The following is a 120,329-nucleotide window of genomic DNA, read 5'->3' as shown; positions in this document are numbered from 1 at the left end:
CTCGAGGAGTTCCTGATTGTTCTATTCTGCTCCAAAGATTAGCTCCTGAAACAGACCTACTCTTTCTAAACTGTGGTTCTTTCTTTCTTCCTCTCTTTCTCCCTTCATTGCTTCCTTCTTCCCTCCGTCCCTCCCTCCTTTCTTTCATTCTTCTTAAATTGAACTATGGTAGTTTTGCAACCAAAAGAGCTTGGATCAGAACCCAGGTCTGCCTGATATATTATACTTTTGTTTCTCCTTTGGCAATGCCAGTCTTAGTCACTTAGAGGAGCACGGCCACTTGGTTTTGTGGGCATGTCAACCTCTGATGGGCACTGCCATGGAACTTTAGGTGAGTCACTTTGAACCTCAATTTTCTCACCTAGAAAATGGAAAGACTCTTTCCTTACCATTTGTCTAGCAACATATGGCAGATGTAAAAATGCTTTAAAAATAAAGGTGCAACAGGAATGTAGAGACCATTGTCAGAATCTATAGTAGCAGACTGGGGGAAACCCTGGCAACTTGGATCTAGAGGTCAGATGCAGTGCTCACCAAATGTTGGTCCAGTGATGAATGGTAGAGCATCTGTCCTTGAGATATGAGGCTGGAAAAGGCTGTGAGAGTCAGAAAATCTCAGTTGTTCAATGATAGAATGCAACTGGATGCGTCTTTATTATTTTTTTTCTAATATTGCCCATGACACAATGACTTCCCTCAAATCTTTCAGCTTTCTGACCTTGACCAAGTTAACTACCTAACTACTCTGAACTGCAGTTTTCTCTTCCGTAGAAAGGGTATAAAATCTGTCTCATCAGGATACTATGACTATCACTCAAGATAATTTATTTAAGAGTGCCTAGCACTGTATCTGGTTCAATAAATATTAATTTAAGTAATTTATCTTATCCTCTCTTTTTTATTAACCCTTGGTGCAAAAGACGACTAGAGGCTCCGAGGCAATAAATAACATTCTGAAGGTCTCAGAGTGAGCAAAAAATGAGGTGGGATAGAATTCAGAATTTGCTTTTCCAACCATGTCATTGATGTAAGGGCTTCCCTGGTGGCTAAGTGGTGAAGAATCCGCCTGCCAATGCAGGGATGTGGGTTCAATTGCTGGATCAGTAAGATTCCCTGGAGGAGGAAATGGCAGCCTGCTCCATTGTTCTTACCTGAGAAATCCCATGGACAGAGGAGCCTGGTGGGCTACAGTCCATGGGATTGCGAAGAGCTGGACATGATTGAGGGACTGAGCATGCACGCATTGATGCAAAGGAGATGGCTGGTCAGGAAAGGTAGTCTGGGATCAGGGTAGGGGGTGAGTGACTGTGGTGGATCAGCTATAACGCATGTACCGAAGGGGTACCAGGCACGAGGGAACAGCCTGCTCACACACTTATTCATTCAATAAATATTTGTTGAACAACATCTCTGTGGTGGGTACTACACTAGGTAATGAAATACAGAGATGACAAGACACAACTCCTGCTCTCAAGTTGCTGATTTTTGGAGAGTTGCTGAGTTAGCCTTCCTAAGTGGAAAGGGATATTCCAAAAAAAGAGAACAGCACATGAAAAGACTCAAAGATGTGAATTATCCTAACACCTCCTGGAACTGTGAACAATACGTCTTGGCTAGAAAGACGTATTCAAGGATGAACATGGTGAGAGCTCTAGCCATCGGTTAGGCCACCAATGGCTTTGTAAGCTATGCTAAGGAGCCTGGCTTTTTTTTTTTTTTTTAGATTTATTTACTTTTGGCTGTACTGGATCTTTGTTGCTGCTTGCAGACTTTCTCTAGTTGCAGCAAGCAGGGGCTACTCTGCAGTTGTGGCGCGCAGGCTTCTCATTGCCGTGGCTTCTCTTGTGCAGCACAGGTTCTAGAGTGATGGCTCAGTGGTTGTGGTGCACACGCTTAGTTGCTCTGTGGCATGGAATCGTCTCTGACCAGGGATCAAACCCATGTCCTCTGCATTGGCAAGTGGATTCTTAACCACTAGACCACCAAGGAAGCCAGGAGCCTGATTTTTTTGCTGAAGAAAACAGGAAGCCTGTGAGGAGTTTTACTTGTTTAAAGATCTTCCTGGAAACAGTGTGGGGAATGGATTGGTGGCAGGTAAGAGACTGGTTCATTGTGTCCGGGTTGGTCTATGTGGCCAATAGAATAGGACAGAAACGACAGTAGGTCACTCCTGAGGCTCCGTCCTAAAAGGCATTGCACCTGCCCCCTTGCTCTAATGGACTGCTCACTCTGGAGGATATGGGAGCACCTCCATGGGGAGGTCCACGTGGCAGGGACCAAGCAATGGCAGCCCACTCCAGTACTCTTGCCTGGAAAATCCCATGGACAGAGGAGCCTGGTGGGCTGCAGTCCATGGGGTGGCTAAGAGTCAGACACCACTGAGCAACTTCACTTTCACTTTTCACTTTCATGCATTGGAGAAGGAAATGGCAACCCACTTCAGTGTGCTTGCCTGGAGAATCCCAGGGACGGGGAGCCTGGTGGGCTGCCGTCTATGGGGTTGCACAGAGTCGGACACGACTGAAACGACTTAGCAGCAGCAGCAGCAGCCAAGATCCAAGGAGGAACTGAGGCCTCCAACCGACAGCCATGTGAATGGGTGAGCTTGGAGACAGATCCTCTGGACCCAGTCAGTCCTCCAGGTGACTGTGGCCCAGGCTGACACCTTCACTGAAACTTCATGAGACAACCGGCTAAGTCTTACTCAGATTCCTGATTCTCAGTAAATGTTCGTTTTTATAAGCCACTAAATTTGGAGATTAGCTGCTATGCAAGAATTGATAACATTCTTTCCTGGAGAATGCCATGGACAGAGGAGCCTGGTAGGCTACAGTCCATGGGATCACAAAGAGTCAGACATGACTAAGTGACTAACACTTTCACTTTTTTCACCAATATCTTGGGCAAGTCAGATGACAGCGATGTTTTCATGTGAAGTGAAGTGAAGTGAAAGTATGTAAGTCTGGAACACAGGAGAAAAGTCTGGGATGAAGAAAGGGAAGGTGGACAATGGCTAACATCATAAATGTAAGGACTTCCCTGGTGGTCCAATGGTTAAGAATCTGCCTTGCAATGCAAAGGATACTTCCCTGATCCAGGAAGATTCCACATGCCAAGGGGCAACTAAGCTCGTGAGCCACAACTACTGAAGCCTACATGCCCTGGAGCCTGTGCCCTACGACAAGAGAAGCCACCGCAGTGAGAAGCCCTTGCACTGCAACAAAGATTAGCCCTTACTGGCCACAACTAGAGAAAGCCCACAGCAGCGCCACACAATAAAAAATAAACAATTTTTAAAAATCAGAAATGTGGAAGAGTCCTGGAAGACAGTGGTGGAAGGGAAGGATAAGAAAGCCAAGTACAGAATACTTGGGAACCCAGTGTCTAAAGGACAGATGGAGTGAGAGGAGCTGATGAAGGAAGAACGAGCTTTAGGAGAAGAACCAGGAGAAAGTGGATGGATGGTTTTGCAAAGGAAGTGTCAGACGGTATGAAGGTCAGGATTGGAGTCCAGGACTCAAAAATGTCCCTGGGGGACATCCCTGGGGGTCCAGTGGCTAAGACTCTATGCTCCCAAGGCAGGGGGCCTGAGTTCCATCCCTGGTCAGGGAAGTAGATCCTACATACTGCACCTAGAGATCCCGACTGTTACATCTAAAACCCAGCAGACCCAAATAAATAAATATTTTTTTTAAAAATGCCCCTAGGCCTAGCATCTTGAGGGGTGTTGTGTGTCCTTCAGAGCGGGGCAGCAGCCAGATAGCAAGAGTTCAGGGATAATTGGGAGTAGGTGGAGTTAGAACTGTGTAGACCTCTCTGAAGAAACTTGGCTGCAAAGGGAAGGAGACAGATAACCAGAGGGAATTGTGGGTACAACCCGGAGGGAACAATCTCTTCTGTTTTGTTTTTAAAGTTGAAGAGGGAATTCCCTGGTGGCCCAGTGGTTAAGACTTCATGCTTCCAATACAAGGGGCGCAGGTTTGATACCTGGTTGGGGAAATAAGATCTCACATTATTGTGCCGTGCTGTGCCTTGCCATGCAGCCAAAAAAATTTTTTTAATAAAGTAGAATAAAGCATGTTTAAAACATAAACTAAAGATAAAGAGAACGGAAGGCATAATTTATGGGGAGGCTCCCGGAGGAGGGAGAAGATGGCACTCAGAAGTGGAGGTATTAGCCTGTGGCGGTAAGAACGACACTTTCCAGCAGAGAAGAGAATAGGAGCAATGGTGCAGAGAAATCTTATACCTTTGTGGGGGGTGGGGGGACAGGGGTGGAGAGAAATGGGTTGGGGAAGGCTGGGAGATGAAAGAAGAAAGCTAAGGGAGCTCCCTCCTGAATATCTCTGCTTTCCCTGGAAAGTAGAAAGCTCACTGGGGAGGGAGGTTTGGGGCCTGAAGAGCTGTTGGGGGAGAGGAAGACCCAGCTACCAAGAACCCTGAGGAAGACTGTGTTTGGAGGAGACGGACAGCTGAGAGTGGGGACCACTGGTCTTCAGGGCCACGGACTGTGTTAGTCAGGGTTCTCCAGAGAAACAGAACCAACAGGATGTGTATATATAGACAGATTTATTTTAAGGAATTGGCTCATGAAGTTGTGGAGCCTTGGCAAGTTCAAAATCTGATGGGAGAGGCGGGCAGGTTGGAGACTCAGGAAAAGAGTTGCAATTTTGGAGTCCAAAGGGAGTCTTGTTGGCAGAATTCCTTCCTTCTAGTGGGGAGAGGGTGGAGGTCACCTTTGCTACATTAGAACCTTCAACCTTCACCCATATTGTGAGAGAATCTACTTTACTCAAAGTCCACTAATTTAAATGTTGCTGCTGCTGCTGCTGCTGCTAAGTCGCGTCAGTCGTGTCCGACTCTGTGCAACCCCATAGACGGCAGCCCACCAGGCTTCCCCGTCCCTGGGATTCTCCAGGCAAGAACACTGGGGTGGGTTGCCGTTTCCTTCTCCAATTCATGAAAGTGAAAAGTGAAAGTGAAGTCGTTCAGTCGTGTCCAACTTTAGCGACCCCATGGACTGCAGCCTACCAGGCTCCTCCATCCATGGGATTTTCCAGGCCAAAGTACTGGAGTGGGGTGCCATTGCCTTCTCCGAATTTAAATGTTAATCTCATCCAAAAAACACCATCACAGAAATATCCAGAATAATGGCTTGACCAAATATCTGGGCAACATGGCCCAGCCTGGTTGACACATACAATTAACCATCATACAGACCTTGACATGTTGGGAGTTTTTCAAATTACTCAACAGCTGGAATGTAGAAATGATAAAACTGTCTGGTTGTGGTGACTCAGGGTTAGGGTTTTCAAGGCATGGAAAGTTGAGGGTATTGGCAAGAGTGGCGGGATGGAGAAAAGATCTAGGCTGGTTTCAAGAAGGAGCAATAGATAGGACAGGACAGAGGATGGAAGGATCGGGTGTTCAGTGAGGTCAAGGTAGAACAAGGCGTGGGGGAGGCGAAGGAGCAGGGCTTCGTGGACGTGGCAGGAGGTGACGTGGGGCTGAGGCGGGGCTAGGTGGCGGCTGAGGAGACAGAGCCAAGGTCTTCACTGCAGCTGGATGGGATCAAAGTGTTGTGAGGCTGGCAGGGGCTGCAGACCCGGTTTCTCCAGGGTCCAGGCAGATAACAGAAGTAGTAAAACCAGGTGGGTGAGACTGGGGCCAACCGGAGAGAGTGTAGCAATACGAACTCTGTCTACTGAAAGAGTTGCTCTGGGGAAGGGGGACATAGTATGGTAACGCCTCCGCGCTTTTTCAGGAGAAGCCATAAATCTGAATTTTTTTGTAAAATGATCGTAGTTTCAAATTTTAAACTACGCATATATTAGGAAAATGCATTTTGTGAGCCAAACAATATATACCTCCGAGGCCAGCTTTGCCCTGGGGTCCCCAGGTTGTGTCATCTGGGACACAGGATGTTGGAAAGGTATTTGAGGCTGGGGCAGAAAGGCTGGAGGGTGTGGAAGCAACCCTTCCAGGGGTTGCTTCTAGGGGTTCAGTGCAGCCAGTGGGTGGGATCCTAGGCAGGAGGGTTTGCAGTGGAAGGAGTGGGTGCAGAGGTGAAGGAGCAACTGCCCTGCCACTTCCACAGACAGCAGGAGCCTCCAACAGGGTTTGAGCAGGGAAGTCGAATAATTCATTCTAGTTGTAGAAAAATTACTGAAAGAGTAGGTGGAGGCTTGATTGTGGGGTAATTAAGCTTCTCCTTAGGCTGAAGGAGAGCTAATCCATACAAGAAATAATGATGGCCCGAATTAATTTATTCAATAAATGTTTATTAAATGCCTTTGCATCAGTCACTGTGCTAAGTGCTGGACATTCAGAGGTGAACAAGACATTGTGCTCCCTTAAATTATGGCCCAGTGGGAGATACTGAAGAGGCCACTACTCACTGTATCAGGGTTTTAGTGGAAGATGTAACAATAACAGCTATTATTTATTGAGTACTTAACAACATGCCAGGCACTGTACTAATCCATTATGTTTATTTTCTTGTTTATCCTCATGACAACCTCTATTATTATTGTCCTTATTTTATTTTTTATAATAGTTAAAAAATATTTATATATATGGCTGTGCCTTGTCTTAGTTGCATCATGAGGAATCTTTTATTTGTGGCATGCAAACTCTTAGCTGTGGCATATGAAATCTAGTTCCCCAACCAGGGGTTGAACCGGAGCCCCCTGCACTGGGAGCGGGGAGCCTTAACCACTGGACCACCAGGGAAGGCTCCCTCCTTATTTTATTAATGAGGAATCTAAGGTCAGAGAACTTAAGTGACTTGCCAGAGAGACACTTCACAGAAGGGGCCTGGGCAGTTCCAAAGGGCTTCCCAGAGGAAGTGGTGATTAAGTGAAGACCTGAAGGTTGAATAGGAATTAGCAGTGTGAAGGCAGTGGGGGAGGAGTGGAGAGGGGAGATTGTTCTAGGCTGTTAGGGACCAAAGTTAGGGAATGGGCCCATCGGTGGGGGGCAAGGTGGGGTTGTGTTAGAGTGGATTTTGAGAGAGTCACTGGAGAAGTAACTGGGATCAGATAAAAAGTTTTGTAAGCCCCAGTAAGCAATTTTAGTTTTTTAAAATATGATTTATTTTTGGCTGTGCTGGGTCTTCATTGTTGCACGTGGGCTCTCTAGTTGTGGTGAATGGGGGCTACTCTAGTTGCGGTGCATGGGTTTCTCATTGCGGTGGTTTCTCTTGTGGAACTCTGGCCCTAGGGTGCTTGGGGTTCAGTAGTCATGGTGCATGGGCTTAGTTGCTCCAAAGTATGTGGAATCTTCCTGGACCAGAGATTGAACCCGTGTCTCCTGCACTGCAGGTGGACTGTCAACCGCTGGACCACCAGGAAAGTTCTAAGCAATTTTAATTTTTATCCTAAGGCTAAAAGGAAGCCCTTGAAAGGTTTTAACCTGGAGAGCGTCATGATCAGATTTGTATCTTATAAAGATGGCTTTTGCTGCAATGCAGAGATTTTGTTGGCTGAACAGCTGGGAGATATTTTGGACATCTCTGATACGCTGTGGAGATAAGATTCCAGGCAAAAGATGATAGAAGAGGAGATTTGGGGGTGATGGTTGGGCTGGGAAGGCTGTGGAGAGGGGTGAAGAACAGAGTTAATTAATGATGCTTCCCAGGTCCTGGCTGGGGCATCTGGGTGGAGGATGGCAGCGTCACTAGCTGGGCATGCGTCGGGGTGGGAGGGGCAGATTTGTGGAAAGGGGGTGGAGATCACTGAACTTGCTGAGTTGAGGTGCTGGAGGACACCCAGGTGGAGTGTATGGAAGGTGGGCGGGTGCGTTTTCTGGAGCCCCAAGGGTTGTCGGCTCAGGTGTGACAGCTGCAATCTTGGAGAGAAGGATGTGCCAAGTAAGAGGACAAGGTCAAGGAGAGAAACTAGGGAACACCAATACTATGGGCAGAGGAACAGAGGAGCCTGCAAAGGAGATTGAGTGCGTGAGTGCACGCATGCTCCGTAGCTTCAAATGTGTCCGACTCTTGGCGACCCTATGGACTGTAGCCCGCCAGGCTCCTCTGTCCATGGGATTGTCCAGGCAAGAATACTGGAGTGGGTTGCCATTTCCTTCTCAGGGGAATCTTCCTGACCCAGGGACTGAACCTGAGTCTCTTTTGTCTCCTGCATTGGCAGGCGGATTCTTTACCTTCAGTGCCAACTGAGGAGACTGAGAAGCTTCCCAAAAGGAAAAGAGAAGAACCAGGAGAGGTATCCCAGGTACAGAAAGGAGAACATTTCTAGGAGGCATGCTCCCCATCTAGTTGGTGCTCAGCAAATAAAGAGCCATGACGTGTGCTCTTTGCATGTGGCAAGTAGGAGTCATGGGGACTGCTTCAGACTAGGGGTACTCCTGAGTGAGGGGGACTGGGCTGGGCATGAGGGTGTTGAAGGCTGGCAGGTCTGGGAGGAGTTGGGTCTGAGGCTCGGCAAAGGGCTAGTTGACCAGACAGTCTGGGGAGGGCAGGTGTGAAGGAGGACACCGAAGAGGCTTTTTCTCAACCCCCACCCTCCTTCAGTCCAAACCCTTTTGGGTCTCAAACCTGTGGGGTCAGGAGGGCCATCCTGGATGTTGGTGGCTTGTGGAAGAGATGGTGTGAAATGAAGCAACAGAAGTGCGTTGATCTAGATCAGCTTTCCCTCAGGCCTCAGGAGGAAGGAGCTTTACCCCCGCCCCCGCCCCCCTCCTCAACCTCCTCTACAGGGGTGGGGGGCAGGGACCTGGGATCTCCAGCTCAGAGACAAGCTGGAGCCATTACAGGCACACACACATTACACACACACACACACACACACACACACACACACACACACTTCCTGGTTAGGGTGTGGCTCAAGCCAGCCCCCAGAGAAAGTTGTTTCAAGGTAGCCAGGTGGGCCAGAGGGCCAGAATCCCCTTGAATCCCAGGGCACCCTCCTGAGGGGGAGGGGTGGTCTTGGCAGAACTGCCCAGGCCACAGCCCCAGACTTGGCCTTCTCCCACCTCCCCAGGCCCTGTTTAATATGCGCATCAGCTACGGTGCCCTTTGCAAAACTGTTATTTGTACAGAAGCCCGAGGGAGGGGGAGGGAAGCCGCGCCCCGCTTCGCCCCCTCCAGGCACTTCACTTGCAGGGACCTGCAGTCAAATACCAGCCCCCGGTCCCTCTGGCTCACTAGCTCAGAGACTTGCAAACCGAGACCGCCGGTTCCCCGGCTCCCCACGTGGCCGCACTGGAGTTCCCCCGCAGCACTGCCGGAAATGATCTGGCCTCTGCGCTTCCCCCACTCCCACGGTCCTCCCCGCCTCAGCCCGTCCTCCCCACCTCAGCCCTTCCTCCCGACTCCCGCAGCCCGGAGCTCAGAGCACCCCGGCGCCTCCCACTGAGCCCAGAGTCTGGCCGCTGTGGTGTATTTTCCTCCGGTTTCCCCAACTCTATCTCTCAGAACAGGATGAGAGCCCCTAACTCATCTACCCCTCCCCTCCCCACCCCCAACAGCGCCCATCCTGCCCCGTCCAGTCCGAAGTGGGTGCAGGAAAAGCCAGGGACCTCGACACAGGTTCTACAAGGTAGGCAGAGGGCTAGGAAGGGAGGAAATGGCTTTGGAGGAGATGGGCTCCACTGTGCCCCACTCTGGCTGCTGCTTGCCAGCCTGGGGCCTTGTTCGAAGTTTCCTGCCTACCAGTGGAGGCGATCAAATCTACCTCCAAGGGCTGTGCTGCAGACGGAATGTAACAACGCCTGAGGTGCCCAACACAGTGTTTGGCACATAGTAGGTGCTTAAAACAAGTTCCCTACCCTCTCTTCACTGATGAAGAGTTAGAATGACAGAAACTAGGGTCTATGGAGCAAACTCTCCAAGAGCCTAGGAAGCCCGGGGTAGGGGGGTGCCTGGGGCCCTCCTTCACTCCTCGCTCCCCACTGGCCTCCCCACTGGCCACACAAGACCTCTGAGAAAGGCATTCCTATGGATTAAGGAGGTCTGGTGGGGAGGGCCTGAGGTGGGGACACTGCCTCTGGATCTTGAGCAACCCGCCCTCTTCACTCCCCCAACTCATAATCCAATTTATATTCCTACTCCCTCCTCTGGACCCATCACCATGGCAACAGTTTTCTCAGTTGCACTTCATCAGTTTCTCAGCAAATCTTTTTTTCTGCCCCCCTCCTTGAGTCTTGTTTTCTCTTCTATCAGTCTGCCTTTTCCTGTACCCATGGTGCTCACCTTTCCCCACTCCCCCACCTCCCCCACCCCACCCTTCAGCTTTTCTGTTTCTCTCTTGCAGCTCACTTTGTCCCTGCCTACCCCTGTGTCTACACCTTCCCCTTCGTCTTTTCCTTCTCAAGTCCAGGATTATAGCAACAAGCTAGAGTCTATTGGCTGGACAAGAGCTTGAATTCCTTCTGACATCAGGGTAGAAAAGCAGAGGGTTGTGGAGGGACACAGTTTGGGTTCCCGTGGGCTCTGGACAGAGGTCAGTGATGCGAAGGTGGATGGAAGGTCTCCTCTCTATTCAATTCTGACCAGGGGGCAGGAAATGGGAGTTGGGGCACGGGATCAGACAGTTTCTTCAGTCCCAAACAGAATCAGTGTGGCTCTGGGAGGTCCTGCATGGCACAGTCCTTGGTTCACTTCCCAACTCACCCTCAGAGACCTCACGCCATGCCTACAACACCCACTGGCATGGGGTGTGTCCCAAATACATGAATCTGGCTCTGACTTCTCTCCAGGCTTTACTCAAGTCTCTTACATCCTCGGGGTCAGAACCAGGGTATACATCTCATCATGCTTGATTCAACAACTCTAACCATGAACCTGTCTTCTGAACACCATCACCCCTCCTTACAGTACTTCCTCATCACCACCCAGTGTAAAAACATTGGTGCTACCTGTGAGTCCTCTCTCTCTGCCATCCTCCATATGTAACTAGAGTTCAAGAGGTATCAATTCTTTGTAAGAGGAGAATCTGCTTCTATCCCTGTACCCTTTCATCTAGATGACCTGAGACCAAGTGCCCAGTGAGTCATTTGGGGCTCTCCCTATAGCCTCATTCTCTCCTGGGCCTCCTAGAAAGATAGTCTCCTCTTAGAAACCAAACCCATCTGAAACATGACTTTCTTCTCTCCTTTTTTTGTCTACCTGATTTAAGTGTGCGTGCTCAGTTATGTCTGACTCTTTGCGACCTCGTGGACTGTAGCCTGCCAGGCTCCTCTGTCCATAGGATTTCCCAGCAAGAATACTGGAATGGATTGCCATTTTCTAGGGGATCTTCCCTACCCAGGGACCAAACCGACGTCTCCTATGTTGGCAGGTGAATTCTTTACCACTGAGCCATCTGGGAAAGCCTGATTTATTGAACACCCATTATGTATTAGGCTCTTCATATATGTCATTTAATTTAATCTTCACCCTAAACTATAAAGTAGGTATCATTTTACAGAAGAAGGAATTGATGCTCAGAGTGGTTAATTTGTCCAAGTTCTACAGCTAGTAAGCAATAAGGCTAGGACTCAAGTCCAGATCTGTGGAGTTCCACAGTTAGTGTTTTATTCTGTTGCTATACCTATAGTCTGCTTCCATGTCACTCTTCTACTCAAAAACTCTGTTGTGGTTCTGAGCCTTCTGACTTTCTTAATCTTCTATTAGGCTTGTGAGGTTCATTATGATCTGACCCATTCCACCTACAAGACCCTGGATCTTGCTGCTTCTCAGTATGACATGGACTGGTATCAACCAGGAACATTTGTTTGCTTTAGGACTTGCTTTCATCTCTGTCCTGTTAAATATTTTTTAGATAGTGTATATGAAAATATAGTATCACATTTCACAGAGATAAACCTCAAGGTATAGTAAACGCTTTGAAAGACAGGGTAAGGATCCAAATATCATCTCCATGCGTGGGATGGTAGGAAAACCTAACAAGATGAAATGATCAGAGATCTGTGTAAGATCTCAGCAACACACAGAGACTACACGTGTCTTAGAGGCAGTTCAGGTAAAACAGAATCGGGGGGGTTAGTAAATTCAGTCCGAGTCATCATCGTAACATGGTCACCAAAAGTGAATCCAAGTTTAAGCCATATTAATAGAGGTATAGTTTTTGGAATAAAGGAGAGGATTGATAGTCCTGCTTTACTTTAAGCAGGCCAGGTGTCATTGTGGGCATAACATTAGTGAACTGGGAATGTTTAGGCCAGAGAAAAGAAGAGTCTGAAATCATTAAAGCTTAGATATATGAAGGGCCAGGAGGTAATTCATGGACTAATGAATAGAGACCACTAGGAGATAGAATTCAGCTCAAAGGAAGGAAAAACAGATGTTCATAAGTGGAACGGACTGTCCCATTACTAGAGATATTCATCAAGATGCTGATATACTGCTTGCTTGGGATGTTAACAGAGAGTTGAGAATCAGCAAGAATTAGAGTTAGGTAGTTGGTCTTTGACAGAGAAGGCAATGGCAACCCACTCCAGTACCTCTTGCCCGGAAAATCCCATGGATGGAGGAGCCTGGTAGGCTGCAGTCCATGGGGTCTCGAAGAGTTGGCACGACTGAGCGACTTCACTTTCACTTTTCACTTTAATGCATTGGAGAAGGAAATGGCAGCCCACTCCAGTGTTCTTGCCTGGAGAATCCCAGGGATGGCAGAGCCTGGTGGGCTGCCGTCTATGGGGTCGCACAGGGTCAGACACGACTAAAGCGACCTAGCAGCAGCAGCAGCAGCAGTTGGTCTTTGAGACCCCTTCCCACCAGGATCTGTGATTCCTCCTGCTTCGGCTCCATCTGCGCCCCTCACCTCTGTGCTCCCTGGTACCTGAGGTCAGTTTCCTGTTTCTCTTCCATGTCGACCAAAGGATGCAACCAGTGCAGGTTGCATCAACCCCGCATCTTTTAATGCTTTAGCATCTTTTATTGTTCTTTAGTTGTCCCCATTTTATAAGCTTCTTTAGGGCAGGTGCCTTTATTATCTGTTACAGGATAAAAACTTATTAACCAATGACTGTTCTCAGACTCCCTCTGCCCTGCAGCCCCTCACCCCCGAGATAATTTTATCCCTCATTTGTTGTTGGAAATCTTGTCGTGGCCTGCTCAGGGCTTTTGTAACATAGAGCTGGGAGAATAGGAGGTGACAGATAAGACTAGAGAGACAGAAGACAGGTAACTTTCTTGTGTGTTAGGGAGAATCTGGGTAATGGGTGAAGGAAAAAAGGAAATAATGAAACCTGAGAGGCTAAGCTACTCTAGGAAAAAGTAAAAAGAAGGTGACTGGTGAAAGAGACAGAAAACCTTTTTGAATATAAAGAACAGAGAGAGGCAGAGAAGGGGACTGATTTTGGGTTTGCAGTGAGCAATTTAACTGTTGCAAGGTTTAGCAGAATAGAAGAGGAAAGGGAATTTGAACAAGATGTGCTGTAGGTTAAGAACTGGACCACCTTCAAGAGATAAAAGTAAATACTGCTCTGTGGTTACCTGAATGGGAAGGAAGTCCAAAAGGGAGGGGCTATATATATACATATAGCTGATTCACTTTGCTGTACAGTGCTGTGCTAAGTTGCTTCAGTCCTGTCCGACTCTTCAGGACACCATGGACTGCAACTTGCCAGGCTCCTCTGTCCACGGGATTCTCCAAGCAAGAACACTGGAGTGGGTTGCCATGCCCTTCTCCAGGGGATCTTCCTGGCCCAGGGATCAAACTGGAGTCTCTTACATCTAACCTGCATTGGCAGGTGAGTTCTTTACCTGTAGTGGCACAGAAGAAACTGAAAGAACATTGTAAAGCAACTATAGTCCAATAAAAATTTAAAAAAGAAAAAAAAAGAGATACAAGTAAAAACTGTGATTCCTTTTCGAGATTATTCTCGTTATTTGGGACCCCAGAATACACTCAGGCTACACATTTGTCACTTTCATACAACCTGGCATGGTATCAAGGTATCAGAGCCTGCATCAAGCAGCACCTAGTTTCTGCAGATAGAGCGGACCTAGTCCTGGGGTTATGGGGTCCTGCAAAAAGGCAGAAAGTGAACTGAAAGTGTTAGTTGCTCAGTTGTGTCTGACTCTTTGAGACCCCATGGACTGTAGCCTTCCAGGCTCCTCCGTCCATGGGATTTTTCCAGGCAAGAATACTGGAGTGGATTGCCATTTCCTTCTCCAGGGGATCTTCCTGACCCAAGGATTCAACCCAGGTCTCCTGCATTGCAGGCAGACTCTTTACTATCTGTGCCACTGGGGAAGCCCGAAAAGGCAGAAAGGTTTAAGCTTTTACCCTACTTCAGAGTTATAGCTTTAAAAAACACATCCTAATCTGAGATTTCAAGTTACAAATGCTCCTGGAGTTAGAATTTGCTATAGGTCTCGACAGATGGTGAAAACGAGGCCCAGGGAAGTTAATCAACTTGCTCAGAGTCACAGAGCAGATTTTAGGCCTGGGAATATGCCTGGCCCAAGGCTCTGTCTACAATCCTGGGATGCCTTTTTAGATTGAGTCAGAAATCTACGTGCATGTAAATAGGGTCATGATGAGAGAGGAAAGGGTGGCTGGGAGACTGGGAGTTCTGAGTACCCCTCCCTCTGTTCAGAGCCATGTACCAGGCTCTGGGGGATGTCCAGATAAGGAGGCCAAGCCTGCCTTCCCAGATCTTATGGCCTCACAGGGAAATGAGCCAGACGCAGGAAGAAGTCCAATGGAAAGTTGGAAGCAAGTGCTGCAGTGGTGTCGTGGAAAGAGTCTGGACTGGGAGTGAGGAGACCCGGGCGCCCCTTCCAGCTGTCACTCAGCAGCCATGTGATTTCAGGCCTGTCCTTTTACCACCCTCTGCCTCAGTTTCCTTACCTCTGAACATCCTATCTCTTCAAAATAAAAGCTCTGTGGTGCTACATGGGCTTCCCTAGTAGCTCAAATGGTAAAGAATCTGCCTGCAATGCAGGAAACACAGGAGATGCAGGTTCCATCCCTGGGTCAAGAAGATCCCCTGGAGAAGGGAATGGCAACCCACTCCAGTATTCTTGCCTGGAGAATCCCCATGGACAGAGGAACCTGCAGTCCATGGGATCACAAAGAGTTGGACGTGGCTGAGTGAGGGAAGAGCAAATTAATGCAGCTTCATTATATTGATATTTAGGGGGTGCTGTCCCCCAGGGCTCACCCCTTCTAGCACAACCTCAGAAAGGTTCTTGCTTTGAGTTGATGACAAGAATTAAATGTTCCCGGGACTCACAACTGCCAGGCAACCTGGTAAGTGAGTAGGAGGTGACTCAAGTGGCTTTCTCTAGGCCCTGCCTCCGCCAGCCTTTCCTAGGCTTATGAACTCTGCCTTCTATTCCCAAGCTGGCCAGAGCCACGTGATTGTTTTTCTCTGAACAAACTAAGCCTGCTATTTAACTGCTATCTTCTTGATAAAAGAGCCTGGAGATAAGCGCATCCAACTCCCTTGTTTTTTGAAGAAACTAAGGTCCAGAGATGAGACTGACTAGTCCAAGGTCATATGCTCTTGGCTTTCCAGCTAGTCTCCTTTCTTTTGGAACTTGGAGAACTTAATAGAAATGGATTGTTGGGGAATGTAGCCTTGGCGATCTCTCTCTTTTTTAAAAAAATATTTATTTATTTTTAAAATTCATTTTTATTTTTATCTGGCCTGCGTCTTTGCCACTGCGCATGTTGGCTGGTGAGCAGGGGCTACTCTGCTAGTTGCGGTGGGCGGGCTTCCCTTGTTTCAGAGCAAGGGCTCAAGAGCACTGGCTCAGGAGTTGGTGCACGGGCTTAGTTGTTCCGCTGCATGTAGTATCTTCCCAGACCAGGGATCGACAAGCAATAAAACCCATGTGCCCTGCCTTGGCCTTCAGATTCTTAACCCCTGGACCACCAGGGAAGTCCTCAATAGATATTTTTTGAACAAATAAGTAGATGTCAGAGAAGGATTCCTGGAGGAGTCAGGTATCATAGCCTCCAAGTAGAACAGGATTGTCCTTGGTTGGGTGAACTGCTTATGGGAAAGGAAGTCTTAGATAGAAGATAATGGGAAATGGGGGAGGGAAGGAAGTGAGGCAATTAGGGGGAAAAATGGAGAAAGGAACCCTTGAAGGTCACAGCCTTTGCTAACCTGGGAGGGTTTCTGGGTAGAGGGGAGGAAAGGTGTTAGCCCTGCCTGCGATAGGAAGAAATGGTTGTCAGCACCTCAAATCCATCAAGAGGCCTCCTTAATGGAGGAGAAATCTGAAGGCAACTGAGCCTGGGGGAGGGACACTGATGGGGGAATCATGTAGCTGATAGGAGTGTTGAAGCCTGGCTAGAGGTCTGCTTTTGCTGCTGGGATCTGGAGGGAAGCAGACTGCAGGGAGTTCTGGGAAGGCCTGGGACATAGAAAAGAAGATGAGGGACAGCTTCCCTCTACTGCCCCCCTTCATTAGGCTGAGATTCTGGCAGGATAGGGTGTCTTCTATTTTTTCCTATCCTCCTCCAGGTGTCTGGGCACCTGGGACCCACAAGTAGAGTCCCTAGGGCAAACATCTGGAAGTTACTGAGGCAGCCTGATAAGTGAGGATGGCATGGCAGGGATTGTGGAAGCTCCACCAGCCTCCCCAGAGCATCCTCTGTCTCTCCGAAGGTGCTGCTCCTGCAGAAGGAGTACTCGAGCAGTCTCCAAAGTTTTCCTTCCACCAATCCCCACCTGAGTGCTTTTGCCAGGGACTGCTAAGCCAGGTGTAGCCACCAGGGGGCAAAAGAGCAGCCCTGAGGTCAGCGTCCCTCCGCTTCGCCACAGGCACACCTGAAGGCCAAGATGGGCGGTGCCTCACCTGGCTCTCACAGGGCGCCTGGGAGCTCCGTTAACCCCTTCCTGCCTAGACTGAGGCACTGCCTTCAGGCAGAGTCTTCCTTGCCCGAACTGGGCGCGCAAATCTGACGGCGGAGGAAGTGCTGCTTAGGAGGGGCTAGGGTGGAAGTGAAGTCAGGGTTTCGGCTCCTCGGGCTCTTGTCCTAGCTGGGGCTGGGGGAGGCTAGCATTCCCCGCCTCGGTTGGGTAGCTACTCCCCGCAGATGGGTGAAGGCGCCCTCTGGAATCCAAAGAGGCCCCGGGCTGCGGTCACCTGTGCGGGGCCTCGCGGGCGGGATGAGAACGCCGAGGCCACCACGGCACCCAGACTTCCGGGTTCCCTGCAGCCTTCTATCAGTCAGGGCTCTTTGCAGCAATTAGTCGGGGTGGCGGCGGGAGGGCGGCCAAAGGGAGGAGGAAGAGGCACCGAGGGTTAGGGTGGCGGGGGAGGGTAAGACAGTTAAGATTTGGCAGAAGAGCGGACTGGGTTACGCAGCTCTCAGGTGCCGGTTTTTGTGGGTCGCTTTTCGAAGATTAGGCAGCTTTCCAGGGCTCTGACAAGACCGAGTTCCAGAGACTGCGTTCTGGGCCACAAGGTGTTAAGCCGTGGGTGGGAGTGGGGTCTGGAGTCCCTCCCTCTTGCCCTCCCTCACAAGCGTCACCACCTATGAGTCCACCGGGCTGGCGCTCAAGGAGTTAAGTCTGCCTGCAATCTGCAAAGACTGGAGCCAGGGAGGGGGAGGAAGGGGGGAAGGAGGGGGTAGAGGACAAGGGTAAGCAGACTGCAGGGAGACAGCGCCAGGAACCCCCTCCCCAGGGACCTGGCCCCTAGGCCCCCAGCCCCAAAAGAGGCCCTGCCCTCCCCGGGGTCGTGCTCTCTCCCCCGCCGCCCTGCCTCCGCCCTCCAGCTTTGTGTCCCCAGGAGGGTGGGCTGCAGAATTTCCAGCCAAGCCTTGGCTGCCTGCTCAGTTTTTCCAAACCCTCCAGTCGGGGAAGGAGGGAGCCCTGTCAGGATAAGAGTCCCTCCCCCACTGCCCCTGTCGCCCCCTTTCCCAGCCTCCCTCTCCCTGCCCCCGCACGTTTTCCAAACTCCCCCAATCCGACCCTGGTCCCTACGCCCCCAATCCCCACCTCTATTGGCTCCCAAGTTCCAAGTTCAGGTTGGAAGGGGCCAAGTGGGTCCCACAATTCTGGAGAGGCGCTGGTAACACCGTACTCCTCAGGCCAACCCTGAGACCTGCTGGGCGCCCGCCGGACTCCCAGCCTGGCGCCCGCCCCGTCCCAGGACGTGGCCCCAAAGGCCACCGGGGAGGGCGGCCCAGGGGTCTCCCGCCCCGGAGTGGAGGCGGTGCCGGGGGCGCCGGTGGAGCTGGGCGGCGGGCCCTGTGCTGCTGGTGCCAGGCCCTGGGGCAGGCTTCGAGGAGGGGCAAAGTGTTCCGAGCTCTGGCACGGCTCTGTCCAGCAGGTCTATTATATAATAATCACCATCTATCAGGAAGCCAGGCAGCTGGAGTGAGTGGAGAAGCCAGGATGCCCAGATCCGCTCCTTCTCCAGGGCTCAGGAAGGTGTCTTCATCAAGGTGGGGGGTGTGACTGCAGCCCAGAGGTGAAACCAAGTTGGGGGTCTAGGGGCAAGTGAGGGGCGCTGGGCAGTCTGAAGGCGGCCCCCACAAGCCCCGCCCCAGGAAGCTGACTGACAGTGCTCTGAGCCAATGATTGAAGTCACTGTGGGGGTTCAAAGTTAACCCTTTCTTGGATTTTTTGTAGCTTAGGGGATAGAGTCCCTTCCCAGGAACTGTTCCCCAGTTCAGAATTCCTCCCACCTGCCCGAGATCGGCGATGAGTACCAGCTGGAGGGTCCTTTCATCCTCGTCATCCCAGGTAGAAATCTCAAATAATCAATAGCCCTAACACCGCCCACCCACTACCCCCACCCCAAAAGTTAATTGCATTACAAAATGTTGTTGTGTGTACACGTTGTGGTTCCAGAAACAGACCCGCATAACGCTGGCTCACCCACACTGCACCACGAACAGGCACTCTCACACAACGATACCCATGCCCGAACTTCCACCGACACTCGCTGACACACCTGTGACACTCCTCGTGACATAGTGACACAGAGATATGGGAAAACAAACGGTGATTCCCCGAACTTGCCAGTAGAGGGAGCCACTCTATTCCAGCAATGGGCCACCGGCCTCTCTCCTCTCCTCCTCGCTCTCTCCAGGGTTCCACCCAGAACTCGTGGCTGCCCAGAGCTGGGGCTCCGCATCCCAACCTGGAACCTACGCTGGGGCAATGAGTCACAGCCCCACCCAAGGGAGTGCTCTACATGGCACCTCCACGGACATGCAGAATACACTGGAACTTACAGTGTGCCACAATTAACTGACCCCTTGCAACATGGCCATCATTCCCTGCTACAAACATTGTTTTCTGGACCTGCTATGAACCTGCATGGTGCCAAATAGATAATCAACCCGTGTGTCTTGTCATGTATGTAAATGGGAAACTGACCCAAGTAATTGAATGGACCCTTCCTTCTAACAAGCAAATCTTCTTTGAGAAATAACCTTCTTGTCTTGTGGCTCATCTTATACCCTCAGGACCTAGAGAGGGGAGAGGAGATGAAACCCTACTTCTATGGGTCAGGTACCATCCTAGGCTCTGAGATCTTTTATACCAGAGCTGAGCCTCTCTGGGCTTTAGTTTTCTTTTTGTTTAAGTGAGAATAATACCTACCTCATAGAGCTGTGATGATTCAATCCCTGACCCAGCTTGATCTTAGCATAGCAGATAATAGATACTTGTCAAAGTTTTGTTGATTGGCTCAAAGCAGGATCAAGAGATAATGTGTATGAAAATGCTTTGTAAATGTCAATGTTAGGCACCCACAGGGAATGTTATCTTCTCTCAGGGTTTCTCCCCCTTTTCTACCTGTGCCTCCCCAGACCTTGCTCAGCGCTCAACTCCAGGTACCATCAACCCATCAAGTGAGTATTTCAGTCAGTTCAGTACAGTTCACTCGCTCAGTCGTGTCCGACTCTTTGCGACCCCATGAATTGCAGCACACCAGGCCTCCCTGTCCATCACCAACTCCAGGAGTTCAGCCAAACTCATGTCCATCGAGTCGGTGATGCCATCCAGCCATCTCATCCTCTGTCGTCCCCTTCTCCTTCTGCCCCAATCCCTCCCAGCATCAGAGTCTTTTCCAATGAGTCAATTCTTCGCATGAGGTGGCCAAAGTACTGGAGTTTCAGCTTTAGCATCATTCCTTCCAAAGAAATCCCAGGGCTGATCTCCTTCAGAATGGCCTGGTTGGATCTCCTTGCAGTCCAAGGGACTCTCAAGAGTCTTCTCCAACACCACAGTTCAAAAGCATCAATTCTTCGGCGCTCAGCTTTCTTCACAGTCCAACTCTCACATCCATACATGACCACTGGCAAAACCATAGCTTTGACTAGACGGACCTTTGTTGGCAAAGTAATGTCTCTGCTTTTGAATATGCTATCTAGGTTGGTCATAACTTTCCTTCCAAGGAGTAAGCGTCTTTTAATTTCATGGCTGCAATCACCATCTACAGTGATTTTGGAGACCCCAAAAATAAAGTCTGACACTGTTTCCACTGTTTCCCCATCTATTTCCCATGAAGCGATGGGACCAGATGCCATGATCTTCGTTTTCTGAATGTTGAGCTTTAAGCCAACTTTTTCACTCTCCTCTTTCACTTTCACCAAGAGGCTTTTTAGTTCCTCTTCACTTTCTGCCATAAGGGTGGTGTCCCCCTGCATATCTGAGGTTATTGATATTTCTCCCGGCAATCTTGATTCCAGCTTGTGCTTCTTCCAGCCCAGCGCTTCTCATGATGTACTCTGCATAGAAGTTAAATAAGCAGGGTGACATACTCCTTTTCCTATTTGGAACCAGTCTGTTGTTCCATGTCCAGTTCTAACTGTTGCTTCCTGGCCTGCATATAGGTTTTTACTGGATCCCTATTATGAACCCAGTACTTGAGTGCTGTGGGTTTATGTAGAGGCATGGAAGGTATGGTCTGGGCCCTCAAGAATCTTTGGGGCAACGACATGCACACAGGAGAGTGAAGATAAAACATGCAAGTAGGTACTCAGCTGGATGACATAGATGTAATAGGTGGTCAAAAGAGTAGGAGGTCAAGAGCAGGGGAGAGCTCAGAGGAATCAAATCGCATGAGCAAAGGGGCTTGCTAGTGTCCTTCCTTCCTGAAGTGTCCATGCTTATTCCTTCTTGGTATTAATTCTGGGTGCTTGGGTACAGTGGGATCCAGGGAAAGTGCCCTGGGATAAAGAGACCCAAACTCTAGTCCTTGGCTTGCCACTTTCTATCAGTGTAACCCTGAGGAAGTCCTTAACTAATGCAAGCCTTGGTGTCCTCATCAGTGTGCGGGGGCCATAACATTTCTCACAGGTTTGTGGCAAACGTTGATATAACATATGTGAAATGCTTTTTTAAAGCCCTTTACTTCTTTTTCATTGGATCTATTCTCCTGTAAGGTCTTGGGTGTTTTTGCATAGCACTTTGGGATAGAATTCTTTTAGGAAAACAAAGGTTTCATTTTCACAAATACTTTATTAGTATCCACATTGCACTCTGCTGAGGATTGAGATGAAAAAATTCAGTCCTCATCCTCAAGGACCTCATGGTCTACTAGGAAAGAGCGATGAATAAAGTGAATAAAGAGATGTTCAGCGCATGATGAATGTGGGTGGGTACGATGAAGAGGGGACTTAGTGGAGTGTGTGTGTGTGTGTGTGTGTGTGTGTGCGCGCGCTGTGGGGTGGGGAGGTCTAGGCAACTCCCACTGCTTCCAATCAGTGTAGATAGGCAGGTAGGCTTGTCAAACCTCTCCCCAGCCTGAGATGTTGTTAGCACGTCTCCTGCCCAGTCCTTGGGAATGGTGTGGAGGGAGGGAGAGAAACCCCCACCCCGCCCCCCGGCCAACCAGCCTCCCGCTAGCCGGCCGGGCGCCTTACCGAGTCAGACCACTGGGAGGCTGGGGGAGCCGGGTTGGGCGAGGAGGCGAGCGAGATGGGGGAGCTCTTATTTTGACAGGGGCCTCTCCGGGCTCTGGTATGAAGGCAGAAGGAGGCAGCCAGAGAGCCCCGATGCTTATTCAGGCTGGGGAGCGGAGCCGAGTGGAGGGGCGCGCGAGGCTCCGGCAGCGCAGGGGAGCCCGGGGAGGCGGCGGCGAGCGGCGGAGCCAGTGGCCGGACATGCCCCGGACTCGGGGCCGCTGCACCACCGCCGCCGCCCGGAGCCAGCCGGCCGGACACCCGCACGCCTGGGTCCCCCGGCGCCGCGCCGCCCGGGGGCTGCGACCCGGACCCTCCGCGTCCGACCAACAATAAGCGCCCAGACAGACCCCTCCCCGCCCCGCGCCCGCCTTCCCCGCGGGCCTCGGGGAAAGTGAAAGGAGGAGGCGAAGGAAGGAAGGAAGGAAGGAAGGGAGGAGGAGCAGGAGCCGGAGCCGTGAGGTTGGGGCCGAGACCCCAGCCCCGAGCCCCGAGCCGGGCGGGTGCGCGCGCTCTCCCGCCGCTGCCCGGCACCCACGACCATGCTCCGCGGTTGGGAGGCAGGAACCCAGGCTCCCAGCGACCCCCGGATACCCACTCCCGGGCCGGGCTGGTATTGAGATCAAGGCGTCCAGGATCAAAAGATCACCACCTGCCCGCCTTCCTCCGCACCTCCAACTGGCGAGCAGGAGGACCCCAATCCACCCACCGACCCTGACCTGGTCATGGCGTCCAACTCCGGCCTGGCGTGAGGACCCCCGACCCGCGCGAGGTGAGGGGTGGGCTGGGACGGAGGGCGAAAAGTCATGCCAGGCCAGCTGAGGCGCGAGGAGGGAGATCCAGTTCGAACTGGGGAGGGGGGACACAGTTTGATTGTCTTTGGCCCTCTGGCACGCACCCTCAAGCTGTATAAGGGGTGGGAGACGCCCCCAGGGTTAGCGGAGGCTACTCTTGGGTCCCCAATCAGGTTGGCAGCCCCAGAGCACAGGGGGGAGGGCTTAGGGGCAGCCAGGGGACCCTGCCACCCTAGCGCAGAGAACAAGGCCGGCCTTGGGCCAGCTGGAGCAGCAACCCTGCCCTGGGGGCTTCTGGGAGTTGTAGTCCCCCTCTCAGGCTCGCCAACCCCTTGGGTCTCAGCCCCCAGCACTCCTCTCCTGGCTGATAGGAGCCTCCGGAAGGAGGTGCACTGGGATTGGAGATTGCTGGGGGTCCCCCTCTGCCCCCAAGCACTGTCTAGGAGCAGCAGGGGCTGTGACTAGAGAAGTCTCCCCAAGACTCAGTGGTGTGGGCTTGGTTGGGGGGTGGGGCAGTCATACAGTTCCTTGGAGGTGTCTCTGCACAGGCTCAGAGGAGATGGCCCCTGCCTTGGTCCCGAGAGCTCTTGGGAGAGTAACGTGAGGAAGAGAAGGGAGGCTTAGGGCTTCTTGCTTGGCTGGAGTATGCCCTGTCCCAGGGCTGTTGGAATTTGGTTTCAGGGGACACTGAGGTCCTCTTAGGAGCTGAGAGGGAGGGTGTCCCTGACGGTCAGGGAGTTTGGAGGGTGTCTCTCTGGAGCAGGGAAGCCAGGATCAGCTTCTATCTGTCTGTCCAGCTTCCTTCCTTCCGGGTTTTTCTGACACCCCCTCCTCCCTCCTCCTTCTGTCTGTCTGCTGCTTGGGGTGCGGGTCTGTGTCTGTGTCTGGGGGGCCTCTGCTGCATGGAGGAAAAGTGTTATTCTGGGAGAGGTGAGCGGGGCATGTGATTGGGCCCTGGGAAAGGGGCTTGGAGGCCCCCTTGATCTTTGGCCTTGGTTTCCTGTTTTACCTAGGAAAGCTGTCTTCACACAGTGTCTGCTGTAACCCTGCTGATGTCTCTGGAGGAGGGCAGCTCTCTGAATAAGACCTGCAGGGTGGGTGGGCTTCCGCTTCCCTTGCTCTCCCCCGGCCTCAGCCTCTCCAAGGATCAGCCACTTCTTCTGGGCTGGGGCTGCCTGGCTTGTCTGCTGCCCCCCAGCACTGGCTTGGCTGCCTTCTCTAGGTCAGGACCGTGATTTCATGGCCCCAGGGGAAGAGCATGTTCAGGCCCTGTCTTTCTGGTATCAGCTCTGAGGCGCCTGCTGCTAGAAGCCTCAGGACAGGATGAGAATGGGAGAGAAAGGTAAGGAGCAGGGAGGTCTGGTATCAGGACGGAAGGTGCTGCCCTCCCTCAGCTGATCAGGCTCCTTGGCCTTAGAGCACCAGGCCTGGAAGATCAGCCTTCTGGCCACTTCCCTCTGGAGGTTCTCTGCTAACCTGTGTTGCTCCAGATTGGGGTGGGGCAAGGGCTAATGTTGGGGAGCACTCTCTACTGAAGGAGAGAATATATATAGTCTTGGATCCAGAGTAACCCCTGTGTTTGGGCTAGCAGGGCCCTCACGCTGGACACGGCTTCTGGAGGGCCATATGGAGACTCACAGTGAGTCTTCAGGTACTGAGGTTGAGGGTCCAGGTGGGAAGAGATGACAGAGTCCCGGAGAGGGACTAGTGTTTGTGATCACAACAGTGATGATGTGGGACCTAGTGAACTTGGCTTTTTGAGTCTGTGTTGGGCACTCATGCTTTCTTTGGATAGTTTCTGCCTCCCAGTTTCTGGGTACGTGAATTAAACAGGAGCCCTGGGCTGGGGACTCAACTTCCATGAACAGGCAGGGCAATAGCCTTCTGGGCACAGGCCTAGTGGGTGGCAGTGTCGACTCAGCAAGGCTGGAATGCCTGGCACCTGCTTTAGATTAAAGGAGATGCCTGCAAAGGGGGCTGCCTGCCTGCAGGGGGAGGGGCTGGGATGGAGCTCTGTGGAGCCCAGGAGTTGGGTGGAAGGAAAGGACCAGGGTTGCAGGCAGCTCTGGCAGGAGTGGAGGGAGCCACCCAGAACAGCAGCCCCACCTCCAGGGAGTCCAAGGCGGGAACTGGGGGCCCTCCACACGGCCTCTGGCGCCACAGGCTGCCACTCTGTCCCAGCGCCCTGGGGGGGCAGCTGCGGGGAGCCAGGGTGTCTGGGTGTCCAGTCTGCTCAGGACTGGAAGAGGCTTCCAAGGAGGTGGGGTGTGCTTTGGGGTTCTCCTTGGCCTGATGCCACGTTGACTCTTCTAGGGGCTCCTGGGTTGCTGGTAGTGAGGCACCCCAAGAGCCTGGGCACCCAGGGGTGCCGGAAAACAGCACCCTTTCCCAGTGCCGGGAGCCCTGGGCTCTGCTAGGTTGCCGACTTGTGGGGGAGGGGGCAGAGGGGATGACACCGTGGGAAAGTGGGCAGCCGTGGGAGCCAAGCCGGTACAGGCTGGGTGCCGCGGGCAGGGAGCCTCTGCCAGGCCTGCTGTCCCCGGGGTGGGGCTGGTTGTTCCAGGGACTGGCTCAACCTGTTGAGCGCCTGGCTGCTCTAACCTGGCATCTGTGTCCCTGCCTGCCCACCTGCAGCCACACTGTGGGGGCTGCCCCCGAGGATCTGGGGCCAGAAGGCTCTGACAGGCCAAAGGGCCAGTCAAGGCTCCTCCAGAGGCTCTTCCAGGGTGTGCCGAGTTTCCCCAGGTCCTACTCTCTAACTCTTAGAGCCGGGGCTGAAGCCAGTTGGAGGGCCAGGTAGCCAGAGGCTAGGAGCAAAGGGGCTAGGTGAAGAAAGCCACAGTGCTGGATCCGCTGCTGGTCACTCAGGCCGCCCTGAAGGCAGCCTGGAGTTACCGCCTGGAATTTCCTCCGCTGGGTGCCAGGGCTGGGCCTCCAGAGTCCCACCCCCAGCCTGGCCTGACCTCCCCTCCTTGGGAGAGACTTTCCCTGGGGGTTGGGGGAGGGGCTGTAAGGACATTCTGGTGCCCTGGGAGGAGAGGGGTGACTTCCTGGGTGTGGGGGTCTGTAGTACTGTGTCAGCCACCTAAGTAAGGGCTGGCCCTCCCCATGGAGAGGAGGAAGCTCCGGGTTCCCTGGGAGATGTCCCCCATCCTGACCTGAGTGTGTGTGTGGGGGGGGGGCCTGGGTCCCAGGGAGGGTCCCTGACCCGCTGCAGGCCCTTGCTGTCCTCCCACACTCTCTGCCCCGTAGCTTGAGGCCTGCCTCGGGGCTCTGCTAGCCAGCAGCCAAGGGGAACCAGCTGCCACTCTGCGGGGGAGAAGGTGGCCACCACCGCCCCCAGGTAGGGGGAGGGGCCAGGCAGTCTCCCCTGCCCGCCTTCCAACTTCTCTAGTCCGCGGCTGGAGCAGAGGCCTCCCCTCCTCCGCCTCCTTTCCGCCCCGGGCCCTCCCTGCTGGGCCCTGGCCACCTGCCCCTCCTAACCTTGGTGTCCCCAGGGGCCGGGATGCCCTCTGTCCAAGTCCCTCCTCCCACAGGCTGGTGGCCCTGTGCTGGCCTGTCTTCCCCTCCCCCCACCCCCAGCCTCAACTGAGAATGGCCCTGAATCCAGCATTTCCAGCATTTCGAAACCAGGATTGTTTTGAAATCCCTGAGCACTTCTCCACCCTCCTCTGACTCCCCTCCTCCCCACTAGCCCAGAATTTAGTGCTCTAATCTGGCTTCATGCTGTGCATTGCCTGGGTGTGTGTGTGAGAGAGAGAGAGAAAGAGAGTTTGTGCTAGCACATGGCCATGTGCATACTACTCAGTGTCTCTGTGTGTGCATAGTATATTCCAATGTGGGTCTACCTTCTGTCAGCAGTTCTGTGACCGGCCGACGTCATTTGTGTTTCCTGGGCCCCCTTGGGCTTTCTCTATGAGTGTGGGCACTTCTGTGGGTCTGAGGGAGTCAGTTTTGGAGAGTTTGTGTTATTTTAAAGAGGTATCTTGGATGTGTGTGTTTGGGGGTTGTGTCCGTTTCTCTCTCAAGTACACGTGTCAGAGTATCTGAGAAGTGTGTGTGCCCGGGGTTGTGTCTTTGATGCATGTGTGTGTGCACACGCGCACACTCTGTGCGCTCTGTTCCCGCCTCTTTCCTCCTCCCTTGGAACACGTCTGGGGGTGTAGCCACAGGTCTCCCGATGGCTCCCTGGGACATGAAGTCCTCTGTCCTTTGAAAGGGAGGTTTCCTGGAGGAAGGCCAAGGCTTCTGGCAGTTCTGTGGTCCTTGGAGAGAAAGTGCGCAGTGGGGAGACTTTGGGATAAACTGTCCCCGGGGCTGGACTCTCCTCCTCTGCCGTCCCCAGACACCCGGCATCTCAAGGGGTCTGATGCTCCCAGTCCATCCTCTTCTTGTCCTGGTGCTGTCGTAGGGGCTGTGACAGGGAGGCCCAGTGCTCTTCAGAAAGGCATGGGGGAAGGGACTTAACCCCCGCCCCTGGGGTGGCTTGCTTCATTGGAGACAAGAAACAGCCAGCCTCACCAGACCTGGGAGCTTTCAGAAAAGTTGACTTAGCTAGTTAGGGGCAGACAAAACAAGACACTCATGTTTCCAGCCTGAGCAGAAGACAGAGGGGCCTGGTCTCTTGGGGGGTTATACCACCCCAAAAATATGAAACATTGGCTGTGGGGCCAGCTGCCATTGTAGCCTTGACCCTGAGAAGTCCTTGTTCTACAGTCCTTTATCGTGTTCTACAGGATGAGGGGTTGTTAGGGGGAGCTTTCTTTCCTTCCTTCTTTTTTTTTTTTTTGCCAAAGCTAAAATTGTGATGGTCATGTCTGCATGGGACACAGGCACTTGGAATCCTGATGCCTCGCTATGACTCAGTTTCCCATCCTGGGACCTCAGGCTATAATTGACGACTTTCTTCTAGAACCACTTGTAGCAAGTCAGTGAAGAAGAAGGGGGCTGGGGCAGGGGCTGGTTGTCGGAGTCTAGGGCCTAAGGAGACAGCAGCAGAGGTGGGCAGAGAGAGAAGCTGTCTCCTTCTAACCCCCCTTCCCATGGCCTCTGGTCCCAGGACCTGGCGGGAGGAGGGGAGGGGTAAAGGCACAGGTTGGTACAGTGCTCAGTGACCCAGCAGGGGGAGGGCCTTGGCAAGGAATCTTCAGTTTGTTTCTCAATCTCTGTCTCTGAGACCTGCGCATGCACGTCACTGCAGACACTTTCAGGAGATGAGCCCAGAAAAGTCACCCAGGTGATGGTAGGACAGGGTGGTACCAGATGGAGACAGGTGGTACCATGTTCTGGCAGGCATGTTATGCTTGCCCCCTAGAATGGGCAGTTGGGCCCAGCACGAGGTTCCCTCCCCAGTTCCCCTGTCCTGGGCCTGGGCACACCACAGGCTGGAGAGGGTTAAGTCTGGTTGGCAGGGACAGTGCCCCCCCCCCCCCCCCAGTGCAGTGAGAGAGAGAGGGAGGGGTAGTTAGCAGCTTGCTCTAGTTGGCTTCTTTCCCAGAATTCTTCGGAAAAGAACTCCCCTTTGACCCCCAGTACAAACTGAGCCGAGCCACCAGCCTCCCTCCCGCCTGCCTGCCTGTGGGAGCTTCACCCGGCCCCCTCCTACTGAATTGCTATGCCCGATTCTCTCCCTCCAGGCCCTCCCAGCTAGGCCCAGTCCCCAGGACTTGAGTCTTCCGGAGACAAGGGAGACCACACAGGGACAGAGGACCCACACCATTCTTTTCCCTGACACAGGATAACCCCGGGGTGGTGGGTGCTGGAAGCTGGGGTCCTCAGGCCTCTCATCCATCCCTCTACCCGAGTCCTCAGGCCAGGACGTAGGAGTCCTGCCCACCCCACCCCCGACCCTGGGGCTGAGCCCTAAGGCATCTCCAGGGCCTTCTCCTTTCCTGCTTCCAGGGGAGGGAGGGGGAGCCGTGCGGTGGGGCGGCTGGGTCAGGCCTGGCTCCCGGCCAATCCACAGAAGTCGTGGAGGGGGGGTGGTGTCCGAGTAGCTCAGGGACTTCCTGGAGCTACAAGCCTGTCTGTGTACATGCTTAGTGGTGTGCGTGCTGGGGGTGGGGCTGGGGTTCTGGGAGGAGCAGGGGTAGAGATTGCTGGCCCGGGGCTTCGAGCTGTGACCCTCTCTCCACAGGGAGCCCCAGCCCCGACCGCACCCTTGAGCCCGAGCCCGACACGCGTTATCCCGAGGTGAGAGGTCCGTGTGCTTGTGTGTTCTCACACCCTCTGCGCTCAGCTCTGCCTGCCTCTGCCGGAGCCTCCTGCTTGGCTTTTTGTCTTGGGCGCCCTCCTCCTGGCTCTCTGCCCCTACTTCTCCTTTCATTCTCCTCCCCCAGAGGAGGGGGTGCTGACAGCTTACAACCTGGGACCCAGTGGGGACGGGGGCGGGGCCCCGGCAGGAAGGGTTAAAGCGCCGACCGCAGCTCCAGTGAAAGTCCCAGCCGGGGTGGGCGGTGGGGAGCCCCAGCCCAGTCACCCCTGGAGGGCAAGGTATGGTTTCTTTCCTGGTCATCCCAAGCGCCTGCTACCCTCTGCCTGCTGGCTTTGGCCTCAGCTGGCTGAGTCAAAGCCAGGGTGGCCACCAGCCACGGTAATGTGGTTTCTGTCCTGACCCCTAGACACACACGCGCGCACGCGCACGCATGCACGCACGCAGGCACACGCACACTTTCTCCCTACTGCCACCCCACCCCCTCCTTGCCCCCTCCCTCCCTCCCTCCCTCCCCTCCTTCCCTCCCTCCCCTCCTTCCTTACTTAGCAACAACTCCCTGAATTCACAACAAACACGCCTGTAGAATCCCAGACTGGGGAAAGCTGGAGAAAGTACAGGACTGGGAGGAGGCACTTCTAGACTGTCCTCAGGAGGGGAGGGCTTCGAATCCCCCCACCCTCCCTGTTGGAGGCAACCACCCGCCAGGGACTGGGAGGAAAGTGGTCCTGCTTCCAATCAGGCAATGAAAACACTTGGGGGCAGCGGCCAGGTGTGGCCGAGAGGGTGGGGGGCAGGGCTGAGACTCCACCCATCACTAGTGGAGTCCCACTTGACCTTTGACCCCACCTGCAAAGTGGGAGGGGCCACAGACTCCTCCTGCCTCTGAGCCTCTCAGCAGGGGCCTGTGCTATTGTCATGGTAACTTGCTGGGCTCCCTCCCCAGACTCTTAGGGACCAGGATGGGTGACGGGTGACGGGTTGGGGGTGGGCGGGGCTGGGGTGGCCCAAGAACTTTACTCTCAGAGCCCCAGCGGGCCAGGCACCTGTGTTGAGGGGGCGGGGAGTTGTGGCCTCTCTTTGATCTTGTCCCTGGGTAGGAACTGTGGCCTCTGGCTAGGACCTGGTGCGCATCAGGTTTGGAGGGAGTCTGGAATGAGGGAGTGAGGCACCATTCTTTCGTCAGAGCACAGAGGGCTGCTGCCAGGGCGAACTTGTATTGTGAAATGGTTAAGAGCAAATGGCTGGAGTATCTGGGTGCAAATCCTGACTCTTCTAAGTTTGGACTATCTGCCTTAGGCAGTTATTCAGTGTCCCTGTGCCTCGGTTTTCTTATCTGTAAAGTGGGGATAAGAGACTTTTCTTGTAGAGTACTAAATTAGAGAATTAAATTAGATAATGCCTGTGATTAGCAGCTTGATGTTACAGGGTAAATGCTCAATAAATAGTAGAGATTTTCCTAATTATTATTAGTCATAGGAACTCCTGATCCTCCCAGAGGCTTTAGCAAGGGAGATGGGGGTGGGGAAGAAACAGCCTTTCCAGTGCTTGAGACTCCTAGATTATAATACCCTTCCAGACCCACCTTCTTGCTGCCTCAGTTTCCCCACTGCTGGTGCTGGCAGGCATCATGATTGCAAGCTTGGGAAATAGCTGTGGGCCTACAGAAGGGTCTGAGGGCTTAGGGCCTGCCTGCCTCCCCATCGCCCAGCACTTCTCAGGGCTGAACCCCTCCTCCTGCAGGCTATTAGCTCAGATCAGCTTCAACACCCCTCCCACCATCCCATCTCCTGCTGCTCTGTTCCTTTACCAGGCTGAACAGCCATTAAGACACTCTGTCCTTCAGTGGCTTAAATGGCTGCCTCCTCTCTTTCCTGGCCTAAGGGGTCTGGGATCTTCCTTAGGGAGAAGAGTAGCAGGGAGGAGCTGTGACATGGATGGCAGCTGTCAGGCCTGCCTTGGGGCCCAGGGTCTACTGGATTCCCTGTACCCTGCCTGGGCATTTTCCCTGAATGTGGCAGGGCAATGCCAAGGTCTGTGATATGTGTAGAAGCCCAGACAGGCAGGCCCAGCACCTGCCGCACACAGATGGGCAGGAAGTCCATCCTGAAGCCCAGAGGAGGGCTGGGGTCATATCGGCATCCAGAGGACACCCCCGGAACCCTTTCCTCTGCTGCATGGGTACATGTGGGCAGGGCTGAGAAACGTTCTGTTTCGACCCTGTGTGCCCTGGGGCAGGTCAGGGGAGAATGCTGAGTGACTCTGGGTGAGCAATGCTCCCAAAGGCCCTGGGATGACAGCAGGATCATTGACGGGCTAAGGCTTGGGAACTTCTGGGTGAGGATCCCAGGACAGGGTAGCGGGCATGCCGGCCAGGAGGGAAACTCTGCAGACACTTGGTTTGGTCTTCTCAAGAGTAAAAGTGATCAGATGTGGCAGAGTGCCTGGGATTCCAGGACTCCTGGGGACCTGCTCTGGCCTGGTACTAAGGGGGTTGGGCTGGAGCCCCTGGCTCTACTCACCACTTCTTTCTGGGAACAGAGGGATCTCCTCCCTTCCATGGGCCTGGGAGTGAGGCATCAGTGTTGGCCTGAGCCATGCCTGACTGCTGGGCCGGCCATGCTGCCTTTGCCCAGCCCCTGGGGCCTGTTCCTTGGGCAGGCTGGGGCTATTTTTGGGATCGGGCTGGGGCTCTGGGGCTGGTTTCAGATGTTCCAATGTGAACAGGAGAAAATGGGAACAGATGGCTGGAGGGTTCCAATCAGGGGGTCCTGCTGGGAGCAGGTTATTTTTAGGGCCTTGTTAACCCTTTGGGGGCTATGGAGCCACCCCAAGAGGGACAGCCCTCTCTAGCTGAGAAGAGGATAGGTCTTCTCTCTGGACCTCTACTTTCAGAACTGTGTGTCCCAGTTGCTCTTCTTACCTTCTCAGACCCTCCACTCTTTAAAGAGGCCCATGGCAAGAAAGTAGGCTCCTGCTTCCTCCCAGCCTAGACCCTGCAGGGAGACTGCCAAGGGGTGGGGGTGGCTGGTGGAGGGGATGTGGCCACTGTTGAAAGGAAACTCCCCTTTGCTTTTCTCCTGCTGTCTCCTGAGACAGCCCTATGGCTAAGAGAGTGGATAACTGCTCTCTGGATTCATGCTCTGGGTTTGAATGTTGATAAACCCAGTGAGGCCCAGAGGAGTCCTCGCCGGGGGACCTGACCTCTGTGAGGACAGAGGAGGAGCCAAGTTTTTATACTTGATACCACTGAGATGATGCCTGTGGGCCCAATGTCTTGAAAGTCACTCAGTCATATCCGACTTTTTGTGACCCTATCAACTATAGCCTGCCAGGCTCCTCTGTTCACGGAGTTCTCCAGGCAAGAATACCGGAGTGGGTAATCATTCCCTTCTGCAGGGGATCATCCTAACCCAAGGATCGAACCCAGGTCTCCTGCACTGCAGCCAGATCCTTTATCGAATGAGCTATTAAGAGCAAATCTCTCGACCGTGCCCATCTTTACCAAATGCCCATGGATTTGGGTGCCACGTAGGAGATAAATAAGGGGGCATCATGGCCCAAGGTGGTTTGTTGAGGGCTATGTCACAGGCATTCTGTTGGCTAGTTTCGCTATTAGCATCTCACTTGATATACTGAGCCTCATTTTGCAGATGAGGAAACTGAGGCTCTAAGGGCTGAAGGGACGGATAAAGTCCTCTCATTCAGAGGGGGTGGGATGTGATTGGCAACCTTGTCAGCCTGACTACAAGCCCACTGCTCATTCCACTGCATCACTCATACTGCCTGCTGTGTCCTGGCCCCAGAGGGCAGCTAGGCTGCCAGGGCTGGGCCTCCTCCGGGAGCTGAGCATAGGAACTGAGGCCTGGGGGCAGGGGACCCTGCCTGTCACCACTCTCACAATCCCCTAAGCCCTTCTGGCCTGAGGGTGCCAGGACTGACACCAGAAACCCCATTTGGCCTTCCTGTCTTCCCTGCAGGAGGATCACAGGCATACATCCTGTCTCGTCAGCCCCCACCCCCACCCCGTCCTGGTCCACATGCCCCTGCTTCCTGTAGGGTCATGGCAGTCTGGATGGCAACGTGGGCAGAGCTGGAGGGCTCTCCAGGTGCTGCCGGTGCCAGGAGTCTGGGCCCGGCCGGCGAGGTGAGGGCTGGGAGGATGTCTGTCGCTGGCAGCACCTGGGGAGAGAGCCGGCGGGCAGGCGGGCTCTGGGTGAGGTCCCGCCCCTGGTGCGCTGCCTGTGCCAGCAGCCTGCCCGCACTCCGCAACTCCCACAATGGCCCCATTGTTCCCAGCCGCCAGGCAGTTTGGAGGAGGTTCCTGGGCCACCCCTAACCACCCCCCCAAAAAAGGGTCCGATTAACCCCTTGGAGGATAGAGGCCAGGTGAGGGTCCCCAAGGAGCTACCCTGTCCATTCCTCTCTTCTGGGGATCCGGGCTGGGGATGCCACCTCCTACCACGTGTCCGCAGCAACAGGGCACCTGGAGAGCCCGGGGTCCCCCACAGGGGAGGGAGTAGCCCCTAGACCCTCTCCCACCCCCATGGTGGTGCAGGTGCCAGGGGGCAGGAAGTGCCAGAGGGGTGGCAGGCGGAGACCAGATATATTTGGGCTGGTGGGGCTAATTCCAGCCACCACCTCCTGCCCTACTGGCTCCTGAGCGCCTTTCCTTCCTGTGAAACCAGAGCTGGGTTGGGCCTAGCTCAGGATTTCGGTGGATTTAAAGAGGCAGCACCCTCCCTGGCAGCCCGGCTTCCTCTCCCCCTCCCCAGGTGGGGTCTGGGGCCGAGAGAAGGCTGGAGAGCCTCTGCCCCTCCCTTGCCCCGGGCTAACCCCTGGCCCTTGCCCCCGCTGGGGTACCAGGCTTTTGGCACTCCTTTCTCCCAGAGCTTTGAGCGGGTGGGGTGGGCGGGGGTGGGCTGTGGTTTCCTGTGTTGGCTGTTTGTGCCTGGCCCAGAGTGCCCGCCGCCTGCCTGGGCTTCCTGCCCTGTCTTGTTTCCTTGTGCCCCCCACCTCCTCCCCCGCCTCCCCCCTGGGGGAGGGAGCAGCCAGGGATTGGGCAGTAGCCTTTGGGGGCACCCCATGCCAGGCTATGACTGCTTCTTGAGGCCTGGCCACAGGGGCCCTGGCTACCAGAACCAAGTGAGGCGACCTCCAGCTTGTCTAGGCAATGCTACTTAGCCTGATGGTCCCCACAAGGGCAGAATCCACCCCTCACCCCTGAAGCACCCTTCAAAGACCCCAGACTGGAGGGTCTGGGGCCAGGAATTTCCATGTCCCAGAAGGGCTGGGGTTGCCAGACATCACCCTGGGGCTGCAGGTGGGGTGGGGCTGGAAACTCCCAGACAAAAATGGTTGATTTGCATGGTCTCCTTTGGCAGGAGGTGGGGGGAAGTGGGGAGAGCTGCTAGGAACCAGGGTGAGGGGAAGGCCCCCCAACCCTGGAAGTCCCCACACAGAGGGTCCCCAGCAACACCTTGGTTCTTGAGCATATTTCCTGCTGGGTGAGGAATCCTTGACCTCCCCACCCCGCTGAGTCACCACCTCAGGAAGAGGAAGTGACCTGAGTGATACAGGAGAGCTTCTAGGGACCCTGGAGAAAGGGGACTCAGGACCTCGTTGTCTTGGGGGCTGCCTCTCCCTAGGTCAGTGGCGGAGGATCCCACGCCTAATACTCCCGGCAGGTCTCTATTCTTTCCAGCCACACAGGGTTCCTAGCTGCCCATTTCCTCTCTAGGGGTGTCTGTCCACTGTCTATGGAAGCATGGACCCTCCAAGCAGTGTTTTCAGTGCCTCTTTGTGGTGGTTTTGAGCTGGGCTTTCAGACCGGTGTGCTGGTAGGCAAATCAAGCTGAGGCTCCCAAGTTGGGAGCCACTGAACAGAGGCAAGTGTGCTATATGTGGCAGTTCTGTGCTGAGCAGGGAGCTGGCCTGTCCCACCTGGAGGCCCTGGGCATCCATCAAAGCCTTCCTGATCTCCCTCCCCCAGCTGAGGTCAGGTCCACTTTGACCCTTAGGTCACTGCTTCTTACCCTCCCCACCCCCCCACCCCCCCCGCCCCCACCTGCCCCCCAACCTTGCACCAGGAGGGCAAGATCTCAGGCAGGCTTTGTTTCAGCAGCCTCCTGGGCTCCATTCTCATGGGTCTGCTCCGGGCCCTTCACTCAGGTGACTGGTACCTGCTCCCTGTTTGTGAGCATGTCACTGCTCCCCACCCCACCCCATCCCCTAAGAGGAGTCCAGGTCTGTGTTTGCAGAGCTGCATCCCTTTCACCCGTCTCAGGGGGCTCCTGGCCTGGTGCCAAAAAGCCCCCCTCACTTTGTTTGTTCGTTCCTGCCTCCATCCCCAGGGCTTTCCAGGTCTCTTCCGGGGACTCTAAATATATAGAGAAGGAGGGTCTCTGTGATCTGGCGAGGGTTGCTGAGGGGCAAAAGGGGGAGGTGTGAGATGGGAAAGTCCTGACTCATCTGTACTTGACTCAGCTCGTCCTGCTGGGTGGGAGCGAGGGGGTGGAGTTCTAGAGGGGAGGGCGACTGGAAGATTCTTCTGGAGAGGAGCATTGGCCCCACTAGGTACCCTGGACACGATGAATTTTCTAACAGCCCCTTCCCAAGTTACTAAATGCCCCAATATTTGAAGCTGTAAACAGAGGAAAGTGGGTAGCCTTTGCCCTGCTGGAAGCCCATCTGTCTGATGCAGGCACAAAGTGTCATGACTGGAGGGGAGGACACTGCGGTGTAGGGGAAACACCGGGGAATAGGGTCTTGGTAGGCCCCTGTAATGGTCATGCGACCCATGGGCCTCTGACTTCCTTCTCCCAGATCTCAGTTTCCTCATTGTGAAATGGTGATAGAAATACTGCCGTCGCAGGTGGTTGGTAGTTTTGAGGATCAGCGAGGTGGGGAAAGGGGAAGCCTGGGACACTTGTCAGTCATGGGCCTGCCCCTAAGCCCAGGTGCCCTCCGGCTCTTCCCACCTCACCTCTTCCCCGGCGTGATGCAAGCCTGGGGACTGGCCGCTGGCTGAGGAATCTTCTGCTGAGAAGGCCAATGTGCCTGGGGTTAAGTTAGGGTAAGACTCCCACAGGGTCCCTGGTGTGGCCCCCTCCCCGCCCCCCAGGCCCCAGGCCGGCCTGCAGCAGCCCGCCAGGGAATGTGCCCCGGTGTCTGGCTGGGCCTGTCACCAGGACGGAGCTCCCGGCCCAAGGCTCCTCCCCTCCCCCACTCCTTCCTGGGATCTGCGGGAGGGGCGAGGGGACAGGACCGGGGGCAGTCGGGTGAGGCTTCCGTGTTTGTATAAGTCTGTTGGTTGGTGTATCTCTGGCCCCGTGTGTGTTTCTTTGTCACTACCGGGCTCAGCTCTCAATGGCTCCCTTGTTGTCGAGCCTCAGTCTTTTCATCTGTTCAATGAGTCGACGCGCCCCTTCTCTGCCTCTGGCCGCCTCTGGAAACGTGCGCCCCCGGCTATTTCTGCGCTCCTGCTTCGGCCAGCGCCTCCCTAGCGGTCCCGCACACCTCCGCGGGCCAGCGTTTGAGCGCGCCTCTAGTTTCCTGGGCTCCGTGCGTGTCTTTGTCTCCCCGTCCACGTGTGCGCTGCGAGTGTGTGTGTGTGTGTGTGAATCCAGAGTTCGGGTGCTGGTGGGTCCCCGGGGCTCCTGCCTGGCGGCGTCCGGCGCAGAGCTGAACCTGGGCTCCGCCGTGGCGCGCGCCCGGCCCCTCGCCGCACTTGGCCGTGGGTCTGTCGGGGAGGCGCGTGCTGGGCCGGGAGAGGCACGCTGCAGCCCTGCCCGTGGCCCGCTCCCCGGCTCGCTGGCTCTGTCGCTCGCTCGCTCTGCCTCTGCACTCGGGCTCTGCCGGAGGGGGCGGGGTGGGGTGCCGGGGCGGGGGGAGGGGAGGCTCCTGCATTCTTGCGGTCGGGGAGGAATCTGAGCCAGCGTTACTGGTCTCCAGAAGAGCCCAGCTGCAGCCCCGAGGCCCCGCCAGGCCTCTCGCTGCCCGCCCGGGCCTGCTGGGATGGGCACAGGCTAGGCCTCGAGCTGGAGGCGGGGCATCGCCCCCACCCCCGGCCCCCTTCCCGCCCTGGCGCCCGGGGGCAGGGCGCAGCACTGGGGCGGGTCGCCAGGGGTTCCCCCGCCCCCCTCCCCCGGGTGAGGGGCGTGCCTGGGGGGGCGGGAGCCCCCCCCACCCCCGGCCTCCGGGGCCTGACAGACCTCTCAGCCGCCCCACGCGGGCACCTTGGCAACCTATCTTTTTAGTGAATTCTGCCCCTGCGGCCCCGGGGGGCCTTGCTAGAGACTGCAAGCTCCCTGAGGGTAAGGTGCGGGAGGGATGGATTCAGACCCCGACCTGGAATCCTTCCCGGCCGTTCCCACCCTACCCTGTCCAGTACCCTAGTCCCAGGGCTGCTGGGTCCTCCCGTTTCCCCTCCCCTCCTTGCACCCCCTCCCCAAGTCACAAGTTTTCTCTTTGGGGCTTGTTGCTGCAGTCCCTGCTCCAGCACCGAGTACCTGGCTGGGCCCTGGGCACGCACAGGGGCCGTAGCCCCACTGTGTGTGGGAGCCATGAGGATCCTGGCTAACAAGACAAGGTGTGTGGGTGTCGTGGAGGGCGGGATGTGTGTGTGGAGTGAGGGGAAAGGGTGGGCTCAGTGTTGATGGGGCTGAACCGTGCAGGCTTGGAGAGCAAGCCCCCACCTCCGCCCCCGGGTACCTGGCTTCCCGGCCACCGGTGGGCTAATGGGGGTCAGAATCGGAAGGCAGGAGCCCACAGCTTTAGCGCCTGAGCCCAGGGGACAGAAGGGAATGGCAAGCGGCTAAGCCTGCTGTTCTAGTCCCTTCCAGTCCTTTCCTCTTAAAAACGGTTTGAGCAGACCCCCGCCGGCCCCGCTGTCGGGTCCGCTGGCGCCCTCTGGCCTCGGTCTAGCTGGGGGTGGGAACTGGAGGGGCGGTGCCTGCCTCCCTCCCCTTCCCCGGGAGAAGCCGGCAGACAGGGCCAGGCGGCAGCAGCAGGACAGCAGAGCTGAAATAAATCTGAGCTGGTGTGGAATGAGGGGGGATAAATATCCTCTCCCGTGATGTGATCTTTCCAGCGGCTATTAATAGGTCTCCGGGGAGGGGGAGGCGGTGGGGGGAGCGGGCTGGAGCTTAAAGGGCCCGCAGCCTAGGCTGCAGGAATCCTTGGCTTCAGTCTGCTCCACACACCAGTCCCCTCCCCCTTTCCTCTTGCTCCTGCCTGCCGGCCAGACCTGCTGGTGCACCCTCTAAAGGCATTCCCCTCCTGCCCTGGGGAGCTGTCTGGACCAGTGGGCACCGCAATCTGGTGTGCTTTCTCCCACTTCCCCAAGGGGAAATGGGGCTGGGCCAGAAGCAGTGATTCCCAGGTCCTGGGTTCCTTCCCTGCTGGTGTTGGGACACATGGAAGTTGAGGTTGGGGGGCCTAGGAAGGAGTGTGAAGACAGCAAACCCTTGAAGAGAGAATGCTTAAGAGTTGGCCAGGTGCTAGTGGAGGGGGTTGCCATGGAGGCTTGCAGTCTGATGGATGCTGGGGCTTAGGGGCCGGGTTGGATTCAGCCAACATAAGGCCCGGGTTTTCATTTGGGGACTGGAGGGTGAAGGGGATTGGCCCTTCTTCATTCCCCAAGTGGAGAAGGGCATGAGCCCTTGTCTGAGGAGCCATGGAGGGAGATAGGGGATAGCTGGTGGTCCTAAGATGCCACTCAGCTCCCACCTCCCCAACTGTTAGGTGAGCCAGAATGGGGTTATTAAAATCCAGGCCTGCTACACCCCTGGCACTGCAATTAACTTTTCATGTCTCTTCCACCTCCCAGGTTACCCCACCCCAGGAGGAGAGAAGCTCCAGGGAGCCCGCCGCTGTCCCCCCGCGGCCACTGCCCCCCTGCCCCAGCCAAGCCAATGCACCCAGAAAATAAGTTGACCAATCATGGCAAGACAGGGAATGGCGGGGCCCAATCTCAGCACCAGAATGTGAACCAAGGACCCACCTGCAACCTGGGCTCGAAGGGCGTGGGGGCGGGGAACCATGGGGCCAAGGCCAACCAGATCTCACCTAGCAACTCAAGTCTGAAGAACCCCCAGGCAGGGGTACCCCCTTTCAGCTCGCTCAAGGGCAAGGTGAAGAGGGAGCGGAGCGTGTCTGTGGACTCCGGAGAGCAGCGAGAGGCTGGGACCCCATCCCTGGATTCAGAGGCCAAAGGTACCACATCTCCTGATCCCTAAGACCCCAGCATCGTCCATCGTCCTAGACACACAGAAGCTGGGAGAGCATCTTTCTGCACCCCTGGCCTAATCCTCACTTGCCATTCCTCTCCAGCACTTATGCAGGGGCAGCCTCTTTCTCTATCCTCCCCACCCCCATTATGCCCATTCTCACCCATCTGCTCATTCTCAGGACTGGGTGGAGATGTCTCATCCTTAGGGCCACACAGGGTGATGGGGCCTCTCCTCAGGCCTCTCTTGCTTTCTCACCGTAGCCCCCAGAGGGGGAACAGGAGGTGCTCTGGGGTGAGGCGCAGACCCACACACCTCCCAGGAACCTCCTGGTGTTCCAGCTGGTGGGAGCAGGCACTGGGGCCTGGAAGAGTAGCAGCAGCTTCCCCCTCCCCCCCCCCCCCAGCCCTAATTAGAACCAGTTGTGGTTGGGGATTACGTTGGGCTTGGTGCTGGGTGGGGGAGGGGAGACAGGCAGCAGGGCTGTAGAGAGAAATCAGAAACAAATGGTGTTGTGGTGGGGGTCAAGGGCTGGCAAAGTGCCCACTGTGGCCTGGGCAGTGCCCGCTGGGCACTGGGCACTGGGGCATCTGGGGGAATGGGCTTGGGGAGGCCCCAGGTGTGGGAGGACGGGCCCTCCTGGGGACTCGCTCACTCACTCTGACCCCTGCCTGCCTGCCTGGGCAGAGGTGGCACCCAGGAGTAAGCGGCGCTGTGTGCTGGAGCGGAAGCAGCCGTACAGCGGGGACGAATGGTGCTCAGGCCCAGACAGCGAGGAGGACGACAAGCCCCTTGGGGCCGCCCACAGTGAGTGCCCATGCTGCCAGGATGCTGTGTCTCATGGTGTCCCTGGGGAACAGTTGCCCTGAGGGAGCCTCCTCTCTTCACCTAGGGCTTTCGAGGACCCAGGCTGGGCCAAAAGGAGCAAGGGATCAGGAGCCTGGGCTCCTCCTCTCCCATCTCCCATTTCTGACTCAGTCCCTCCCGGCACTGACAGTTCAATCCCTGCCTTCCAGGTGCTCAGTAGCCCCCTGTCCTTAGGGACCTGGGTGGGGTAGGTGGAACCTTAGATGGCCTCTCAAGCCACACTGGGAGGCCTCCTCCCGTGAATTCCTGGCCTCTGCTGCCACCTACTGGTCAGTAGAGGAAGGGCAGTGAGGGTTCAGCATCCCTGGGAGCTGGACAGCTGGCTGGACCCTGCAAAACTGTGCGGAAGAAGCCTGGGTGTGAGCTGACATTGACTGTGTCTCTGGTGCCCTTCCCTAACCTCTAATTGATTTCTGGAGTGCATCACCAAGACGAAGAGTGAGTGTGGGTGGGCGCCCACCTCTCTCATTCTTGCACAGATCAGCATATATTTGGGCCTTGCACAAGTGATGGGGGAGAACCAGACATACTCCTGCCCTTGGGAAGCCTGTACATATTGATCTGATGCTTTTCCTCCAAGCTTGCATCTGTGTGTGGGGAGAAACAACTCAGTGCCTAAGAAACTAGTCAGAGAATATTACACTGAACTTTTCCAAGGCTGCGACTGTAGAAAGGAAGAAGAGAAATTATGCCGGACACTTTGCTACTTTGTTTTATTTAATTCTGATAACAGTACTGTGAGGTAGGTGTTATTAGGAAGCAAAAGAGGAGACAGACTCAGCAGATGTTTTTAGAAGGAGCAGATCATGTCTGTGGAGATGGTGTTTGGAATCAGACACAGCCTGTGCAGCTGGCCGGCACTTTAAACATCACCTGGTCCCAGCATCCCCGACCCCTCAGGGGACTGACTGGTGGTTCACAAACCCTGGCCAAAGCCTTAAGTGGTAGATGGGGGTAGACACTGCTTCCCAGGACAGACCCTCCTCGGTTCATTTTTACAACTAGACTGTACCATCGTAGAAGCATGAAGACACAGGGAAATCAAAGAAGTGGCTAATATCCCATACTGAGTACCAAGGCAATGTTTTAGTTACACCGACATTAGATTCTTGAAGAGTTCTTAATGGCAGCGCAGTATAATGTACAAGTTAAGAGCACAGACTCTGCAATCAGACGCCCCTTGGTTTATATCCTGGATCTTCTACTTATCATTTGTATAAGTTTGGGAAAGGGCCTCAGTTTCCTCATCTGTAAAAATTATATTTCTCTCTTAGGGTTGTTATGAGGAGTCAATGAGTTGATACATGCAACACACTTAAAACAGTGTTAGCTTTTTTGTTGTTATCATTGTATTAGAAGTTTTCATATTGAAATAAAGCCCGGGGACGTCCCAGTGGTTAGGACTCTGCACTTCCAACGCAGGAGGCACAGGTTTGATCCCTGGTCGGGAAACTAAGATCCCACATGCTACGTGGCACAGCCGAAAAAACAAAGAAAGAAAGAATAAAACAAAGCCTGCCTCTCTCCCTATAGCTTTTCCCCAGGAGTCCCAATTCTGTGTGTTGAATATGCACCTTCTTCTCCAGGGCAGTCCTCACACATTGAGGTTGGCTCTCAAGCCCCCTAACACCCCAAACTTTTGGCTCTATGTAAAATTGGAGGGACAGGGTCCAGTTCAGGGCCGTTATGAGTTAGGAGAGTCAGAGCAGATTTCTGCAAGGAGAGGAGCCTGCCTCTAAGCCGTGGGAAAGTGGCTACTTCCCTGGTTCAAGGGAGTCCACTTGGAATAGTAAGTCCTGGTGCTGTCTGAGGGCTACATGTTGACTGGTGGCAAAGGGCCCACCCACTCACTAGACCCAGTAATGACCAATTGAAGTGAAAGTCTCTCAGTCGTGCCTGACTCTTTGTGACCCCATGGACTGGTCCATGGAATTCTCCAGGCCAGAATACTGGAGTGGGTAGCCTTTCCCTTCTCCAGGGGGTCTTCCCAACCCAGGGATTGAACCCAGGTCTCCCACATTGCAGGTGGATTCTTTACCGGCTAAGCCACAAGGGAAGCAGTAATGACCAAGTGTAGATATCTTTTCTAGGCTAGGACTTCCTGTCAAGCTGGTGACCGTGGATGAAAACCTCCGTTAGTGCTGTGGGTGGCCAGTCCACTGCAGGGAATGAACCCAGTGTGTCAGGCATTTGTAACTCTCTCTTCTCCAGTTTTTTTAGTTTGTGACACAGTTGTGAATTTGCTGTAAAAATAGATTTCTTTGACCAGCCCCTCACCACTCCTGCCGGACTAGAGTTTAGTGTTTCCATTTTACAGATGAAGGAATGACGCCTTGAGGAAGTATCTTGTTGATATGGTTGCCGGTCAGTTAGTGGTAAGGCTAGGATGAACACCATTCAGCTTTTGGACCATCAGTTGTACAAGCTCCCTTGCCTGCTTCCCTTATCTGGCCAGCGTGCGTGCACACATACCCACACCCGCTGCACAGACCACGGTGAGCAGCCGGAGCCGAGCCAAGCGCAGGGCTCTGCACTGCCTTTCTGTCACCTTTGGGGAGTAGTGTCACCCTTCTGAGGCTGTTTCCTCCTCTCTCGAGTGGACTGCACCGACTCCTTCCTCCCAGGGTGTGACGATGGTAAGGTAGAGTCACTTCCAGAGGCGTAGTCAGGGCTCCAGGCACATGCGGGCCTGTGGGTTTCCGTCTCCTCTCTGTGTGGTCCACACAGTTGCCGTCCTTGTCAAAGACTGGGCTTGGGCAAGTTTCTGAAAGCTAGACTGGAGAAAATGCCAGATTGTGGCACCAGATGACCCTGTGGGCACGAGCCTGTCTATCCCTGGGCATCTCTGGGATGGGACAGTAGGGCGTGGACTCCCTTCTGGCTCTCCTCTCTAAACCTGGGCCTTTTCCCTTTCCTCTCTTGTGCAGATTGTAATGTAGCAGACCCAGCCATGGCGGCCCCACAGCTGGGTCCCGGCCAAGCCCCGCAACTGCCCCTCAGTGAGAGCAGCGCGCCAGGCCCTCCGCATGGGGCCCCGCCCGGCCTCCGGCCTGACGCCCCCGGGGGCGGAGGCGGGGGTGTCCCCGGAAAGCCCCCCTCCCAGTTTGTGTATGTCTTCACCACCCACCTGGCCAACACGTAAGTGCCCCCAGCCATCGTTTGCCCAGCACCCCTCAGCCTGGGGTCCTGACTGCCTGCAGGGGGCCAGGGCTGGCTAGGGCTGGGATGGGTGAGGTGGAGGGCTCCCTCCTGCTCGTCACTCTGAGCTGGTTGTGCCCGACCCTCCTGTGCAGGGCTGCGGAGGCTGTGCTACAGGGCCGAGCCGACTCCATCCTCGCCTACCACCAGCAGAACGTGCCGCGGGCCAAGCTGGACCAGGTGAGTGTGTTGCCTGGTCCGGGCACGGGGCTCCATGAGCAGTGGACCGGCCACTGCATCTGCTGACCCATCTCATGGGTCTGTCTTTGTCCTCTTGCAGGCCCCCAAAGTGCCACCCACCCCGGAACCGCTACCCCTGAACACGCCATCAGCAGGCACCCCTCAGACCCAGCCTCCTCCTCTGCCGCCACCGCCACCCCCAGCTCCGGGCAGTGCCCCCCCTGCTCTGCCTTCTGAGGGGCCTCCTGAGGACGCCAGTCAGGACCTGACGCCCAACTCGGTGGGAGCTGCCAGCACGGGTGGCGGAACTGGGGGGACCCACCCCAACACCCCTACAGCTTCCACCACCAACAACCCACTGCCTCCTGGAGGAGACCCCAGCAGCGCCCCCGGCCCCGCCCTGCTTGGGGAGGCCCCCACCGGAAATGGGCAGCGGAGCCTGGTGGGCTCAGAGGGCCTATCCAAGGAGCAGCTGGAGCACCGGGAGCGCTCCCTCCAGACGCTTCGAGACATTGAGCGGTTACTGCTCCGCAGCGGGGAGACTGAGCCCTTCCTCAAGGGGCCCCCCGGAGGAGCGGGTGAGGGGGGACCACCAGCACCAGCCCCTCCCGCGCCCCAGCAGCCACCCACGGCCCCGCCTAGTGGGCTGAAGAAATATGAGGAGCCCTTGCAGTCCATGATTTCACAGACTCAGAGCCTCGGGGGCCCCCCGCTGGAGCATGAAGTGCCGGGGCACCCCCCGGGTGGGGACGTAGGGCAGATGAACGTGATGATGCAGAGGCTGGGCCAGGACAGCCTGACCCCCGAGCAGGTGGCCTGGCGCAAGCTTCAGGAAGAGTACTATGAGGAAAAACGGAGGAAGGAGGAGCAGATCGGGCTGCACGGGGGCCGCTCGCTGCAGGACATGATGGGCATGGGGGGCATGATGGTGAGGGGGCCGCCACCCCCCTACCACAGCAAGCCAGGGGATCAGTGGCCCCCTGGGATGGGCGCCCAGCTGCGGGGGCCCATGGACGTCCAAGATCCCATGCAGGTCCGGGCCGGACCCCCCTTCCCTGGCCCCCGTTTCCCAGGCAACCAGATGCAGCGGATGCCAGGGTTTGGGGGCATGCAGGGTATGCCCATGGAGGTACCCATGAATGCCATGCAGAGGCCTGTGAGGCCAGGCATGGGCTGGACCGAAGACTTGCCCCCTATGGGGGGACCCGGCAATTTTGCCCAGAACGCTGTGCCCTACCCAGGTGGGCAGGGTGAAGCGGAGCGATTTATGACCCCTCGGGTTCGTGAGGAGCTGCTGCGGCACCAGCTGCTGGAGAAGCGGTCGATGGGGATGCAGCGGCCCCTGGGCATGGCCGGCAGTGGCATGGGGCAGGGCATGGAGGTGGAGCGGATGATGCAGGCGCACCGGCAGATGGATTCAGCCATGTTCCCTGGGCAAATGGCTGGCGGCGAGGGCCTGGCGGGCACTCCCATGGGCATGGAGTTTGCCGGAGGTCGGGGCCTCCTGAGCCCCCCCATGGGGCAGGCTGGGCTGAGGGAGGTGGACCCGCCCATGGGGCCCGGCAACCTCAACATGAACATGAACGTGAACATGAACATGAACATGAACCTGAACGTGCAGATGACCCCGCAGCAGCAGATGCTGATGTCGCAGAAGATGCGGGGCCCTGGGGACATGATGGGGCCGCAGGGCCTCAGTCCCGAGGAGATGGCCCGGGTGCGGGCCCAGAACAGTGGTGGAATGATGGGAGGCCCGCAGAAGATGCTTATGCCCTCGCAGTTTCCTAGCCAAGGCCAGCAGGGATTCTCTGGGGGCCAGGGACCCTACCAAGCCATGCCCCAGGACATGGGCAACACTCAAGACATGTTCAGCCCTGACCAGAGCTCAATGCCCATGGGAAACGTGGGTACCACCCGGCTTAGTCACATGCCCCTGCCTCCTGCGTCCAATCCTCCGGGCTCTGTGCATTCAGCCCCAAACCGGGGGCTGGGCAGACGGCCTTCAGACCTCACCATCAGTATTAATCAGATGGGCTCGCCGGGCATGGGGCACCTGAAGTCGCCCACCCTCAGCCAGGTACACTCACCCATGGTCACCTCGCCCTCTGCCAACCTCAAGTCCCCCCAGACTCCCTCACAGATGGTGCCCTTGCCTTCGGCCAACCCGCCAGGACCTCTCAAGTCGCCCCAGGTCCTCAGCTCCTCCCTCAGTGTCCGTTCGCCCACTGGCTCGCCCAGCAGGCTCAAGTCTCCCTCCATGGCGGTGCCTTCTCCAGGCTGGGTCGCCTCACCCAAGACAGCCATGCCCAGCCCTGGAGTCCCCCAGAACAAGCAGCCGCCTCTGAACATGAGCTCTTCCACCACCCTGGGCAACATGGAACAGGGTGAGTCAATGGGGCTGGGCAGGTGGGCCCTGGACTTGCCTCCCAGGTGGGTGTGTTCTTGCCTGGCTGGGGTGTGTGTGTATGAGTTAAGGGGTCTGTGCCGGGGCCCGGAGGTGGGACGGCTCTGCTGGAGGAGCAGCCACTGGCCCCCATGTGTGAGCTTCCATGGGGAGCACCGTGTTCATTGAGCAGGGATTTCGAGGGGAGTTTGTCATATTTAGGATCTTTCTGTTCAGAGCCCTGAGGCTACAGGAACTGCCTGGAGATGGGTGGGCTGTAGGGATCATGGGGGAACCTGAATTGACGGGCCATCTGTGCCTGAGAGTCAGGTGGAGGTCTGGGAGCTGACCTCTTCCCAAAGCCCCAGTGCGAGCGGCCAAACTCACCCCGGCCTCCCGTCACCCCCGCCGCTCTCTCTGTCTCCCCACTTCTGCAGGTGCCCTCCCGCCCAGCGGCCCCCGGAGCAGCTCCTCAGCGCCCCCCGCTAACCCCCCCAGCGGCCTCGGGAACCCCAGCCTGCCGTTTACGTCCTCCCCAGACCCCACGCCCTCCCAGAACCCCCTGTCTCTGATGATGTCCCAGATGTCCAAGTACGCCATGCCCAGCTCCACCCCGCTCTACCACAATGCCATCAAGACCATCGCCACCTCAGACGACGAGCTGCTGCCAGACCGGCCCCTGCTGCCCCCGCCGGCACCGCCGCAGGGCTCTGGGCCAGGTGCAAGGACAGGGAGGGGGTCCCCGGGAGAAGGGCCCACACGGGCTCTGGGAGGGTGAAGAGTGGCTGTGGCCAGCGAGAGCTCCTGCAGTCACGCTGGCTTTTTTTGTGCTTCCAAGGGGCCCTGGGCGTTGGGGGTTGTGATGTCCTGGGACACAGTTCCCACTGGTCATTCAATGAAACCAAGCCCAGCTCACTGGAGTGGTCTTTCCAGCATCTACTGATGTGTCCCTGGGTAACAGGGCCAGAGCTTGGGTCTCTTGGCTTCTCACCTAAATGCCTCGGGTCCCTGTCCTCGCAGCTAGGGCAGGCCAGTGATGAAAGCCGTCACCCCTGGCACCAGCCTGGTTGGGGCATGGAGAAAGGACTGAGTTCTGCAGCCTGCTCCAGCTGGGTGCACACGGTTCCTGACCCCCGTTTCTCTTTCCCCTCAGGAATCAGCAATAACCAGCCCAACCAGATGCACCTGAACTCAGCTGCTGCCCAGAGCCCAATGGGCATGAACCTGCCAGGCCAGCAGCCCCTGTCCCATGAGCCCCCACCTGCCATGCTGCCCTCCCCCACCCCTCTGGGCTCCAACATTCCACTGCACCCCAACGCACAGGGGACAGGAGGGCCCCCTCAGAACTCGATGATGATGGCTCCAGGGGGCCCAGACTCCCTGAGTGCCCCCTGCGGCCCGGTGCCCAGCTCCTCCCAGATGATGCCCTTCCCTCCTCGGCTGCAGCAGCCCCACGGTGCCATGACCCCTGGTGGGGGCGGGGGCGGGGGCCCTGGCCTGCAGCAGCACTACCCCTCAGGCATGGCCCTGCCCCCAGAGGACCTGCCCAGCCAGCCGCCAGGCCCCATGCCCCCCCAGCAGCACCTGATGGGCAAAAGCATGGCCAGCCGCATGGGCGACGCGTACCCCCCGGGCGTGCTCCCCGGGGTGGCATCAGTGCTGAATGACCCCGAGCTGAGCGAGGTGATCCGGCCCACCCCGACGGGGATCCCCGAGTTCGACTTGTCCAGGATCATCCCCTCGGAGAAGCCAAGCAGCACCCTCCAGTACTTCCCCAAGAGCGAGAGCCACCCCCCCAAGGCCCAGCCCCCCAATCTGCATCTTATGAACCTGCAGAACATGATGGCGGAGCAGACCCCCTCCCGGCCCCCCAACCTCCCGGGCCAGCAGGGTGTCCAACGGGGGCTCAACATGTCCATGTGCCACCCTGGACAGATGTCCTTGCTGGGCAGGACAGGCATGCCCCCGCAGCAGGGCATGGTGCCCCACGGCCTGCACCAGGGGGTCATGTCCCCCCCGCAGGGCCTCATGACCCAGCAGAATTTCATGCTGATGAAGCAGCGGGGCGTGGGGGGTGAGGTCTACAGCCAGCCCCCCCACATGCTCTCCCCACAGGGCTCTCTCCTGGGCCCCCCGCCCCAGCAGAACCTCATGGTGTCCCACCCCCTGCGGCAGCGCAGTGTGTCTCTGGACAACCAGATGGGCTACCTCCCGGCCCCGGGTGGCATGGCCAACCTGCCTTTCTAGCAGGCCCGGCAAGGGGCTGGAGCTGGGGCCATGTTGCAAATATGATAACCTTAAAAAAAGTTTCTTCCCCTCCAGTGTTGGGATGGCCTGGGTCAAGGGGTGGGGTGGAGGGGGCTTGTGTGGGGAGCGGCATTTGTGGAAACCAGATGTGCTGGCAGCTTAGGGAGAAGTGGCAGAGTGGGGTGGGGGATCGGGGGGGTGAGTTTGGTTCCATTTTGGCCGCTAGGACCGCCGCTCCCCTTCTCCTCCCGAGTCCTATGGAGCCTCTCCTGTTTCTCTGCACCCACCCTCTTCAGCTTTGCTGTCCGAGTCCTGTGTCCCTGTATCCCTGTATCGAATCCTTGGCCGGATTGGAAGGAGAGAAGTCTCCCCGTCCTCTGTTTCCCCATCCCACTGCTCTCTCCTCTTGGCGCTTCACTTTCCTCCTCTTGGTTTCTCTGCCCTCCTCCACCCCGTCTTTTTCCTTCTGTCTTCTGCCTCAGTTCCTCTCCCTGCTGTGGCTGACCCCCTCTCCCACCCCAACCTGCAGGCGGCTGGCCAGGTGGGCAGGCGCCAGCTGTAGCTGTAAATAGAGCGCTGCGCTTTTGTGCCGGTTTGTGCGTGTGCTGTATTTCTGTGTTTGATAGAAGTCACTCAGAAAAAAAAAAGGATAAAAGAAACCCTCCCCGCGCCCCCCACCCCCGCCCCTTCAAATGATTGCCCCTTCCATTTCCCCTGGACCCAGGGGCACGCAGTCTGACACACCTACCCGCTGCAGGGCAGTGTCTCTGGGTCCAGAAAGGATACCATTCCCGTGCCCTCCTCCAGCGGTGAAATGACATAGCTACCACCCCCACACCTAAACTGAGGTCAGACCACCTTAGGCTTCCACCTGGTGGGCCCCAGCAGGGCTGAGGCCTCCCAGGGCGGCAGCCTGTCTGCTGCTGAGCGATTCAGGAGCGCGCGTGCAAGTGCACGCGTGTCTGCCCCACACAGGCGACACGGGGGCCCTGGCTTCCCAGCTGTGGCTGTCTGGTGTCCCCTGCTGCTACATCTTAAGCCAGAACTTGAAGTCCTTGGTCCCCAGTCTGGGCTGAAGGAAAGAAGGACGAGGCGGAGGCTGAGTGGGAGGCCCCCCGGCGTGGAGGGGGCCATGAGGGTCCCCTGCCTGCTGCAGTGGCTCCGGGCCAGGTAGCCCCCAGGGCCCCAGCTCTTTCCCCAGGCTGCCACCTACTTCCTATCACCAGAGGAGGAAGGAAAAGGGTTAGGCCCAGTCAGTCTCCCTCCCTCCACCTGCTGAGGACAGAGTAGAGAAAGTGTTTGGCTCAGAGCAGGGCCTCTGCGTCTCTGCCTCCTCCGCGGTTCACTGGCACGGTCCCTCTGCCCAGAGCTCGGGGCTCCCTGCCCGCCCAGGCACAGCCACTGCCTTCCAGTCAGCCCCCGGCCCTTTCCCAGAAGAGCTCCCTCCTCCTCTGGTCAGAGCTGAAGCCATACACAGTTGGGTGTTTTGCCCCCACCTTGGCCCCAGGAGTAAAACACTTCTCCTTTTCTCACTTCCTTTCTTGCCTTGTGAGGTGGCGGGGCAGTTCCCTGGCTGAGGCCTTCCGTGCCCGCCTCCAGGACCCAGGGCCATTTCTCGGCGAGGGGTCTTCTGCCTGTCCCTGGCCTTCCTGACCTGAGGGGGCCTGGTCTCCCGTCGGCAGCTGTGATACAAAGGGAATTTGTCCTCGCTTCTCCCAGTCTGGTGCTGTCCTCAGTCCCCCGTCGGCCAGGTCAAGCGCTTCCTCCAGGGCTGGCTGTGGGCTCCTGCCTCCCCCAGCCCCTCCCCGGGGACCAGGGCCTGGGGCTCTGGGTTCAGGGACCACCTGCCCTCCGCCCCGCCAGACGTGTTCCCTCCCTGTGTCCAACCTGGGCCCCGTGCCCTTGAGCCTCCCACCCCTGACCCAAGACTCCCCAAGCTGACTCTTAAGTGTTTCCTGCCCAGAGGAGAGACGGGTCAAACTGAAAAGGGCCTGACGCCCTCCCCCTGCCCCTCTCGTCCCACCTCTGCCACCAGACTAGCTTTCCAAGGTGAACTCCACAGGCCAGCTTCCCTCCATCCGTGGCCACACCCCCAGCCATTTTGTACCATTATATAAATATATATATATAAATATAAATATATAAATACAATATGTGAAGACATCTTCGTTTTTATTTTGAGACAATTTTTAGGCTTGTTCCGGGGCTCTCTGTGCTGCCTGTACTGTATTGACCTGTTTTATAGGTGCCTTTTTATTAAAAAGACAAAATTAAACATCTAGTTTCTTGCTTTCTTCTTTCATGTCTGGCTCCTCCATTGCCCAGCTTCCTACTGGAGGCTGGGAGGAACAGGGGACCCCAGGGTTCTCCAGTGTTCCATGGTGAAGACAAGAGTCCCCTGGGTCATAGATCTAATATTCCCTGCAGAGAGGCTTCTTAAGGACCTCCGCTGACGGGCTTGAGTGGGCCTGAGCAACCAACGTGTGCCCTCGGCAAGTGCGGGAGTCCCTGATGTCCCATTCTGGTCAGACCAGAGGCCAGGGTGGCAGGCAAGGGGGCAGGAGCAGGACTGGCACGGAGCAGCTTCCTCCGGTTCCATATGAGTAGTACCCTCTCGGGACAGGGCTCAGCTTCCTGGAGCCTGAGGACTTCCTTGCCCAGGCCTGCTTGTCACACTGCCCAGCCCAAGGGGGTGCTCCTCGGCTCTCACTGAGGCACAGAAAGATGGCCCGGCCTGCAGGCAGGGGGCTGGATGAGATGACCCCCAGGGACTCTAAATGTGTCTCCTCAGGAGGTCTTGCTCCACCGACTCTTGGCTAAGTGCCCCCTCTGCTGCGGCTCCAGGGGTTTCCCTGGCAGTGTAGCTTGTGGGGAGAGGGGTGGGGGGAACGTATCTATCTCCTTCCCCATCAGCTCCCACACCCACCAGGGCCCTGGATCATACTGGGAGCTCTCTGCCCTGGGCAGAGAAGACAGCTGGCTTTGGTGAAGATGTGTGCCTCCTTGGAGTTGGGGAAGAAGAATCTTTCCTTTCCTTGGTTGGGTTCCTCTCAGCTGTCCTCACGTCTTCTCTAGGACGCTGGCTTGTCTCCGAGGGTGCCTGGAGTCTGCCCTGAGTCGGTAAACCTCCCAGGGCCCAGTGATGTGGGGCTGGCCCAGCGCCATTTTCAGCAGAGCCAGGCAGCCACGTGGACCGGGTCGGCCTGAGCGTTCCGCCTGGTCAGAACACCGCAGGGCTGGTGACCTGAAAGAATGTCTGGGCTTGTTAGTCACTGAGACATGTTAAGGCCACACACGCTCTGTTGCCAGCTGACCTTTCTTTGGCTTTAACCTCCATCCGACCCCTGGTGCTCAGCTTCTAGTTTCTTTTGGCAGGTGAGGTGGGAGGAGATGCGGGCGGTTGTGGAGGTATGTGGTCCATAAGATGACAGACCATGTTCTGGAAGGGGAATGACTTTCCCTATTGGCAGGGGCAGAGGTAAAAGTTGTTCCTCGAGCTCTGGGTGGTTTAGATGAGAGAAGGCAAGTGTGGTCCTCAGCCCGAGGGCACAGGTATCCTTGGCTCTGCCTTTGGGATCCTGTCCCCTCCCCGGACCCCAGCCTAGATGTGAGCCTGGGAGAAGAGCCGGCAAGGATGTACTGGAAGGAGGGGTTGGTTCCGCCAGCTGCCCTGTATGAGGATACTGGCCAAGGCAAGCTCTTAGGATCTCAGCTCCTGCGATGCCAGCGTCACTGCCTGCCCCGAGGAAAGCTGAAACAAAGGGGAGGGGGCTGGGACCTAGAAGGTGGTGAGGGAGGTGGCATTCTCTGACTCTGAGAGGCTGCTCTTGCGCCAGCTGGGGAAGAACTGGCAAAGGGAGGCAGGGCCCGGGCAGCCCAGCTTGGTCAGGAGCCGTGACAGGTCACTGCGGAATTTCACGCCAGCAAAGGTATAGAGCATGGGGTTGAGGCAGCAGTGGGCCAGGCCCAGAAACTCGCTCATGGTGATGGCCATGGAGAGATAGCCGTCCAGCTCACAGCTGCTGCCCAGCATCTTCAGCCTCGCTAGGGTGTCCAGGAAGATCACGACTTGGTAGGGTGACCAGCAGAGAAAGAAGACGCTTGTCACCAGGATGGCCACCCTGACTGCCTTCTGCCGCTGAGGGCGCCGCTGGGCCTGGCACAGCCTGTGCACCACCCCAACGTAGCACCAAGCCATCACCAGCATCGGCAGCAGGAATCCTCCAATGTGGTATAGAAAGCGAGAGGTGAACCAGGCGTTGGTTTCGGCTTGGTTCTCCTGGGAGAAGGTGCAGTGCGGCAGGGAGTCATTGTAATGGGGTTCACTGACCTTGGCGAAGAGGATCTCCGGCAAGGCAAAGAAGAAGCCGGCCAGCCAGATGGTCGCACAGGTGATATGGATGGAGAGGAGGCGGCGGTGGCGGTAGGCATGGACGGCGTGGACGATGGCCAGGTAGCGGTCCACGGCGATGCAGGCCAGGAGCAGGCTGCTGCAGTAGAAGTTGATCTTGTGCAGAGAAATCACGGTTTTGCAGAGGAAGGTGCCCAGGACCCAGCCCACGGAGCTCTCGGCCACGGCGAAGGGCAGGATGAAGACCAGGAGAAGGTCTGCCACCGCCAGGTGAAACAGGAAGGTCTCAGTGGAGCTGCGCGTCTGCCGGTGACGCTCCAGGATCACCAGGACCAGAATGTTGCCCATCACACCGAGGAGGAAGATGAGGCCATAGGCCACGGGCATGAACACGGCCTTGAAGGAGGTCAGCAGAGGCCCCTCGACGGTGAGGCAGAGATGGTTTTCCTTTATGGGGGTCTCCGTACTGTCATTGTAGCTCCCTAATTCCTTGTACTTCAAGGACAAGGAGACAGGAGAGCAGAAACTGAGAACCAGTCTTTCCTCTCGGAGAGGGATCCTGACTCCCTGGTAGAGTTATCCTGTTCCCCTCTCCCGCCAACCCTGCAAGCTAACTGCTCTTGTCCCTGTGCCTCCAGGCCGCCCACAGATCAAATCCCAGTTTCCCTTCATGTTCCTCCAACAAATCACTTTGCCTTTTCCAACTTTATTTTGACTAAATATAAAGACTAAAGACTAAAGAGGGAACGTGGCGTGGGAATATGAACTCTGGAGGGCTGTGCACCTGTAAGTCATTTCTCATTTCTGAGTCCTCAGGTGTGGAAGGCTGAAGGCTCGGAGGACTGGGATCAGGACTTCCATTTGGGGAATGAATCTGGTTGGGATAAGGAGTTCCAGTTCTGGACAGGACAGAGGGCACTAAAGCCTGCGTGCGTGTGTGCTCAATCGCTTAGTCGTGTCCGACTCTTTGTGACCCCGTGGACTGTAGCCCGCCAGGCTCCTCTGTCCATGGGATTTCCCAGGCAAGAATGCTGGAGTGGGTTGCCATTTCCTTCTCCAGGGGATCTTCCTGACTCAGGGATGGAACCTGCATCTCCTGTGGCTCCTGCATTGGCAGGTGGGTTCTTTACACTGAGCCACCTGGGAAGCCCTACTAAAGCCCAGGATCCTGCTGAAGGGCTGAATGCTGATATGGGCTGTTGGCTTCCTCTCATTTTGTCCCCTTTTTCCTGAGTGCCTTCCTTATAACTGAAATTGTCGTGGGAGCCCCTTGTTTTGTTTAACATGCACAACAAGCTCAGGTATGTAATATCTGTTTCACCGATGTCTTGCTAGAGAGCGGGTCTGCTTGAACCCATGTTGATATAACTTCCACCAATACACGGCAATGCCTGGGCTGCCCTGCCTGCTACTCTGCGCCCTTCCCACTTCGGAAGCAGAGGGCCCAGAGGCAGAGGAGAGTGATAGGAGGAAGTAAGGGAGGCACAGGGGTGGTGGGGAGTGGGGGTGAATCCTGCGGCAGGGGTGATGGTGGTGGGGGACTGGGGAGGGCTCCAAGTGAAGTGTGCCCACTCTGTTTCCGGACGCTCACTCCTCCCCCCTCCCTGCACCCCCACCTCCCCCGCCCTGCCAGCACTCAGGTTGTTTACTGAGCAAACCGCAAAGGAAGGCAGGGTGCCTGTTTTCATACCTTTCACTCACAGCTGTCCCCCTGCACCTGCTCCTCCTCACTTCCCAGCTCTGTTCTTCCTACCCCTCCCCTAACCAGACCCCCCTCCACGGCATTTCAAAACCACTTATAACCAACTTATGTGGGCTCAAAAAGACATTTCTAGAAATGATGAACCCCTGGGAGAGAGAGGATGGGAGCAGGGACTCGGCACCCAGGCTCTGGGTGCCCTCCTTCCTGGAAAGTGAGGGTCCCCCCACAAGCGGGGGTGGCTGCACTGCTAGCCAGGACCCCAGCTGGGGGTCATCCACTCGCTCTCAATGGTGGGAAGACCCATTCCCCAGCCTGGGTCTTTCCTTCTGGTTCCTGGGGCAGGTGGTTCTGGAAGAAGGGGTTGGGGGGATACATAAGTTTAGTGGCAGAGCCATAGGCTCGCCCGGACCAAAGCTCTAGCCCTTCTTCACGCTCATGCTGAGGTCTACTGTCTCCCCACAGTCCCATTCCCACTAACTTCTCCACTCTTGTCCAGCTCCTACACAGAGGGCAGGATGAATTTTCCAACCCACGAACCTCATTACATCAGTGTCCTGCTTAAAATCTTTTACTGTTCCCTGTTACCTCTAAGCAGTGATTTTCTTATCAGTTTAATACTTAAAAAATTTATTGGAGAATAGTTGATTTAAAATGTGTTAGTCTTATTTAATAGCAAAGCAAATTATAAGAAAAAGTCATGTTTGGAATCAAGTTCCTCAATAGAAGTTTGGAAGACGCCAACATCCATGCATTCACACAGCAGACTACAATGCAGCGCTCAAAACCAGATGAGGTTTATCTGTATGTTCTCTTAGGGAGAGATGTTTACCTTACATCACTCAATTTCAGAACTAATTGGAGGGCATCCCATAGGGGATGAGTCCATAACTTTCTTTGCAGGCTTTACCAGGGATGGGGTGGAGGGCAAGGAGAGAGTCTCCTTGAAACCAGGACACCCTTGTCTCATGTAGCGTTTCACATACTAGATTTTGTTTAAGAATATGCTTTTGCTTTCATTCAAAAGCCATAAGCTCATAGTGCCAGTGTGCCAAGTCACTTTAGTCATGTCTGACTCTTTGTGACCCTCTGGACGGTAGCCCGCCAGGCTTCTCTGTCCCTGGGATTCTCCAGGCAAGAATACTGGAGTGGATTGCCATGCCCTCCTCCAAGGGATCTTCTCGACCCAGGGATCAAAACTGCATCTCGTGTCTTCTGCATTGGCAGGCGGGTACTGCTAGGGGCACGTGGGAAGTGGGGTGAGGTCCAAACGCCCCTACAGGACCTCTGCATTGCTGCAAAATGTATATTTCCCTGACCTTTCAAACCTTATCTCTTCCTCTTCACAGCTTTATTCCTCTCCAGGTTCATCGTCCTCCTGACTGCCTGCCCCCATCACTCCAATATAGTCCTGTGTCTAAAATTCTTCCTTTTGCTGAGGAGTCTTCTTGCAAAAGCTTACCTGTTCCTATGCTTTTCTCAATGCCCCACTCAATCCCACCTTCCTATGTCCTTCCTAACTCTTCTGTTTGGAATTATTGGGTTGGCTTAAAAGTTTGTTCAGGTTTTTCTGTACTATTTTATGGGAAAAGCTGAACAAACTTTTGGGCCATCCCAGTCCATTCTCTCTTCTTTTGTCACAAGTGCCTTTATTACATCACTTAGGCCGGGATGTCCATGGCCTCAGTACAGGGCAAACTCCTGGAGGCAGGCCTTCTGTGTCCCCCTTACAAGGCCATGTATGCTGCACATGCTGGATGGGCTTCAGAGAGCAGTTTCGAAAGAAGACCAGAGACCCTCATATTCCAGGACTTCAAGGCAGTTCCTCTCTGTGCCCCAGCAGAGACTCAGACACTCCTCCTTCCCCTTCTTCAGGTCTTGCCTCCTTCCAAAGTTCTTGACAGCCTCAAGCCTATCGAGTTCTCCATCCATACTGGGAGCTATTTCCAACATCGTCATTGACTACAACCCTTTGATTTATCCTGAAATTCAGCAGGAGTTAAGGAGAAAGCAGTGAGATGAGCTGTCTTCATGCAGAACAAAGCAATGGAGACAGAAGCAGAGGTGCAGGGTTTGGCAGTCAGTGGGACTAGGCTGGACTCCATCTACCTCGTGGTGGGAGCCTGGCAGTCCCACCGCCCAGCGGAGGGCTTCAGTGCAGCCAGCCTACCTGGCCCAGGACCACTCAAGACCTGCTGGCTAAAGCATCTAGGTTGACGGGTTAAAGTCAACACAGAGAGACGTGTCCCTTGGACTCCAGAGCCCCCATCCCCTGAACCAGGTTTAGAGAAGGATGGCTGGGGTGGGGGGGTTGGGGGGAGGTGCTTCCCAGGTGGCACTAGTGGTAAGGAATCCGCCTGCCAATGCAGGAGATGTAAGAGACCTGGATTTGATCCCCTGGAGGAGGGCATGGCAACCCACTCCAGTATTCTTGCCTGGAGATTCCCATGGACAAAGGAGCCTGGTGGGCTTCAGCCCATGGGGTCACGCAGGGTCCGACTGAAGCGACTTATCACGCACACATTGGGATAGGGGAGTCAGGGGGGTGGGGGGCTGTCTCTTCCTTCTTGCCGAGAGGTGGCTGTTCAGCAGAACGCTCAGGCAGAGAGGAGAAGATGGAGGAAGCTGGTTTGAGGAGTGCTGAGAGGCTGCGATACCGCTCAGCAGGAGGTGTCAAACAGACAGGTTTTTGGGGTCCGGGAGTGGCACGTGTTAAACCATTTCCCACAGCCAGGGGATCCGGCACCCTCACCCTTCCCCAAATCATGGAGAGAGGTAATCGCACAAGGCTGACTCTGGCCCAGCGGGAAATCAGAAATCGGGAATCCTGAATATCATGGGAACGGGGACAGAAGGGCCCTTCAAGACTCACACCCAGAGGGAGTTCATTGTGGGTGATATGGCCTCATTCTTTGCTATGACAAGTTTCAGGAACCCACAGCCCTCAGGCACACACACTCTGACAGCAGTGTGTACCCTGAATAGCCTCAGACATGAGCCAGGTGGGGCCATGACCACATGTAGCATGAGCAGGTACCCAGTGGATAGTAGCCCAACAAAGGCTGGGGACCAGGCCTCAGAGGAAGCAAGAAAACACAGTGACGGTGATGAAGCCAAGCAAAGAGCCAGGAATCTAGGTAGAAAATTGCTATGACCACTGGGGAGGGGCAGGAGTGGGGGCTAGAACATTCTGTGTCCTGGTACTGTGGTGCCAGGAGAAGGGAGGATGGGATTGCAGTGCTTGGGGTTCCAGACTTGCCTGGTGGTCCAGTGGTTAAGCATCCACCTGTTAGTGCAGGGGACATGGGTTCAATCTCTGGTCCCGGAAGATCCCACAGGCTGCAGGGCAAGGAAACCCGTGGGCCACAACTACTGAGCCCACGAGCCGCAACTACTGGAGCTCAAGGGCACTAGAGCCCACGCTCTGCAATGAGAGAAGCCACCGCAATGAGAAGTCCTTGCACCTCAACTATAGAGTAGCCCCCACTTACTGCAACTAGAGAAAGCCCACGCAGCAATGAAGACCCAGCACAATAAAAAGTGAATCAATACAAAACATTTTTTAAATGCTTGGGATTGCAACTGTTACTCTTCCTCCCCTGCTCCCCCTTTCTTTCCTTCTTCTGGATCTCCTGTAGGACCCAGGCCTCTCCCTGGATAATTAAGGCCCCCAGGCCCCATCTGACTTCTTTAAATAATGAGGCTACCTTGCTGCCCTTTCCTGGCCTGTGTGAAGCTCACAAACATTTGCTGATGGGTCTCTGTGTCAGCAGGTGGGCAGCGGGGGGTTGTCTCAGACCCTCCCCAGGGGTCTGCCCTGGATCCTTTCCTTGTTTTCACTCAGCCCTGTCCTGGGTGACACAGCTGGGGGACATTTTCAGATGATGCAGAGTTCTCTACAACCCAGAACTACAGGCCCAAACTGACCAGATGGAATTGATCAGGAAAAATGTAGAGACCAAGATGGGGTTTCAAACTTTAACTCTTCAGGGACAGATGAGGGAAGACCCGACTTAACTGTTTATGAGAAAAAAGACTCGAGAGTTTGTTGACAGCAAGCTTCAGATGAGTCAACAGAGTGACGTGGCTGCCAGGAGGGCTCCGTTACCTTATCTAGGTGAACAGAAACCTGTAGGTGGGCAGCTGCCACCAACCCAGTTCCTTTGGGCTGGACCAGGGTGGCCACTGGTTAAGGGGTCCGGAAATCCCCGCCCTGGTAGGAAGCTTCCAGGTCGCTGGCTGTTGGCATCCAGGGAAGAGAAGACTTGAGTCAAAGACAGCTGGGTCCTTCAAGGACTGTAAAGAATGCCCTTGGTGAGAGGGTAGGATGGACTTACTGTGTGAGATTCTAGAGGGTAGACCAGGAGGAATGGGCCGAGGTTGGGGTCAGGGGTGTTTCAGTCAAAGCAGAAAGAGCCTTCTAACAGGTTCTAGCTATCCAACAATGAGTTGGGGCACTTGGGAGGAAGAGGAATATTTGAGGCCAAGTGTGTGGAAGGGATTCCTGCCCTGGAAAGGAGGCTGGGCGCTGCTCTCAGATGCACCTTGCTCACAGCTCCCAGATGCTCCACATCTCGGGCTGTCATGCCCTGCCCTGAGCTGGTTCTCAGCCTTATCTTCATTTGCTTGGGAGCCATTGCTTCTCCAGGTTGTCTGGCCTGCAGGGAGGGAATGGCTCAGCCTAACTTTGCTTCTCAGCCCCCAGGAAGGGGGCAGGGCTGCTGAGGGCTTGGCTCATCCAGGCCCAAGTCCAGGGCTCCAGGGGCCTGAGTCATACAGACTGCAAGAGGCGCGGGGAGCACACACAGGCTCCATCTCCTTTTATGTCCCTGGCTGGACATTCCCAATCCAGAGTCGGGAGCTGTGATCGGGGCCAGCCAGGGTGTCTCTTATTCTGGCTTTCAGTGGCTTGAGGGATGCCAGGGGTGTCTTGAGGATGGAGGCTGGGCTGAGGGGCAAGGGTGGAGGTCTGTACCCCCTCTTCCTTTAGAGGGCACACACTCCCTAAAGACCATCTGAGACTCTGGCTTGCCATTTGTCACATCTCCCCACCTTTCCCCACCCCTAGCCTTCAAGAGTGACCTGCCAGGCTGCTCTTCCATCTCCACCCAAGGGTTTTGGCCATGAGGAACAAGACACTACTCTGGGTGTGGTTCTGGGTGGAGACTTTAAGCTACCCCTACCTCTGCACTGAGTCTCTAGGCTTCAGTGGGTCCCCCTTGGTGCCCCAAATCAATGTACACTTTGGGGACAGAGCCACACTGTGCAAGGGACAGGTGGACATGTCACTTGGGTGTATATGATACCACATCCCGAGTTAGTACTGATTGGAAACATTTTGTCCCATCCTTCCTGAAAGAAGACTCATCCTTATGTCCTGATTGTCAGCGCGAGTTCAGGGCCATTTTTTCAGCCAGTCTGCCAGAGGAGTGGATCAGCCACAGTCTGCTTCGTCACTGAAGGTGAGAATTCCTGATGGAGACTATGGTCTATGTGCCCGAGTCCAGGTTTCTCGCACACCGACCTCTCCCCAGGCTGGCCCTTATCGGACCCTACCAATCACCCCCAGGTGGGGCCCCTTCCACTGGGGTTCCTCTGGGAATTTCTGATTGGTTTGGGAGGGGGGTGAGCCTCCCCTCCCCCAAGGTAAACCCCAGAAACAGCCTGAGCTGGTTTTGGTTCCTCTTCTTGACACCTCCTTGATGAAATGGGACAGCGCGTGTGAACGGCCTTTGCATCCTGTGATGCTCTGATCACGCTGAAGTCATAGTTTGTGGGGGTCATCCCTGGGGAGGGGTCGGGGAATCCAGGCCCTGGGGCTGGGCCAGGTTCCCCCTACTCTATGGCTGGTGTGCTGGGTGGGGCTGGAGATGCAGCTTATGACTGGCCCCTGGAGGTGCCTCAGGTCCTAGTTCTAGAGGAGGCTCCATGCTTTCAGGTCCAGCTTCCTGTAGACAGAGGTTTTTCCTGGTCTGCCTAGATCTGCCTTCCCAGCAGGATGGGTCCCTGGCATGCCCACCCCAGGGACCTGGCTACTTCTTTCTGGCACCTAGCCGTCTAGATGTCTTCCGTTTGGATCCTCCATTCGTGGCAATTAGCAATCCATCTCAAGAAAATGGACATTTAAAACAGTTGATAGATGTTTAAAATAGATGCAAGAAGAGGGAGGGAAGACGGGATGGCCAACACTTGGTTTATGGCCAAGAGCCCCCTCTCCCCGCACCGATCTTAACCCAGCATTGAAGTCTAGAACTCAGTGTTCTGGGAAGCTGAACTGATACTTGATTTGGACAAGGAGAAGGAAGGGAACAGGAAACAGAATAGAAGCCAGACTAACTCCAGAGAGAGATGGGGAGCTGAGACCCCCAGCAGAATAGCACGAATCAGCACACACTTGGTGAGAAGCATGTGCACGCAAGCCTCTTCTGCCGCCCTGCCGTCCCAGGGCTCTTATGCGGGGAGACGCTGTGGGGGAGGCTGTCGAAACTGCTCAAGGTCCTGCTGTGAGGGGTGGGGGTGGAGAGAGGGTCTGTGCTTCTGAGGAGACAACAGCCCTAATATATAGGAGGTGAATATATAGGAGGTGAGCATAGGTGGGATGAAGCACTAGGAGCTGGCTAAAGACGAGTCCAGGGCCTGGGCGGTCCTGGGATTCCTGGCTCCTGGCCTGACTCTGATGGGGATGGGGTGGTTCAGGCCCACTGGGTTCCCAGGCCTGAGACCACCCAATTGAGGTATGACATGAAGTGAGTCACCGGTTTCTCTCCCCGGCCTGTTGGTTTTCTTTGGTATGTGGGACGTGCCCCACTGTCCCCCTGCCCCCTGCCACCACCTGTCTCTAGTAGGTCACGCAGTGGAGTGAAGCGTGCTGTTAGGGGAACTCTTGAGGTTTCTCAGAAGCCAGAACCAGCCAGGTCTTGAGTTGGTTACTGTGATATCCAACTGGGTCAGGGCTCGTGGTCAGCTTGAAGCTGCAGGCAAAGGAAGATGCCCTGTAACCTAATCAGGGAAGGCAGGGGCCAGAGCTGGGGGCCAGGGCGAGAGCACGTTGCCTTGTCAGGGCTGTGGGGTTTTAGCCTGATTGGACTCAGGGCCAGCTTTATGGGCGTGCTACCAGGACAGTCACGCAGCACCCAGCACTTAGAAGCGCCCCATGCTTGGCTTGGTGCTCTCTTGTCACTGTCTTGAAATTCTTAATAGGATCCCTACACATTTAGGTTGCATCAGGTCTCTTAATAGGAGACCTACATGTTTGGGTTGCATCGGGTCCCACAAATTAAGCAGCAGGTCTGATCAGACTGATGGTTCTGACTCTGCTTTTATCTGGGGGTTAGGATCTGAGAAGCCAGACTTTGGGTAATTAGCCCTTCCCCCACCTCCCCATGTTCTACGTATACTTCCAAGTCTTGGGGTCTAGGCAAGTGAGAGGCAGAACTTTCCAAGCAAGTGTGGGAACACGGTTGATGGAGTTACAGTATAGACTCCAGTCAGGGGAGTGAGAGGGAGTCAGGGATCATCTCAGGGTGAGTTTAGGGCCAGGAGAGCTGGAGGGTAGAGGAGAAAGGGTTTGGACCTTTCATGATCCAATCCAGACTGAGTGAGAAATTCTTCCCCTAGAAGTGTCCTCCGCCATGGGGGAAAGGAAGAAAAGGCCGCAAGAAAGTGTCCAAAAGATCCTTACAAACCATCCTCTACTGCCCTCACACAGGCACCTCCTGTCTCTGGTTGAGTGGTCCCCTACATACATCTTTCGGGGACCCAGTGATGACCAAGGCAACTGGGCTCCTCTGCTTCACAGGACAGGCATGGTTGGGCGGCAGAGAGTGATGCTGGGGACTGTATTTTTCAGCCCACCCAAGAATACCTTGTCTCTAGAGAGCCCAGTCTTCAAAGGGAGACCACAACATATTCTAAGACATTTCTAGGATTAACACAAGATTCTTCCATGCACTTGATATTAGCTCAGCACCACCTGCCCCAGCCCACTGGGGTCCTCTCCCTTGCCAACCATCTCCTCGGTTTAAGCACATAATCCTTGTCTACAAGCTTCCAGTGAGTCATTTTTACTTCTTGGCTAGCCCATAAGCTATTTCAGGGTCAACACCAGGCTCTCAACTTCTCTACCCAAGAGAGAGTGTCGTGCCGCAATGACAGTCATATAGCAAGAGCTGACTAAATACACACTGATCGGTCGGCTAATAGTGCCAGCCTCTGGACATGAAGAAAGGCTCCAACGTACTTTCCCACGTACCCCTTATTCCAGCCCTAAGAGATGAGGAGAGGAGATCCTATTGAAGAGTTGAGAGGCAAAGTGACTTGTTCTAGGTCCCAGAACACACCAGGGAGGATGCAGGACCTAAACCCATCCTTCCAGTCCCCTCCAAATAAAGGATGTCTATGTAAGGCATCAGCTCTATTTATCTGCTGCATCCATGGAATGAGAAATCAAACCTTAAAAGGCAGGGACCAGGGAACCTGTCTAGAGTCTGCCGATCCACTGTGGGAGGGGACTATCCCGTCTTCCCTTGGGCCCCGGGCCCAGGGCATTTCGAATTCCTGGGCAACCTGTCTGTACTCACCAGGTCCTCCAGGTTGTAGTTCATGAGGTCCATGTCCAGAGTGAGGGGGTAGTTCATGGTTGTAGCAGTATGTCAGCCGACTGGCCACTGTCTGATTTTGAGAGGTTCTCCGCTCGGTGCCTATAGCGAGGTGGCAGCCGTCAGCTGCAAATTTAAACAAATGAACTGCGCGCTGTCTGCTGGGGCTGCGTAGGGCCCAAGGCCTGTCTCACAACTCATCACTTTTTTTTTTTTCCACTTGGTCTTTTCTGTTTTTTTGAAGAAAAAGGGAAAATCCCCACAGCATCAGTGCTAGTCAAGCATTTCAGCTTCTTTCCTGGCAATAGTTATCTCAGGTGGGGCTTATGACTGGTCTGAAGGCTGCCCCTCGCTTCCCATCCCTGTATCTCCACCAGCCTCCCAACAGGGAGTTAGTTACGCCTTGTAATGAAAACCACCACACCGGTTGGTCGGGGGTGCTTCGTGGGAAACTCCACGTAGAAAGAGAACAGGAGGCGAGCTCTTGCAGGCCCCCTCCTCCAAGCTACCTCCCAGCCCCAGTCTTCCCCACCACTATGGCAACCCAGCCTCCAGCGTGCCTGGGACCGAAAGTCCCTGGTCCTGGGAAACCCCTCAGTCCAAGGCAGACTGGGACACCCTATTTGCCAGCATCCTTTTGTCAAGGCAAGGGCAAAAACCCTTCTCTTTCCAGCTCAGTTCAAAAGAGATAGGTTAGAAATTTTCAAAGGGAACAACACTAAAATATTACTGGCAGACAAAAATGAAATTACCCAAATCACCAAGCACAAAAACAGCCACAGAAGAGTCATTTTCTGACTCAAAAATAATGATGTTCCAGCTATAAATGAACTTGGTTGGCACATAAATGATAAATGTCATAGACTTCCCAGCTAGAGTAGACTTTTACACGGGAGGACCCTGATGCTCAGAGAGGCAGAGTGACTTCCTTAGGACCTACAGGTAACCAGTGGCAGAGCTACGACTTGAAACCCAGGCTTCCTGACTCCATATTCAGTATTTCCTCTAAGGCACCAGGCAGCTGCTCTTACAGGCTTGTCAGAACCCTTTTCCTTTCCTTCAACTCTACCCTGAGTTGAAGGGCAGTTGAAGGGTTCTGTGGATCCCTACCTTTAAGAAGCTCCTTTGTAGACATGGATCAACTTCTCCTCCAAGGCTCACCTCTGTGCTTTTTCTTCCAGGAAAGGTCCACGATGATACAGAATCAGTGAGAACACACACAGAGGCACCTCCACGTGACGTGCTCTTTCTGGCCCCACCTCATCCTCCCCTTCCAGCTGAATTGCCATTTGCTGGGATTCTACTTGTTCTAGTGTCCTCCTCCTCTTTTTCTTCCATATTCACCTTCCCCTTTTCTCTCCCCCACACCATCCCCAACAGATACATCTTTCTTGGAATTCAACAACCTGAGGAGTTTTCAGCCTCTCTATTTAATGTTGAGATCTTTCTTGCCTCAATCTCCATTCAGTGCCTTCAGTAACAGCTTTTGAAAGAGGAAGAATTTCAGGACAAGGGGCCAGAGTTCCTCTTCTGCATTTCCGTTCCTGAAACCATTAGGAGGAGGTTGCTCTGGTGTTCCCTGTGTACTTCTCATTCCTCCAGCCCCTCATCCCAATATCTCTGTCCCTCCAGTCCATTGATATATTCCATTTAGCTTGTGCTACTCTAAGGAAACTGATCTCCCTGGTGACTCAGTTGGTAAAGAATCTGCCTGCAGTGTGGGAGACCCATTTCAATCCCTGGGCCAGGGAAGATCCCCTGCAGAAGAAATTGGCAACCTACTCCAGTATTCTTGCTTGGAGAATCCCATGGTCACAGGAGACTGGTGGGCTACAGTCCACGGGGTTGCAAAGAGTCAGACACAACTGAGAGACTAACACACACACATGTACAGAATCATGTAGGAATAGAAAGGGAATTTGGAAGTGCAACCATTCCATTCTCATTCTCCCCTCCCCCACCCCCAGCAAATTCACGTTCCCTGTCACTACGTCCTCATCAGATGGTTACCCAGTATTAGTCAAACATCAACAAGGGTGAGAAGCTTGGTCCTTTCAAGAGATTGTGTTTTAATACAGGATGACGTAATCAATCTGTTCTTTGACCTCTGTGTGATTTCTGGTTAATGGTCTTGATACAATCTCACTAGGACAAAATACAGGAAGATAAGTTTCCTTGTGCCATACTTACATAACTGCAATTAAAGTGGCCTTTCTAGGGGGCTCCCATTCCCCTGGACAAAATGCCTAACAAATATCATTTCAGTAGTTTTAGTCCATCACCTTGGGCTTCCCTGTTGGCTCAGCACTAAAGAATCCACCTGCAAAGCAGGAGTCGCAGGAGATGCAGTTTCGATTCCTCGGTCAGGAAGATCCCCTGGAGAAGGGCATGGCAACCCACTCCAGCATTATTGCCTGGAGAATCCCATGGATGAGGAGCCTGGTGGGCCCCAATCCATAGGGTCACAAAGAGTTGGACATGACTGAAGCGACTTAGCACGCGCACACTCCATCATCTTAGCTTATAAAGGGAAACTTGAAACCCTGATTCAGTCCTTTGTTGACATGATGCTAACTTAGATAAGCCTGTTATCCTTGGGCCTATCCAAGTCCTGATGGGAAATATTGACAAAACAATGCCACAAACAGAACCCTGTTTCATGCCATTAGAGACCTACCATTCTCAAAAGTCAGGGAAGATTTCAGGGATGAAGAAGGACATGAGCAACACTCTGGAGGGTTGGATAGAGTGACCTGATGTGTCTAGAGGGGAGGGTACAAGGTAGGGGGTGGGGGAGATAATGAGGACCACATGAAGAAGTGTGTGGAAATAATTACTCAAGATGCAATGGGTGTGGTTATGATGGTGGTGATGATGATGATGGTATGGTGGCGGTGGGGGGGGGCAGCAGCAGCAAGAAGATGGAGGAGGTTGGAGTGTACACTGGACAAGGTAGGAATTGCTCTCGTGGCCTTCTCCTCGCTTATTTTTCCCACGGTTTTCCATTTACTTTGATGCATGACAGGTTCAGAAGAGGGGTTTGGTAAGAGGTTCAGGATGACTCCTCAGATGTGGTGGCAGGCTATGGCTGTGGTTGCCCCATGATGCTGTGGGCAGCAACGCATCTAACTTCTCAGTGACTGACCTGGGTTTTATGGAGAAGAGAAAGCTGTGCCTGTTTCCTGAACTCCTCTCCAGTCCCTGAACTTACCGTGCATCTTGGGCCATTCAGATGGCCCTTCCTGTCTCTCCAGATGCTGGGAGATACTGCAGGTGCCCAGGGCCTACTTGTCCCAGTCACTGACCTTTGATAGTCAGCTGGGTTTGCCCTAAATGAATAAATACCTGCTGACTATGAGTTCTAACGTTACCTTAGAAGGTTCAGAGAGTAACTGCCTCTAGGAGAAAAGACGATCTTCAAACAGATAAAGTCAGACTAAGCCCCCTAGAATAGAGAGGGCAGTGCCTAGCCTGTGACCCCTTGATTTTAAAGAGGAGACGGCTGGAGTTCCACTGGTGTGTGAGGGAGACATTTCCAGATAAGGCAGCCCAGACTTTATTTCAGCATGCAACTTGCTTATATTTCTTCCATGTGGGATCCCAGTCCCTACCCATGGGTAATCTACCCAAGGCAATGTTGTTTTCCAGGCTTCTCAACAAAACAACCGCTGATGGTTCTGACAAGAGTAGACTTGTGTCTGCCTTAGGCAAGCTGGTGGCTTAATATCAGCTCAGGTGGATTTTTCTCAGTGCTTTTTGCTTCACAGTTCATGGATTAATTGCTTCTCTTTATTTCAGATATTAGACTCCATCACTTGCTTGGAGTTCATTTCCTATATTCCACAGAAAAGTTAAGTTGTGCAGCAGAGTGTCTGAGGGGCAAGGAATGGGTTGGGGTTTTCCCCTGTTCTTTCACTACCCCGAGATGCTGGCTCTGTTTGACCTGGACTGAGATCTTGTTCTCTTCTTTCTCTGGGTCTCCCCCAGCTGTTCAGAACAAAGCTCCACAGGTCCCCACCTAGCGAATCAGCCCAAGGAAGTGTTAGGTATCTGTCTAGGATAGGACAGTAACTTTGGTCCAGTATTTACCAATCTACAAAGTCGCACAGTTTTAATAATGTTTATCCTTACTTTCACATTTAACTCTATTTAATCCTCAAAACTCACTGTGCAGGTATTGGCATCGCCCGTGGTCATATTTTACGGTGGGGGAGGTATGAGGAGACAGAGCCTCAGCCCCTCCCTCATGAGTACAGGAAGAGTAATGTCTGAAACCAAACCCGGGGGTCTCTCCACCAGACCACACGACCTTCTCTCAGAGATTCAGTTTTGCAAATGACGGGCACTTCCCTGGCCATCTGAGGGGAAAATTCTGTCTAAATGTACGGGCTGTTTATCAGATACTTACTGTATGCCATGAACTTCTAAGCTCTTTGCACACATCATTTCCTATGGTCCTCTGAACAGTCTTTATGTGTTAGGTATTTTTATCACGTTATCACACATGTGGAAACTGAGCTTCAGGTAGTAGTGGGAAGTAGTTGTGAGTGTTAACAGCTCACTCAGTCACCAGTGACCCAAAAGCACAATAAAAATCAACACAGGAAGTGGGGTGGTAAAGGTTCTCAGCGCTGGAGCCAGCACCCACGCATAGCTCCTCTCTCATTAGGTAACAGGTAGGAGTCCTGCGGGGAGGAAATGAGCTGCAGGTGCTGGGGAGGTACATCAAGGTTGCCTCAAGGTTATAGGGGCCTTGAGCGTGTCTGGGAAACTTCGGTCTGGGGCGGGCTCTGTGGCCAGGGTTAGAGAGGGAGTCAGGTGCCTGGACCAGGTGCTTGCATGCTGAGCACAGCTGAGCCCCATCCAGAGGGGTGATGTGAAGGTGGGGGGAGGTAGGAGTCAGGCTCTGCGCTGGGAGCACCTTGTCCAGCATGCACCCAAGTCTGCACACTCATCTGCATGTGTAACTTGAGAACATTTTCAAAGCAACATACATGCCTGCATCTGAACCCAGTGCAGGCCAAGTCCAGCAGAGTGGAAGGTACACAGTGTAGGGAGTATACACCCAGTCTTCCTTTACACGTCCTGCGTGGGAATGTGCTGTGTAGACTGTGGTAGGAAAGCCAGGTTTTGTAGCAAAAGGCCTGGACTGGAGGCCCAGCATTTCTATTTTCCAACAAGGCTGCTTTTAGACCAGACCTGCCTAGATATTCCAAGACACATAAAATACAGAATGCCTAACAGGGCATCCTTAGGAAAGTGGTTCTTAAACATTCTGCCTCAGAGTCACCGGGAAGGCTTGTTAAAAAGATGGCTGGGCCCGCCCTCAGGTTTTCTGATTCCCGAAGTCTGGGATGGGACCTGGGAATTCGAATTCTTAACAAGTGACCAGGTGATGTTGAAGTTGCTGGCCTGGGAACCACACTTTGAGAACCACTGCCCTAGGCTACACGGCATTGGCACCTGGAGATGGCTGGCCCTGACACAGCCCGACCCACCCAGCACGGCTCTCAGCCTCTCCACGCAAACACTGCCGTGGCTGAGGCTTCTCTAGAACAGCTCACCTCGCACAGTAGGAACCACAACCCACAGATGGCTTCCCCCAGAGCGCTGGCTTCCCTGGGCCCCAGGCTGGCACTGCTGAAATTTAGGTCATGGCTCCCATCTCTGGCCTCTCTCTTGACCATCTCGGCCCCCACATGAACTGGCGAAGCTTAAGTCCTTCTGGGTAACCCTTCAGCACACTGTGTAACCCAGGCACTTTGCCCGTGGCCCATCATATGAAATATGTCTTATGTCACAGACTTGTTGGCATGTGTACACACACACACACGTTTTCCCAATACTGCTTATTCTTTACTTAATCTTAGTGTGACATATTTTCTACCCTTCCTTTCTTCCTCCCCACCTCCATCTGGGTCTCTTGCCTCTGTCTCTGCTTCTCTCTCAGTCTGTTAGTCTCTCTCTCCTTGTTCCTTTTTTTCTTCAGTGGAACTCACTCCACCAAATTGCTTTAATGGATCCACAAGTTAAGTACAATCCCTGGGTATAGAAATTACAAATAAAATTTCTCTGAGCCTAACTTCCTAATCTGTAGGCTTATAAAGTGCCTGCACTGCCAATCTTGCTACTTTTTATCTTGAATGATATCATATATGTAAAATGTCTTTTTTTCCAAATAGAAATCCTGCGTAGGTACAAACTGCTATTAAACACACATACTCTGACTTCCCTGGTGGTCCAGTGGCTAAGACTCTGTGCTCCCAAAGCAGACGGGACTGGCTTTGATCCCTGGTCAGGGAACTAGATCTCACATACTGCAACTAAGAGTTTGTGCACTGCAATTAAGACCTGGGGCAGCCAAAACACACACGCATGCACGCACACACACACACACATGCACACGTGCACACACACACACACACACTTGTCAAAGGGGCTTGGAAAGGAAGGAAGTTTAGGCAGGACTTTGAGGGAAGGGAATGGGGAATGCTTGAGCCCCAGCAGTGGTCTGCAGGTAGGCACAAGCATATCTTGGGGAGAGGATGGTGGGCAGCTTGTCTGGACTGGAGTCAAGGAAGATGTATGAGGACAAGAGGCCGGGAAGGTAGGTTCTGAGCGGGCACAGGGAGCCTCCTTTCTAGGCATTGGGATCACAGATGGAGAAACTGGGAAAAGTGATAGCTTCTTCAGCAACAGAACTTCACAACGAAGATGGAATTTAAGGAGGTTTGTTTGTTTCAACTTCCAAAAAACACTTAATCGTCTACTACATGCCACGGGGAAGCAGCGAGCAAGACAGGCCAGCCTCCCAGGTCTCTCGGGAGAATGGGTAATGAGTCCTCAAATCATTATTCTTTAGGCTTGCACTGCATCCGATACTGGGAAGATAAAAAGAAACAACCCTAAACATGATTTCTGCCCATTGCACACGTAACGTACACTCTGGAAAGGAGGTCGGCAGTCAACAAGCCAACAATTTGCTCAGTAGTTATGGTGTCTTATAAGAGTCTGTAAGTGCTCTGAAGGAAAGGAACAAGATTCCCGGAAAGAGAACAATAATGTGAACTCAGTCTCCGCCAACTAATAATGGCAATCAGAATACTCCCAGATTAATTTACAATTTATGAAGTCCTTTCCCATGCTTTGTCTCAGAAGGACCTCATCTCAAACTTATGGAGAAAACCAGCCAGGAGTTCTTCAACTCTTTTTTTTTTTTTCTCAATTACTTTTTAATTATTTATTTTACTTTTATTTTTAAATTAATTTTTATTGGAGTATAGTTGCTTTACAGTGTTGTGTTAGTATTTAATGTATGGCAAAGTGAATCAGCTATGGTGGTGGTGGTTGATTTAGTTACTAAGTCATGTCCCACTCTTGTGATCCCCATGGACTGTAGCCTGCCAGGCTCCTCTATCCATGGGGATTTCCCAGGGAAGAATACTGGTGTGTGTTGCCATTTTCCTCTCCAGGGGATCTTCCTGACTCAAGGATGGAACCGGTGTCTCCTGCATTGCAGGCACATTCTTTTACCCCTGAGCCACCAGGGAAGACCAAGTGAATCAGCTATACATATACATATATCCCCTCTTTTTCGGATCTCCTTTGCATTTAGGTCACCACAGAGCACTGAGTAGAGTTCCCTGAGCCATATAGTAGGTTCTCATTAGTTATCTAATTATATATAGTGTCAACAGTATATTTATGTCCTGAGAAAACCCAGGCTCAGCCAGTCTCATGAGTTGCTTGAGTCTGTCCAGTAGGAAAGGAAGCCCAGTCAGTTCTTCTGACTCCAGACCCAGTGCTCTGCCCTCCAGGGAGCAAGAGATGAACCGGCCCCCAGGGGAGCAGTTAGCCTGCTTGTTCTAGAGATGAAAAGTGGCAAAAAGTTCATTTTCCCCGCCTGCATGTCCTCAGAGCCTCTACAGTGAGGCTAGAGCAAGGAACTGTGGTCAGTAAGGGGGTAGATGAGGGGCCTGGCCTGGGATGGCCCAGCATAGGGCGGGCAGGACAGAGCAGCCTTGAAAGGCTAAGGCAGGAAACGAGAAGCAGGACCCTGAGCGGGCATCGTCAAAGACATCCACATCACACCTTCTCTGTCTCCGTCTCCGGCAGTGAAAGTGAACCGGGCCGAGGCGGAGGTGATGGGCCAACGAAACTCACCGCCGCGTTCACCTCCGAGACTGGGGACACAGTGAGGCAGACCCACCTGCCGTATCAGCACCTTGATCACGGAGCTCATCAGAGAAAGGTTTCCAAATGACTCGGCCCTGCTGCCCCAGGAAGGAAGCCTTCTGGGCTTTTGTGTGGGGGCTGCTGGGTGTAGGCCAGGCACTTAAAAGAGAGTAAACGATGACACAGCAACGGGGGACAGGGTTGCTGACACTGTGGTTCCAGCTGCTGAGGAGGAGGTTGGGAGAGGCCAAGATGGGGCAGACACCTGGCCTTACCCATCAGAGGGGGATGCTGGGAAAATCCCGTAATGGCTCCCTGTTAGCAAGAAAACAAGCACCAGATTCTGTCATTTGGCATTTTTAGTCTCTGTAATCTGGCCCAAATGTACCGTTTTTCAGGTAGTAAATATTTAGAGAATGTCCACCGTCTATTTCTTTTTTTCTACAGGTGGGGCGCATGCCACATGCCATGTGGGATCTGGTTTCCTACTGGAGAGCAAACCCACACCCTCTGCGTTAGAAGCACAGATTCTTAACCAGTGGACCACCAGAGAAGTCCTTCCACGGTCTGTTTCTAAAACTCGAGCCTGCTATTATTCCCCTTCAGGCACATCATCTTCCAACCACACAGACTCCTATAGTTTTTTCCCTTCCTTTCTCCACCCCTTCCTGCCTCCACCTTTTATTGAATGTGTTTCCTTTAATCTCAGCAGTCCTTCCCCCGTATCTCTGCTGGACCCAAAACTGAATATCCTCAAGGCCCATCTCAGTGCCCCTTCTCCACAAAGATTCTCCTAAATCAGAGCAATTTTTTCCTCCTTGAACTTGATCTAGCACTTTATCTACATTTCTTACTTTTCACCTGGCATCATAATTATTTATGTCTACTCTTCTATTAGGCTATGAGAGTTTTTGGTGACTAAGTCTTTTATGAGCCATTTCCCTACTGCCCCAAAGAGCTTTGCACCTAATAGGTGCTCAACAATTGTCTGATTGACTGACTCACTGAATGAAGGAATGGAGAGGGAATGAGAGTGGGGCCAGTGGAGGAGAGGTGGGAAGTCTGGGTAGGGCCCCAGGGGGTTGGCTTTCCCTGAGTTTTTCTGTGGACTGAGCCTGCAGTGTTTATCCTGGTACTGCCAGCAAGGTCAGGAGAAAGAACACAGGCTCAGTAGCTGTGTGACCTTAGGAAAGTCTCTGTCTTCTTCCCCTTGTGCAAGTGATCTTACGTGTATAGTCACTCAATCGTGCACTCTGTGACCCCATCGACTGTAGCCTGCAACGTTCCTCTGTCCATGGGATTCTAGCCTCTGTTCAGGTCAGAATACTGGAGTGTGTTGCCATGTCCTTCTCCAGGGGATCTTCCCGACCCAGGGATCAAACCCATGTCTTCTGTGTCTCTCACATTGCAGGTGAAGTGATCTAATACCTACCTCAAAATTTTATTGTGAGGGTAGCTATATGATCAATACAGGAAAACAGTAGTGTTCAATAAAGTCATTGACCACTTAGCCAAGTGAGAGTGACTTTTTTTTCTAACTGCTTCTTTTAGGTGAGGTGGGGTGGGGCGGGGCATTTGCCTTACTCCTCTTTGTAGCAGAGGCATCCGCACAAGGGTCCTGCTAGATTATGACCTAGCACAGTGCCAGGCACACAGGCAGTGGAGTCTGTAGTCCACAGAGGTTTGATGAACGATGGATGAACACATGCACGATAATTGAGTCAATAGCCTCTGGAATCTAAAATTCTACTTCTAGAAACTAAAGGAATGTAAGCTGTTGCTGTTACAGTTGTTCAGCTTCAGGCAGAGAAATTCTTTTCCTAAGTGGTTGATCCAGCCCTGTGATCTTCCAGGGCTTCTGGCTAGATGCCGAGGGGAGGCTGTGGAGGCAGGGGTGGAAGAGAGGCTCAGCTTGTGCAAAGGGGCAGTCACCCTGTGCTTGACGGCTGAGCCAGAAAAGAAACAATGCTTTTTGTCCTTATCGGGTCTAGGGTGGGGAAGAGAAAGCCACAAGTCACTGAGTCTTATGAATCAGTGCAGTGCCCAGAAAATGGACATTGGCCAAGGCTGCACAGCTGTAGAATTCTCTGTCCTGGAGATTGGCCAGGGAGCCTGAGCCCTGGTCAGCAGCAAAGAGAGGGCTCCTCAGGCTGAGCAGTGGGGAAAGACAATGGCTGGGGAGGTGACTGGGGATAGGGCAGAAGGAGGCCAAACTGGCCTTAACAACTTCCATGTGAAACTGGAGGGAAGGGGGCAGGGTGCGACCTTTAAAAGAATATCCTAGCCATCAGTTCAGTTCAGTTCAGTTGCTCAGTTGTGTCCGATTCTTTGTGACCCCATGAATCGCAGCACACCAGGCCTCCCTGTCCATCACCAACTCCCAGAGTTCACTCAAACTCATGTCCATTGAGTTGGTGATGCCATCCAGCCATCTCATCCTCTGTCGTCCCCTTCTCCTCCTGCCCCCAATCCCTCCCAGCATCAGAGTCTTTTCCAATGAGTCAACTCTTCACATGAGGTGGCCAAAGTACTGGAGTTTCAGCTTTAGCATCATTCCTTCCAAAGAAATCCCAGGGCTGATCTCCTTGCAGTCCAAGGGATTCTCAAGAGTCTTCTCCAACACCACAGTTCAAAAGCATCAATTCTTTGGCACTCAGCTTTCTTCACAGTCCAACTCTCACATCCATACATGACCACAGGAAAAACCATAGCCTTGACTAGACAGACCTTTGTTGGCAAAGTAATAGGACGTGACAAAAACTGGTTAGAATCAACTGGGCCAGGATGGCGGAAGATTTGACTTCCAGTGGACCTTGTTGTTGTTGTTTAGTCACTAAGTTCTGTCTGACTCTTTGCAACCCCAGAAACTGCAGCACACCAGGCTTCCTCTCCTTCACTGTGTCCTAGAATTTGCTCAAATTCTTGTCCATTGAGTCAGTGATGCTATCCAACCATTGCATCCCTTTTCCTCCTGCCCTCAGTCTTTCCCAGCATCAGGGTCTTTTCCTGATCAGAGTCAGCTCTTCGCATCAGGTGGCCAAAGTATTAGAGCTTCAGCTTCAGCATCAGTCCTTCCAATGAATATTCAGGGTTGATTTCCTTTAGGATTGACTGGTTTGATCTCCATGCTGTCCAAAGGATTCTCAAGAGTTTTCTCTAGCAGCACAACTCAAAAGCATCAATTCGTCAAAGAAAGCACTCAGCCTTCTTTATGGTCCATCTCTCACATCCATGATCTTGAGCCTCTTTATATCCTCATTGTAATACATTAGCATCTGAATGACCCACCCACAGGTGACAGTCCTGAGCTAACCATAAAAGGACAAAAAGTGGGTGGTGGCCCAATTCTGCAAATCCCCACCCCTTCCCCCCAGATAGCTGGACTACTCCTCCCACTCATTAGCCTATGAAATTACCCACCTTTATAAAAACTGACAACCCCATACCCTGGTACCTCTCGCCCACACTTTGTGGAGTCTTTCTCTCTAAATAAATCCACTTCTTGCCTATCAGTCTCTCACTGCATTATTTCTGTGATGAGACATCAAGAACCTGAGCTTTGTTAAGGCCTCAGACCAGGTGAGTGATTGTAATTAAAAGATCATGGGTTCAAGCCCTAGTCTGGGTTCCATGGTTTCACATGCGCCCAGTTCCTCCTGTGAGATGGGCCGAGTTTGGAACGCATCACAGAAGGTTCTCGGACCGGCGGCACAGGAGGCTGCTGAAGGTCTCCTTCCTATAATCTGAGACTAGGGCATCGGGATGTGGCACGTGGGGGTGCGCCCTGGAGTGAAACCTGCCTTGCTCTGGCCAGAGGAGCCTTGTGAAACCGTACGCTCACACTGAGACTCAAACCCAATCACACCTCAGATGGGACTTGAACCCAGCCAAAACTCAGATTGGGACTCGAACCCACTGTCTTTTAACTGAAATTGCACTCCTGGTTTCAGGACTTAAAGAACGGGAGTTTTGTTTCATGTTGGAGTCTCCCCTATGGACCAGACTTTTTTTTTCTAAGGAGTCTTCTTCCAGGCTTATTTTTTAAATCTAATTATACAGTATATGAACACTGTATATAGTTATTTTACAGTTATTTTTATAAATGATTTACAGAAAATCCCTATGATCAAGACCAATAATGTGCTTTCCCTTCTCTCCAGACCTGTTCCAGGTACTGCCAAAAAGATAAGGTAAGCTTTGATTCATTTTTCTGTAAAGGATGTCATGTTGTTCCTATTTCAGTAAGTCAAACTTTTGTTTTAGAGACAATTTTAAATGAAATTGGAAAATAGCAAGAAATTCCTTGTAATGTTACAATGAAAACTAATGCAACTTTTTCTTCTACATATCTTGCAAATTTGTAATCATAGTATCTGTGTGATTTTGTAGCCTTTTCATTTAGCACATTGTTTGTAGATTTTTAGCAAGAAATGTCAATGCTTAAGATTGTTCTTTTCCAGACTCTTACTGTTTCCAAAATGATAAAAGAATAATTAGAGTGACTAGATATTAACTAAATGTATTCACAATTATTATCAGGAGTGTATTCAGTACTGTAAGCCAGGTTTTGTTTTAGGATGTAGCAGTGAACAAAACAGACAAGGATCCCAGTCTTCACAGAGCTTACTTTCTAAAGGTGAAAGGCAGAAAATAGGCAAAATAAATAAGAAAATTAGATGGTGCATTAGATAGTTTGTGAGAAGGACACATGTACTATTAAAAAAGGTAAAGCTGGAAAGGAAGACAGGGAGGGCTGAAGCTTCCAGGAAATACATAGCATTTAGAAGGGGACTTTTGGGTGAAGATTTGAAGGTTACAAGAGTGAGCCAAGAGGATGACTTGGGGTAAAAATGTTCCAGGCCTCTGCTAGCAAATACAAAGATTCGGGGGTGTGGAAACATGTAAAAGGCTGGGCTGACTGCAATAAAGTGAGAAAAGTGTAAAGAAGATAACAGCAGAGATGGTGGGACCAGATTGTATACAACTTCATAGGTCCTACAAGGACTTTGAGTCTGACTCTAAACAGGGAGTCTACAACCATACAGCCCTGAACGCGCCTGATCTCGTCTGGCTTCAGAAGCTAAGCGGGTTTGGGACCTGGTTAGTACTTTTGGAGGCTTCCCTGGTGGCTCAGACAGTAAAGAATCTGCCTGCAGTGCAGGAGACCTAGGTTCAATCCCTGGGTCAGGAAGATCCTCTGGAGAAGGGAATAGTTACCCACTCCAGTACTCTTGCCTGGAGAATTCCACGGACAAAAGCCGACTACAGTCCACGGGGTCGCAAAGAGTCTGACATGGCTGAGCAACTAACACTTTCACTTTTCACTGAGCTGGGAAGTACTGGAGAGTTTGGGGCAGAAGAGTATAATAATATGACCTTTATGCTGCTGCTGCTGCTGCTGCTAAGTCACTTCAGTCGTGTCCTACTCTGTCTGACCCCATAGACGGCAGCCCACCAGGCTCCGCCATCCCTGGGATTCTCTAGGCAAGAAAATAGGCTTACCCTGGGTGCTATGTTAAGAATAGACTTGGAGGGACTTCCCTGGTGGCGTAATGGATAAGAATCCACCTGCCAATGCAGGGGATGTGGGTTCGATCCCTGGTCAAGGAAGATCCCACATGCTGCAGAGCAACTAAGCCCCTGGACCACAACCACTGATCCCGAGCTCTAGAACCCGCAAGCCGCAACTACTGAGCCCATGTGCCTAGGGCCTGTGCTCCGCAACGAGAGAAGCTATTGCAGTAAGAAGCCAGCACACCATACCTAGAGGAAGCCCGTGTGCAGCAAATGAGGACCTAGCACAGCAAAAAGAAAATTAAAAAAAAATTTTTTTTAAGTAGACTTGGGGATAAAAAAAAAACAAAAAAGAATAGGCTTGAGAATAAAAATGAAAGCAGGGACACCAAGAAGCTATTTCATTAGTCCAGGTAAGAGCTGACCGTGACATGTACCAGTGTGGCTATAGTGAAGGTGGTAAGTGGTCAGATTCCAGGTGTATTTTGAAGGAAGGGCTGATGTAATTTGCTAATGGGTGACTCCAAGGGCTTTGGCCTGAGCAGGTAGCAGTGTGGAGTTGCCATTACTTGAGACAGAGAAAACCTGGGAAAAAGCAGGTTTAGGGAGGGAGATGAAGAGTTCAGTGTGGGTCATGTGAGGCTTAAGATGTCTATTAGATGTCCAAGAGGAGTAGTCCACCAGGCAGCTGAGTATAGAAATGTAGAGATCAGAGGAGAGGAAGGAGCTCAAGATGTAAATTTGGAAGGAAGTATTTAAAGCAGAGGTAGTAAGTGTAGGCAGAAGAGATGAATGATTCTGGCTTAAGGCACAAGGTTCAGAGGTCAGGGAAATGCATTCATTCATTTAACCTTCACGACAAAACCCTCTGAGGAAATTACTACGATTGTCACTATTTGGGGGTGGTTGTTTAGTCGCTCAGTTGCGTCCCAAACTTTTGTGGCCCCATGAACTGTAGCCCACTAGGCTCCTCTGTCCTGGGATTTCCCAGGCAAGAATACTGGAGTGGGTTACCATTTCCTTCTCCAGGGGATCTTCCTGACCCAGGGATTGAACCCGTAAAGTCTGTGTCTCCTGCATTGCAGGTAGATTCTTTACCGCTGAGCCACCAAGGAAGCCCTGTCATCATTTTACAAGTGATGAAATTCAGGCATAAAGAGATGAAACAACTTGGCAAAAGTCACATAGCCAACAACAAGCAGCAGTACTGGGATTTGAACCAGCCAGTCTGGTTCTAAGTACCATGCACTTAACTTCTAGGTTATGTGGGTGGGCTCTAGTCAGGAGCACAGGTGGAGAAATTGAGGCTTGGGCTAAGTAATTTGCTAATTGGTGACAGCTGGGATAGGAAATCTCTCATTGACTCTTTGCTTTGAGAGATCTCAGCCTTTTTAAAATCATCCTGCCATGGTGGTGGTTTAGTCACTAAGGTGTGTCTGATTCTTGCAACTCCATGGACTGTAACCCACCAGGCTCCTCTGTTCATGGGATTTCCCAGGCAGGAATACTGGAATGGGTTGTCATTTCCTCTCCCAGGGAATCTTCCCAACCCAGGAATCAAACCAGGGTCTCCTGCATTGCAGGCAGATTCTTCACTGACCGAGCTACAAGACAAGCCCCAACATTTCTCAAGTTAAAGCCCTTAAACAACGGGCTTTCCTCCTCTCACACAAACATCTTTTGACTTGTTACTGTGCTTGGAAAAATGGGATGCCAGGTATAGCTGCCAAGGCAGCCTTGGACCCTGAGACCCTTCCCCTCCCCTCTCTCCCAATCAGGAAGCCCATGGTTGGATATGGTTCCAACTTCCTAAAGCTCAGGTCTTCAGGTGATTCCTACAGAATGGTTCTGTGTGGCTATTAGCAAGTTGCTTCCCTTCCCAGCCTCAGTTTCCCCTTCAGTAAACAAGAGGACTGGGTCAGGACAGTGGTTCCCAAGCTGGCTCCATACCTGATTCACCCACCTGGGGACGGTTCAGAGTCTGTATTGCCCACAACAGACCTATTGAATAAGACTCTTCTGGGGTGAGGCCCAGCCAGGAACTTGATGGTTCTGACACATCTCTGGTTAGGATGCCCTGGGTGAGATGATCTTGAAGGCCTCTTCTCAGCTCTGTGTGCTGATCTTGGATTGAGCTTCTCTGATGTCTCTCAGGCCAAGAGCAAGGTGGACCTCTGAGTAGAGGTCAAGAACTTGAGTTCTTATGCTCGTCAGGCCCATAATTCAGCTCAAACAGGACCTCCCTCTGGACCTCAGTTTCCCCATCAGCAAGCATAGTTTATTGAGGGCAGGGCATAGGATTGCCCCAGAGTCATTCACCCAGCAGGTATTCATTGAGCACCTACTGGACTCTCTACAGTTTGCTGGGTCTGAGTCTAAATCACACGGAAGGGTAATATCACAAGAGGTGCGTGTGGGAGGGTGGCCGCTGCCAGGCAACTGGTCCCAGTTACCTAGACTTCCAGGCATGGATGCCATACATCCTTTTTTAGCATAAGTGTGATGGTCCCCTCTCCCTAGACCCTCTTCCTGACCCTGGCAGCTCCAGTTGGTCTCCACAGCAACAAGCAAGCCTGGCAGACTCTGGGAAGGAAGAATATGCAAAACTGGCCAAATAAAAAATCATTAGCTTTTCTAGAGAATCACAGTAACAGGTTCTAAAACATTAGATTAAATAATCCCGTTCCAAATAGCACAACCACAATCTCAGTGATCAGCGTGCAGGCCCCAGCACCATAGCAGCATCACCCCAGAGCTTGCTAGAAATGCAGAATCCTAGGCTCTGCCCTGGGCCTGCTGACTCAGAGTCTGCTTTTCAAGATTCCCAGGTGATGGTATGCACATCAGAGTTTGAGAAGCACTAAACTAAAAATAAAATCACCTCAGAAAACCCCCTGACAAGAAATATGTGCGAGACCAGCATGAAGACAAGCACGTGACTTCCCTGACAGACAGCACGTAGCACATTCCTGGATGGGGCGACTCAGCGGTGTGAAGACGTCTGTTCTTACCACCACAGAATGTGTCAAAGTGATTTGTGAAATTCATGTGAAAGAATAAAGGGCCAAGAATAGCACTTTTTTTTTTTTTAAGAAAATAAAAATAATGAGATGAGATTTGCCCTGTCAGAGAGAAATGGGTGATAAGTAAGAATTCAGGTTCTGGAGGAAGCAGACCAGATATTGAATCTGGCTCTACCACTTCCTTGAGTTTCCTTCCTTGAGCAAACTTCAGGAGATAGTGGAGGACAGAGAAGCCTGGCATGCTGCAGTCCATGAGGTTGCAAAGGTCAGACACAACTTAGCGACTAAACAACTACAACTTCTACCACTTCCTGGACATGTCCCTGTTGTGGCATGGTGTCCCGCCAAAATTCACATGTCGAAGCCTTAACCCCCAGTATGACTGCACTCAGAAAGAGACCTCTCTGTCTGTCTCCCTCCATGCCTGAGAATGAAGGAGAGGTCATAAGAGAACACAGCAAGAAGCAGGTCATCAGCAAGCCAGGGGGAGAGTCCTCACCAGAAACCAAACTCCGTCAGAACCTGGATCTTAGATTCTCCAGCTTCAAGAACTGTGAGAAAATTAATTTCTGTTGCTTAAGCCACACAAATTGCAGTGCTTTGTTGTAGCAGCCTGAATGGACTAATATAGTCACCTTTGGAAAGATTTCTAACATTCTGTAGCCTCAATATCCTTATCTAGGAGAGTGGGGAGAAGAATACCATTTAGAGTATTGTTTTTGTTTTTTTAACTTTTTGTCACAGTGTAAAGAATTCACCTGCCAATGCAGGAGATGCAAGAGACATGCTGTGATCCCTGGATCTGAAAGATCCCCTGGAGGAGGAAATGGAAACCCACTCCAGTATTCTTACCTGGGAAATCCCATGGACAGAGGAGCCTGGAGAGCTACAGTCCATGGGCAGAGTCTGGCATGACTGAGCACACGTCAATTAACAATGTTGTGATAGTTTCAGGTAGACAGAAAAGGGACTCAGCCATACACAGTACAGGTATCCATTCTCTACAAACTTATAATATTGAGTATCAGCTGGATGCAAAGCACTTAGCACAATGCTTAGCCCTTAACAGCTGTTCAATGAACAAGTACAATGATAACAACTGTGCCACTGGAGCAAGAATTCAGAGAAAGACCAGTGGAACAGAATAGACAGCTAAAAACATACCTCAGTATTTATATAAGCTCTGGGAGTGAGAAGAAGGACTATATTTTTATTCACGGTTGTTTCATTTCCCCCACGCAGTATAGGTATCACACATACTAGGTGCTAAAAATATTTTGTTGAATGCCTGAACTAGAATTTAGCACATACTAAAGGAGGACTCATGTTAATATTAATGGTGAAAGAAATTGAATGATCAGATCAGATCAGATCAGTCGCTCAGTCATGTCCAACTCTGCGACCCCATGAATCACAGCACGCTGGGCCTCCCTGTCCATCACCAACTCCCGGAGTTCACTGAGACTCACGTCCATCGAGTCAGTGATGCCATCCAGCCATCTCATCCTCTGTCGTCCCCTTCTCCTCCTGCCCCCGATCCCTCCCAGCATCAGAGTCTTTGCCAATGAGTCAACTCTTTGCATGAGGTGGCCAAAGTACTGGAGTTTCAGCTTTAGCATCATTCCTTCCAAAGAAATCCCAGGGCCGATCTCCTTCAGAATGGACTGGTTGGATCTCCTTGCAGTCCAAGGGACTCTCAAGAGTCTTCTCCAACACCACAGTTCAAAAGCATCAATTCTTCGGCGCTCAGCCTTCTTCACAGTCCAGCTCTCACATCCATACATGACCACAGGAAAAACCATAGCCTTGACTAGACGAACCTTTGTTGGCAAAGTAACGTCTCTGCTTTTGAATATGCTATCTAGGTTGGTCATAACTTTCCTTCCAAGGAGTAAGCGTCTTTTAATTTCATGGCTGCAGTCACCATCTGTAGTGATTTTGGAGCCCAAAAAAATAAAGTCTGACACTGTTTCCACTGTTTCCCCATCTATTCCCATGAAGTGATGGGACTGGATGCCATGATCTTCGTTTTCTGAATGTTGAGCGTTAAGCCAACTTTTTCACTCTCCTCTTTCACTTTCATCAAGAGGCTTTGTAGTTCCTCTTCACTTTCTGCCATAAGGGTGGTGTCATCTGCATATCTGAGGTTACTGAGATTTCTCCTGGCAATCTTGATTCCAGCTTGTGTTTCTTCCAGTCCAGCGTTTCTCATGATGTACTCTGCTTATAAGTTAAATAAACAGGGTGACAATATACAGCCTTGACAAACTCCTTTTCCTATTGAATGATATTTGAATTGAATGATAGATCATATCATTACAGTTTATAAAGAAGCTTTCAAACCATGACCCACAATAAGAAATACGTGAGACATCTCAGCCAAGTAAATACACTCATAAATATAAATTCACAATTAAAGCAACAGATCATAAAGCATATTTATCCTTATTATGTCAGATGGGCTCTGATCTGTTCTATCCTATCCAATTCTAATCCTAGTCTACCCTATTAGAAAGAAAATTCTTGTCCCTACCCAGTAAGCTGACCTCACTATACTTATGAGTAGCCATCAACAGTTTGAAGAATACTACCTTGTAAGATTAATTTCCAGTTTGAAAAAGGAAAAGAAATTATAGCTAAATAATATAAAGTTTTGAAGTGATAAATGACTTGAGAATTAAAAACGATGAGATAGGTAGGGACTTCCCTGGTGGTCCAGAGGGTAAGACTCCAATCTCCCAATACATGGGGCCCAGGTTGGATCCTTGGTCGGGGAACTAGATCCCACATGCCACAACTAAGACCAGTGCAGCCAAATACATAAACATAAATATTAAAAAATAAAATATAACAAGGGCTTCCCTGGTGGCTCATGGGGAGAGAATCCACCTGTCAATGCAGGAGACACGGGTACAACCCCTGGGTCAGAAAGATCCCACATGTCTCGGAGCAACTAAGCCCCTGCACCTCAACTCTTGAGCCTGTGCTCTAGAGCCCAAGCTCTGCAACAAGGAAGTCACCACAAAGAGAAGCTCGTGTACTCTGATGAAGAGTAGCCCCTGTTCGCTGCAACTACAGAAAAGCCCACGCAGCAATGAAGACCCAGCACAGCCAAAAACAAATACATTCTTTTAAAAAAGAAAAACGATATAAGGAATTTACAGTAGGTCCTTGTTGGTTATCCATTTTAAATATAACAGTGTGTGCATGACAATCCCAAACTCCCTAACTATCCCTCCCCTTGCCCTGGACAACCATAAATTTGTTCTCTAAGTCTTTGAATCTCTTTCTGTTTTGTAAGTAAGTTCATTTGTATCATTTCTTTTTAGATTTCACACATAAGGGATGTCATAATATATTTTTCCTTCTCTCACTGTAAACTCTTTTTTTTGGAAAGAAAATGATGGGAAAAATGTCATAGAGGTGAATGTTAACAGGTTTGACTATTTAAGCCTTTTAAAACATCAATCAGAGGGATTTCATGGGGGAAGAGGCAGCTGTGACTGAAACAGGACATGTCTGTGAAGGGAGGGAAAGAGGCTATTTAATCTTGAAGCTTCCTTCTTCCTCAAACTCACCTGTTAGATTCGGCCTCCGTCTGTGGCCTCAGCTCCCTCCCCGCAGCATCATCTTCTCCTGCCATCATTATCTCTCACCTGAGCTGCCGGCTCCACCTCCTAACTGGTCTCCCCACTTCCACTCTGCACCCCACAATCCTTTCTCCTCACAGCAGCGAGAGTGAGACTTTTAAAGTATAAGCGAAGTCTCACACTTCTTAATACTCTTGATGTACAATCCAAACTCCTGGATATGGCCTGGCCGCTGCCCATCTCCCGCCTCATATACAGGCGCTCCCCATTCTCCTCCCTGCACACTCCCCTCTCAACTCTGGCCTGTCCTCGGTTCCATCTGAACTCAGTACTCTTCCCTCTACTCCCTTCTCCCCTGGTTTCTCATCCCCCGTTCCTCAGCCTGGGTCACCTGCACCCAAAGACATGCAGCTCCCTCTCTCATAGTGTGTTTTTCCCCCCGAATGTATAAATATTTGCTATCTGTTTTCTCCTTTCTTTACTGCTCAACTCCCCTGAATAGTCTAAGCTCCTTGAGCAGGGACCACTCAGTCTTCTTGTCTACAGCAGCTTTGATACACAGCACAGTGAACTTCCTGATGTTCAAGCTGATTTTAGAAAGGGCAGAGGAACCAGAGATCAAACTGCCAACATCCACTGGATCATGGAAAAAGCAAGAGAGTTCCAGAAAAACATCTATTTCTGCTTTATTGACTATGCCAAAGCCTTTGACTGTGTGGATCACAAGAAACTGTGGAAAATTCTGAAAGAGATGGGAATACCAGACCACCTGATCTGCCTCTTGAGAAATTTGTATGCAGGTCAGGAAGCAACAGTTAGAACTGGACATGGAACAACAGACTGGTTCCAAATAGGAAAAGGAGTTCGTCAAGGCTGTATATTGTCACCCTGTTTATTTAACTTATATGCAGAGTACATCATGAGAAACGCTGGGCTGGAAGAAACACAAGCTGGAATCAAGATTGCCGGGAGAAATCTCAATAACCTCAGATATGCAGATGATACCACCCTTATGGCAGAAAGTGAAGAGGAACTACAAAGCCTCTTGATGAAAGTGAAAGAGGAGAGTGAAAAAGTTGGCTTAAAGCTCAACATTCAGAAAACGAAGATCATGGCATCCAGTCCCATCACTTCATGGGAATAGATGGGGAAACAGTGGAAACAGTGTCAGACTTTATTTTTTTGGGCTCCAAAATCACTACAGATGGTGACTGCAGCCATGAAATTAAAAGACGCTTACTCCTTGGAAGGAAAGTTATGACCAACCTAGATAGCATATTCAAAAGCAGAGACGTTACTTTGCCAACAAAGGTTCGTCTAGTCAAGGCTATGGTTTTTCCTGTGGTCATGTATGGATGTGAGAGCTGGACTGTGAAGAAGGCTGAGCGCCGAAGAATTGATGCTTTTGAACTGTGGTGTTGGAGAAGACTCTTGAGAGTCCCTTGGACTGCAAGGAGATCCAACCAGTCCATTCTGAAGGAGATCGGCCCTGGGATTTCTTTGGAAGGAATGATGCTAAAGCTGAAACTCCAATACTTTGGCCACCTCATGCAAAGAGTTGACTCATTGGCAAAGACTCTGATGCTGGGAGGGATCGGGGGCAGGAGGAGAAGGGGACGACAGAGGATGAGATGGCTGGATGGCATCACTGACTCGATGGACGTGAGTCTCAGTGAACTCCGGGAGTTGGTGATGGATAGGGAGGCCTGGCGTGCTGTGATTCATGAGGTGGCAAAGAGTCAGACACGACTGAGCGACTGATCTGAATCTCTGACAGTGTCCGGCCTATAGTAAATGGTCAATAAACAGTCACTGAGTGTAATGCACGCAAAGCCAAGAGCAAGGGGGGCTCCAACTTTGGGCCTGCACTTTAGAGGCCCCTGCTGTGGCCCTCCCATACTCTGCCCCTCCCTATAGGAAGCAGAGAATATGTGTCCACCAGGCTTCTCCCCTCAAGTCCATGTACCTGGGATCCTAGAATTTCTTTCGCAATGCCCCTCACCCTCCTCCATGGCCTTCAAGGGCCTCTTTCCTGGGCCCATCATCCCAAGGACAGGTTGGCTCATCTATGTGTGCATCCCTAGGCCTGAAGTTTGGGTGTGTAGTAGAACCTAGATGTGCTGGCTGAGGTGGTCACAAGCATGTCCCTGAGACCCTGTGCAGGATGGGGTGGAGGTGTGGGGTTAGAAGAGCTAGAGGCCAGCCCTGCCTCCACCTCTGCATTCTGGAGAGAAGCTCTAAGTCCAGGAATACTAAATTAGAGCCAGGACCTCCTGGTTGTTCTGAAGGTATATTTCTCAAGGTATGAGGATAGAGTATATGTATGTACATACATATTTAAATGTATTTTATTGAAGTACACTTCATTTACAATGTTGTTTCTGCTATACAGCAAAGTGATCCACACATACACACACACATATAAATATATACATATACTTTCATTTATTTATTTTTAATCAAAGGATAATTGCTTTACAGTATTGTGTTGGTTTCTGCCAAACATCTGCCAAACATCAGGAATCAGCCATAGGTATTCATATTCTTTGGAGAAGGCAATGGCACCCCACTCCAGTACTCTTGCCTGGAAAATCCTATGGACGGAGGAGCCTGGTAGGCTGCAGTCCGTGGGGTCGCTAAGAGTCGGACACGACTGAGCGACTTCACTTTCACTTTTCACTTTCATGCATTGGAGAAGGCAATGGCACCCCACTCCAGTACTCTTGCCTGGAGAATCCCAGGGACGGGGGAGCCTGGTGGGCTGCCGTCTATGGGGTCATACAGAGTTGGACACGACTGAAGTGACTTAGCTTAGCTTGGCTTAGGCATATTCTTTTTCACGTTCTTTTCCATTATGGTTTATCACGGGATATTGAATATAGTTCCCTGTGCTATACACTAGGACCTTGTTGTTTATTCATTCTATACATAATAGTTTGCATCTACTAACCTCAAACTTCCAAACCATCACTCCCCACCCACCATGCCTTGGCAATCATGTTTGTTCTCTTTGTCTGTGAGTCTGTTTCCGTTTCATAGATAGGCTCATTTTTGTCATATTTTAGATTCTACATGTAAGTGATACCATATGGTGTTTGTCTTCCTCTTTCTGACTTTCTTCACTTAGTGTGATAATCTCTAGGCACAGAGGATAGACTATATTTTATCGAATAAGTCTCTTAGCTTGACTTATGACGTCTACTTATTTATTTAATTTTCTTTTCAAATGATAATTTTATTTTTTAATTGAAGTATAGTTAATTTACAATGTTTTATTAGTTTCAAGTATACAGAAAAGTGATTCAGTTATATATATAAAACTGAATATATATATGAATATATATAAAACTGAATATATATGTATATATATAAAACTGAATATATTTATATATATATAACTGAATCACTTTTCTGTACACTTGAAACTAATAAACATTGTAAATTAACTATACTTCAATTAAAAATAAAAATAAAAAATAAAATTATAGGAATAATTTGAAAAGAAAAATAAATAAAAGTGTGTGTGTATATATATATATAAAACTGAAAAGTGAAAAGTGTTAGTCACTCAGTTGTGTCTGACTTTTTGTTACCCCATGGACTGTAGCCTGCCAGGCTCCTCTGTCCATGAGATTCTCTAGGAAAGTATACTGGAGTGTATAGCCATTCCCTTCTCCAGGGGATCTTCCCAACCCAATGGTCAAACCCAGGTCTCCCACATTGCAGGCAGATTCTTTGCTGTCTGAGCCACTAGGGAAGCCCCATATATAAAACTATATATATAAAAAAATAACCATACATATATAACTATATATATAAGAATATATGTTAAAAAAAGAATATGTATTATTCTTTTTCAGATTCTTTTCCATTATAGGTTAATACACAATATTGAATACAGTGCATTTCCCTGTATTGACTGATAACTTAATTCAGTTCCCTGTATTGACTTATAACTTTTTAATGTTAGATATATGGTCTATGGACGTCCATTTGCACTTCTGCCCCAGGCCTGGCTGGGTCAGGCACAGGCATGGCTGAATGCATGGACAGCGACTTCTTGGGGCTGAGCTCTCCTTCTGTGGTTAGTGAGTGGGGACACACACAGACCCGGTGCTGGAGCTCCATTGAAACTTGACTCTCAAATCTCTGATGCCTTGATAGGAGGGGAGGAAATGAAAAACTGTCGTTTCAAAGCTGACGTTAATCCATTTTCACTCTAGGGAAACCACTTAGGGGACTTTTAGTTATGCAAATATAGAGCAGAACTACCCCTCTGAAAAGGAGATGCCTCTGGCCCACTGGCCCAGCGGTCCAATGGCCCAGGAGCACCTCTTCTGGTCAGGTAACATTGATGGCCTTTGTTGTAGGCAGAAAGGCATCTCTTCAGTTTCTATTTCCAAAAAAAAAAAAATTTTTTTTATATAAAGTGTAATGTATACAATAATATTAAATGAACAATCATGTGTCAGATATTATGATAAGCGCTTTACATGGATTATCTCATTCAGTTTTCATGATACCCAATATTATCATCTTCATTCTATAAATAGGGAAGCTGAGGTTCATAGAGTTTGAGTAACTAGTGCAGAGGTCATGCAATTAGCAAGTGCAAAGCTGGGATTTGAACCTTCATCTGACACCAGAGACAGAACCACCTCTATCAACCTCTGGAATTGTTAATAGTCCTTTACTGTGGAATGCCCAGACTAGAAAGGTGTCCTCAAGACTGACTCAGACAAGCAGAGCAAGAGAAGCCATCATTTTCTATGAGGTGAATGCCAACTGGAGTCATCCTTCTGACTTCTAAATTTGTTTCTTGACCCAAGACGGAGAGGGTGGAACCACTTTACAACAAGGGCATAGAGATGCAACAGGCAGGAAGGAACCAAGGCCCTTTCCTACTCTGGGACAGGCCAGGAAGAGCTGAGCCCCACCCAGGTGATCAAGCCAAGTTCAGAAGGGTGATGTTGAGGACAGTTTCAAGGTGATGCTGACAGACCTAGAGTTTCTCCCAGAAGCACAGGGCCCACTGGACAGGGGCAAGTGGCCAGAGTGACTGCTGGGGTGATCCATTTCAGCAAGTCGAAGGAAATCTGAAAGCACCTCCCACAAGCAGCCTGAAGCCACCTCCTGGAGAGAGCTGCCCCTTTGATGCAGACTGGGACTGGGCACTGTGTTGGAGACCTGAGAGTCCAAAATAGAGGGATGGATGTCCTTATCCTTTTGGGTATGGAGGCCTGTAGGACTCAAGAGAACTTTTGTTTGTAGATTTAGCATTTTTTACTTTTTGCTTTTCAAACCACATTGTTAGCAGAGCACAAATGCTGCCTGCCTCCTATCCACTCAATTTGCATTTTTTGGGAATCCAGGTCAGAGGTTGAGCAAAGAAATTGTAATAACTCCATCCTCTCCCACCCCTCCCCCAAGAAAAGAACCCAGCCTATTTGTTGCAGCTCAATGATTGCACTTTTATCGATACTTCTTAACATTATTCTGTAAGCTGTTGGTTCATATTTAGCTTGTGGTTGACCTAAACCACCAGATCTTTTTCATACAAACTGCTGTGAGGCCAGTTTTTCCCAGCTTAAGCTTCTAGTACATGTGCAACTGATCAAAAATAAAGTAAAATGTAAATGCAGGACGTTTCACTTTTTAATTTTATTCGATTCTGGTCTGCCGAACTACTGTAAATATTTTACTCTGTCACCTTTTATAATAATTCCTTTGCAGCTTTGTATCACCTGCAAAACTGATGAGCATCAGTTACTTTGTAGTCAGTGAAAATTAATTACAAAACAGCATTAAAAATTAATGAAAATGAAAAATAGGGCAAAACAGAGCCTTGTGGCATAGCATGACATTGGGGGTTCTCATAGTGTGGTCCACAAATCCTGGAGTTCCCTGGGACCCTTTCAGAGGATCTGTGAGATCAAAACTATTTTCATAATACTGCTTAAATGTCTTTATCCCTCTCATTCTATCATGAACAAACCTTGAATTTTCCAGAGGTTACATGACATATGATATTGCTCTAGACTATGCAGAAGTAGTTATGAGAATCCAGCTGTCTTCCATGATCCAGATGTTAAAGAGATTTGTAAAACTGTAGAACAAAACCACTCTTTTTTCACTATGTTTTTTTCTTTTTGGAAGATATAACCATTTTAAATTAAAATTTTATATAATATAAAATAGAGAAACAAGGACCTACTGCATAGCACAGGGAACTATATTCAATATTTTGTAATAACCTGTAATGGAAAAGAATCTGAAAAATAATATGCATATATGTATATAAATATGTATATAAAATAATTATATAAAATAATATGTACTGCGGTTCATGGGATTGCAAAGAGTCGGACACGACTGAGCGACTGAACTGAACTGATGTATATATATATGTGTGTGTGTTTATTTGTGTGAATATATATATATATATATATATAAAACTGAGTCACTTTGCTGTACATCTGAAACTAACACAACATTGTAAATCAACTATACTTCAATAAAAAAAATCAAGTCTTGTAGAGCCTGTCTTCTGCAATGAGAGAAGCCACCACAAATGAGAAGCCCACACACCACAACTAGAGAGTCTGTGTATAGCAATGAAGACCCAGCACAGCCAAAAAAAAGTCTAAAAAAATTGTTTAAAGGTTATGTAACAAAAATAAAATAAAATAAAATAAAGGTTATGTAACATACAATAGATTTATTATTTTTATTTTATTTTTTTTAGATTTATTATTTTTAAAGCAATAAAACATTTAATGTATTTTATGAATTTTAATTTCCAATACAATAATTTTCTATTAAGAGATATAATCCACATAAATGAAAGTTCTGAGAGTCCTCAAAAATTTTAAGTGTCAAGGAAGATCCTAAGACTACAAAGCTCAAGATTCACAATGTTAGTGATATCCCTACAGGCTGATAGCAAGCCCCTACTCTTCATAAAGAATGTGAAGATTTGTAGAATTTCCCTAGCACTTTTCTTCTAAGGCAGAGGCAGTATAGTCAGGCAGACACTGACGATTAAAGAGATTGGAGCTCTAACTCTGGCTGTGTCACTAACCAGCTATGTGATTCTGAGTGCTGTGCTTAGTCACTCAGTCGTGTCCAGCTCTTTGCAACCCCATGGACTGTAGCCTACCAGGCTTCTCTGCCCATGGGGAGTCTCCAGGAAAGAATACTGGAGTGGGTTGCCCTCCCCCAAGGGATCTTGGATCTTCCCAACCCAAGGATCAAACTCTGATTCTTTACCATCTGAGCCACCAGGGAAGCCCATGATCCTGGGTAAATCCCCTCATTTCTCTAGAGAACTGTTTCCACATTTGTAAAATGAGGAGCTTTATGGGATTGACCTTTAGGGTCAATTTTTCAAAAACTAAAGCACTTCAGGGGGAAGGAGGAAGGGACAGGTATTTATTCTTCATTTTACCAATAAGGAAGTTAAGGTCAAAGATGTTAATGAGAAAGAAATGCTCAAGGACATGTCTTGAGCTGGTATCAGATTCAGGATTGAAGTTGGCGTCCTTGTCTTCTGGGCTAAGACTTGATGCATTCAATTGGTAATATTAATAGTAATAGTATTTGCATGTATATACCATTAAAAATAAATTCATATTCTGAAACAACTCCAAATTTCTAAAAGTTGGACAGACAGAAAGAACTTTATAATTTTCGTGACTATGGGAGCCAGCCACTGAGGTGGCCTGCAATAATCCTTTCTTCTGGTATTTGTGGGCTTGGGAGTCTCCACCCACATTCAATAGTGCTGACCCGTGTGACCAACAGAATATTGGCCAGTAAACTGAAGCAATAAGGTGTGTCATAACAGACATTACAGCTTCTACCTTGCTCTTTCTTAGATTGCTCTAGGGATATCTTAGATTGCTCTAGGGAAAACCAACCCCAGTGTTTTGTGGACATATAAGCATCCCTGTGGAGAGTCACATGTGATGAAGAACTGTGGAATGCAATGGAGGTCAGAGGTCTTTGCAGACTGCTGCTGCTGCTGCTAAGTCACTTCAGAGACGACAGCCCACCAGGCTCCCCCGTCCCTGGGATTCTCCAGGCAAGAGCACTTGGAGTGGGTTGCCATTTCCTTCTCCAATGCATGAAAGTGAAAAGTGAAAGTGAAGTCACTTAGAGTCGTGTCTGACTCTTTGCGACCCCATGGACTTCAGCCTACCAGGCTCCTCTGTCCATGGGATTTTCCAGGCAAGAGTACTGGAGTGGGGTGCTACTGCCTTCTCCGGGCTTTGCAGACTAGAAAATGACAAAGGCCGAGGAGTAGGTCGAGCCCTAGGATAGAGCGATGATGGTATACTGCTGGACCTGCCAGCTAAAAGAAAATTGCGTTGGATGGTCTCTTCTAAAAGGTATGGAGTAAAAAGCACTAGTCAAATCAATAGAAAACTAAGTACCATGGGATATGTTGATTTGCTTTAGTGAAGAAATCATACCTAGAATAGCAGTTGTGATTGAGTCATCAAGTTTGGATAATCCACTGTCATTCTCCAAGTTCCATCAGTCTTCAGAGAGACAAATAGGTGATCTGAATGGTGCATATGGTAGGAATAACTACCTCTGTATCTGTCAAGACCTTGTTGGTGACACTGATCTCTTCAGTCCATCCAGGAATGCAATACTGTTTTTGGTATCCTGTTTTAGGAAGTGGACACAGTTCCAGTGACTCCACTAAGCCTTTTCTTTTCTTTCTAAAAAATATGTATTTATTTGGCTGAGCTAGGTCTCAGTTGTGGCACATGGGATCTTTAGGTGCAGCATGTAAGATCTAGTTCCCTGACCAGGGATGGAACCTGGGCCCCTTGAATTGCAAGCAGGGAGTCTTAGCCACTGGACTACCAGGGAAGCCCACTTGACTTTTTCTGTCATGATAGCTTTAACTTCTTGGGTCAGGGGAATGTCTACCAGTTGCTGATTTTATCTTCTCAGATACCTGCTGAGTATATCTAAGCTGCAGTATATATCCATCTATGTATTCTGGAACTGAGGAAAAATAATGGGATGGTTTCTGGGAACCACTGGGCTTGATGTGATATGAAGCTAAGCCAAAACTCAAGATCATCTAACTTTCCTAAGCCCCTACTTTGACAGTGAATCACAGTGGCATTTTGAGTCTCCAGGGATTAGTATCAGTTCAGAGCCAATGTTCAGTAATCCCCTAAAAATCTGGTTATATCCCCTTCCTAATGCACAGTTGTCATGATAAATGGTTGCAGGTTCCTTCAGGAGAAAGGGTTGGTAGAAGATTTACAGTGTGGTTTTTTGGCAATAGAGCAGGGTCCTTCCTCAAGTGGTCTCAGGCTTCCCTTCATTCCAAAAAGTTGGAACAGGCTCCAATCTAAGAACTGGTTGAAGGGCTCTAGCTCTATCATTAGAAGTCAGATTTCTGATCACAACTAGAGTATTTCACTCACAGTAACCAAGTAAAACTTCTGCCCCACTTTGCTTCTGATACCTGATAGCCTGTCATTCCCATTGAGTTAATTCAGGAAGCCCGTCTTGATGACTGTGTTCCCCACCACCATGCCTGCCTTTAGAGAAAAGCCACTGTAGCACTCTTCAAGGAGAAGGCAATGGCACCCCACTCCAGTAGTCTTGTCTGGAGAATCCCATGGATGGAGGAGCCTGGTAGGCTGCAGTCCATGGGGTTGCTAAGAGTCAGACACGACTAAGCAACTTCACTTTCACTTTTCACTTTTATGCACTGGAGAAGGAAATGGCAACCCACTCCAGTATTCTTGCCTGGAGAATCCCAGGGACAGGGGAGCCTGGTGGGCTGCCGTCTATGGGGTCGCACAGAGTCGGACACGACTGAAGCGACTTAGCAGCAGCAGCAGCAGTCTTCAAGGATGCTGGTGTTCTAACCAATGTCTGTCTCAAAACCCTGGTGAAGGGAGTATCTTCTGGATCCTACCCAGGAAGACTGTACATTGGTTTTATGTTATCAACCTACTCTAGTGTTCAGAATACTTTCCTCCTCAATATTGGAATTTCTGACATCTCAGCTTCCTTCAATGAAAGCCCTTTTTGGGTTTAATCAAACTATTAGAGCTATTCCCAGCCAACATGAGCAAATACATTAAATCCAGAACCTCTGTTTAGTGTACTCATGTAAACACATTCAGCCCAAGCCACAATAAATATTCCTTCCATCCTGACCCAACACCTTTAGGATCCATCCTCACACATTTTCTCTGGCTTTCTGTCCATATACATTGGCATCAGCGGGGGTCTGGATGAAAGGTAAAGAGTATCGTTTGTACTATTCTTGCAATTTTCAGTAAGGGTGAAATTCTGTCAAAACAAAAAGCAAAACAATATATGAACTGACAGACTTTCAGTATTCTTTTGGTGTGTTTGGCGCTTCCTCATGGGTCACGCTGGGGCCTGCTGGCACTTGAATCAGGTCACAGATCTAATAGAGGTGGTGGGGCTAGGTTTCTAGGAGGATGAGTTGCCTGCGAGGCAATGACTTCTGGGGAGATCATTACAGGTTCTTCAGGTAAAAGAAGAGTAACTTCATTTTTTTTACTGCCCAGGGAGGGTCAGCAGAACTTAGAGGTTAAGGACTTCTTAGTTTCATCAGAATCTGTTCATGTGTCCCCATCCTAAGATTCAGGATCTCATTCCTTCCCAGTCAATGTCTTATTTTACATGAGACCCTGCTTGGTTATGAATTCAATTTGTATGGAAATTCAGTTCCCTGCCAAGTGAAAACTGAGGGTTTTGTTATCAGAAATCTTGACCCTGAGACTACAAGAGATAAAAGTTTCCTCCATGGCAGTTAGAGAAAGTTTTTGGTCCCTTTCCCAGATTTTGGTCTGGGAATTTAAAGGCCTAGGTTCATTATTTTCTTTCTCTGAACTCTCCAGCACACTTAGAAGCAACCAACAAAGCTCACCGTTTGTACTAAAATGTTCTAGGACTGCAAATATTTGGTTACTCTAAGGTTTGCCTTCCATAGGCATTTATCACAGTGAGCTTTATCTACAAGTGGGAATTAAGTGACTGCTTTGCCACTGAATGCCTTGGAACACTGATGGCCCCTTTCCCACTGGCAATAATCATTAATGTGTTTAAATTTCATTAGATTAGAAAACCAATTCCAGATTCCCATCCTTAAGAATCTATTTCCCTGAGACCACAGTCAGAACCAGTAAGTGTATCAGTCAGGAAAGCTTAACCACTGTGAATTATGAAATAAGAAGTTTACTATGGGAGGGACTTCCCTGTTGAGTCAGTGGCTAAGATTCTGTGCTCCCAGTACAGGGGGTCCTGGGTTTGATCCCTGGTTGGAAACTAAATCTCACATGCTGCAACTACCTGAGTGCCACAAGTCAGAACCTTCGTGCTGCAACAAAGATCATAGATTCCATGTGCTGCGACTAAGACCTGGCATGGCCAAATATTAAATATTAAATAAACAAAAGGCACCTCAGCCGATCAGAGCGCAAGACCGTTAATATAAGTATAGTTTTCTATGGGAATTAGAGCTTACACAGTTTTGGAAAGAGCTGGAGAAGTGAAGGGCCAACAGAGAAGTCAGAGGATCAGGAAAGGAGTCACGAATGTGGGAAACCCAGCACATCTAGCAGGCATGGGACACTGATGGGAAAGCTCATGAAAACTGCCACCTCTGCAGATCTACCAGCAAGTGTCTGGAGGTGGGCCCAGGGCCACTGTTGGTCAGGAGGGTCAACAATTGGACTGCATTGCAGGACTCTAAGAAGTGCAGAAGGGGACGACAGAGGATGAGATGGTTGGATGGCATCACTGACTCAATGGGCATGAGTTTGAGCCAACTCCAGGAGACAGTGAATGACAGGTAAGCCTGACATGCCGTCCACGGGGTGGCAAAGCATCAGACATGATGTAGCAACTGAAGGACAACAACAAAGGAGAACAAAGCAAGAACAGGCTTGAGTTCATTTTTAACACTTGTTTCTAATAGTCACCACGTCTAATCACAATGACCTTCAGAGAATCATACTTGCTGCTTCATTTCTGCCCTCCGAATCTCGTGCCCATCCCTCATTTGACTAATTCTAACCTGAAACCATCCAGCGAACAGGATTCTGGCAAACATAGCTCCAGCTGAACCAAGTTCTCACAGTACAAATCATTGCAGTACTGTGCAACGTGTGAGCCTGGACTGGATCCTGGACTGGAGGAAAACAACCCGTAACAGACATTTTGGGGGACTCCCCTGGTGGTCCAGTGGTTAAGAATCCGCTTGCCAATGCAGGGGACATGGATTGGATCCCTGGTCCAAATCCAGGAAGATTCCACATGCCTTGGGGGAACTAAGTCCGCTCGCTACAACTACTGAAGCCCGCACACACTAGAGCCCATGCCCACAACAGGAGAAGCTGCTGCAACGAGAAGCCCAGGCACTGCAACTCGAGAGTAGCCCCTGCTTGCGGCAACGAGAGAAAGTCCAAGTGTAGCAGCAAAGACCCAGAGCAGCCAAAACTAGAATAAAAGAGACAATTTGGGGATATTGGAATGGTTTCTATATAGACTAGCTATTAGATGATTAATAGGGACTAGTGGGTGTTTTTCTGGCCCTGATGTGCGACTTGTGGGGTTTTTAGTTTCCCGACCAGGAATTGAACCTGGAGTTGTGGCAGTGAAAGTCCAGAATTCTAACCGCTAGACCGCCAGGGAACTCCCATTAAAGAGATTATGTTAATTTTTATGCTTGATCATGGCACTGTGGTTATGTAAGAGAATGTTATTATTAGGAGCTAGCTGTTTAAATATTTAGGGGTAAAGTTTCCAATGGTTTAGCATTTATTTATTTTTATTACTTATTAAGTGACTATGGTAGATTGTTAATCATTGCTGAATCTAGATGGTGGATCTGCAGATGTTTCAACTTTTCTGTGTGTTTGAAATTTTTAATAATTAAAATATTAAGGAAAAGAAAAGACTGCTGTGGTCATTACTTCTCTAGAAACCTTTCCTGCCCATCTCCCCTCTTCTCCTCCAAGGCGGTTATGTTGTTTCTTTTACTCTGCAAGTACCCCAGATGTAGCATCCAAGCATTTATCACATTGTACTTCAATTTCTTGTTTTCTCATCTCTCTCCCCCTCTAAACTTTGAAGTCTTTGAAATACACAGGTGGGGCTTCCTCGGTGGCCCAGTGACTAAGACTCCGCGCTCCCAATGCAGGGGGCCTGGGCTCCATCCCTGGTCAGGGAACTAGGTCCTACATGCTGCAGCTAAAGATCCGTCATGCCACAACTGAGACCTGGTGCACCCAAAGAAATACCTATTTTAAAAAGGAAAGGACACAGCTGTCTCTGGTCTTTAGCTCTTCTAATGTTTCTTCCTGTTTCTAACACAGAGTAGGTACTCCCTTAATCTTTATTCACTCAAGAACAGAAGAAAGTCTGATTGAAGTATTGCTTCAGAGATACCATCAAATTAGGGTTCAAGTGAATCTAAGGAAAGCAAGGTTTTGAGTTTAAGATTTTTTGTTTCAAATTAAAAAAGTAATACATGCAAATAAAAATAATAGAGTAGTAAAGTGAAAATGAAATTATTGTTTCATTCCTGTTTTATACATATACTCCAACCAGGGAGTCAGGAGTTTAAAATGTATCCTTCCAGAACCATTTCTATGCAATTATAAACAGCCCCCCCCCCCCCCCCCCTGCAAAATGTTGTTTGGTAACTTACTTTTTTCTTTAACTTGATGATCCACATCCTTGTATGGATAGATCTACATCCTTCTCTACACAGGCTACATTGTATTTCATTGTATTCATATGCACTTGCTTATATAACAACCACATTTAAATAAGCATGTAGACAGAGGAGCAGTTTCTGCATGAAACCAGTACCGTTGACCAGGGGTCCCCAAACTCCAGGATCTAGTGCCTGATGATCTGAGGTGGAGCTGAGGTAATAATAATAGAAATAAAATGTACAACAAATGTTATGCCCTTGAATCATCCCGAAACCATCCCCCTCCCCCTGGTTCCTGGAAAAATTGTCTTCCATGAAACTGGTCCCTAGTGCCAAAAAGTTTGGGGATGGAGAATCCCAGGGACGGGGGAGCCTGGTTGGCTGCCGTCTATGGGGTCTCACAGAGTCGGACACGACTGAAGCGACTTAGCAGCAGCAGCCCTACAAAAAGGGATTTGGTAACTCCAGTAAACAAAGGAATAAGAATAGCTCAACGTTGAACTATGGGTTCAGAGACAAGGTAAACTGGCTAGGAAGGGACTTTACCAGTCTCAGCTTACAGAAAGACTTGGCCTTTTCAAGGAATAAAAGAGAGAGCAAGATGATAATGATCAGAGTGTGAAACTGAACTGAGCCAACTGACAAATGTGTGACCATGTAAGCCCCTAATCTGCATCCCCTGACACCTTCCCAGTAAATTAACTCAGTCCTTCGCAGACTGAGCACAGCCACCAGGGAACAAGTGAAAGTGGCCAGTGTATGGGCCTGGCTCATCTTGGAGGAGAAAGTCCCCCAGGTTTCCCAGTGACAACAGAAAGTTACTCAAACAAGTGTTGATGAAATCCTACCAGAAGTTTGTTTCGTGGGCCTTTCTGATCTCATCAATCGGGCCCCTCCGCTGCTTTCGCTTTCCATACTTGTTCCTCTTGCGCAAAAACACGCTTGTTTTGTCCTGTAGTTCGCCCCCCCTCTTTAAGCGTCCTCATGCTCCCTAACTATTCAATCTTATCTCCCTGTAAATTTCTAATGCCCACCTTGTGTTCCACTTAGACTGTTACAGTGTCAACAAAACGAGGCTGGAATGCACTGAGGCTGTTAAAATGTGTTGTACTGTCTTGTGGTGATGACCTAAACCAAAGCACAGCATGATCCCATTCACATCAATTTACCTTCACTACCATCTCAAAAGTGTGTGTTTGGGGTTCTTTCTGCTGCTAACGGCAGGTATTCACATTCTCTCCAGCAAGAATGCTGACTTTCATTCAATAAAAAAAAATTTTTTAACGTTTATTTATTTCGCTGAGCTGGGTCTTAGCTGCGGCACTCAGGATCTTTGATCTTCATTGTAACATTCAGGATCTTTTCTTTTTTTAGTTGTGGCATGTGGGATCAAATCCAGGCCCTTCCATTGCAAGCTTAGCCCTTGGACCATCAGGGAAGTCCCAAGAATGCTGACTTCTAGATACTAAATATTGGTAGCATTATCTCTCAATTTTTAAGATGATTTTTTGGGGGCATTTGTTTTGTGTTAACCTTTTAGAGTGTCATTCAGTGTTTTCTATTATCAAATGTCTGTATCAGATAGAGATCATGTTAACATGTTATTGACATACATAATCTTGTCACAATATGTTGGTTCATAATAATAAATGTGCATTTATTATTACATTGCTTGTTTGTAGCAAGCTTCTGAAATGTTTAGTATAACCTCATTACAGAGAACTGATTAAGATCACTCACTGTTATTCAAAACATGTAAATAAAGTGTTATGAAAAATACAGAACAGTTTATAACCTCAAGAATTCCTGGGGATTTTTATTTCTTATTCCCAGATCCAGAAGGTTGTAAGTTGATAATTTTTGAAGCTGTTCATATTGTGAAGGGGTTCCTAATACTGCTATATGTTGTCATATGTGTTTAAATTTTTCTGTAATAAAAAGTAAAACAAAACTGGATCATGCTACATTCCTGCCTAAACTTCAAGGGCTTTCTCGCGCCTTTAGGACAAATGCCAAAAGCTTTTAAAACTTGCATAAATTTGACCCTTTCAGCGCTCTGGCCCCAACTCATCTTATTCTGCCACTACCTTCCAGAAACGGTAGCCTTCTTTCAGTTCCTCAAACTTACCAAATATTTTCCTGACTCAAGATCTTTGTCCATTCTGTTCACTCAGCTTAGAACACTCTTCCTGGCCCTATTTCCCTGGTTAACTCCCACTTATCTTTAAATATGAGCTCCTGGGTGTCCCTGGTGGCTCAGTGGTAAAGAATCTGCCTGTCAACGCAGGAGACGTGATCCATGGCTCATGCCACGGAGCAAGTGAGCCCTTGCACCACAACGGCTGAGCCTGTGCTCTAGAGCCTGGAAGCCACGACTACTGAGGCCCACATGCCCTAGAGCCCGTGCTCTGCAACAAGGGAAGCCACCGTAGTGAGGAGCCCAGGCACCATAACTAGAGAGTGGCCCCTGCTTGCCGCAACTAGAGAAAAGCCCGCACAGCATCGAAGACACAGCACAACCAAAAGAAAACAATAAATAAATGAATAAATAAAATCTGTTGGAGGCTTTACTTGGAGCAACCTCCCCTACCTTGCACCCCAAGTCTACATGAGGTCACCCTGTGATAATCTTACACAATTTCTTCATAGCACTCAATACATTTTGTGTTGAATATGTCTGTTCATTACTTATTGTTTAAATGGCCATCTCCCTCAATACACAGTAAGAAGAGACGGTATGTCTATTTTTCTCACCTCTGTTTTGCCTGCACCTAGCATAATGCTTGGTACAAAACAGGCCAACAGAAAATATGAGTTTAAACAATCCCAACTGTGCAAGGGAGATAGGTATATAACGTTTAGAAAATAAAGTAAAATTGTTCTTAATGAATATACAACAGCTCTCAGTGATCACCAAGTTTTTTGTATTGCTCACAAACATGTTCTAGAATCTCACCCAAGATCAACAATGAGCTTGCTTTTTGTTGTTTCTGGAGTCTGCCTTTCTTCCCAACAGCTTTAATTAAGCCTAAAACGGATCCTTCAAGGTTGACTGAGAAAAGAAAATAAGCATAGGAGACCTAAGAGACATAGCAACCAACGGTAATGTGTGGACCTTATTTGCCTACAATTTGAAGTCTGACTCTTGTCCCAAGATTTAGTTTGGGGTGCAAGTAAAAAAAGATGATTTTACTATAGATCTTACAGATTTTTAAAAGACAGCAATGGAAATACGAAAAACCTTATTCCAATAAAAATTTGGCAACTTAGATGAGATGGAGACAAATTATAACAACTGACTCAGGAAGAAATCAAGAACTTGAATTGTCCTATATCAATCAAATAATTGAATTTGGAGTGGAAAAAAAAAAAGTCTTCCCTTAGGCCCAGATAGCTTCTTTGTTAATAGAATATTAGTAAATGGAATTCATCAAGAGGATAACACAGCATTCCCAAGTTTGGTTTGAAATCAAGATTGGTTTGAAATCAATTAACGTAACTTACCGTGTTAATAGAACAAAGGAGAAAAGCCATGTGATTATCTCAATGGAGGCAGAAAAAAGCATTTGAACAAATTCAAAATTAATTTGTAACAATAGCTACAAAACACTCACCAAGTTTTGTTTTGTTTGTTTGTTTTGTCCAAGATTTACTGTGTATGTAGCCTAACTTTCATGTGATTTCACTCTGCACTGAGTCTCCCTCTACAGCCAACCCTGAGGGAGTCAACACACAGCCTTGAACAAATATTTGTGACACAGGAGAGAAAGGGACAGGGTGCGACTTTTAAAAGAATGACATAGCCGTTGAGGATACAATATGTTGGTTAGAACCAATGAGGCCCAAGATGGCAGAAGACTCGACTTCAGTTGCCTTGAGCCTCATTATACATTCATTGTAATATATTACCATATGCTAAAATGCACACCCATAGGTGCTGTGACAGTTCTAAGGCTGAACATAAAAAGCCAAAAAGTGGGCAGTGGCCCGGTTCCTGGAAATTCCCAATCATTCCCCCAAATAGTTAAAATAATCTTTCCACTTTTTAGCCTATGGAATTACCCAGCCCAGAAAAACTAACCACTCTGGCACCCGGAAGCCTCACGCCTTCTGAGTCTGCTGACACTCTGTCTGTGGAGTGTGTGTATCCCTGAATAAACTTGCTTTCATGTTGGTATGGCTTGCTCTTAAATTCTTTCCTGTGTGAAGCTGAGGACCCTTACTTGGCGGCCTGCCCCAGGAACTCACCCAAGACCTGGGACATGACCACCATCCTCTTGTGCCCCATTCTCTTACAACATTTGAGTGCCTATAATGGATGAGTTATGTTCTAGGAGCCGAGGATACAGATGTGAACCAACAGAAGAAGTCCCTACCTTAAAGAATTTGGAAATAGATTTGATTTTATTAAAGGTTCTAGGAGAATTCTCTTTCCTTTCATCCTACCCAAACCACTTCTGAAAAATCAGATCTGTGCCTGTCTTCAAAACTTCTCATTCCATGGGACTGCCCCAGTGGTCCAGTGGTTCACTCCTTGCTTCCAGTGCAATGGGTGCAGTTTCCATCCCTGGTCAGAGAACTAAAATCCCACATATTGTGTGGCCAAAAAAGGAAACAAAACAGAAACAACCCCCTGAAAGAGCCCCATGATAACATAAATAAAAACCATATTAAAAAAAAACAAACTTCTCTTCCCTCCCCAATTCTCCAGAATTTCTCTTAGATTATGGGGTAAATGGGCTTTCCAGGTGGCACTAGTGGTAAAGAGCCCACCTGTCAATGCAAGAGACATAAGAGACTCGGGTTTGATTCCTTGGTTGGGAAGATCCCTGGAGAAAGTGATGGCAACCCACTGCAGTGTTCTTGCCTGGAGAATCCTATGGACAGAGGAGCCTGGTGAGTTACAGTTCATAGGGTCGCAAACAGTTGGACGCGACTGAAGCAACTTAGCACATGCACACAAGCGTGAGCTAAATAGTGACTAGTTCTAAATTTCTTTCAGTGCCCTAGGAGTAATCTATTGGGGTTTGGAGTCTTTAAAACACAAAGAGGTTCACTTATTATCTTTCCCGTATCTCAGACTTCAATTCACATTTAACTCCATTGTCTTTAGTGGCACTTTAAATAGGAGATGCATGTTTTTCTGTCTGCCACTTGCAAATCTGGAACCTTATGCCTGAGCACTAGTTAGTGATCCTCTTCTTCTAAATACTTTTAAAAAACAGCTTTATTAAAGTATGATTCATATACAGTTCAAAGGGTTTTTCTGTTTAAAGTATATAACTCAGTATTTCTTAGTATATTCACAGTGATCTAATTGTATATTCACAGTGATCTAATTTTAGAATGTTTTCCTCTCCCCTTAAAGAAATCCCATACCTATTAGTAATCAGTCCTAAGCACCTTTAAAGTGGCTCTATGACTGTCCTTAGCTGGTTTTCTCAGGCCTCATGCTAGGAGTGGTCTTCCTCCCCGGCTTCAGTGTCTCTAGGACAGCACCCGTAACTGGTGCACACGTTCCCTCATATGCATATTTGAACTTGCCCTTCTTCTGTTTTCTTCCCTTAGGATCATAGTGGATGTTTTCTTCACAATATCCAGCCCACCTCCCCCACTTATGCAGCAGCAAACATACGTTGGAGTTCCCGCTCCTGGTGAAAAGAGATTCTGACTAACCTGCGCTTAAAATCTTTACTTCCTCTGTACTTTTCAGTTACATGAGTCAATAAATTTCCTTTATTAAGTCAGTTTGAGTGGGATTTTTTAATAAAACTGATTATGGGATCCTACTTACCTTATTCACATTAATTTTTAACAGCTTTATTGATATAGAATTTTTTAAGATACAATTTATGTACATATGATCCGTCCATTTAACGTGTATACACAGATGGATGGTTTTTAGTATAACCACAAAGTTGTGTGACCATGACCAGAATGAATATTAGAATACTTTCATCACTTTTAACAGAAACCCTGTATGCAGTACCAGCCACTCTCCATTTCTACCTGTGGTGGACTTCTGACTTCCACAGCTACAAGATAATAAATGGCAGTGACAGAAAGTGAATAAGCAAATTAGAAAGAATGACATTTACAATTCTTCTCTAGAGAAATGTCTATTCAAGTCTTTGCTCATTTTTCAACTGGATTATTTATCTTTTTATTGCTGAGTTATAAGAGTTCCTGGCTTCCCTGGTGGCTCAGATGGTAAAGAATCTTCCTGCAACGTGGGAGACCTAGGTTCAATCCCTGGGTCAGGAAGATACTCTGGTGAAGGAAATGGCAACCCACTCCAGTGGTCTTGCTGGGAAATCCCATGGACAGTGGTGCCTGGTGGGCTACATTCCATGGGGTTGCAAAGAGTCAGACACGACTGAGCGACTAACATTTTATAAGAGTTCTTTATATATTCTGGGTACAAGTCCCTTATCAAATAAATAATTTGTAAATATTTCCTCACATTCTGTGAGTTGTCTTTTCACATTCTTGGTCATGTTCTCTGATCCGCAAAATATTTAATTTTGATAAAATCCAATGTATCTATTTTTCTTTTATTGTCTGTGCTTTTGGTGTCATATTTAAGAAGATTTTGTCTAACCTAAAGTCATGAAGATTTACTTCTATGTTTTCTCAAGATTTTATAGTTTTAGCTCTTACATTTAGATCTATGATCCAGTTAAATTTTATGTGTGGTGTAAAAAAGGGGTCCAACTTTATTCTTTTGCATGTGGATATCCAGTTATCCCAGCATTGTTCATTGAAAAGACTATTCTTTCCCCCACTGAGTTGTCTTACCACCTTGTTGAAAACTGATTGGCCATAATAGGAAGAGTCTACTTCTGGACTCTCAAATCTGTTCACCTTATATGGTTCTCCTTATATCAGTATTACCCAGTCTTTTAAACTTTTTTTAACTTAATTAATTTGGCTGTGTCGGATCTCAGATGCTGCATGCAGGATCTTCACTGTGTTACGTGGGAGCGTTTGCTGGGCTCCAGAGCAGGTGGACTCAGTAGTTGTGGCACTTGGCCTTAGTTGCCCCATGCCCTGTGAGATCTTAGTTTCTCAACCAGACTGGAGCCAATCAAAAAAGATGTTCTACATCCAAAGATATAAAGAAGTCACAAGATGGTAGGAGGGGGCATACTTGTGATATAATAAAACCCATATTCCCAAGGTGGGCAACCCATAAACTCGTGGTGGTTTAGTCACTTCAATTGTGTCCAACTGTTGCCACCCCATGGACTGTAGCCTGCCAGGCTCCTCTGTCCGTGGGATTCTCCAGACAAGAATACTGGAGTGGGTTGCCATTTCTTTCTCCAGGGGATTTTCCTGACCCAGGGATTGAACCCAGGTCTCTAGTATTGCAGGCAGATCTTTGACTGACTGAGCTACGAGGGAAGCCCAGCTGGAAAACAATTATAATGCAGAACTTCTCCCATGGAAATTAGAGTTATGAGCCCCACGTTAGGCTTCCTAGCCTAGGGGTCTGGCATTAGGAGGAAGAGTCTCCAGGGCATTTGGCTTTGAAGGCTAGCAGGGCTTGATTGCAGGAGATTCTCAGGCCTAGGGGAAACAGAGATTCCACTCTTGGAGGGTGCACATAAAGTCTTCCATGCACAGAAACCCAGGGCAAAAGCACTGACCTCATAGGAGCCTAGGCCAGGCTGGTCTTGGAGGGTCTCCTGGGGAGGACCTAATTAAACTTAAAAACTTTTCACACAGCAAAGGAAATCATAAAGAAAATGAAAAACAACCTACAAAATGGGAGACAATATTTGCAAATGATACTACCAAGAGATTAATTTCCAAATATATGGTTTTTACAGCTCAATATAAAAAAATCTCAAACAACGCAATCAGAAAATGGGTAGAAGATCTAAATAGGCAGTTTTCCAAAGCAGATATGCAGATGGCCAACAGGAACATGAAAAGATGCTCCATCTTGCTAATTATTAAAGAAATGCTAACCCAACTACAATGAGGTATTACCTCTCTCCTGTCAGAATGTCCATCATCAGAAAGTCTACAAATGGGGGGTTCCCTGGATGCCTAGTGGTTAGGATTCCAGGCTTTCACTGCCATGGTCTGAGTTCAATCCCTGGTCGGAAGAACTAAGATCCCTCAAGCTGCAGAGCCCAGTCTAAAAAAAAAGAAGAAGAATTCCATTTTTCTCTATGCAAAAAGAAAAGTCTACAAATAATTAATGCTGGGGTAATAAATGTGGAGAGGGTGTGGAGAAAAAGGAACCCTCCTACACTGTTAGTGGGAATGTGAATTGGTGCAGCCACTATGGAGAACAGTATGGAGGTTCCTTAAAAAACTAAAAATAGAACTACCATATGATCCAGGGATCCCACTCTTGGGCCTATATCCAGAGAAAACTGTAATTCAAAAAAGATACATGTATTCCTACTTTCATAGCAGCACTATACACTATAGCCAAGACTTGGAAAAAAGCTAAATGTCCATCAACAGAAGAATGCATAAAGAAGATGTGGTGTGTGTGTGTGTGTGTACGTGTGCCTATATATATATATAATAAAATATTATTCAGCCATAAAAGAATGAAATACTGTCATTTATAGCAACATGGACCTATAGGTCATCATACTAAGTGAAGTAAACCAGATAGGGAAACACAAATATCATATGATATCATTTAATGTGGAATTCGGGGAAAAAAAAACAAAAAAAGATGCACATGAACTTATTTACAAAACAGAATAGACCCACAGACATAGAAAACAAACTTAGGGTTATCAAAGGGGAAGGGGGAGGGGGATGCTTAGGAGGATAGGATTAACAGATACACACTACTATATACATAATAGATAGACAACAAAGACCTACTGCATAGCATGGGGAACTACACTCAATATTTTGTAATAACCTATAAGGAAAAAGAAACTGAAAAAGAATCTCTATCTACCTGTCTGTCTGAATCATTTTGCTGTACCTGAAACTAGTACATTATAAATCAAAATACTTCAATTGAAAAATTAAAAAAAAAAAACACCAAAAATTAAAACAAGAAATCAAAGCATTTCCCCAATTTACTAGATACTATGCAAAGCATCTTTTCTAATGATTGCATTAATGTTCTACTGTGGGAATAAACTGAAATGTATTAAACCAGTTTCATTTTTTGGTACCTAAGATGTTTCTATTTTTTTCAGCCTCGTATATAACACTGAATATTTGAAAATAACTCTTTGTATATATTTGGATAATTTTTAGGATAATTTAACAGGAAAATACTTGATATGCATCACCAGATTATTTCTCTAAAAGCAGTATCAATTTGCCTTCCCATCAACAGGACATAAGAATAGCCTTTGCATTGCATGCTTGCCAGCACTGGATACTCTTTTTTTTTTTCTTTTCTTTTTTTAACTTTTGCAAGTTTTGATAGATAAAAAATGGTACCTGGTTTTAAAAATTTGCATCTCTTTTGTTATTAGTGAAGTTGTACATTTTCCCACGTGTCTTTTAGCCATGCATGTTTCCTCTTTTGTGAACTGTTCAAGTTCATTTACTTTTCAGGTGGGGTCCTTGACCAATTCTGACCAATTACTTTGGATCCTAACTTTCCTGTTCCTAACCACCCTCTTAACACACCTGGGTCATTTGCTCAGAATATACAGAAAGCGGCTTTCTAAATAAAGAGGATATTAAATACATAGATATCTAGAAATGGGCTTTTCTTTGTAAAGTGGAGAAATTGAAAAAGTGGGGTCAGAGTACAAATATCCATTTCTGAAAGGGCTATTAGCACTTTCTGACCAAATTCAACACCCTGAAAAGTTGACAATTGTAGCCTTGGGCAAAACACCATGGTCTTGAGAATTTCCATTCTTAAAAATCTCCAAATTTAAGTTCCCATTGTCTTACATACAACCTTAAATTTAAGTGCCTTAAGACTGTGGTGAAGATCTAAATGTGCTTCCCTGGTAGCTCAGACAAAGAATCTGCCTGCAGTGCACGAGACCCAGGTTTGATCCCTGGGTCAGGAAGATCTCTTGGAGAAGGAAATGGCAACCCACTCCACTATTCTTGCCTGGAAAATTCCATGGACAGAAGATCCTGGTTGCAAAAGGTCGGACATGAATGAGTGACTAACACACACAGAAAGATCTAAATGGTCTTGTATTTGGAAAAGATTTGGCATGGGGTGCCCTGCAAAAGTGAAGCAAAGTCATTATCTATTTATGCCCAAGGCAGGAAAAGAAAAACTAAACACAAACTGTCTTAGGACAGGTATGGTTTAAATATCAATAAGGATGAGCCAATTGTCAGCTGAGTGAGTTTCTGGCTCAGATCATTGAGAAAATCTGGTTATTTTGTAGGAAGAAATTGAGAATTCCTTGATAACTTTTTGGATATAATAAGCATGTCCTATGGGAGACTGGGATGGGTTAATTAATCTGGATTTCAGCTGGCCCGTGGAATGCAAAAGAGTATGATCTCAGAGGGCCGTGACATCATCACGTCATCCACCCATGGCTAAATTAGACCAGTCTATTAACATGCAGGAATTCTGGGCCTGAGTGGGAATCCCACAGAAGTCACACTACAACGTGAAGGTTAAGGGGGAATACCAGACCGGAACCTGACATTTCATTCTGCTTCCCTGGCAGGACCTTTTCAGAGAAACAAGAACTGAAATGTAGCTTGAGCTGGCATGCAAAGCAGGCCGCTATTTCAGTCTGAATCATGAGTAGGGGCCTCAGTGGGCCATGTGAAACTGAGGGGCAAAAGAAAGCCGAACACCAAGGCAGGAGCTGCACGTGATAAAAAAAAATTGAAACGGTCTGGGTGACCGGACAGTTCCAAGCATTAGCACCCTGGGAGCCGGGCCAGGAAGCAGAATTTTATAGCATTTCCTTTCTGGCTAGAATCGTGCACCAGTGGTATTCTCTCTCTCTTCTCTTTCCCAGGATTCCTGCAGTTACGCCCCTGATCTGCCGCAGGACTGCAGGACGGCAGGTCTCTGAGAACTGTTTGGCCATGTACTGCAGTGTTGCCACGTCACCTGGTGCTCTACCCCTCCCCCCGCCCAGCCCAGGGTCACAGCAGCCTGCGGGGTTGCCAAGGAGCTGGCATCACCCAGATCCAGAGGGCAGACCAGTGGCTGAGGTGGCCAGCCACGTCAGTTATCTGCAACCCAGAGTGTTTATGTTCCCTGCAGTCCAGCGACGCAAGAATCTGTCAACGGTCCTCATATTTATTCTGTTTTCTCGAGCCTTCAAGAACTGAAGAGCTGTCATGAGAACAAAGCAAAGAAAGCTCTGATGGGGAAAAGGTTCAGGCTGCCTTCTTGAATTACCTTTCCTGCCTTTTGCTGATAAGTTGTTTTCTTCCCTTCCTCCTGCGTGTCTCCCCTGATGGAAAGCCTTCCTTAACTGTGGCTAAGACCTGCTCACTCAGGTTCCTGTTCATCTCTCCTCTGACCATCAAAAAAGAGTTTTAATTCAAGGTCAAGTTACCTCCTAACCAGGGAAGCTGAAAGAGTGTTTAGAGAAAATAAATGGATTTTACTATTAGCTTAAGTTAACACACATGTCTTCAGTACATAGTAAGCTGGGAAAGACTGAAGGCAAAAGGAGAAGGGTGCGGGGGGCAGAGAATGAGAGGATGAGATGGTTGGATTCGATGGACATGAATTTGAGCAAACTCCAGGACATAGTGGAGGACAGAGGAGCCTGGTGTGCTGGAGTCCACGGAGTTGAAAAAAGTATGACATGATTTAGCAACTGAAAAACAACACATAGTAAGCACCAAATGTATTTAATTTAATTGATAATGTCATAGGGCTTCCCAGGTGGTGCTAGTGGTACAGAACCCGCCTGCCAATACAGGAGACATAAGAGAGTCAGGTTCAATCCCTGGGTCAGGAAGATCCCCTGGAGGAGGGCGTGGGAATCCACTCCAGTGTTCTTGCCTGGAGAATCCATGGGCAGAGGAGCCTACAGTCCATAGGGTCCACAGGCAGGCTACAGTCCACAGGGGAGCTACAGTCCATAGGGTCAGAAAGAGTCAGACATGACTGAGGAGACTTAGCACTCACATGAACTTGAGAGCCAAGGCAGTTTTAATTTTTATATTATCTATGCACACACCATTATTGAAATCCCGGGATCTTCATTTAGACGACCTAAATTTAACTCTAGGCTTTACCACTTAGCCCGTTGTGTCCTGGGCTTCCAGGTGGCTCAGATGGTAAAGAATCTGCCTGCAATGCAGGAGACCTGGGTTTGATCCCTGGGTCAGGAAGATCCCTGGGAGAAGGAGATGGTAACCCATTCCAGTATTCTTACCTGGAGAATTCCATGGACAGAGGATGTGACCTTGGACAATTCATTTCACTTCTCTGAACTGCTTATCACATGAAATGAAGATCCTAATCTGCCTCATAAGGCTTTTCAGAGCCTCTTTTCACAAGAGCCTCTTGTTCACACTTGTGAACAGTTAAGCAACAGCTGCATTACTATGTGTACATGTTATTTCATACCTTCTCTCTGTACACCTCTGCTTCGTGACCATGATCTCTATGAGGGTGGTGCCAGGCTCTACCACCTGAGTTGGTGGTTATCCAGCTGATTGATTCTACATACATCATGCCAAGAAAGCTGAGATACAGTCTCATGGTACTTGGGGTACCTTCCCAGGTGGCCCTAATGATAAAAAATCTGTCTGCAATGCAGGAGATGCCAGAGACACAGGTTTGATCCATGGGTCGGGAAGATCCCCTGGAGGAGGAAATGGCAACCCACTCCAGTATTCTTGCCTGGAAAATCCTATGGACAGAGGAGCCTGATGAGCTATAGTCTGTGGAGTTGCAAAGAGTTGGACACGACTGAGCATGTACACAGGAGAAAGGCCTGGACCGTTGATTTTGAGACACAGGATTAACATCTGCATAGTGAACCAAGCGTGCTACGTCAGGCCATGATACATAGTTGTGAAGTTTTAGGAAACTCAGTTGTTTAATTATTTGATTATTCACCCACATATCTACTGAACATCTGTTATGTTGGAAAACATACAAGTTCTCTTTCCACCTAAGCTTAGAGTTTCATTATTTAACCTAAAGAAATAATGGGGCAATTTAACTAATTTTCATTGGCAAGCATTTCAACTATATAAGGGAACATTGTGGTTTATTAAAATAAACCAGAACCCTTGAAGCTTAGCTCTTGAGAGAAAATATCTAGATAGAATAACTGGCTGACCAGGGTCTTGACTCTGTCCCAGGTTCCCCCTCCTTCAAGTTTCCTTTGTCTTTTTTTTTTTAATCGAACTATAGTTGATTTACAATGTTGTGTTCGTTTCTGTGCTATCAGTAGGACCTTGTTGTCTATCAGTTTTCCTGTGTCTTTGCTGTTTCCTCTCTAACCCTCTGGCCCAAGCATAGATTATAAATCTTTTGCGTATTGATGAAATCAGCCGGAGTACTCAACAAAATACTCTATTAAAAAAAAGTATGGGAGGGGCTTCCTGATGGCTCGGTGGTTAAGAATCCACCTGCCAATACAGGAGACACAGGTTCAATCCCTGGTCTGGGAAGAACCCACGTGCTGTGGAGCAACAGAGCCCATGCGCCACAACTATTGAGCCTGTGCTCTAGAGCCAGGGATTTGCAGCTACTGCAGCCTGCTCGCCCTAGAACCCCTGCTCCACAACAAGAGCAGCTACCGCAGTGAGAAGCCACACATTGAAACTAGAGCAGCTCCCGCTCGCCACGACAACAGAAAGCCGGCACACAGCAATGAAGACCCAGTGCTGCCAAAAATAAATAAATGGATTGAAAAAGAAAAAAAAAGAACAAAAGGACATTCTTAAAAACAATATGAAGCATCGTTATGACTTCGGACAATTGGTGGTATTTACTGAAGCCGATCACAGTCATATACATGCAAAGACTCAGCAGGTTCATTCCTAGGAATGTACCCAAGGTGCATTTTTTGTGTATATTTGTTCACTAAAACCATGTACTAGGACGATAATAGCAGTATTATGTGTAATAGCCAAATATTGGAAACAACCTAAATGTCCATGAGAAGTAGAATAGACAATTAGGGTATCTTTACACAATGGAATACTACACAGCACAACAAACTACAACTCTAGGTAAAAAAATGCGTGGAGCTCACCAACACAACATCAAGGGTTAAACCAGGCACAAAAGAGGATCTGCTGTGTGGCTCTGGTTATCTACATTTCCCACACAGAGGAATCTGGGGTGTTTGCAATCAAGTCATTGTCACTGGAACTAGTGACGACAAAGGGCACAGGTTGCTAGCCCTGGAGGGCGAGTAATGTTCTCTCTCACTGATTTAGGTTCTGGTTACAGGGGTGGAAACTCATTGAGGTGAATTCATTCATTCACTTATTACTTCTGCACTTCTATATATACAGTATATTTCAATAAAATGATTTTTAGAAAACGGTATAGAAGAGTCTGATTTCCTGATCCTTTTCTAGCTAACTCATGGGCTTGGTCTGAGTGATCTGTAACCCACTCAGACTGGGCAAATACCCAAGCACTTTGCATATGTTCCTGTTTCCTCTGTCCCCTGAACACTCACTGGGAGCAGGTGTGCTTTTATTTCCCACCACACAAGAGCTAATGTCTAGACAGTTGTGTCACCTTGGTGGCTTAGCTTTCTATCCCCCTGGGTCTTCTAGTCTGTTTCTGGTTCCCAAATGAGGGATTTTCCCGACCCCAGAAAATTGGCAGGACTACGGTGAATGATTCAATGAACGTGTGTGTGTGTGTGTGTTCAGTCGCTCAGCTATGTCCGACTCTTTGTGACCCTTTGGACTGTAGTCCACCAGGCTTCTCTTCCATGGGATTTTTCAGGCAAGAATACTGGAGTGGTTGCCATTTCCTTCTCCAGGGGATTGTCCCCACCCGGAACCGAACCTGTATCTCCTGTGTCTCCTGCGTTGCAGATGGATTCTTTACCCGTTAAGCCATCAGGGAAGCCTGATTCAATGAATAGGCGTATCTTTTGGGTGAGATCCCAGCCCCTGTATCTAAGCATGGCTATGCCCCTAATATGGGCTTCCCTAGTGGCTCAGTTGGTAAAGAATCTGCCTGCAATGCAGGAGACCCGGGTTCAATCCCTGGGTTGGGAAGATCCCCTGGATAAGGAAATGGCAACCCACTCCAGTACTCTTGCCTGAAGAATTCCATGGACAGAAGAGCAGGGCAGGGATCAAAAAGAGTCAGAAATGACTATGTGACTTTCACTTTTTCATGCCCCTACTATAGACACAATAATAAAGTAATCCTGTAATAAAATAATTATTGCATTCATGCCATAATTTCTCCCCTTTGTTAGGAAAGAAGCTTTATGAGGGCAGAAATTTTGTTTTATTCACTGCCTTATTTTATTATACTCATGGCTGCTATAGCCCTAGCACCAGAATAGTCCCTGGCACATAATAGACACTCAAACTGTTTTGGGATTTCCTTGGTGATCCAGTGCCTAAGACTCCCAGTACTGGGGGCCTGGGTTCAATCCTTCCTCAAGGAACTAGATCCCACCTGCTGCAACTAAGAGTTTACTTGCTACAACTAAAAAGATCCTGCATGCTGCAACTAAGACCTGGCACAGCCAGATAAACAAATAAAAGAAAATATTTTTAAAATGTTTTGAATGAAATAATTACTTTCAAAGAAAAGAAACATACACAGAGGATCAATGTGTGTTCTAGAATTAGACTGCTTAGGTTCAAATCCTAGTTCCACCACTTGCCAGCTATGAGATATTGGACAAATTATTTATTCCATTCATGCTTCATTTTTCTCATCTGTCAAATGGAGGAAGTACTAGTATATCTTTTTCTTAGAGTTACTATGAAGTTTAAAGAACACATGTAAATATCATGTATAGAAACAGCTTGGTGACCACTATGCCAAAAGTGGGCTTGTCCTATCTCTTAAAAATGCAAGAAAATTGAAGTATTCTGACCATCTGTGGGGAATACAATAGAATAAGTAATAAATAGAAATTTAATAAAAACAAAATAAATGAAGAAAACACATAAAAATGTTAAAATTCAAGATCCAAGCAAGATTCTTTTTGTAGGTACAGACAAATTTAACCTAAAATTTATATGGAGTCCTAGAGCTAAAGCTGAAGTTGCTCAGTTGTGTCTGACTCTGTGACTCCATGAACTGTAGCCCACCAGGCTCCTCTGTCCATGGAATTCCCCAGGCATGAATACTGGAGTAGGCTGCCATTTCCTTCTCCAGGGAATCTTCCTGATCCAGGGATTGAACCCAGGTCTTCCGAATTGCGGGCAGATTCTTTATCATCTGAGCCACCAAGGAAACCAGAGTTAAAACTAAGAGACTGAAAAAATGCAGACCACCAGGGCACTACTTATTCCTCCTGCTCTGATCTGCTCTCGTACCAGGTCTAATGAGTCCTGTGTCTGACTTCTTCAGAGGTCCCATTTGAACAGCCTTCCTACAGCAGTGTCCCAATCCAGGTGGCCAGGCGGAACTTGGCTAGACAAGACATTGACACAGTGGCCAAGTTTACTGGTGGTGTGGCTGCCATAATTGGTGCGGCTGGTTCAGGGGCCAGCTTTGGAAGTGTTTGGCTGTTTGATCATTGGTTATGCCAGAAAACTGTTTCTGAAGCAGCAGCTCTTCTGTTATGCCATTCTGGACTTTGCCCTGACTGAGGTTATGGGGGTTTTCTGTTTGAAAAACCCTCCTCATCCTCTTTGACACGTGAGGCTCCATGGAGATTACCTACCCACCCCTGCTTCTACAATTCCATGCCCGATGCTGGAGAGGGCTAAACTTTAACATTAAATACGATGTTTCTCTAAAACAAACAAATAAATAAAATAAAATTTATGTGAGTAGGCCAAGAAGCTAGAACAGTTAAAACAATTTTGAAAGAGTAAAGTGGGAGGAATCACCATCTTATGTTAAGGCTTATGGGCACATAGATAAATGGAACAGACCAGAAGACCCAGGAATAAACCCACACAACTATGCCCAACTGAATTTTCACAAAGGGACAAAACAATTCAACAGAGAAAGAATATCATTTTCAATAAGTGGTGCTGGAGAAATTGAATATCTATAGGCAAAAGAAAGAAAAAGAAGAACCTTAACCTAAATCTCATATCTTATACAAAAGTTAATTCAAAATTAATCATGAATTTAAACGTAAATATGATATCTGGAAAAGAAAAAACCCTAATTAGAAAAGATACATGGGAACTTTCCTGATGGCCCAGCAGCTAAGACTCTACACTCTCAGTGCAGGGGACGTGGGATGGATTGCTGGCCAGGGAACTAGATCCCATATACCACAACTAAAAGTTCACATGCTGCAACTAGAGCCAGCAGCAGCCAAAAAAGAAAAAAGATACAAGTACCCCAATGTTCATAGCAGCACAGTTTACAATAGCCAAGACACGCAAGTAACCTATCAACAAACAAGTGGATAAAGAAGATGTGAAATATACATGTATGTGCTGCTCAGCCATAAAAAAGAATGAAATAATGCCATTTGCAACAACATGGATGGACCTAGAGATTACGATGCTAAGTCAGACAAAGACAGATATATGATATCACTTACATATGGAATCTAAAAAAAAAATGATAGAAATGAACTTATTTACAAACAGAAACAGATTCAAAGACTTAGCAAGTGAACTTATATTTACCAAAGGGGAAAGTGGAGGGGAGAAGGGAAAAATTAGGAGTTTGGGATTAACAGATACATATTACCATTTATAGGCTTCCTAGGTGGCTCAGTGGAAGAGAATCTGCCTGTCAATGCAGGAGATGCAGGTTTGACTCCTGAGTCAGGAAGATCCCCTGGAGAAGGAAATGACAACCTACTCCAATATTCTTGCCTGGGAAATTCCATGGACAGAGGAGCCTGATGGACTACAGTCCATGGGGTCACAAAGAGTCAGACCCGATTCACTGACTGAGCAGAGCGCTACAATGTATAAAATGGATACCAACAAGCACCTACTGTACAGCACAGGGAATTAGAGGTTATGCTTGTAATAACTTTTAATGGAAAATAATTTGAAAAGGAATCTATCTATAGCCATAGGACCCAGCAATCCCACTGCTGGGCATACACAGTGAGGAAACCAGAATTGAAAGAGGCACGTGTACCCCAATGTTCATTGCAGCACTGTTTACAATAGCTAGGACATGGAAGCAACCTAGATGTCCATCAGCAGGCAAATGGATAAGGAAGTTGTGGTACATATACATGATGGACTATTACTCAGCTATAAAAAAGAACACATTTGAGTCAGTTCTAATGAGGTGGATGAAACTGGAGCCTATTATACAGAGTGAAGTAAGCCAGAAAGAGAAACACTAAAACAGTATATTAACACATATATATGGAATTTAGAAAGATGGTAACGACGACCCTATACACAAGGCAGCAAAAGAGACACAGGTGTAAAGAACAGACTCTTGGACTATGTGGGAGAAGGCGAGGGTGGGATGATTATAAAGAAGAGTATTGAAACATGTATATCACCATATGTAAAACAGACAACCAGTGCCAAGTTTGATGCATGAAGCAGGGCACTCAAAGCTGGTGCTCTGGGACAACCCAGAGGGACAGGGTGGAGAGGGAGGTGGGAGGTGGGCTCAGGATAGGGGGACAAAATGTGCACCTGTGGCTGATGCATGTCGATGTATGGCAAAAACACCATAATATTGTAATTATCCTCCAATTAAAATAATTTAAAAGGTTAAATTAAAAAAAGAAATCTATCTACCCATCTGAATCATTTCTCTGTACCCCTGAAACTAACACAGCATTGCATTTCATTAAAAAATTAAAAAACATAAAATATGAAAACAGTCAATCACTATATAATTCCATTGATAATGACATTCTTGAATGACAAAACTGTAGAGAGCGAGAGATGATTGATGGCTGTTGTGTCAGGGATGATGTGTGTGTGTTGCTCACAAGTATTAAGTAAGGGCGCATCTGTTGTGGTGGTAGAACAGTTCTTTATCTTGACTGCGGTGGTGGTTCCATGAATCTATGTGGTTTAAAAACTGCATAGAACTACAAACATGTGAAAGGATGCATACCAAGAAATGGCAAAAGCTGAATCAGATCCAGAGTCTAGTTAAAAATATTGTTCCATGTCAATGTCCTGGTTTTCATATTGTGCTACAATTCTATGAGATATTACCATAGGGGAAGCAGAATGAAGAGCAAATAGTACTCTATATTCTACTGCCTCAGCTTTCTGTGAGTCTATAATTATTTCAAAGCAAAAAGTGTAAAACTTCTCACAGTATATGATACAATAGTAAGTGCTCGGTGAACATTAACCATTATTCTCTTCTTAATTATTGCCATTATTATTATAAAAGGAGAATTACTCATTCCCACTCTTTGGCACAGATTAAGTGATCAATAAATATTTGTTGATTGTTGATTGGTTGAATGATAGGTATGGAGGAAAGATGGAAGAATGATATTAACAGATTTTAAAATTGTGGGCTTCCCTGGTGGCCCAGTGGTTAAGCACCTGCCTGCCAATCCAGGGGACACAGGTTCGATCCCTACTCTAGGAAGATCCCACATGTCTCAGGGCAACTAGATCCGTGGGCCACAACTACTAAAACCACATGCCCTAGAGCTTGTGCTCCACAAAAGAGAAGCTACTGCAGTGAGAAGCCCACACACTGCAACGAAGAGTAGCCCCACCTTGCCGCAATTAAAGAAAGCTCACGTGCAGCAACGAAGACCGAGTGCAACCAAAAATAAATAAATAAGGATTTATTTTAAAAAAAAAGATTGGAAGCAGCCTTCAGGGAACTTCCATGCTAAAGGAAGAAACAGACAGGAAAATAACTAAACATTTATTTTTAGTGGTGGTTTATTTGCTAAGTCGTGTCTGACTCTTGTGACCCCATGGACTGTGGCCTGTCAGGCTCCTCTGTCCACGGGATACTCCAGGCAAGCATACTGAAGTGGGTTGCCATTTCCTTCTCCAGGGAATCTTCCCAACCCAGGAATCAAACCCGGGTCTCCTGCACTGCAAGAGGATTTTTACCGACTGAGCTACGAGGGAAGCCCCTTCATGGAGGTAGTGGCTTTGAACTGAGACTTGGAAAATAAGTTGATGGAGAAGAACGATGAAGAATATAATCAGAGATGAGAATATCAAGGAGATTGAGGAGGGTTTCGAATGCATTTAGAGTTTAGTCCTATATTCTGCAGGCAAAGGAAGGCCATTAAACAGTATATGTAAGATAATTCCAGTGTCAGTGTGAAGGACAGATGAGCATGGAAAGAGTGTAGGCCTCCTGTAAATATATAGTCCCTTACTAGGAGACCAGGGTTCCCAGGTGGCACAGCGGTAAAAAATCCATCTCCTGCCAATGCAGGAGATGCAGGTTCAATCCCTGGGTCAGGAAGATCCCCTGGAGAAGGAAATGGCAACCCACTCCAGCATTCTTGCCTGGAAAATTCCATGGACAGAGGAGCCTGTAGGGCTATACATTCCAGGGGGTTTCAAAGAGTTGGACATGACTGAGCTACTGAGCACAGCACTAGGAGATTACAGTTTAACTCTGAATTGACAAGATATATTTATGCTAACATGTCAGCAGTCACATGTCCATGACCAACTTTGCTCTGCTCTGGATAGACTTTTTAGAGGATTTTCCTGACCTGTTACAAGAAGGAAGTTAAAAATATGAAGAAGAGTGTTCCAGTCATCTCCATTTTGAATAATATCTAGTTTATAAAATTCCAGGACTGAATGGAAATGAAATCAGTATACAAACCCCTTTCTTCAGAGGTAGTTCTTAACTTCCCCCAAACAAATAGGTATCTTGCAAGAAAAAAATTAAATATGAAATCTAAAAACAAGTGATCTCTATAAAGTTAACACAAAGAAAATCTGCAACCAATTAAGGATGTTGTGATTTGGGGATTTGCACTTCTCTTTATTTCTCCACCTGGCCTATTTCCTATTTCTAAGGTACTTTGGTTGCCATGGAAACATAAACAAACATAACTATTTTCCCCTAGTTGGACTGCTGAATTCCACCCTGAGCTCTATCCCTCTGCTTTCTCCCTCATGGCCACTTCCCATAACTCTGCAACTAACCATCACCTTTTTCTGCCAACCTACCTATCCCCCTTCTCTTTGCGCCCTTAAATTTCTCTCCTAATCTCCCTCTCCTGGTGTGATAGCACTCTTCAGTGTGTGATAATTATTTGCCTCCCAAGTTATACATTCTTTGTGGAAACTAACCTCTCACCAATGGGACTGCCTCCTGCAAAGACTTCCATTTTTTTTGTGGCGCTAAATAGATTAGAATTATGAATACTTTGGGTATTGACACTTTGCTTTCTATTAAAACTGTGTAAGTAAATAGTAATCCATTTTTATAAGAAGATGAACAGCACAGAGCTTCAAGGAATTAGTGACATGTATACAAATTGGTGGGCTTCCCAGTGGTAATGCAGGAGATGCCAGTTTGATCCCTGGGTTGGGAAGATCCACTGGAGTAAGAAATGGCAACCCACTCCATTATTCTTGCCTGAAAACTTCCATAGGCAGAGGAGCCTGGTGGGCTACAGTTCACGGGGTTGTAAAGAGTAGGACACACCTGAGCTACTGAGCATGGCACGGTACATACAAATTGGTACAAAATAGTGATCCAAAACAATGAATGACCTAGATAAAATGAAGAATTAGAGGAAATGGGGTGGGTGAGACGGACGCATTGGCAGATTGGGATTGACATATATACACTACTATAGAGGAGAGTGAAAAAGTTGGCTTAAGGCTCAACATTCAGAAAACTAAGATCATGGCATCTGGTCCCATCACTTCATGGCAAATAGATGGGGAAACAGTGTCAGACTTTATTTTGGGGGGCTCAAAAATCACTGCAGATGGTGATTGCAGCCATGAAATTAAAAGACACTTACTCCTTGGAAGGAAAGTTATGACCAACCTAGAAAGCATATTGAAAAGCAGAGACATTACTTTGCCAACAAAGGTCCATCTAGTCAAGGCTATGGTTTTTCCAGCAGTCATGTATGGATGTGAGAGTTGGACTGTGAAGAAAGCTGAGTGCTGAAGAATTGATGCTTTTGAACTGTGGTGTTGGAGAAGACTCATGACAGTTCCTTGGACTGCAAGGAGGTTCAGCCAGTCCATCCTAAAGGAGATCAGTCCTGGGTGTTCATTGGAAGCACTGATGCTAAAGCTGAAACTACAATACTTTGGCCACCTCATGCAAATAGTTGACTCATTGGAAAAGACCCTGATGCTGGGAAAGATTGAGGGCAGGAGGAGAAGGGGACGACAGAGGATAAGATGGCTGGATGGCATCACCAACTCAATGGACATGAGTTTGAGTAAACTCTGGGAGTTGGTAATGGACAAGGAGGCCTGGCATGCTGCGATTCATGGGGTCACAAAGAGTCAAACATGACTGAGCAACTGAACTGAACTGAACTGATGTATAAAATAGGTAACTAATGAGGACAGACTATACAGCACAGGGAACTCTACTCATTGCTCTGTGTTGACCTAAATGGGAAGGAAATCCAAGGAAGAGGGGATTCACTTTGTTGTACACAGAAACCAACACAACATTGTAAAGCAATGATACTCCAATTTAAAAAAAAAAGAATTAGAGAAAATGGATTGAGGGGAGCGATGAAAATCTGGAAAGTTCATAAATGAACTATGTATTATCCATTCTTTCTCCTTCCTTCTCCTCATTCTCCTTCTTCTTCTTCCTAATAAAGTCATAACTTGGGACAAGCTGTGATCACAGACATTACATGATGTATACTGACATTCCTAATGAGTTGAGATATAGATCAGCTGGGGAGGAGATCCGACTGAACAGAAGCTCCTAGAATGTCCTGTAGCAACAGGTGAATCTAATGTCAGAGCTGTGTGTGATATGGGAGAAAGGGTGAAACATGTCATCTTCTGTGATAAGCACTGTTGATATGAAAATCCAAGAAAAACCTTGTGCTTTGTGCTGCCAGGGGCAGGTCCCACCAACATACACTCTGCTAAAAAGGAAACTGCAAAAGAGAACTCAAAAGATTAAAGCCAGATCTCCAGGGAGAGATGTATTTACATACTATACGTAGGTAAAGTGGGTATATTTTTAGCTCAGCAGATCTGGCCAAGCAAGCTTAACGTGAAAACATGAGTATTGTCCTATTTCAATAGACCCACCCAATTCAATATTCTGTCTTTGAGAGTGGAAGTGAAAACTTCATTTTTGTGTAGAGTTTATTGTGTAAAAGATTGATTTAGTTCTCATTCTGCACTGCCATATAATAAATCTACACAATCTTCCCCATGAGATAAACTTTTCTCTAGGACAGAGTCCCTGTTAAATCACCAACTATCTGGAAACTTCGAGAAAAGTCATTGTAGATGGACAAGTTAAACACATAGGCAAGCACTAATTTTTCAACATACACAAAAATTTGCTAAATTGATAACAATAGGGTAAAGATTATAAAGCAATTTGTACAACAAATGTCTCAGAATACTGCACGTCTAAAGTTTCATATAGGATTTTAATCGTTTTTCTTATCAGTTTCCCTAATATTGGCTCCCACTTCTCTTTGCTCTTAGGTAGAGCTTACTTAT

The 120,329-nt window shown here is 49.7% G+C and overlaps 2 protein-coding genes and 1 long non-coding RNA gene across 8 annotated transcripts; 2 read left to right on the top strand and 1 right to left on the bottom strand.

The window, feature by feature from the left end:
- Positions 1-22,067: 22,067 nt before the first annotated feature.
- Positions 22,068-50,244, top strand: BCL9L (BCL9 like). Of its 6 annotated transcripts, none has more exons than XM_061440513.1 (10): positions 22,068-22,626; positions 28,785-28,840; positions 37,348-37,449; positions 38,689-39,074; positions 39,776-39,895; positions 42,883-43,093; positions 43,249-43,333; positions 43,434-45,717; positions 46,154-46,435; positions 46,870-50,244. In XM_061440513.1, exons 3-10 carry the CDS (start codon positions 37,424-37,426, stop codon positions 47,961-47,963), a joined length of 4,488 nt encoding a protein of 1,495 aa, XP_061296497.1. In that variant the 5' UTR covers positions 22,068-22,626; positions 28,785-28,840; positions 37,348-37,423; the 3' UTR covers positions 47,964-50,244. The 6 variants fall into 6 exon arrangements, with proteins under 6 accessions (XP_061296497.1, XP_061296498.1, XP_061296501.1 ...); XM_061440514.1 differs by having other exon boundaries at positions 28,785-28,847; XM_061440516.1 differs by lacking the exon at positions 22,068-22,626 and adding an exon at positions 23,899-23,990.
- CXCR5 (C-X-C motif chemokine receptor 5) lies at positions 50,117-64,027 on the bottom strand. Its single transcript, XM_061440520.1, has 3 exons — positions 63,721-64,027; positions 62,593-62,840; positions 50,117-52,809 (listed from the first exon to the last, which is right to left on the bottom strand). The coding sequence occupies exons 2-3, from the start codon at positions 62,647-62,649 to the stop codon at positions 51,742-51,744; spliced, it is 1,125 nt and encodes a 374-aa protein (XP_061296504.1). The 5' UTR covers positions 62,650-62,840; positions 63,721-64,027; the 3' UTR covers positions 50,117-51,741.
- A 9,726-nt stretch (positions 64,028-73,753) lies between these two features.
- Positions 73,754-102,391, top strand: LOC133261181 (uncharacterized). Its single transcript, XR_009741039.1, has 3 exons — positions 73,754-74,364; positions 74,899-74,975; positions 102,213-102,391. It is a non-coding gene; the product is annotated as an uncharacterized LOC133261181 (long non-coding RNA).
- The last annotated feature ends 17,938 nt before the right edge of the window (positions 102,392-120,329 follow it).

This window comes from Bos javanicus, chromosome 15 (genome assembly GCF_032452875.1).
Source record: "Bos javanicus breed banteng chromosome 15, ARS-OSU_banteng_1.0, whole genome shotgun sequence".
NCBI classification, from domain to species: domain Eukaryota; kingdom Metazoa; phylum Chordata; class Mammalia; order Artiodactyla; family Bovidae; genus Bos; species Bos javanicus.
This window is presented reverse-complemented; position numbering and strand designations above follow the sequence as displayed.

Bases quoted from the DNA above. Each gene is read 5' to 3' on its own strand.
- BCL9L (XM_061440517.1), top strand. From the start codon at position 37,424: ATGAGGATCCTGGCTAACAAGACAAG. The intron at 43,094-43,248 runs GTAAGTGCCCCC...CCTCCTGTGCAG, and splicing joins ACCACCCACCTGGCCAACAC to GGCTGCGGAGGCTGTGCTAC. The intron at 46,436-46,869 runs GTGCAAGGACAG...CTTTCCCCTCAG, and splicing joins GCCGCAGGGCTCTGGGCCAG to GAATCAGCAATAACCAGCCC.
- CXCR5 (XM_061440520.1), bottom strand. From the start codon at position 62,649: ATGAACTACCCCCTCACTCTGGACATGGACCTCATGAACTACAACCTG. The intron at 52,810-62,592 runs GTGAGTACAGAC...TTGTCCTTGAAG, and splicing joins ACTACAACCTGGAGGACCTG to TACAAGGAATTAGGGAGCTA.